A 144,179-nucleotide genomic window follows, 5' to 3' on the forward strand; every position below is an offset into this window, starting at 1 on the left:
TGAGTCACATTTTCAGCTTTGCTAAACATGTTGTTTAATAGTCAAACCCACTGTGAAATTTGGTGGAGGATTGGTGATTATCTGCCAAGTACAATGTTAACCTGGAATAAACGTGCTTCCTTCTGCTCTGGTAATGTTCCCTAACATAAGGAGTGGTTGTTCCTTTAGGGCAATGCTCCATGCCACACAGCCAGGTCAATCAAGGTGTGGATGGAGGACCACCAGATCAAGAACCTGTCATGGCCTGTCCACTGTCCAGACCTGAACCCATTGAAAACCTCTGAAATGTGATCAAGAGGAAGATGGACGGTCACAAGCCATTAAACAAAGCAGAGCTGCTTGATTTTTTGTGCCAAGAGCGGCATAAAGCCAATAAGCAGCAATGTGAAAGACTGGTGGAGAGCATGCCAAGACGCATGAAAGCTGTGATTGAATTGACAAATATGTGGAAATATTGCAGTAAAACCAGAGAAACTGATAATTTTGCAGTGGTCTTATTTTTTTTCCAGAGATGTGTATATGTATTTAAATACAGTATACATCCATCGTATTTACTATTATATATCTTACTCTTTCTCATTAGTTCCTTATTTCTTTGTGATGATTGAACTCAGTTTTCTTGTCCTAAAGCAGATAATAACGTGATTAGTAATTTTATGAAGTGCATTGTTTTTCTACAGATTTACTCTCTTGTACATCAACCTATAATAACCATTGTATATAAGACAATTGCAATGCAGACCACTCACAACAATTGGCATTCATTTAGTTTAATCTAGACTGATTTTAAATACAATATATACAATACAACATTTGACTTGATACATGTAAAAAAATATATAATCTTACAATATACATACAATACCGTAGAACGAACAATGTTGGAGAAAATACAACACAGAACATCTCAACATACAGTATTCTCTCCTCTTAACAATAATCAGCACAAGTTAACACTTGTTGTAAGTGGTATTTGTAGGCATCTACTAACAAATCTAAAACATCTTCTGTAGCAGATGCTGAACAACAAGTTATAGAATCTGACATACAAAAGGTTTTGTTTAACCACTGAAAACATGTTCATGCATCATTGCACATGCTTCATTGGAAGACAGCAAAACTTTCCAACAATCCAAAGCTTTTGTTTTAGCTACACTGGACCACAGAATGACTTGTATTTCATTATTGTGATCTGTGAACTGCAGCTTTACCAACAGATTAGGAAAACCTGGCACAATTACAGACACTTGCTTTAAGGACCCTGGGTGGGTGAGATGTCCAATGACCTGCCCCGAGATTATGGCCACTCTGCGTCAGGTATTCCCGTAGTACCACATATAAACCCCGTCTTGGGATCAGTTTCCTTGTACTATGAGTATGCATAAAGGCAGCGGTGCTGCAATGACTGTCAACTGCTGCCTTATGTTCATGTCAAGTGTACAGAGTTTGTAGTTTATAGTGTCTTTTTGGATTTGGTGCTCTATGTACAAAATCTGATTTAACTGTACACAGCTTTGGTTAACACTGTGAATGTGCTCCACAAGTTAATGTGATTGCTTGATCCACCTTTCTGTAGGCTTGGACCTAAACCATCCCTCGTCAGTGAGAGTTGTCCTGTATTTAGCTTTCATTTCAAGAAAGTTTGATAAAAGCCTATTTAGACAACATCCACATCACACAAACTATTACCAATGTCTCTAGATCCCATGATTTTGCAGTATTTGATCATTCACATGGGTTTAATAGTTAAGTGTACAGTGGGAATGTATCTGCTATAATTGATATATGAAAACAGAATCGCTTCCTGAATAGCTGGATAGACGGTTGTTAGCATGTGTGTGTAACAATTTCCGTCCCCAAATAGATTTCCATTTTCAGCACATTTCAAAGAATGCTGATATGCAGCTGACTATTAAATTCAGCCTTTTGTTGCTATCGCCAATATTCAAACATCAATGATTCTGCAGTGCTCAGCTAGTTTTGACAGATTTCTTCAGATGGACCCCTAACAACTATTTCTCCTCAAGTCATATCAGCAAGCAACATTTGTTTGCAGTTTTATGTTCCCCTTAGCCTGGTGTTACGTAACAGAAATCTTGCTTCATTTTATTAATGGCAATATGGCATGTATCAGAAATTCATAGTGTGATATTGTGCACAACTGAGCATCTATTGAAAATACATGCTCTCACATGACTTGATTCACACCCAGGTCCCCAAAATCCTGGTAAAAATGAAAAGACATTCTGAATGAGTTCTGGGGGTTTCTATGGAGAAGATGTAATGCTTGATGAAAAAACAACTCTTCTTAGGGTGTGGGAATTGTTATTATAATTTGTTTGGCACACTGGGGTGTGTCTGAGCACTGTACAGAGATATGACCAAGGTCTTGATCGGCTTGTGGGAAAAACCCCAAACCAGTAAGTCACAGCAATGAAACAAATTATATCATGAATGCACTGTGCGTTATAAATGTCAGTATTCTGTAAACATTCATCACTTTATTGCATTGTTTTACATGAATGGTTTAGTTGGTGCTGTTATGTTTAGGCAAATTTGTCACTGAGTGTTGCCTCATAAGATAACATAATTGTGCGGAAATGGAACTGACAAGATGATTGTTCAAACTCCTTGATGAACGGTGTTGAGAAATGTTGTTAACACAAATGCAGTACCAAGGCAAGTCTGCTGAAAATGTCATGTTTTTAAACGCGCAAATATGGCAAATGAGTTGAGGAACTTGATAAAGAGAGACAGAGATGCAAAGCTTCTTCACTGTTCAAACACATATTTTCCTACACAGTAACATAGAGAAACATTGTTAAAAAAAACCCTGTTTGAAACAAAGAAACACATGAGGGAGGAGTGAATTGAGATCCTAGCTCCAGGGGGGTTGTTGTTTGCTGGTGTTAAAAGAGCGAGTGAAACACAGACCAATTTACTTGGGCAAAATTGTGCTGTGCTGGAGAAGAGGGTGCGATTAGGTCCACCCCATTCTTCAAGGTGCAACCCAATCTCTGTTCTAAGAGAAGATGGGAGAACATGTTTCACCTATCAGTGTTTCTGACACAACATACAGGGCCAGTAAAATGGCAAAGCCCACTTCTGGCCCTTAAAAGTAAGCTCAGGCAAGACACCGTAACAATGATAAAGAGGTAAATTATGTTAAAAAAAAAACACGGTGACTTATTTTATTTCGAAATGGTAATGCTAGGAATGACAAAAGGTAAAATAGTGGCATTTGTGATTCAGAATATGAATCTGATTCTGAAAACACATTGAAATTATGCTACAAGTATTGTCCAAAGGCTACTGTTCTCCAAAGATGTTCTGTTGAGTAACATTATTGAAGACCCAATGACTAGATTTCTCTATAGGTTGTATTGACGTAAAATGTTATGTGTGAGTCTAAGATGAGTAATGCAGAAATATTTTCAAAACAGTGTTTCAGGAATGATATGTAAATTGACATTTATGACTTGTTTCATCAATTAAACAGTCCTAAGAAATGTAATGTAATGATGTCATGACTAATAATTTCAGGAATTTTACAGGACTTTTATATACAAATACTAAATAAGACAGGTAAAAATACTGCACGAGTGCAAAAACAATCAATTGAATAATACAATGACAAGTAAATATGGTAATGAAACAATAAATAACCAGGTGTAACATGACGTACTGTGTTTTTGTGTGGTCATCATTGACTTGGTGGCTGAGTAGTCCACAAGCTTATGCTTCTTATGATAAGCCATTCTTTCTGACTAGCAGTCACCACAATACGCACACACTCAATGTCAAAGCCTATCTTGTGGTCAACATCTTGTACCTCAATGTTGCCGTTTTTAAATTCTCCTAATGTTATGTATGAAGAACACTGTGTCCCTTTCTTAGTTCCGACTAACTTCTCTCCCACTTCTAGAGCTCCATGGTGAAGGATGTCATTCTGTCGATCATCCGTTCCTGTGGTGATCTTAATTTTGCTAATTTTGGTGGATCTGTAAAACACTATGACAAAGAAGTCACCCGTGGAAGGAGGCTTTCCCCAAAAGTACTCATCCACACTGCTATATGCCTTGGATGCATCATAATTCTCAAATACATTGATGTTTGTGTGAAGGCTGGCTGGAGGATTGTCAGGAATGTCAATGGAGTCTTCCTCAAAATCATCGTCCTTCAACTTGTTCTCTGCCCCCTTATAGGAGGAGTAGTATCCCATGTGTTGGAACAGGGAGGGTTTGAAACGGATAACGTCTTTTTGGGCCAGCAGGCCCCGGAAATGAATGAGAAGCCAGTCACAGGGCATCTCCTGGTAGAACATAAGAAGGAAGTGGGCCAAGCGTGGCAGGTCCCTAGAGTGGTAGAGTTTCCCAATGTAGCCAAGCTTGGAGAACTCCAGCATCACCCAATAGGAACCTTCTCTTGAGGTGACCACTTTCTTTAAGGCTGTCAGGAAGTTCTTTGAGCAGCGCACATCGTCCTCAAGCATCATGTAGAAATGAGAGAGGTTGGTACAGAAATTCAGGAGAAAGGCGTAGTCCACGTTTTGTTTGGAGCGGAAACGGACCCTGTCTTCCGGATCATTATAGTTCCTTTTCAGCCCCTCCAGGGGTGGGTAGTACTCCTTAGGGGCATGAATCACCAGAAGCCTTCCCGCTATGATGTGGTGAGCAAACTTCCTGGAGATTTCCTGAACAAGATTCTCACACCAGGTAAGGTCAAAGTCGGCCAGGTGGACAACAACCACAATCTCTTTCAGCTCATCATAACTGGACTGGTCAAAAATGGATTTGATCGTTTCCATTAGATAATTTCCTCTTTTTCTTTTGACAGATGACAACCCAATAGTAAGATATTCTGTAATAGAAAAATATAAATTAGTCAAAATTAGGGATGCACCTACATATAGCAACCACATAAAAATACAATATGGGTCTTTAATGGGAGCTTTTTTTGTGAAACAAAATTCCCCCAAGGTAATAAACCAACGTACAAATACAGGGCAATACATGATCACAAATGATGCTCGTGAAATGTGGAAGAATAAGCGCCAAACAAAGTCACCCTGCAATGTCAACTGGCACACTATATAGTAGAATGTAAGACAAAGATTTAGTAGGCTTACTGTATGCCCTGTTACAGTATATTATACCTGATGCAGTATGCTTATAATGGAATAATTATGTCTTACATTTGGTAACATCTACAATGCGCAAACCACCATGATTTTTCACTATTTCAACCCACAAACCTCTACACAGCAGGAGAGACGTTAACTGTGGAACCAATTTTACCTTAGCGGATCGATATGAACCTGTGTGTGTGGAGATGAAAGTATTATGCCTCAAATAGGCTGCATTTTATTTTCACCGGGTGCACTCGTACTACATTACTATAGCTGCCATAACTACTAAGTGATAAGTAGCAGAATTATGTGGTTTGGTTAGATCACCTCAGGCACTGACAAATGTTCTTAATTGCTGTAGTTAGCATTAGTAGCCTTGCTACTGGAAAGTTGAACAATAGTGTTACATACACACACATATTTCAAAGATATTTTTTTCGAAGAGATTTTTACTGCTATAATTTGTTATTGCCATCTGAAATAAGAGACAATTATGAAGCTAAACTCACTCTTGCGAGGCAAAGGGTTTCCAGCCAGGTAACGATATGTGACGTTTATGGTCCCAGAGAAATTAGTAAGATCTCTCAAGGTGTGAACGTAGCTCTCTGAGTTTGGAGGATGTACGGATGTTTCCCTCAGCTGTCTTTTATCCTCTTCCTGCAAAGAACAAAGACAATAGAAGACACACATTGTGAATCCTGAACAACCCAAGGTTTCATCACAACTAGAGACCAGAGACAGCAAAGTCAAGTAATCTCCTTGAACAGTTTTCAAATTCCTACTTAAATAATTCAACAGTGGGAAAAAATTGTTCTGGAAACTTTAGTCCAAAACAGTACAATTTCAAAACAATACATGCTCTTATGTACCTTAGCCAACCCACATCTTTAAACTTTGAGGTTGGTATTACTGCCAAGCAAATGGACTTTGAAAGAGAGTGCCAGATACTTATGTTTGCAACACTTTAATAATTTACATAACAAATACAGATTTGTTATGTATACGTTTTGAAAGCCAGGTTTTGATGGCATCATGAATAACACAAAGATCATCTGCATGATTTAAACTTGGGTCCAAATATAAAATATGTACACTGCCTTTAAAATCTATTTTAAAGAGACAACATGGTTTGATCAAATTATAAAAGCAGGAATCTGTGTGCTTGTATGTGTGTCTGTGGTTCAATTACCTCAAGAACCGGGCACTATATGAATGAATTGAATTGCTCATGACCTGAGGATGTGTAGTGTTGAATGTCAAGTTGAGCGGTTTGCAAGAGATAAATATAAACAAGTTTGCTGCCATGTTGAGTAGTACTCCACCCCTACTGTAGTAGTACAAATGCAAGTATACATGTATGTAGTAAAACCTGGATCCCTGTTCTTTGATTTTACCCAGGTTGTAATTTCTTAAAAACATGGTATGTTCTCCTGCAGACCCCATTCAGAACAAAGCCGTCTGCTCTGGCTAGATGAATTAATTACACATACAGAAAAAATACTTAAATGGTACAGGTGAGGTAGAATGTCCTGTTACATAGTATATGAAGAGAACTCACCACTACGTAACCATCCTCAATGTACAGGTTGAGAAAGAGGAGACAGGTGATCAGCAATCCCAGGAAAGGAATGGTAGAGCGTTTCCTGAAGCACCTCATTTTGTCCATGGACTTCCACACCAGCCTCATGATTCACAGGTTCCCTCTGGGATCTGGATGGGACACACATGGAAACAGCCATGTTAATCATCTTTCTTTGGGGTAACATACATATATCAGCTGGTGCTAGAGCAAGCTAATCATTTAAAAAGTGTTTTGAAAGCTTCAATAGATTCTTTGAAAATCACATTAAATGATGCACTGATGTTCGTTTACCCTAATCTTCAACCGGAATCATAATTACTTTTCAATACACTCCTAATGAGATGTAATATGGTGTTTTGTTCTATGGTAGAGGTTGACAAAACTCACTGATAACTTGGAAGAAGCCAAAAATACTGTCTCTACAGGGTGAAGGCAATGAACATTCCATTGAAGCATGACCATTTACCCAAACCCTAACCCTAAAATGTATACATGAAAGAATGAAAGGATGAACTGATAAAGAATTACACAACACATGGCTTGCAAAATATGTAGCGGCTATACCGCTACACCATATCCACATGTGGAAACAGAACAGCCGCAGCAATCTATCAGTGCCAGCCAATAGAACATGTAAACAGAACGACAGTGTTAGTCAATCGTGACCAACAATTAGGCATCATTGTGGCCATTTTTGCCACTGCTACAAAGCCCTCCTGAGATGCTTAATGGAATACAAACTACTTCTAAGGATTGATTCAATGACCACACGCACTTCGACCACCCACACCAGGGTCCGCCACACCTGGAAATAGGCTGGTCAATACCTCTTTGTTCACGAAAAATGGAACTTAATGTATCCATAGACAGTATCTTGCTCTTTCTATTTATGACATCACTGATTGTGGGTAGATTTGCACCTTGCGGTACTTACCATACACTATCCAGACATGTATAAAATATATCAGTGCTAAAACCAGCTCCATTCAGCTGGAATATTCTGGATAGAATTTTCACAGAGAAGTTTGTTAAAATAAAAGTGGTTGGAACACTGCTTGTTTGAATTGCTGAGTTTGAGCCCGGACCCTGTAATGTACAGTGTCAGTGGTGTAAGAGGTCAACCAGGTGAAACTGCTCCATTCTTGCTATAATAGATGTACAACAATTAGCTGATGGATGCTCACTGTATAGTCCAAAAAAAGTCTGAGTGAGAGAGAGAATGAGAGAGAAAGAGACTGTGCATGCAAACATGCGTATTTCACTGGCCTGAGTCCAGTAAAGGTTTATGGCCTGTAGTGGGGTAAGTGTCTTTCAATGGAAATACTCATTATTCACTCTGTGTGGTCAAATAAAGAAATTACTTAACCTGTTTCAAGATGTACAGTTTTAAGATGAACTCACTTCTGTTACTGTCAACGTAACATTCATGCGTCTTAACCCATGAGCCGGATCATTCTTGTTTGTGCAATTGAAAAAAATACAATGACTCGATGATTTACAGGAACTTATCATACCTTGTAGCGATTTAACTGTAGCTCTTCAATAACAATATGATAAATACTACTAAATAAGACTGCACTGTATGTACATTGTGGACAACCTCTATTCCTGAATGCTACCTTGCATCATTGATGACATGACACAACCAGACATTGGTTTTGCTCTCAGGGTGCCATCACCTTTCTCCACTGGTTCAGTCAAGACACTCACGTGATTGATTTCACCATTTATTCTTACACATGACAAATGGTTTTACATTGGCGGAATGGATGTACATGGGGAAGCGCTGCCCGCCTTCACTGCATAGCAAGACATGAGGCAGGGAGCAACGAGTTAAATCCCCCACGGGGAGCACAGACAGACAACACGGGGGTGAAGGGGACGGTGGTGGGTGGCAGCAACGCAGACGGCAGGTTCGACAATGCGTGTGCGTGCATGGAGCGGCTTTATAGCGCCGCCTATCGAGCTACGCCTATGGCCTGAGGGCACGGCGATGGGTGGTATGACGCGCGCTGCCCGAGTGCCTTGCCTGAACCTGCTTCGCTCATTAATGTCAGAGTCAGAGACACTGAGAGCAGCCTTTAAAATGAAAAACAAGGAGCTCCCTAGCGAGAGAAAGGCAATTACAGCCCGTCTGATGTGCCAATGAAGCAGAAACATGGAACAGAAACGCAAAACAGATCACACCTCCTTTTATGTATAATGGCGTGATTGCTATAGCTAGGAATTACTGTCTTCAAGTGTTCTGTAGGTGATACTTGTTTAAAGAATTATGTTAAGAATAAAGGAAAAATATCTTGTATCAGATTTGAGTCACATTTCACAATGTTCTCCTACTTCTCCTCCCAAGGATTTTCTTCTCAGGAGCTTTTGTTTTGAGAGCATAATTCAAATTTCAACAAACACACAGTGATGCAGAAGCAAACATCTATGTTATTCCGCAGTGTATAAACTATGTCAATAAAATAATGTGAATTGAAAACTTATTTAATAGAATGCTTGGGTACACTTTAAATAATAAATTCACTACTTTAGTGCCAGGCACAGCATTTTGGAATGTAGAATATTGAAAAAGTCTGAGTTGGAGACTACCTTGAGTCTCCTGATTAGTTATTCAGAAATCAAAATAGGCCCTTAACAAACACTTTTCATTTGAATTGGAAACACTTTTAGCTCTCTATTTACCCACACTTTTAACAATAAGGTGAGGATTCTGTAATGGAAAAGCCTGGATAGAAAAGTCAATGTGACTGAGAGAGGGAAAAAAGATTAATAAAATTGGCAGCAGAAAGCAATTCTCCCACATTTGATCTTGTTATCTGTTTTACATTATTTCCCCTGGGTATCCTGCACCTCACAGATATAAAGCTCTGCACAAATAATCAATTAAGCCTGCAGATTTGCAGGGATTCGCAGTTGCTTTGTGTCAGGCCTTCAGCCATTTTCAATGGATTTTCTCTCTCCACAAAGAGAAAAAAATAGAGGCTTCTGGTGATAACAAAATTGTGACAGAGCAGAAAAATAAATCCCTTTATTAGAAAAATATTTTTTGTTACGAATTCAAAGTGGTCAAACGGTTTACCAATTATGCATTCTTCTGGAGCTTGTCACACAACGGGCCACAATCTGATATCTACAAAGACTTGAAGATCCTATCAGATACAGACTAATGGAATTAATAATATAATCACGCTATAGGAATTGGTGTTATTGCTGAGCTCAATTGGAGACTACGCAAGGGATTTTCATGTGTTCAACATGTCTGTATCCGACATCACAACTGCCAATCACAATGTGGGTCAGTCACAGTGTGACCCCGTTTTGAGCAAGCACACAACTCATTATTAAAGGCTTGTATTATGATCAAAGCTGCCCAATTGTCCACTTCATATTTGTCTATCTGTCTGTCTGTGTGGAGCTGTGTACTCATTTAGCTGTCAACACATTATCAGATGTGTTCAACGTCAACCGGTTACCGGAACCAGCTGTGTAGAGCTCCAGAGGCCAGGCGCTGGTGCCAGGGATCCAGACAGATGTACACATACACACACTATCATTCTGGGCCTGTCACTGCTGTCAGCAGTCAGAGCTCTCACACTAGAGGGGGGGAGAGGGAGGGGTGCAGGGTGTGCAGTGCATGTTCTCCCTGGGCACACTGTTCAAGCTGGCCCTCCTCAACCACCGCCAGTACCCCGCCCTCCCCAGGGAAACCAGCTCGCTGTGACGAGTGCTCCAGCTGTTCTTCCATAAGGAGATGCTGTGCAAGACGGACAGAAAAAAAAGAGATCAAACTCTTGAGCTAGCCACAGGATTTCCGTGTTCCAAGAGACTGCATATTAGACGCCCATTCCCTTCGTCTAGGTGGATGCTTGGTTTCAAGTCGAAAATATTTTGGATGCACGAACAAAGCCCTTTAAACTGGTGCCATCCTGGTCCCGTTTTTTGAGTGTCAGTAGCACAGGTGGTGTAGCTTGCGGAAAAGGTTCTCATTAAATATTGAACATCGTGCCTACTGATGCTAGCTTCAGAGCAATCAAGCTTAAAAACACTTTAAATAAAATGGTGGTTCTTTGGCTGTGCTGCAATTGTGCTGATTGCCTGGCTCTGGCCACGACTGAAACGTGATCGTAAAACGGTTCTTCAGAGAAGCCCATATTTGCTCGCTTTTGATTTCTTTTTAGCTCACAAAAGATAGAGCAAAACGTTGCCTTTTCTCTTTAAAGCCACTAATGGACTAAAGCCATAACTGGAAAATTGATCTCTAACTGTATGGCTGTGATGTTGGATTTGGAATAGAAATTGAATTTATTATTAAGGGACCTATATAGTGCCACTTAAGGGGCATTGACATACTTGCCACTTCGCAATGGACAGCTGAAAGAATATGCTTCAGTTTTAGTGCAGTCATAGTTTGATAGGACATGCTGGCAGCACCCTCAAAATGACTCTGTTATGGGGATGTAAAGGCTGATGTGCAAGACAAGCCCATTTCCCAGAGTGTTATCTGGGCATTTACCTTTTAAGGTCAGAGGGAAACACGAAAGTCTTTGATGTTCCATCAGTTGCAAGTGTAATGAGGCTGGGACGCGTGAGAAATGATTCATGTGTGAGCGAGCCTCTCCCAGGCTCCTCTCAGCAGTTAGCACTTTGACCCAGATTAGCGCTTTGCCAGAGGCCCACTGTGAAGGGCTGCGGATGAAGGGCTGTGATACTGCCTGCGCATTTCCAGGGGAAAAACACACCGGACATGTGGACACATGGACGCAAACACACACAGTTCCCATGGCTAAGATAAACAGACAGGCCTACTGTACGCATGCACCCTGGGATGTAAATGATGTCCTACCGTGGTGCGCCACATTTGCATAATTCAAGGTACTACCTTGTGTAAAAATATTTCTCTAATTCCTCTTGTTGTGCCTCAATGACTCATAACCTGACACTCTGTGTCAGGTTATGAGTTATAAGCATATGCTGCTATTCTCCTGGAACCATCTGTGTTTTAGAACAATAGTATAAACCACATGTGTATTCTTATAACACTGCCTGGCCATCATCACAAGTAATCTACATATAAAATGGCCAGGTTGCTGGATGCTGCAATGTTGAAATAGAAACTGTCATTTAGGAGAGCAGAGGAGAAAAATATATCAATTTGGTAGACCCCCAAAAAAAGGAGGTGGATTCTTGGACTTGCCTTAAAAGCTCTAAAAAAAAGCCAAGGTCACCTCTTGGTCAAATCTGTGAAATGAGAAAATGGCTGAAGGGGCAAGGGGCCGGTGGCAGATAACATGAGAATGCACTATCTCCTCTCCACACATTTGGTGCAGGCAGGACAGGGCACTGGCAGGCTTTTCAAAGGCCGATGTTCAAATGAGGAGTGGAGACACAATACGATGGCCCAGTTTCACCTCGTATATGAACACATACATAGAAGGCCTCTTAGTGGATGAGCTTTGTGGGTGGCGGAGAGTGGACAACCAAGACGCTGAATGAAAAGTGCTTCCACAATCAGGTTTAGTACTTTTTGAGGTAGACAGAGTCAAACAAATCAATGATGTTGTGCAGGTGTGGGCACTGGCATCACCACACCACACCACATATTTTTGAATGTATCAGGATTGTACTCTGTAAATGTGAGTAAAAAAAAAACGTATCTTGTATGGTTCATCGCCATGTTTTCCAGAATGTGTGATAATATCACATTCATAATCTCATCTACACATGAGTTCATTTTCGACATTTTATAAATACCACTGAACGTGTGTTTGGATGTAATGCTATGCCCAATATCAAAAAAGAATGTAGCATCCTCAGCAAAGTGTAGTTGGACATTTAAGGTTTACTGTTGGTTGCAGGAAGAAACAATAAAACAACCACATCATTTGCTGTTGAAATCTGATGCATAAATATGAAATGTATATTGTTTTACAGTCCAATAATCTGCAGTACAATCTTGAACATTTATCATCTAATCAGTATAACTGAATTTGATATAGCATCAAAATGTAATGTTGGATTTATAGTTGTTTTCCGTTGTTTTTATTGTGGTATAATCAAACCCAATCAAATGAGGGAACAACCAACTGTAGCGAAATTAGACTTTAATTAACGGGTGCGTCACTGTTCACTGACATTTATGCTCAGAGCAAAGACTAATAACTTTTCTACTCAGATGACATTGGCTAATTTTCCTTGTCTGAGTCCCCTTTTCACCCTCTGGCAAATCGATTAGAATCAGATTAATGGCAAATGACACCAACAGTCACAGAGGACAACAAGAAGTTGTGTGTGTCATGGCGTAAAGTATGAAACATCCTATACAGCAGTAGTAAGGTAGTGTTTCATTTATTACCAGTTGTTTCTATTTGGGGGTGTTTCAGATAATGCCATATGCCTTTGAAGTGCATCAAAAGACTTAAAGTTAAAGAATGTCTTTTTTCTTTAGTATACCTCACAAAGAGGAAAATATTTGTGTTTTGCTAAAACCTTATGCAGTACTAATCATATGAATAGGCATACATAATTTATAATCCAATGTGAAAAACCCCCCAGCTCTATAAAATTGTTCCACTTTGCTGGCAGCCCCCAGAAAGAAATATATGAAACAAAAATTAAATCAGAGCACAGTGAGAGCTTGTCGGCTGTCATTTTTGAAAATCAACAAAGCATGTAGATGTATGGCATTGTGAATTTGACATGGTTTAATAGTCAAACTCAAACAAAACGCATTAATGAATGAACAGGTGAAAAATTACCTAGAAAAGCTACAACAAATGCCAAAATGCTCCAAATTTCCAGGCTCAAATGTATTCTGTACAGGCAACCGAACCTCTTTTGCCTCAGGAACAAGGAGTTTGTGTTTAGAATTCAGCATGTGCCAGCACACCTGCCCAGCTCAACCTTTGACTAATTTCCGAACAATTTTCAAGCATCCAGAAAAAATGAATATGCATCATCTTTGCAGCAAATACATTTGCAAGACAAAATGATAATGAGCAGAAAGTGGTTAAAAAAAACACAATTAATCTCATGTAAAACAGATGCTGAATGGGTCTAATAAGATAGAATTTTAATAAGCGAGTATGTTGTACAACAAAGCCAGTTGGTAAACACTACTGTTCAATTGTTTCATGACATGCAGACAGATTTTATTATAAAATATCAATGTGTTATCCCTTATTCTCAGGGGAGGGTCTACGAAAGGTTTTTATGACGCAGCAACATTTACCAAATCAGGTGAAGATTTTTCATAAAAGTGAATAATTTGTTTCTTCTGAATCTGTTTGCCATGTGCATGGTGCAATTCTTTTCCAATAAGAATAGGTCACTGGCCTAAGGGAAAGAGAAGCGTGTGGCCTAATTCCAAACTCTGACAGAGAAAACTGCTGTCAAAGCTCTGTGGATTCCTCTGTTAAGGAATGGGTTTGAAGGGTAATCGGTAGCCTGTGAACAGCCCTGCTTTTAGAAGAAAACAAATCTGCTTGTTATTGACTGGAAGCTCACCGACTGCATCTATGCCCAGTTGAATGTGTTTACTTATTTATCAAGGAGGAGAAGACCTGCTAGTATCTTTGACAACAAGCCCAAACAGTTACCTGCTACTTGCTGCTAGACAGTAGGGGCAGGCCCTATGAAAGATGCATGGGGGGCAGTAAGTTGAGCTTTAAGGTTTCCACCAGTTTTGTGTAGGCCTTCTCAAATGTCCAAGCCTGCCCCACTGTCAGTGCAATCTTCACGGGAATGTCTCAGGACAGTGGTGTTTTTTTGGGATTCTGTGCATACTCACAGACAACATGCCAACTCCTGGTTTATGGTCTTCTTTCTCTTTAAACAGGTCGCTCCATCAGGCTTTGTGTGTGAAGGCCATTTCTGATGCCTGCTGATGACTGTGATCGGTGTGCATCGAGAGTCCACCGCTTAAACCTGCTTGGCTTACTTTTTTTGCGATACAGTAGATTTATTTCTGGATTTAGTCAAGGCATTTCGCCCAACTAATAATCCATTATTAGGGAGTCTCAAAATAGCCAGTAAGACTATTTTTATGCTTCGTTATCTCAAGATAATAAATGACAGGTGACATTGGCAGTAAATCTCTGTGTAACAGCATTAAGTAACCTATTGAATGACACCACGTGTCACCCTTTTGCTCAATCTAACATTTGCCTTCCTTGATCGTCTAGGGGTGTGTATATGTGGGGGTTCCTTGTGGATAATAGCTCAGTGATTAGAGCGTTTGACTGCAGCTCACAGCTCATCCCTGGTCTAGAAATTGCCTTGAAAAATAGTATCTGCTAAATAAATACATTCCATAAAGTATATTCTTACACCAACATGACTTAGCCATGTCTTAACATGGCTTTCAAAGGCCATCACGTTGTTCTTTTTCATAGTCATCAGGCTCTCAGCTTGGTAATGGATGTCAGGGCACCTCGACCCAAGCCCCTCTTTTTGGTTGTGATGCTAAGAGTGGTCACAGTGTCATTGAGTGTCCTCTCACATGTTCTCCCTTGCCAGCGCTGCTGATGTAGTGTCCATTTTGTCACCTTGCTTTATTTTAGCCCCAAATTGGAAATGCATGGGCGATTATTGCAACGTGTTTAGGATGAGTGATGCTGGGCACTAAGCCCAGTCTGCTTTGTCTTGTTAGTGCACCACAAGCCGTGAAATATAGCCTGAATGTCAGGAAAAGAATGATGTGGGGATTGAGTGGTTGTCATCACTCTTTTATCACACATTTATAGAGATTCAAATCCAAAGACATAATACAACATTCATTTAATTACCCCTTAAGTAAGATACATAGTATCAGATGAATACTCAGTGAACATCCTACAGTCTAGGCTTCAACGTCTGCCACACACAACATAAAACAAAGTTCAAATGTCTCTTCTGCCATATGGGGTGTTCCATTGCCTCCTTGAAGAATCTCCTATGCGTGTTATTGTCTTCTATTTTAAGAGACTCCCCACAGTGTAGAGTGGAGAGGAAGGGAGTTAAGCAAACGCCAGTCCCCAACAGAGCTGCCCATATAGAAGCAACGACTGATAGGACGGCTCTGCTCTTCCTCTCCAAGGACAGAAAACCCTTCCCCAACTGTCGTCTCCCTACCCACGACTCCTATCCCAGAGGCAAAAACGTCAGACTCACAAATGCCAACTCTGTTAGGAGTTACGGCTGCTACTTCCCCGGTGAGAAATGTCAGATGGAGGTGATTTTCTGCTTTAGGGTTTCACAGCTGTGACTGTACAAAGAATAAAAGAACATGAGGCCCCTTTGGATAAATGGGCAAAGAACATGGAGGTAGGCTAAACTAATGTATCTTTAGATTTTCTTTCAATTGTAAACAGCAATTTGTGCATGTCTAAGTAAAACACATATACTGGAAATATTATACTTCTCATCCAATTTTATGTTATTAGGTCTTATTTTATTATGGATCACCTCGACACAGAGGTGTTCCAAATTCTATGGTATTTACTCAAAATATTACTCAGAATTTTACTTTGTTTCAGACTCAACATGGGTTCCATCTTCCCAGCAGAAGTTGGTTGAAAGATTCTTTTCTGTAGTCTCAAAGGCACCAGATTGGTCAAACAAAGATCGGAATATATTACCAGCATTTCAGTCACATGAATCACAGAGGATATTCTTCCTGTGCAGAATGTTTTAAAGATTTACATGTCTGCTGCTATTAACTACTAGCCACATGCTCTCTTTTGGTTTGACCGCACTGCCATTAATTGTAACAATCAGATAAATGTCAGTCCACACTTAGGTAATTTAATTATTTAGCTATGTTCCCATTGGCATGTGTTGTAATTCATTCTCTTTTTGCAGAAAATCCCCCAGGACTCTAAATTAGATTTACATCTGGGCTTTGGGCAGGCAGAAGAAATAGACATTGATCCACTTTTCCCTCAGTGCTCCTTGGATAGAACATTGCTGATGCTGGCTTACAAATATAATGTAATTCCGTTGTCTTGGGTAGTATACGAAAATGATACACATCCAACAAACGCATACCAGTCAATAATGCTGGATGCCATACTTTTTTGTGATGGCTTAAGTGCAGTTAGAATACCCACAAAGAAGCTTGACTGCTTGTCACGTCCACTACCGTACTCTTTGCCTGAGTGTGGTGCCACTCAATAGGCAACTAGTATCTGTTGATTCGAAGATTGCCAAGATTTGCCAAGAACCTATGTCAACACCAACCGCCACCTGGAAAAAAAAACTGGAAAACCAACCACAGATGGGAGTGCTTGACAGAGCTGAGGCTTTCATCCAGCCCACATGTTTAAAACTACAAGGTACACTTTAAGACACACCGACCTTTAACAAAGACCACAAGATGACCTGTGAGCCTCAAATCAAACTGTGACGAGAATAAAGGTCAGGAACTAAACTGAAGTCCCGATGGGATGGTTAGTGTGAACAGTGTAAGCTGTGAATTGTACCTCAGACAAATGTCCATTCTCTGCGCAATTACAAATTCTTATTTTAATGTTCTGCCGCTCCGACAAGAAATAAATACAATCTGCAACAGTCAAATTATGTACTTGCAAAGACAGTTGAGTGAAAGTAAATTATGTCGAAGGGGAAATCTTAGGGGCATGTCAATTCAGTGTAATCACAAATTGAACACCATTGAATTGGGCACCGTCTATGTTTTAGGATTCTGAAAGTCTCAAGTTTTCCACCCATTGGCTTTGCTGTAGAAAACGTTTTAAGATTTCCAACCTTATGAGCGTGTCAGTTTTGAAAGCTCCATGCATTACTAACGTGCCAGAGGGGTCTCACAGTCATCGGCACACTAAACCTTCTCACAAACACCCAGTCCAACATTGACTGCCAGTTGTAATTCTCTCAGAAATTCTCTTGGACGATCTTCAGCTTGCTAGACACCAAATCCTGTTTATCTGTCAAGACACTCCTCCTGATACCACAGCGAGAGCTGTCATCAGTGTCCACTTGACACCTGGTGCTCGGGGCGGAGAGTTGTGGATCACCACCAGGATCTGACAAAGCTGAGACACAAAAAACTGTGTTTGACATATCAATAGGAGTTGTGCTAGAGGACATGTTAATAGTTTTCTTATTTGTGTGGATGTGGAAATTTGGACAATGTCAGAACAATCAAGATATTCTTCAGCATGATGCCCAGCCTAATCACACACCAGTTTGTGAAACAAATACAATCTTTGGAAAGATATCTTCATAAATATAAGGTTGTTTCAACGCTTTTCTTTTCAAGCGCTTGCTTGGCTCAGGAGCCACACTCAAACACAAGTCTGTGGCAAATTGTCACTCAATTGATGATGCGGACTGCCTCTATACATCCTTCTCGCTTCACGTTCAGACAGGGAATAGCCAAAGTTTGTCAGTTACAAGCAGAAAATCAGATGGTGCTGAAAAGGTTAGTGACCCAGGTTTCTGGTAGAGTGGTTTACATGAGGCTTGACTGTGTAGTAGATGCTCAAGGCTGAGGGTGTATGGGACATAATAAGGGGCAAATGACAGCCAACTGTGACATTGCAGAGTGCCAAGATGGCAGCCAATGCAGACTCATGAGCCAAGGTGGCAGTGGAGGGTGAGATAGGCCTCTGTGGGCATGCTGGGTAAAAAGGAGAGGAGATGGGCAATGTGAGGCTCGAGTTGGGCAGATGGTAACCAGTAATGATGGTATGGATTTGCAAGGAGGAGTGGATTCATCTTACACTCTAAACTTTTTTTTTTGCGTTTGGTCAACCCAATTTGTTTTTCTGTGTTGAGCAAAACTAAAATTAAATGCTTGTACACATTCAAGTGGTCTGAGTCAACTTTGTTTTCAGTTAATTTAACTTCATTATATTAACAAACGTAGACAAGTCCATCCAGTATTAAAAGTTGTATTTGCACAGGGATACTGAGCCAACTGAACTACAAGTTACAGAATACCAACAAAATGGGAAATTACAACTTAATTTAATAGCCAGTATAGTTATTAGTCATTAGTTAACCCAACTAGTTGGTTCAACTTTAAAAAGCCAATGGACCCACGTTACTTGTTTATTCAAATTAAGTTAACTTCTAAATGTTTACAGTGTATGTAGGGATTCCAGCCTTGGAGCAAAGGCTTTCAGGGAGACATTTTTGAAGAGGCTCTTTTAAACAAGCTGTCTTTTCTTTCAACTACTGTATGTCAGCGCTTAAGTGATAGATTGAGTAAAGTTTGGTTTTCCATATACTGTTAATAGCAAACGGAAACCTTTTACCACAGTCTTGACCGTGTCTCTATTAGTGGGCTGACACTAATCAGTAATTAACAAGCAAAAAATGATTTTGTGCAAATAAAGTTTCCAAGAGTGTGACAAGAATGTTACCTAGCATCTGTGTGGTCTGGAGGATAGTCCTTGGGTCAAGGGAGAGCAGAGGAGACTGCGGTTTTCAAAATCAGCAGGGAATGACATGTTTCTACCCTTACTGTACCATGCATCAGATAATTAGAGGATAACAGCTAAATTGTCTGCGGCAGCTCTGTAGACAACAATAGATTAACATGGCAAAATAAGAGGAGCACTTTAAATGGAATAGCCATAAAAAATATAATATTCAAGAGTACCCACTGGTTTAGTTTAGTGACTGTATTTGACGTATGAGTGTCTTGAAGGTTAAGGAAAGATTACATTTGTGTTGATATTTGAGATTGTTTTTAAGTTTTAAATTTAGATATTTAAATTGACAAAATATATAATTTACACTACTGTATGTCATAATTTGTGTTGACAGGAAGTGATGTGTGGTATCAGCTTTACATAAATATTCTGATTGGTTATTCTTCGGTGTTGACAGACAAAATGTGTTTTATTAGTCCTGTGCACTAATTCCTTCAAAATAGGAAAATCGCATGTGTCTTTTATAAATATACTCATTAGACTTCTCTTTGCGCGCACAACAAAATGTGTCCTTTATTATTCCCCCCAGTCTCTCTTTCTGCCTCATTTGGTAGTGATGACAGTTGACAAGCCCCACTGATTTTTTCATTAACAGCTCATACCGTCACCAATGGGTTGGCGGTACACAGGAAATGAGTGTTCATATCAATATTCCGGAGGACATCTTACACATAATGCATTTCAAACAGGCAACGACTGAGCATTATGGTTCCCAGGGGGAAGCTATCGATCACCCTGCATTATCATTATTGATTCCTGCGAATGAATCAAGGAGATCAAAATAAGCCAATGCTTAAGTTTGTCTGTTAACGCAGACAATCAGAGTTCCTGGAGTAATGCAGGGGCAAAGTACCACAAGCTGACTTGCATCATGGATCACAAAACAGACGACTGGAAATCTTTCTCCTCGGGTAATATTCCGACTACAGCTTTACTGCCAGACAATAGCACAATTGGAATATTTAAAGATCCACCAAGTATGTAACTATCTATGTGTATTTAACTTTAAGTACAGTAGATCTCATATTTAACCCTGACCTAATTTTTCATGTCATGGTTGGTAAGAGGCAGCATGCCACTATCTGTACTTTGTATGGGATCAAATCTATTCTGTATTTTTGCATCCCTGATGTTGAGGGCCATTAAGGTAAGGGTAATGGTATGGCTTGTGACATGTTTATGGTTGAAATGTTCTATGTTCTGTAGTGGAAATAAAGACCTGCATCATCCTACCGGTCTGAGCCACATAAAAATGGCTATTAGCCCTCCAGTCAACAATGCCATTTATACATTCACATGACAAAGTATGTTCTAATGATGCTAAATATGTGTGCAAAAGTGGTCTTAAAGGTATATTCAGAAATGCTGTCAAAGTTAGATAAACTGGGAAAACATAAAAAAGTGCACTGAGCATTGATTTGGGCAATTTCATGTGGTTTCCTTGGCAACCTGAGCACTAGCAACAGGATAGGATGAGATAGCGACAATGAAGCATCTGGTTCACAGACATCACAGGCAACCGGGGTCTCAAGGTCTTGAGTAAGCACATTCACATTCTGCCTGGGACCATCTGAGGATCTGTGCCTTATCCCTTTCCAACTCATCACCAGGCCTAAGACACCTCCTTCATCCATTTGTACTTTCCTCAATCCAGACAGTGTCACAGTTCAATACCAATTAATCAATACTTGCTGTGAAGCACACAGTTTCTACTAATCGTCCACTAAAATGGCTTTACATTCCAATCTTTTATTGTGCATAAGAACCTTTAACTATTAAACCTGGACATGGCTCCTCCAGGGCCTAACTTTTGTCATGAAGTGCTAAATAATAATTGGCTTACCAAAGGTTAATTGCTCAATAGATACTCTGCCATTGTTTAATTGTGCTATTAAATGCCTGAGCCATGGCCCTTGATTTTATAGTGGCTTATTTGATTTGGAACAAACTAAAATGCAATTTGGTGTCCAAGTGACTATCAAAAGAAGAAATACACTATAAAAATTGGTCACAGACAATAACTCATGTTCAACAGATTCGGTTGATTTGGCTGAAATGGTGACAAGCTTATATCTCAACCATACATGAAAATATGCTCTAATTAAACATCCTTTGCGACTGTGTTCTATTGTTCTTGCTAATTTTGTCTCGTCTTCACAAGTCAGCATAACAGCATGAAGGAGTTGGCTGTCCCAGCAGTTAATGAGAACATAAATCGCACACTGCCCATCATCAAAATATAAAGATGAAAACATCTAAACGTGTTACCTGAGCGTCATGAATTGTGTTATGATACCTATCAGCGTCGCCAGCAGATTTATGTCAAGGGACCTCCTGTCAAGGGTGCATCATAAAAGAGACTTTATAAATAATGACGACAACTTCCACTTTGCCATCTCCTAGTTTGGAAGAGGTCAGCAAACAAACTGGTTTTGCTTATCGAATCTCAGAGTCTGGGTCCAGCGGAAACATTGTTTAGCAGCTCAACTAAAGCACAATTATCTTGTTTGTGTGGAGTTTGTGTCCAGCCTCCAATGGAAACGGTGACCCAATTACATCAATTGATTTACCTTTTTCGTTCCTAACAAAACCACTTTCTGGCACTGGCGGTTATATCGATGATAATTACTTAATTATCCTGGAGACTTATGCTGTGAATACATTTTAGACATAATACTGCGAATTGGACATGCACAAATAATTGCAACTCCAGTTCACAAATGGAAAAGAATAATGCATATGGTAATAAAACAAATGCTGCAGTTATCTGGTTTGACAGTAATATGAAATCAATCCAACATCTGTGGTCGTCGCAGCAATAAAGACAAAAAATCAATAAGACCATTCCGAGACTAATGATTGGATGGGCTACCTGTCAGTCTACCTACCTACCTGTGCGCAGTCTGCCCTCCACTCATTGTGCATTACTGTAGTTTTCAACCAGGCTAGGCAGAGGTATTCTAAACCAAGCTAGAGGTGCTAGAATGGCGGAGAAAGATCAGGCGATAAATCCAGTTCCAGATTTCAAAGTTAAAAGACAAAAGTAGTGAGTACTAACGTTAGCCATGTTTATATTCATTATGATAGTGTTGTGTGTGTTCTTACATATGAATGCGACATGGAGTAATTAGTCGAAAAAAAGATGCCGCTCTCTCAAAAGCTCTCTCTCTCCCTCGTGGACTAACTAGACTAGTCTATCAGCAGTTCATGTGTTTGTGGCTTTGAAGGGAGGAGGTGAGATATTATGGGTTGAATTGTTTGGAATAGAAGCTAAAATAGCTAGCTTCGCAAAACTTGCCTACCTGTGGAAGAACCTGTAATTTTGTAGTTAAGATCTGTAATAAGCTTTTGAAACGGTCCTAATACATCTTGCTTCTACATCCCTATTATGGGAAAAAACATGTCAAGGCACAAAAGTAGAACATGATTGGGTTCCTGGAAAATTAGCTCAACCACCACAACCCTGCTGTGTTTGCTCTGAGATGTTACTGTAGAGACGTTTGACAGGGTGTCACAGCACAACCGCCACTGCACAGCCAAAACTGCCACATAGCCAACACTCCTGACCTCTCGGCACCGCTGAAGAACTACAAGTGCTTCCCATCTCCTCTGACTGCTCAACCTGTCAATCTGCTTATTCAGAAGGTTCGCCCTTCCCTCGGAAAAGCTAATTTTCCCTTAGCCTCGGCCAAGGCACTAAGTGTCACTTCAGTTTAGATTCCACCACCTCCCTGCAGCTTCACACAAAAGCTCCCATGGTGGGGTTCTGTCTTTCATTTTCAAACCACTGTCCTATTAACCATGTAGGGGAAGATGTATTAAAAACTTCCCTCGTATTGAAAAGGCGACTCTAAGCCTCAGCTTTGTGCCCATACACAGTGTGAAACCAAATTCTACACTGACACTTTTGTGGTGACATTTGAACATCACTTTCCAGCATCAATAAGACCTGATATCAAGCCAAAAAGAAGTGGTTGTTACCTATTAGACATAACATTTGTAGATGCAACTCATAAGTTTGTCGTTTGGTCTCATTTCTCCTACCTCAACAGTCATATAACTCGAATCCTTTTGGAGTGCAATGGCTTGTTTACAATCATTCTTTGGAGTGCAGAGGCTGTTTACAAGAAACCCCCTCTACTCAGTTCAATCATTTGTTGCCAGCATTGTGGAGGGTCTGAATCTTAATACAGCCTGATGTCTGTCTGGTTTTCAATCTGCTACAGGCTGCAGGCCTGTCTGAGAGAGTAATGAGAGCCCAGTTCTGTCACAGAGGTTTCCTCAAAGATGGCAGGATTGCAAATTCATGGCAGTAGTTCTCTGTCATTGCAGCTCCCTTTTCTCAGCAAATCAATTCTAATTTTGTCCTCAATGTTGGTAACCTGTTTAAGGTTCTGTTTCATTCAGGCTTATTTGCAGCCTTCCTGTCACACAGTCCTTCAGCCATGTGTTGTGGGGGAGACCTCTTAATAGGCATGTGATCTCAGTAAACACCCAAGAAAAGGTAGAAAACACCATACTTTCATTGCATGTCCATTAAGCAGGGTTCGTTTTTCACAACCGAGTATTGATAAAGAAAACATGTCCACAGGTTTTGCTGGACAGAACTTAACTGATCTACACTGCTGTCAAGGTAACCATGTCAATGGATGAGTGCATGTTATTGGAGCACTGGATATGCCTGAGGCATCATATTAAAACAGGGTCACAAGCCAGCTCTACTATGCTCCCTGTCGAGGTCTGATATCTATGTAACATCTATGTTTGGTGAAGGGTCCCCATTCTAGGAGGGTTGTTTCTAGGCTGCAAATATCCCTGTATCGCACAACAATTTTAGAAAGGAAGGCATTTTCTTCAATAACTTGTATAGGTTGCAATTAAAAACTAGGTGCAGTACAGGATATTGATGTAGAATGTTATACTTTACAATGTATTGATACACATGCACATATTGCATTTTTCAGACAACCTACTCACAATAAAACAGTTTATGCAACGAGTCACATTAAGAGGACTTGAATGAGTCTTACTGCAACGGGGATTGAGAAACTACGCAGAATTCTTTATACAGTCACCCTGTTAAGCAGTTTCATATTATATAAAAAAAATCCATCTAAGTTGGCAGGCTACTGACCTAGTGTCCCTTTAAAAATAAAGAAACTTTGAAGATGACCTAGTGACTGTCACTGATGTTTTGTTGAGGGAATTCTTAACGTGTGTGATAACCTCTGTTTGGAGGAGAGAACTATGCCTAGACATTAATGGGTTTTGCTTAGTTGGAAGAGGGCCAGAAAAGAAAGCTCCGTCAGGATTAGTGGAGCCAGTCTCCACTGACTCTGAAGGGACTGTCGGATGCTCTGCTGCCTGGGAGTCGCTGTACGTTATCAGCTATCATCAAAGATGCTGTCAAGAAAATGTGAAACTGGGGCTTCCAGAGGCTGTCTGAGACGCTAGACTCCAAATGAGACAGGCTTATTAATTCTTCAAAAGCCACACAGCTTCTTTTTTCCCCAAGACTCATTTTGGTACATTTAAGGATGATAAAAGCTCAGCCAGCGCTCTCTCTCTCTCTCTCTCTCTCTCTCTCTCTCTCTCTCTCTCTCTCTCTCTCTCTCTCCTCTCTCTCCTCTCTCTCTCTCTCTCTCTCTCTCTCTCTCTCTCTCTCTCTCTCTCTCTCTCTCTCTCTCTCTCTCTCTCTCTCTCTCTCTCTCTCTCTCTCTCTCTCTCTCTATTACGTTCTCCCTCTCTCACATGCATCATGCATAATGCAGATGCAGACATTTTGTTGGTCTGCAGAACACACTACTCCTTACTATATGAAATAGCTGTCATGTTTGGAAGTCTTTCGTGGGAATGGAAATAAGATTTTTAGTTTTATGATCTCAAGATAAAGAAGCAAATACTTGAAGAAAAATCTATTTCTATGGGAGCACTGTTAATATAGCGTAGGCATGGTCAATAAGCTTACATAGGCTACCCAGCACACAATAGATGGGTTTCACTAGGAAAACGGAAATGTTTTAGATGTACTGTAGATGTAGAGACACGCAATCTACACACATCTGTTCCACATACAACCAGAGCACTAACTTGTTAGATATTTGACCGAAGCTGTCACGCACCAGGGATCCGCATACTGTATTGGTTTTCACTGACTGGAAAGAAAGTTGGATTTGGTGCTAATCAATGTCAACGCCAGTATGATTTTTAATGATGGGTTGGTTCATCTGTAGTGGTTTTAGATTGTCCTTGAAAAACAACTGTTTTGACAACAGTAAAATTCCTAACATTCCTAACAAAGAGTTCATTGGTTCAAAATCACCTAGATACTGTGTGACATACAATCAGAGGATCCCTAGTTGAATCAGCTATCAAACAGCTGCATATTGCAAATTTTTTAAATGGAGATCATGGTCAATACACATTGAGAATAATTTCCCTCTTCAACACCAGAAGTGAATACCTCTCAAAATGTTCACTAAGATCAATTAAAATGGCTGTGAAGAGACCATTAAAAAGCGATGCAATACCTTTTGCAAATCCTCTCTATTGCTGAGCATGAGATTACAATATGTGGAACATCAAAGCTTTAATTATCTTAATTACCCATGCATTTGCATTCGGGTAAGATCCTTGAAACCAAATTAAGATCCAAAGATTTGTGCAAAAAACAACTGTTAAATGCACATCATCTGAATGATATATGAGACCATTAATGGTCAAATTCACCATGATTGGGAGCCTTTATTACAGTTCACAAGGAATATCTTAATGACCATTTTTACACTTACAGTAACAAATGCATATTTCTCAACCTCACTTGTTTCACTGAAAAGGTAATTGCAAGCCTGGAATATATTATTTCTCCACTTTAAGCAATGGGACGATTTCAACTAACATCTTGCTAAAATACCCCAAATGCCTTTTTTTCCTGTTTTTACTTCACAAGGAAGACAATTTAGTACAGTGTCCGCTGCTGGTTAGAGTCTAAGCACAGCAACTAACTTTGTGACTGCTGTGACCTGGCATCACGGAGTGCTGAGGATAATCTGACAGTTTGGCCCTGGGGCCCTCTGTGTCTCAATGAACAGCAAAGGGCACTCTGCGGGGCCACGCTACTGGGCTGAGAGCCCAATTGGCCAACACGCTGTGGGTGCTAACCCACCAGCCACTGCAAAAAGCCATAGGTTAACGTAAGCCACTCTGGTATTGCAGCCCATTGACTCCAGGCAGATGGGTCGAGCTCCACGACTGAAATGAACCTACTCCTGCACACAAACTATCCCCTGTGTGCCATCAACTCGACTGCAGGAAATGGCACTTAAGCTGTGGGAAAATAAAAACCCATGCAACATCTCTGCTCATTCCCAAGGATGGAAAGTGGCATTCCAATATGGAAAAATGAGAAGAGGCAATCGCTTTGCTATGTGTTTACTGGGGGGAAAAAATTTAAGCTGCAGCGTTGTGAGCAAAATACCCACCCTTTCAATGATCCAACAAAACTCAATATCACCAGCCTTATCATACAAGATAATGGCATCTACAATGCAGAGATGGGGCATCTGTTTAACAATAAATTGATGGAGCTCCCGCAGCCAAAACGGAGAGAACACACAGCAACAACCAACGCAACCATACAGCCTCAGGCATGCTCACAGCCATGTCACTTTCTCAACCTGAGTCCCTCAAGGCTGTGAACAGCGTAGACGATACTTTAACTTGAGGAGGACTTTGAAATGGAGGTAGGAATATTAGGGCGTCGAGGAATACTCTCCCCTGTGCCGAGGCTTTCCACCGGCAAAGATAATTGTCTCCCTCCCTACCCCAGAGAGGTGGGTGTATTTCTATGACCTATTACTAGGCACTCCCCACCCTATATTGCAGCCGGATATGTCACAGCGGTCCTCCATAATTACTTTGGCTGATAGAGGTGAGAGAGGACATTTGCATCAGATGAGGAACTAGGTAGTTTGGTGTGTCCCCCCTTTCCCCCCTTTTAATGTCAACTTAATCTCTAAAGGTTGGAACTGGCACCTCCGCTGTACATATCTTATCAAGTTTGCTGAATCAGTACTTTGGAAATGGGCTTGACCTTGATTTTGAAGGAGTGCGCACATTCTGTACTGTAAGGAACCTATTGAATAGAGGTGCGTGTTCGGTTGCTGTAATATATATATTTTTTTACTACAGATCACTTCAGTAGGATAGCGAGAAGAACACTGTGTAAAATATATTAGTCTTTCCAAAGGACTTGCACAAAACCAGGTCAAATCCCATTAATCCACAATTTGAGTTAATCTGGTAGCCTGGGTTTAATTATTTGATAACTAATATATTTCAAGATAAAAATGTATGCTGTTGGAGCTTTCTTGTAGATGCACTTTAAACGCATTTGATCATTTAAGATGCTAACAAGGTAGTAAGACTGGATAAAGGCAATACCTATTTCTTATGGTGGACTTGCCTATCCTCGATTTGCCTTCCATGGACTTTAATTCCCACACCACCCCCTCACACCATTAGTGTCTGTGCATCACACACTCTCCATTCTTTTCTCAGAAATTCTGGTACCACATTTTTGCCTTGGGGCATGGAGCACGTACCCACACCCTTCCACCTCCACACACTCACACACCCACACACATTCACCAACCCACACACACACAGACACACACATGCCTGGAGCCAGGCCCTTGTGTGCCAGTCTACCTCAGAGTAGCTGGTGCTTGGCATATAAAAGAGGCTCCAGTGGGTTCGGTTCCTGCCAAGGCTCTCTTTTGATCTGCAGCCAGGTTATGACAGATGATCTACATTAATCTCACTGCCCCCCCCCCTACTTACTCTCTATCTCTCTCCCTTGCTTGACACAAGAGCAGAGTCCATTTGTTTGGAGGGATGATGCTATCAGGTATATTGTTTTACTTATTCTCTATACATCCCAATACTGGAGAAGTTTAAAATGCGTTGGTTAGGAGGAAAAAACATACTCGGAATGCTAAACCCATAGATCAAGGGTTTAAGCGCTATTGAGAGATTGAGACACTTGTTCTTTCTGTTTTTGGTCTCAGTTTCTAATAGCTTAGGTGAATCTTGGGGCCATCTAACAGTGTTCCAAGTTTCCATAAAATTATGTTGTGTTTCTGAAATAATGTTATGTATTGCTAACTAAAATGTAGATCCCAATGTGGTCTTCTGGTCATTTGAGTCACGCAGATCCCATGAGCGCATTCAAAATGAACTGTAAGTTGAAAGGCTTTATAAAGAGTAATGGAGTGGCTGAAAAGCCTTTTTTATTTGAATTTTCTTAGAATATTAGAATTTTCCTACAATCTATCACCACAAACTACTAACACACTAATTTAATTTCCAAGCAAATAGGTTTAGTTGCGTAACATTTTAAATAAATTACAAACTGCCAGTGTCTCCTCTTGGGTTTCATAGAGAGAGTGAAAAGTTTGGGAAAACGAACACATGCAAAAAGAGGATGTCCCCTTAGGTACTGTGGTAAGTGCACTTCACCTAAACAGTATGTTCCATAAATTGTATCATAATGTGGAGAGAGGTAGTGGTGAAAAAGGTTTTGCCATCAAAGGATATGAAGATAGTGGCTGGGGATGGATGAGAAGGGACAGCCTGTGATGAGGCTATTCCATTAGAAAATCACAGCCAGCTGTTATTTCTAAAGGGGATCATCTGCTTATTACTATGATTTCCATAAGGAATAGTTTGCCACTGCATTATTTTGCATGGCAGGCAGCCGATGAAAGGTGTGACTATGCTAATGAGAGAAATGTTTTTTTTTTTTTTCAGCCGGACAGACTCTACGGACTTCAGCAAAGCAATTATTCACATCGTACCTCCACTGTACATATCTTATCAAGTTTTCTGAATCAGTACTTTGGAAATGGGCTTGACCTTGATTTTGAAGGAGTGCGCACATTCTGTACTGTAAGGAACCTATTGAATAGAGGTGCGTGTTCGGTTGCTGTAATTTTTTTTTTTTTTTACTACAGATCACTTCAGTAGGATAGCGAGAAGAACACTGTGTAAAATATATTAGTCTTTCCAAAGGACTTGCACAAAACCAGGTCAAATCCCATTAATCCACAATTTGAGTTAATCTGGTAGCCTGGGTTTAATTATTTGATAACTAATATATTTCAAGATAAAAATGTATGCTGTTGGAGCTTTCTTGTAGATGCACTTTAAACACATTTGATAATTTAAGATGCTAACAAGATAGTAAGACTGGATAAAGGCAATACCTATTTCTTATGGTGGACTTGCCTATCCTCGATTTGCCTTCCATGGACTTTAATTCCCACACCACCCCCTCACACCATTAGTGTCCGTGCATCACACACTCTCCATTCTTTTCTCAGAAATTCTGGTACCACATTTTTGCCTTGGGGCATGGAGCACGTACCCACACCCTTCCACCTCCACACACTCACACACCCACACACATTCACCCACACACACACAGACACACACATGCCTGGAGCCAGGCCCTTGTGTGCCAGTCTACCTCAGAGAAGCTGGTGCTTGGCATATAAAAGAGGCTCCAGTGTGTTCGGTTCCTGCCAAGGCTCTCTTTTGATCTGCAGCCAGGTTATGACAGATGATCTACATTAATCTCACTGCCCCCCCCCCCCTACTTACTCTCTATCTCTCTCCCTTGCTTGACACAAGAGCAGAGTCCATTTGTTTGGAGGGATGATGCTATCAGGTATATTGTTTTACTTATTCTCTATACATCCCAATACTGGAGAAGTTTAAAATGCCTTGGTTAGGAGGAAAAAACATACTCGGGATGCTAAACCCATAGATCAAGGGTTTAAGCGCTATTGAGAGATTGAGACACTTGTTCTTTCTGTTTTTGGTCTCAGTTTCTAATAGCTTAGGTGAATCTTGGGGCCATCTAACAGTGTTCCAAGTTTCCATAAAATTATGTTGTGTTTCTGAAATAATGTTATGTATTGCTAACTAAAATGTAGATCCCAATGTGGTCTTCTGGTCATTTGAGTCACGCAGATCCCATGAGCGCATTCAAAATGAACTGTAAGTTGAAAGGCTTTATAAAGAGTAATGGAGTGCCTGAAAAGCCTTTTTTATTTGAATTTTCTTAGAATATTAGAATTTTCCTACAATCTATCACCACAAACTACTAACACACAAATTTAATTTCCAAGCAAATAGGTTTAGTTGCGTAACATTTTAAATAAATTACAAACTGCCAGTGTCTCCTCTTGGGTTTCATAGAGAGAGTGAAAAGTTTGGGAAAACGAACACATGCAAAAAGAGGATGTCCCCTTAGGTACTGTGGTAAGTGCACTTCACCTAAACAGTATGTTCCATAAATTGTATCATAATGTGGAGAGAGGTAGTGGTGAAAAAGGTTTTGCCATCAAAGGATATGAAGATAGTGGCTGGGGATGGATGAGAAGGGACAGCCTGTGATGAGGCTATTCCATTAGAAAATCACAGCCAGCTGTTATTTCTAAAGGGGATCATCTGCTTATTACTATGATTTCCATAAGGAATAGTTTGCCACTGCATTATTTTGCATGGCAGGCAGCCGATGAAAGGTGTGACTATGCTAATGAGAGAAAAAAAAAAATTCAGCCGGACAGACTCTACGGACTTCAGCAAAGCAATTATTCACATCGTACATTTTAGTACCTGTTTTCTGAGGTGAAATCTAAAATGGCATTTGGTTATGACCGACCATATTGTTTGTGTTTTTCATTCTTTTTGACGACCCGTCCATTGATTTGACGGGCCAGCACTTTTTGTGTGTGCCGTAAATTGGCAATCGCAGTTGTCACATTAGCGTTCAAATGGCAACTCTGACGCTTCGGTATGGGAGGGTCATCTGCGCTTCTCAATGGAGGAGAGAACGCTATCATTTTACTCTCTTAAAAGTCCTTTTCCCCAGCACTGTGCATGTCCAATCTATTTCCACGCAGCATTGATCTGGACATATAATCAAGCCCCTTCTTTCACCCATACGTCGTCTGCCTAAAAGCCTAGGAAGAGATCAGGATCAGGATGCATGAGGGGGGGAGACCCAGAGAGTGAGAGAGAGCGACCAGTACACTGCCTGCCTCGCCTGTATTGACTTCATATTTGCTGAACCTATATCAATCAGCCTGGCTTTTATGCGCCATCAGGGGGTTTCAGTCTTTAGTCATAAACCGCTATGGCACACATCATGTCATATTCATGACAACACTACGGGGAATGACAAAATCCTTGTGTATTTCTCGTGGAAACACCACAGAATTAATGACACGACGGTTGTTACACTTAACTTCTTCAACGTCTAAAGATATGCTTTACAGTCATGTTGTGCTAATTTCGTATTGCATTTAATAGCACAGCACGAAAGATGACTTGCCACAGCACCATATCATTGATATGATCCACTCAAGAGGTAGTTAAAGCTCAGTCGAGAAGTCATTTTATCCATCCATCTCAAGCTCCACATGAGGAGATCTACATAAAAGTCGTCCTGACAACGATGGTTATCGCAAGCTCTCCTTGACGGACACTCACTTTGCTATGCACAGCTGGGGCAGCTGGGACAAGTATGCCTGTGATCTTCTTTCAAGCCTCTTTCCTCCTCCGTTTTCCCTGATTTGGAATCTGAGCACACAGCTTTCGGTTCATGCTGTCCTGTAGAAAGAACAGCTGTTTGCATGAATGTTTAATGAAAGGCCCACATCAGACTGCGGTTCCAGCAGATGCAGATCTGGCGTGGATCACCTCCGTCTCGACTGAATTTCGTTTAAAGTTCTCCCTCGCTTCGAATGTCAAATGTCTAATTCATTTGAGTGCTTCACTTATCAGTCGGCGTGCACAAGGAGAGCTGCTTGACAGAAGAAGAGAGTTGCTATGCTTTATAGTTTAAGTGTGTAGACTACCACTCACTACCAGAGTTTATGTAATCTTTACATTTACATTTAGTCATTTAGCAGACGCTCTTATCCAGAGCGACTTACAGTAAGTACAGGGACAGTCCCCCCCGAGGCAAGTAGGGTGAAGTGCCTTGCCCAAGGACACAACGTCATGTGCACCGGCCGGGAATCGAACTGGCAACCTTCAGATTACTAGCCCGATGCTCTATCCGCTCAGCCACCTGACTCCCTTTATCTTTAGTCACAGATATAAATACTGGGGCTGGTGCATCGAGCTGACAAGAAGAGCAACTGTACATTTGAAATACGGCAATTATCCAGAACACTTCCGTTTGTCAACTATTTTGCGGAACAAGTTGCTACTTGCTATCCTGAATAGCAAAGCAGCACAAAGTCAATAGGAAGGCCTGTATACAGTTGTTCTGCTTGGTAACTGTACCATCTGTACCAAAGAAGTGTGAAAAGCATTGACACCGACAAAGTGTAAATGTTGGCAATCAATATTTATCCTCTTGATAAACCCCTCTGGGCAAGCACGCCCCTTCAGCTCGCCAACACAAACACAGCTTTGTGGTTTGGAATCTGTCACAGTGTGTGGCTGAAGGGCTGAGAACACAACCTCCCCTTTGCAACTTGGAGTGTCTGCATTCTCACAGAGTACATGCATTGTTCCGCAGCGAACGACCAGACGAAGAACAGCGCTTGGATAACGGTCCCATTCTGTACAGAAGACATTTTTGGGGAGCAGAAATGTGCACAATGTGGCCGTGAGACGACAGTTCTGAGTGCGTTCCCCTTCCACAGTGTGATATCACCGTGAGACTTCACGTTGACCATCTGATACAGTGTGAGCGTTAGAGCTATCAATAAGAAGAACTGTAGGAAGAGCCAAACATTTGAAACAAAGGCAATTCTGTACATGCATGACAGGGCAGTAGTTACCTTGGTTGAGAAGTTAGACAGATGTCTGGGAGAATGTTTGCTGGAGCTGCAGATGATCATGGGCTGGATCCATACTCCTCAATAACATCTAGGTAGATAAGAAAACGTAGCGACAACAAGCAAACACATTTTTCTGTGCTGTACTTTGACGTGTAGCGCACCTTCGTGTAAACTGGTGTCTGTGTGTGCGTGTGTGTGCGTGTGTGATATGCACACGAGTGCTCCCAATCCTGCAGTATGCACATCGATGACACACACCCATTCTTTTGTGTGCAAGTGAGTGTGCAATAAAGTCTACTTGTTTGCACTATCGCACAATGTTCAATAAACAAGTCCCTCATCTCCCGCAGCAGCTGCGGTGTCCACCAGGCTCCACCACTCAGTGGCTCACGGCACAATCCAATCTCAGGAGCCCATTGGAAAAGCTGGATTTGCAAAGGATGCCCAGACACTCCTGACTGTCGTACTGCCTCTCTCTCCCCACAGAGACACTGACGGTGGTGATGTGACATTGGGGCGGCACTCCCACAGCGAGGCAGAGTAATTGGCTTGCAATGATGGGCCATAAACATACATCACATGGGCGGCGAAGCGACAAGCAGACAGCTAACTAATCCGCCAGCTCCGACCCTCAGCTGCCGCTCGGCGCGGGTTAATCTTATGCGAGCACACTCGCATGCGGCCGACCGCTCGGCTCGTTTTTTTTCCTTCGGCCGGATGTTCGCGCTTCCTGCACACGGGTCAGCACTCAGTGCCGTTATCATAACACACGGAAAGGGCTCCCCTCCTCCTCTGCTATAACACTATCACCATAAGATAGAGGATAACACTATTTCCCGGGCATCATCCTCAGAACACAAAGGATGCCCCCTCTCACCATTACCATGCAGTAATGTATAATGGACTCCATTCAGTCCCCTGGCACCATCACTCTCACATATATGGGACGTCCTTTCTCGTCATTGTTATTACCATACAGTGCTATCTAATGGACTCCATTTTGGTTCCCTTGGCCCTATAACCATCACACAGACCGCTTGATCCATAACCATGAGACTACTATCACAATAGGCAAAGAGACCCTGTTACTCACAAATGCAACTAGGCGGAGCCGGCATTTCATAGAGAAGGGTCACACGCACTGGTCACGCTGCAAACGAGGACAGGAAATTGAGCACAAAGTAAGTTCTATTTTGTAGTTCTTCTCTACACACTCCCGTTTATCGGCTTGGAAAAAAGAAAGAAACATGCAGGACTGCGTTTTTCTGACTGCAAATTTGACCTAAAAAAGAAACACTTTATATCCTGTTCATTGTTCAGATTCAGGCAGACAGGTTTTAGAAAAACACTTTCTCCCTAAGATGACCACAAACCCAGAGGCCCTCATCCCTCTCTTTCGCTGTACAGATTGGGTCTTTACGGGGGAGAATGGAGGGAAATCAGGATGAAAAGCGAGGGTTTGGGGGTCCGAGACGCCCTCTCATTATTCAGAGAGACACTCGAGGCCACAGGAAGTGGCACACTTCATTTTTCTTGTCGGACTTGCACTGGCTCGCTGGCGTGTTCACAGACAGTAGAGAGACTAAGGAGTATGGGGGGGGTGAGACGTGCGGGTTGGGGGTTGGGGGAGCACTCAGGATGGACGCCCTTTACTCAGCCTACAGCATTTAGACTACTCAGGCTCAAAAGGAGACCAGCTGAGAGGTTAGGCCTCCTGGGTAAGAACCATAATGTGATTTTCAATCTGCAGACTGTTTCAAGTATTTTGGCTACATTTTATCCGCTTAAAGTTTTTCTGTCTTCGAAAGACCTAGCCTCATTATTGACAATAAATATTGTTTGGGAATAGTGTCATTGGAAGAGTAATGGGTATTTTAATAGCAAACTAACTGTGGAGTTTCACAAAAGTTTCTAGTCCAGCTCGGTCCAACAGAAAATAGAAATAATCAGTCATCTAAAGGCGATTAATCATCCCTGGAAATTACCCAACATACTTTAAATTGGTTACACACCATGGCACAAGGTCTTGCATTTAAATGTTCTCAAATGAATATTCTGCAACTGTGATCAATTTCTCCCTGTCCACGTCGAATTTGACCTTCTGTGGAACTGAAGGTTGGGTAGAAAGAGGAAGGGATCAGGTGTTTGGAAGAAGCTCCGTAACGCCATGGCAGCCTCATTCCAACACGTCCCAGACTGTGGGTCAGAGCGAACGGCACGAGTGTCAGACAGACTCTGTGTTTGCCTCCTAATTGGGATAATTTATTGCCCTAACAGGCAGAGCAGCTGTGGCTTTACTGCACAGCACCAATTTAGTCCAGATGCTGATATGAAAGGCATGGCACAACGTGACTCGGGGACGAATTGTCTGCATAACTTCTCATCTGAGTAATTAATGTTAAACAATGTGGCACAAGCTGCTTTTCCAACGCCACTTCTTTCTGTTGATGCCGAAAATGTGATCTTGACACAATTCAAAGTAATGTTTCTAAAGGTGTTCTTGGAGCTGAGTGTGGAAAGCAGAGATTGAAATATGCTCTAGTAGATCGATGGCTGTATTAGCTCAAGAAAGTAAGAAAAAAAGAAAAAGATATTAGCTGTGTACAAGAATAGATGATTGTGAGCTTATGTTCCTGGAAAATATGGAGCACAACTCTCCGAAATCAGTTCACAGAGAAGACTACCTTCAGGGCAAGGATCACTCCAACATACTGTGGTTGGCCTTTATTCCTTCAGAGATCTCGAGATGATGTGCCCCGGGTACAAGCACAAATGTGAATAAAAAACCCTGCAGAGGTCAGTAGTTACTGTTACTGATATTTTTTTATGTGAAAGCACACCAACAAAACAGTTTCCTTAGCAATTTTAATACCTGTCTTCCAAGTATGAAGAGAGGTATTCTTTTTGTGTTACTGTATGTCATTTGATACTGTTGACTCACTGTGTAATGCAAAAAAGACTGTGGCAACAAGTCAACAGATCTCAATTATCTGTCAAAGAGCATCAATATTAAAGATATTCACTTCTATTCCCTTATTTAAAGACAATCCAAAGACCAAAAATATATCTGACAAAAGACATCTTATATCCCAGATCTTTCCAGATGTCCTAAATCCAACGTTTTTTTTTAAACAATATATTGTCTTTGCTTTCTTCAACTTTTTGCTTTTTGCTAACTTCATACCGTTCAACGATTGTTCACAAGTGTGAATCCTGTGTTGACAGGAGTACTGGACTACCAGACCATGTTACATAGGCGCTACGTAACTTTGGTTCTACATTGACATTTCTACAACTGACTTTTGTGCCCTGAGAATGTTGTTATAAAATGTGTGGCATTTTAAATAATAGATGAAAAAGGGCAGTGTTTGAGTTAGCTTTCAGATGAGCAAACTTTGTTATGTTGTGGCCTACTCAAGAGGTGAGAGATTAAAGGAGTTCTTGCAGCTGCATTCTCTGTTAAAATTCAAACTATCTGGAGCGCTTCCGAATCCCATTACCATCCCCTTCCCATCACTGACTTCTGATCCTCAAAACAAAAACGAGAGCTTGTCTGTTGAACCCATACCCTATCTGGTGTCTTGTTCCACCCTGACACTCCCAATGTCTCTCACTCATTTAAATTTAGTCATTTAGCAGACGCTCTTATCCAGAGCGACTTAGAGTAAGTACAGGGACATTCCCCCGAGGCAAGTAGGGTGAAGTGCCTTGCCCAAGGACACAACGTCAGTTGGCATGACCGGGAATCGAACTGGCAACCTTCGGATTACTAGCCCGATGCTCTATCCGCTCAGCCACCTGACTCCCTTTATCTTTAGTCACAGATATAAATACTGGGGCTGCTCAGCCAACTGACTCCCTATGACTCCCCCACTCATAAGGAGAAGGTGTGCTTTAGCCTGGCTGAGCACTGAGCAGCTTTGTCTGGAGAATAGAAAGTGTTCAGTGTTTTACAGTACATGGATAATCACTCTGACCCAATTAGCTTTCTTTGTTAAATAAAACTCTAATGCCCTTCATATAAACAGCCCCCCCCCCTTGAGTTTTTACAGTACAAAGTGATTACAGATTTAATTAGCTAAGGACCTTGCTTCAGGGAGAATCATGAATCCATATTGATATTTCGGCAGATTGTGGAGATAGGGCCTAGTCTACATGACGAGTTATGGAGAAAATGCCGAAAATTGAACGAAGTGATGATTTGCAACTTTTACTTGCTCCTGTTTACTCTTCTCCCCCGAGGCTAATCATTTTATTGCCGGATGAGGCTGAGAATTATGCAGAGCATGGCAGCGATCAATGCCGTCTCACTGCTTTGGCTGGGATCTAAAGAGGTCTGCTGTTAGGGTGGCAGCATTTCAGCTTTTGACATTTAAGAATATCCCTCTACTACTGTAATCTCTGGGAAATGTATGAAATGTTTGCAGACCAACAGAGACATCTTTGTAAGTGGAATACTAGGCATGGTTGGTGTTGTGGAGAAATTGGCACACTTCAGGTCTTGTTGTTCAGAGAATATCATTGCTAATGTATTTTGTATCACAGTCCAAATATTTACTTATTTGTGTATGAAAATACATTATAGATTCATAATCATAGTTCATCTCATTTTGATAAATCTTGTTTCAGCAGTGTGCCTTCATACAATTAAGCTCCAATGCAATGTATATTGCCCTTCGTAAACTCCACCATTAAAAGCACAGTCATATGATGTGATGAGCTGTAAGACATTAGAATAGGGGTGGAGTGAGGTGTCAAGGTGACTCGTCAAACTTCCCGCACATATAAATATTTAACCAGTGTAACACAGCAGCTCCCAACCCTGCAACACGCCCCCGGCTTGGAGTGGAATGTGAGCGCAAAACATGGAAGGCGAGAGCAAGAGAAAGAGAGATTGAGATAGAGGGAGAGAGAGTGTGAAAGAGAGAGTGTGAAAGAGAGAGAAATAGAAAGGGAGAGAACCGCCCCCCCCCCCCTTCCCCCCCCCAAAAAAAGATACCTGTCTTAGGCTTCATCTTGCAGCCCAAATATCAGAAGGCACGGATGACAGGTAAAACTCTCCAGTGTCGACAGTGCTGCCTTACAAGAGAACTGGAGCTGTCTCCCAGCTCCCCACATCACAGCGTCAGGTAACAGCCATGACAGACGCATGGGAACACATTTAAAATTAGCATGCACACAAACATGCACACACACACACACTCCTATGGTTCATAGCACATATCCCAACATACTACCACATGCAGATACCAACGTAAATTAGGCTATATGCACAACTCTTTTTCCTCAGAGAAGATATCTTATCAGACCAAATAGCTGTCTCAAACCACATATCACAGACATAACCCGGTACGTGTTCAATGATCTAATGTTCTCTTAAGCAATGAGTAACCCAATGTATTACCCATTTCATTTATGCATTGATGAATTGGGTACATATGATTTAAAACAACATTGCAAGGGACTCGCCAGTGTCAACGTGTACAGGGGTTGGGACAGTAAATCTATCCAAAAGCACTTACTTCTACTGCTTATCCTTTGGGCCATTATTGGTTGGCGCCCTCACAGATCAAAGTGGCAGTAGTCTTCAATCCTAAATGAAGAAAAAAAAACATTGTGCTGTTGAATCACAGTAAAGAAGCCCTTCCACGCACGCACGCACTCAAAGAAAATAAAACAATACTGCGTTGTGGCTTTACGTGTGGACAGTTTTTAGGACCCGGGGTAAGAGAGAAAAAAGAGAGAAAGCGTGTGTGTATATGTGAGAGAGAGAGAGAGAGAGAGAGAGAGAGAGAGAGAGAGAGAGAGAGAGAGAGAGAGAGAGAGAGAGAGAGAGAGAGAGAGAGAGAGAGACATTGATTTTCCTCCTGAAGTGCCAGTTCATCATTCGCTGAGACACATTCTATCGATCCTCCCGTCTTTAGTTTGTTTGTAATTTTGGGGACTCAAAGCTGGTCGCTATGATAGATCCCTCGATACGCCACTCGCATCCCCAATGAAGAATGGAAGGATCAAAAGATGTGCGGGGATGACCTCATTTTGCAAGGCGTTGGTGCTCTGCCGGCCTTGTTTAACGGATGCTTTGGTTGACTGGAGCATGTGCATGATTCAGTCTACAATACAGTATAAGGCTTACCGTGTGGTAAGTGCTCATGGAAATGAGTTGGCTTATAGCTAACTTTTTGGAAAATCCCACTACCGGTACCCAGGCTAAAGTCTCCCCAAGCTCATCAATGGCATCACATTTTCCATTTCAGTGGATAACATTTTCTCATTATGTCTTTTTTATCTGTATGCATACCTTTCCCATCACTCAACACAACAGACATCAAAGTCATAGATCAAAACCCTAAAGCCAATGTCGTTTTAGTGCAGTAGATGGTTATCCATTTTCTTCTTCTTTGGTTCTCTCAACCTACAACAGTGGATATTTGTTGAACGGTTGCTCAATATTGGCAGCATTCACCCACACAAAACCCAACTTGGCCTTGAACGTGGGCCGCAGACCGTCGACACAACCTATACCCATCTCAGGAGACACCCCAAAGTCAGTTACTAGCACTGCATTGCAAAGATTGAAAGAAGGCTGCCTAAACAACAAGGGCACGTCACACTCAAATGCTGATAGTTGTTGATCTGATTATATCACTATTGCATATATGAGGTGGTCATCGAGTTTAGCGCCACTTTGTGGGCAGATTAAAAGGCAGCCCTACCCACGAGCAACGTGACGACACCAGTTACGCAAGCACACTTCTAGGCACGACGAGGTCTCTCAAGTCAACACACTTTGAAAGACTGGATATAACTCAAAGGCTGGGGTGTGACAGGACCTCTTCTGAGTCAGGTTGCCATATTCGCTGCGTACAGCAAGCAGAGTTTTGCCAAAGCGTTCTCCCTTCAGAACTCCCCAGGTTTTTAAAATGCTATTTACGCTTAATGGCCATGCTCATTAGCGAGCGTCCCAAAAAACACACTCCGGTCATTACCACGCACATTTTGCAGTCAAGCTACACGCCGACATCGTCTGTTTGAGTCATCCGTCACAGCCCCGTTTCTTGGCAGTTGGCACCAGCCAATGCAGAGCACAAATCTTCTAATTATCTGCAACTATCTTCATCTCCTTACACTGGCTGTCGGCTTGTTTTGACAAGGCTGTTGTATCAGTGTAGTACAGAACCAGGTTTGAAACAACATCAATCATGTCTCTGCCACAGAGGCCACTTGGGGGGGGGGGGGGGGGCAACCTAGGCAGTGATGCAAAGAGCTGCACTTTACCTTGGCGAGAGCCTCCTGAGAAAAGGCTAGGAGGAGGGCCGCAGGAGAGAGAGAGTGTGTGGGATTGACTAAGGAAGACAATAGCACTCAGTTCCCTTTCTATTATTTACTTGTAGGGCTGTCAAATAAGGCCAAATGTTACGAAATACTTTTGTGGTATGTAGTGAAAAACAGCTCAATTGAACCTAGTGTTAAAGGCTCGAACATTTCTACAAAACGAGGGTTCTATTTCTGATAGGGCTTTGCAAATATCCTATTTGAACATGGGGAAGGAAACTGTAGAACGGACAAATAAAATAGAATTGCTTCTTTAACCATTTTTATAAGGATAACCCATGTCTATAGAGGTTTTCAAAAAAAGAACTGAGTGGCAATCCATTACAAGTCTAGGAATACATTTTGATATCTGGATATGGCTTTAGAATTGCTGTAGAATTCTCCATCTGACTTCATATCTGTATTGTCTTTGGATAAAAGAAATAAAGCAGACTGTGTGGGTGTGCAACAGCTCCTATCCAAGTAAGAAATTAGAGAGGCAATGAAAGACCAAGAACGAGTGGGTGAGGAAACACACTGGCGATCCTTTGTCAACTGCACAGCGCCATTTAATGGCCTGTAAACCCCTTTGCAGGAAAATAACAAGCAATTAGCATACTGAGTGGATTACAAGATTGCTCTGACTCCTGGATTAATGTGTGCACTTAATCTTCTCATTGCTAAGCGATTGTTGGATATGGCCATTCGAGAGCAACACATTTCTTCTCTGTCTGTAACCCAAGCTCCTCAAAATAAAAAAGAGATTTCCTCCACGGTGGTCGTGGCACTAATATGTCTATGTGTGTCCAATGGACAGACTGCCTTCCCTGCATTTCAGATGCAGAACCAGAGTTGTCAAAGGTTAGGCTACTTTGTGTTGCGGTTGTCCTCTTCCAATTCCATCATGTTTCTTGTGTTCAATAATGCTGTTTGTGTCCTATGGTGTTTCAGGTAATATGGGCCCATTTAGGCAGGTAAGCACAGTAAAGGCCTCTCGTTAGTCCAATATTTTCCATTAGCTTGCTTTTACATGCTTAATGTGTTTTGTAATGTCTGCCTACCATTCATTGTAAAATGTGTATTTGTGTATTTATTTATATTATGTATTCATTTATTCATTAATCTTTGTTTGTATAACATGTCATGTTTGTTATGATTTAGTATTCATTCATTGCCTCTTGTATGAAATGCGCTATATAAATAAAGTTTGATTTGATCTGTAATTTTCTTCTGTTATACTGTATTAAAGGCCATTTAGAGTTGTTGCAGAACAAAGGGTTCTAAACGTCAGCAAATCTCAAGACAATTACATCATCTTGTTCAAGTAATGGCATCATGCTACTCTCCATGTCCTTGAGAATCAAAGTCACCCATTCTATATGTCATCGAGGCACACTATGCCACACACCTAGCCACCATCTTGATCCAATACCGTCTCCCTGTACTTCATGATAAACTTGGCTGCAGTCTCTGCCTATCACCGGGAACTGGGGCTGCCTCTGCTATCTCTCTCCATCACTTCCGCAGAAGCGCTATACCTATTCGCGGGACTTTGATATAATCTTTAATCCACAACTCCGCACCTCACCTCAAAATCTTTCACCCAGAGTGTCAGCCCAGAAATGAAAAGAGCTGATAACTTTGCAGCGCTATCGCTCAGTGCCAAAGCGATATACTTCCCCTTGCAACACAGCATCTTCAAATACACAAGCATGCAAAACACACACAAAGTGTATTATAGGTAAGTAAATACAATACATATATATTATATACAGTATTTCCAGGAGAGAGAAATGTTCTCCTTTATCAAATATTCACTTTTGAAACTCTTTAGAACTACTAGAAAATGACACCTCAAAAGTGCAGGGATCCCTGACACACGTCAATTTCAGGCACGTGCTACCTTAAATGCAAATGCTTAATCGCAGCCTGGTGGACAAGACATACCTTCAGTGCTGCCAAAATGTGTGTTGACTAGTTCCAGACACTGTACCACCGGTAATGCTGGCCCTGATGTAGATCGGATTTTACTCCAGAGTGCATTTTGGTAGCTAACAGCAGCAGAGAGAGGAAGGGAGAAGGAGAGAAAGAGCGAGAGAGGGAGAAGGAGAGAGTTCCCTGGGCGCATAAAGAATGAATTTTCTCTTTAGAAATCAATAATGTCTCACTGCTGTGAGGATCGCCAGCGTCGCCATCACCTTCAATTTATTCATTCATTCGTCCCAATGAACACACTGCGGTGATCTACTTTCTCTCCCTCTCTCCCTCTTTCTCAGTCTCTTATTCTCCCAGCCCGTCTCTAGGGATTTTCTTTTTGCTTGTTAAGACCTCCCCCCCAGTTCGCAACAGTGATGTTTGCATTTGAGCAAGCAGACAGAGGATGCCTCTGAAAGCCTGTTGTCTACAAGTTAGGATGCCAATATTGTGGATGTGCATGTTTCTACACTTCATTTGTGTTCATAGTAAAGTAAAGTTTTCAGGGTTTATGTGTAAACAGTATCTTTATTTTAATAGTGAACTTATGAAAACATATATTGGAATTAATTTAAAAACTTTAACAGAAATATATCAAATGTTCAAAGGTAGTATGATTACATGTAATGTAACTACATTTACATGACAGAGCTCATGTCTGGAATTTGGCTACAGTACATACTTCTTGCCTTCTTGAAATCTGCAACCCATCACCATCTTACAACTGCCTCATTAGCTGTCACTCTTCCAAGCTGATGCAATTGGAGTTATACTTTGGACCAGACTCTGCCTTTAAGTACTCTGGGATTGAATGGAATCCTTAGATGACTGAATGATATCAAGTCAACAAAGGTCAGATGAAGTAAACATGCAAACTTGACAACTTTTTTGGACGTTTTTGTGTGCTGACAGGTAAGAAAAACATGGATTGTAAAGATGGATTGAATCCTTTTTGAATACTGACCGTCAGGTTGAAAACCAATTTTCTCGCAACTGTAAGCATACCACTGAACTGGGATGTCATTCTCGTGACCCCCTCCCTTGGAGTTGTTGTACCAGAGGCCCTCTAGAACTCAGCTGTGTTCAATCCACTGTGCACAGACATTTAGTGCCAACTAAACAAGTCTTTGTTTCGTTCCTCTAATCATTATCATTAGATGCAGACCGGGGAGCATCGACGCTCGTTCTGCCATTAACAGCTGCCACCATTTCCCATTCGGGGTCCATAGAGACAGGAGGATGACATGGAGCATCCACACACACTATTCCCTGTACCCTGCTGAGGTTAAGCAATCGGAAGAATTCGCAAAACGTGTAAAAAAAAAATTTGGTTGTAGGATGACAACTTGGTTACATTATCTGCCTAGCCAAGCCTTTGAAGCCATTACAGAGTGCATGATAGTAAACCATCTGGGTTCTTTGTAGTCATTTTGAAAGCTGAGATAAAGGCTTGATCTCTGCCTCAGTCAGAAGATGACATGAATATGATTTTGTTCGGGGTCACATCGATTTGTTCTGGGCAACATCCATAACACAGGACGTAAGTCCAAAGTGAATTTGAATAACCACGGATGTGCAGTGCACCTTGCTATGTCTGTTAGTACAGTAAATGACCGTGTGGGTGTACACACACTTAAGTGAATATGAAACGGTATGCTTCAGCCTGAATGTGTGCATTGGAAACACTTCTGCTGAGCGTAACAATAAAGCTCGAGTTCAATGTGAAGCACTCACTCAGCAACTTTAGTGCTGGCGCCGCTAACAAAGGGGTCAGAGCCTACAGTAATGTCTGTTCTCTGCATCAATATACAAAGCTTCTCCAGGGGCAATACGAAGCTGTCGAAAGTTATTAAAGGGGTCTGTTTGCCACCCGCCAAGAACATGCACTCTGCACATTAAAAACCTTCAACCCCGCCCCCTCAAAACAGTGATGTTGAAAAGTGAAGCTTAACTGCTTAATTTTGTATTCTCTCTCAAAATCACCGAAGTCAGCTCTAGTTTATTACAGCTAATGCACCATCTGTTTCTCAGGGTGAGTCCTCATTAAATATGGAAGCGATAAATAATATGTCTGACATTTTTAAAGCTGGACCCGGAGCTGGCCGGAAGCAGCCTTCTTTTAAAACATAGTGTCTGAGGTCCCAGGAAATAGTATGAAATCATGTTCATATGAAATTAACATTTTTGAATTTTCGATACACATCAAGCTACCGAAACAACTTTTTAACAGGCTTCTTTTAGTCCACATACCATAGATGTCCAGAGAAACCTCTAGGCTATACTAAAAAAGGTTGACTGCGTTTTGTCAAATCATAAAACAGTCTACATCTTATCCAGGATCTATTGAAGGTCACTATATGTTGGCGCCTGCCAGCAAAGAGACTGATAAATACACTTGCCACTTTTATAGGTTAACCAATAACGCACAGTAATCTCTTTTGTTTATCTCTTCCCCAGACAATTAAATTCTCCATTACTGGCGTGTGCATTACAAGGACATACTCGTGGCTTTGTGGGGGAGTGTGCGTGCGATAGCAAAATGAAATCGTCTCCCATGATGCCACTTCATTCACAAACGCCACTCAGAAATATGACACCACCAAATGCTTTACGTAAATGTGTGCTTAAAGCATGATGCTCCACATTTGTGACATGCTAAATGTTTGGATTTTTCTTACAATTATAGTTTCAAAGCTACAGTAAATAAGTTTGAATATGCTCCAAGCAATACAGCATAGGTCCCATTTACTGTATGTAAAACCTTAAAACATAGGCTAAAGTTTGGCTGTGATGATGAAATATAACAGAATATTTGGAATCAGTGAAGCCAACCCAAGGTAAATTATCTAGAAAAATCTTATCTATATCTTATATATCTTGCTCTGCAGAGACAACAGTTTCCACTATGAAGTACCCTCGAGCACCAACTGCTGTGCTGGGCTCTGAGGTGTTTTTTTCCCACCCCAGCCCCACTGGATAACTGGGAGAGCTCTTTATAAAGCAGTACGTGCTCAGCAGTCTTCTAGGGAAACAACACTACAGGCTAAAATCCAAGAGGCATACTGTAACAAGGCTTTACAGAAAGCTCAAGTCTCACCGGCTGCTGGAATCAGCTTCTGGCACCACTAGACAAGGCAGACAACGGGTTTTACAAGGGGATTCACTGCCCATAGGCTGTCACTATCTCCCTCTCTATTTCTTCCTATTCTTCCTGCTTTCATTTCCCAGTGTTATCAATACACTTTGTAACTGCAGGCTCATATGATATAAAGCTGTGGGTGGGAGGGTGACAATTCTGAGGGCCAAGCGGTGTTACTTATTTTGTGGTTGCCCAGTTTCAGTTGCTTTCTCCACCTGTGTTATTTTCTAAAGGCTGTGGAGATGTAAATTCCTTTCACTTTCAAACTACTGAGGCTAAGATAAGGTTTTCTTCTCAGAAGGCTCATCTGTACTATAGCAATTTATATAGAGCCGACAATTGTTAGGTGCCATCTAGTGCATAACCCTGTCCTTTAAAGAGCCTGGGACTGCCCCGACCAACCCTAATTACAGCATTGGTTTCTATCCTTGACTATCTATTTGGAAGCGGCCACTGTTTTGGCAAACCCTACTCATCTGATCTGATCCCTATGGAACACAATTTATTACTTGGCTGCTCAAAAAAGTATATATAAATAAGGTATGTAATCCCTTCAATACATTTAGTTCCAACGTCTTATCCAAGGCCTGGCAAGTGACATAAGCAATACCTCAGAGTTAAGCTAGGTACTTTGACATGGTATGCACACATATGGTGTTTGGATAACATACCTTTGATTCGGACAAAAGGCATCCAGACCAATAAATTGCTTTGACTGAATAGAAATGTGCACTTCAGCGTAGCACATTAAATATAACTAATATCCAAAATATGGCTCTGTGGGCACTGGGAAGAGGCCCCGGGGAAGACCCAGGACACGCAGGAGGGACTATGTCTCTCGGCTGGCCTGGGAACGCCTCGGGGTCCCCGAAGAAGAGCTGGTGGAAGTGGCCGGGGAGAGGGAAGTCTGGGCCTCCCTGCTTAGGTTTCTGCCCCCGCGACCCGACCCCCGGAAAAGCGGCAGATGATGGATGGATAGCTCTGTGGGCAATCCTTTATGCGGGGGGGGGGGGGGGGGGGTTCCTGTTCACTCAACTCAAAAAGTGTGATCCTTGTGGCAAAAATACTTTGGCCTATGTCTTCGTATTGCTTGGGTTACAGCTGCCAGTTCACCAGGAGGCATATGCGCATCCTGGTTTACGCCTGCTTTTAACAGTCGGAGAATTTTCGCCGCAAAATAGAGGTGTGCTTTCACAGGCGTTTTTTGTACATATCGAGGAATACTTTACGCATCCCCTCCCATCTCTTTATGGGAAACTCCCACTTTCCCCTTGACCCTCCCGTGAATGCATATGCATGACACAGAAAAGTGCAATTTGCCATTTTGAGTTCCCGCGACAGGCCGTCTGCGCTTTTACCTCAGTGTGGCATGTTTGTACATCCCTCGCCATGCTTTTACGCGCAAATTGCGAAACAAATACGCCTGAAGTGGGCGCAAAAGTGCTAGAAGTACATGAGGCCCTGAGTGCTTTGTCCTTTGTGTATGATGGAAAGGACGTTAGTAGAGTAAATTGGCACCAAGATGCCTGGGGATCCAAGCAGTAAGGGATGCACTCAAGCTAAACCCATTGATCTTCAGATGGAAACCATATACAAGGGAGCTCCAATGTTTACACATATCCACAGTTTTGGTTCTGGCTTTGACAGTCCGGGTTAGGGTTAGATTGGGTTAAATTGGGTTAAATGCCAAGGCCATTTAATCCAGTTTTGACTTCAAACTGTCTTTTTGAATAGAAAGTTTTAAGAAAAATGTATACTGTTGCGCAAACATCATATGCTACCACTAGTTCCATAGCTCGAGCCAACAGAATATCCTACAACAGAATAGAAAACTTGTCTACTGTACTTATCCACAAAGAATTGGAGAGGCGATTTGACTCCAGGCACCCGATCACTGAAACATAAGAGGCATACTTTCCAAACCAACTTTCGAGTACTTTCCAAAGGTTGATTTCCCGTTTTTCATTGCAACGATATTGCGTCTAAAAGCAGTATGTGGAAACACCCCTCTGTGTTTGTTGTGTGTGAATATGGGCTTTGTCTTTGAGTGCTGAGTGTATATACCCTCTTTCCAGGGCTATGCTTTGGTGCACTCCTGCAAAACGTGGAAGAATTCAATTACATGGTGGCTGGAGCCTTGACAAGAGCTCACTCTTGTTTCAATCACCCCACAGCTGGATACTGGGAGGCGGAAAAGTTGCCTCGCTTTGGGAAGCCAAAGTGCAGAGAGCAGTGGCGTGACACCGAAAGGTGGTGGTGGTGGAACAGAAAGACCTGCAAAACCTAAAGTCGAACTGATCATTCCATCACAGATCATCAGCTCAGGTCCCAATGCCACACAGAAGACTGGTTAATGCAGAGAACAGGATCTACAGTAAGAGCAGAGCAGGTTAGAACAGTGCAGACAAGAGCATAGCAGAGCAGAGCTTGCTCGCCTGTGAGAGCTAATGCATCTGGAAGGAAAAAATAAGACAAATGTAATTCTGTAATCAGGGCTTTCAAACAAAGCATGGCATAAGAGGAAAACAATATCGCAATTAAAAGGTGTAGAACAGGCTGGATCTGAAAGTTTAGCTGCATCTTGCACGAGTGAAACCCACAAGAACATATTAAAGCTTTCGCATTTCTATGTATTGTTTAATTGTCACCTTTAGTTATCAGGAAATATCCAACCCACGTCACACTTATCACTTCATGTATAGCACACTAGTATTGCGACAGTGAAAAAAAAGTGACAGCGCCAGGCAGATGGCGTCAGCTGACCATAAGACACTCCCAATAAAACAATCACAATCAGTGATCCTGATTGCCACATTTTTACTGGGTTCATAATGTCACCCGTGACAGGAACTGCAGGTCTCTGGCTGTGGACAGCATTTGCGGCAGTAATAAACCCTGTTATGACTCCACATACAGTAGACAGTTAATGGGGATGGAGGATGGAAGGGGATGCCAGGGATGACAGGAAACGGAGGGGACCTTGTTTGCCTCATATTTTCTTCCTCTCTTCTCAATGGCGTAATATATTTCCTTATTCCCCCCGGGCTAGGCTTGTCTCCAGTGATTGAGTGCTGCCTTGTCCTGCAGGAGGCCAGATCATTTAACAGCCATTCTCCTGCATTCCCTTAGGGAAGTCTCTATTTTATATGTCCCGTCTGCCACATACAATATAAAGGCCTTTCATTTCAAACCGTTATTCAGATTTATGGGTGACCCTACTCAGGAATGTTGTGATGATAACATAAACGTGCCAAGCGAGTCACAGGAAGCAATGACAGGTGGATATATGGGAGAAAAGGAAATCATGATTGCAGTGAAGAGCAAGAGTGATTGGGTATTTTGCAAACCTCACGATTTCACACTGCGTTTAAGCTAACTATAGCGTTTTACTGTTTTAAGAGAAAAGTCAAACTAACTAGGCGTGTCTATTATCAACAATGAGGTTTATCTCAATATTTGCCTTTTGGATCTCAAAAAAAGACACTGTCCCTATTGATGCCTTCACCACCATGCAGAAAATCAGCTAGCCATGCCAGAGTGTGTTTCTCTTAAACAATTCCAATGCGAACTGTGGTATCAGTGTCTTCCTCCTTCCAATATGTGGATATCCAGGCATTCGAGCAGTATTGGTCCTTCCTATCACTTTTCCCCAGCCTTCCCTCCCTTCCAGTTTTCTATCAGCACGTGGCCCTGTCTGCTACATATCAGTCTGGGCACAGGCTAATCTCCATTCCCACACCCTAGACAGGCCCCAGCAATCTAAGGGCAGCATATTACCCCAGACACACTGTAGTTTGGCACAGCAGCCAGTTGCCTGCCGTGCCCGCAAAGAGCACTAACAAAGAGACTCTGCTGGCACCCGGCCTGTTGCCCTCTAACTGTAGCTCCCAGCTTTGTAACTTCCTTACAATCACACAGAGCTTCATGAAACCATTTTACATTTAGTCATTTAGCAGACGCTCTTATCCAGAGCGACTTACAGTATTTTCCATTTTCCAGTGCTGATGATGTTACATGAAATGTATCTGAATGTGCCATGCTTTCTTCAATGTCAAAAGGAGTATTGGCTTGGACACACAAGTTTAGCCCAAGCTGAATATGAACAATAGTCAAAGGAATTAAGTGTTTTCTCCTGATGCACTGCTAAATATAGTGTTCCGTCAGGGCCAATCACTCAGAGATCCAGGTAGAACTCTCAATTTGGACATAACTTTGCTCTAAAAACAGAGACTAGCAAAGCGGAGACTATGAAAGTTTGATGAAGTAGGTCATAAAATATAAAAGCTGTTATAAAGTGGACGTTAATGGCTTGCCCATGGGTGGACCAGGCCAGTAAAAGAGATAAAACGCCCCGCTGAGCACACATTTCTGAAAAAAATCTGACCAAACAGAGAGACACACCTCAGGTCATCGTCAAAATGGTGTACTGTATGATATTTGTGAAATGAATATGAATATAGGCCCACTTTACAACATAAAATTTGAAGATAGCCTAGTTGTATAAATGAGATTCAAAAATGTTGCCAGTAGCCCTAAATGTCCTTTGTAGTGTCAAACCTTAAATATGTCTTATATATGACATTCCAAAATCTAAAATCTATATAAGTACATAAAAAACTATATCTAGATAAGTAATAAGTCATTCATAGCCAATCAAATATGTTTACAATATGTCAAACCTTAAATATGTCTTATATATGACATTCCAAAATCTAAAATCTATATAAGTACATAAAAAACTATATCTAGATAAGTAATAAGTCATTCATAGCCAATCAAATATGTTTACAGTCTGTCAGGTGTAAATACCACAGATATGGCAACACTTTACATTAGGTTAGATTAACTACCATGTACAAATATTGTCGGTACATATGAATTGCTATATAATTAAATTGTATTAAATAGCCGTATAGGTTATTACAAAAGTGTAAAATCAAACTATATTTGGGAGGGGTGTAAGGGGTAAGTGAGTGTTGTAAAGCAGTAGTTGAAGACTGTAGTAGTTGAAGACTCACCAAAACAATTCCAATGTTAGCATCCACTTACTCCTGGAAAGGCTAACCTTTCCCATAGCAATTTCGCTCGCATCAACAACTTGCAACACTAAACCACAGTGCAACTACATAACAGTTCCTATGTAACCCCACTGCCGTTATTACAGGTGTTGCTAGGTAGCTACATGGTTTTGAATGTAACCTTATGGAAAGTGTTGCTATAGATGAAATTAGTGTCTTTGACAACAGAGACAAAAATATTTAGCAGATCAAATAATATTATTAATATTTTAGCTCTGGAGTGGTCTTAGACAGACTTCCACAGTGGTTGGGCAGGTCTAGGTTGAGGCAGATCTGATGCTGCTATTATGCTATGTTGGGTTTTCAGTAGTCCGAGCAGAAAATAGTTTAAAAAAACTTTTGTTTTTGAATGGATTGTTATTCTTATTTTTGCTCTGACGGTAAGTTATAATGTTGAACCATGGCAGATAGGTAAAGTTACCAGTACAATATACCCATGGTAGGGGTATTAACCCATAGGTGGCAAATACACTTAAAGGATAATCCCTGCTTGCCTGTGAGATCTGAAATTAATTACAGATGTTCCTTGAACCACTGAACAAAAAAGCACATTAGGGTCAATGTAGTCCGCCAAGATGTTTCCTCGTGAAATTTGAATAATGTATAAACTACATGTACTACAAAACCCATATCAAGACTCTGGTGCAGCCGGTGGCTCACTGAGAAGAGCACAAGGAGCGGTCTGCACATGCTATGAACTTTGAACAAACGGTACAATGTAGGATCCCGAAAGTTGACGCGTCTATGCCGGTATGCTTGGACTTGTACTGAAGTTGAAAATTTACCTTCTTTTCTTTTTAACCAATAATATTTTTTTCCCTAAAAAGACAGATTGTCAGTCAAAGTATTTTAAGCAAGTTTGCAACCCACACAAAAAATATTGGATGTGCAGTATATTCTGAGAGATGAATAACATATTTGTGTTTCACTTTGACTGTGACAACTCCTAAGAAAAAAAAGACTTGGGAAGGCTGAGGGTGCTAATGAGTCTTATTTTAAGAACACGAGGCAACCATGAATATTTAACAGCTTGTCTCGTTGATGAACCACCAAAAACATAAGTGTGATGAATTTAATGGTCTGTGTGAAAAACTGTCTTAATAGGCATTCGGCTATGAATATGCAAACAGCATTTACATGCACACACATCGACAACACATAGCCTACCCCACCCCCAAAACACACACGCATTATGAATTGGACATTATTTCCTCATCATTACAAATATGGCTATATACATACACTACACAAGGATAGAATCAATGAGGGTGGACATCATAATCCATATCAACATCAAGTTTCTTAAAACAGGTAGAAAGAAAGTACAGTGGGACAATTTACAACAATCTGCTTCCTTTACTTTTCCTTTACTTCCTTTTCATTGGCATCTCATCATTTCCTTACAGGCAGGACACTCCCACATGCTAAACTTATCATTAAATAACAATAAAGACAACTTTCGATGTAGCTGGAGGTCTCCCTGGCAAGACACAAGGCACATCAAGTTACGTGCACTACTACGTTGCTAAGCAACAGTGAGCGCACGGTTTCTTTTCAGGAAAACGACTTCATTGTCTGAAATAAATCAGGTAGTGTACACCCTGAACATTGGACTTGGTTATTTTGTCAAGACGGCTCATCTATTTCATATCTTGTTCATTTAGTTAATGTACATTGAATTAAATTGAAAAAATAACACTTTTATAAGAAACATTTTGCAATTATAAAATTCAACAGAAATGTTCCACCTGTTTGGAAACCTGTTTGGTTTTTTTAATTGGACAATTCAGTTGAACAACAACCATTAAATGAGGTGAAAACGTGTCAATTTGTCATTGCAATTTCTTATAAAATACATAATTGGCTAAATAGAAGAGTGTTTGTTTGAGTGTGAAAATATGCCCCTGGCAGGCAACAAACACGTTGCTGGACATGTTTCTGCTGCCCTTGGTAGGTTTACAGGCCCAACATCTACTGAAGCAAAATAAACTCTGCTGTTATGTTGATTATTGTTGATGAATCACTGCACCCCATAAACACTGTATTTGCGAAGCAATTGTGAGTGTTATGCATGTAAAATGCCCCACAAACCTAAAGAACAAAGAGGCAAAAAGAACTTCCTAGTTTTAGCCTTTTTTTAGTTATCGGCGGATTATTGAAGGATTTGTTTTGTGGAAGTTCATATTTACCATCAAATTAACAAAATGTCAGAACAAGAACCCTCAGAACATTTCTAAAAAGCTACTGCAGACAGAACAATAACCAGGTCCTCCTCTGAGTAAGGCTGGTTGTACCTAATTAAAGGAGACAAGAGAGAAAATCCAGCTCCAACGGGAAATAAAACAGTTTTGCACATATTTGCTTTGTTATTTAGCATGAACAGCTCAAATTAATTACTCTCTCGTTTCCTTCACTCTATTCATTATTCTGGCTGTAAACACATTAGTCAGATGAAGAGTCTCGGTACACCTGGATTCTTTATCTCACAAGCTGTGGACACGGCGGGTTTTGCTTTCTTAAATAGTGCTGGCAGGAATCACAGGTTTCTTCCTCCTGCCTCCTCCTCTTCCTCTACCTGCCTCCCATGAAGTCTTAATGGATGAGATTTGTCAGTGTCAATTTCCCAGCTAATCTCTCTGGTCCACCTCAGGACTCGCCTTTACCACCCATGCATTCTTCCATGGTCCCACTATTCTCCCTCTCCCACTCAGGAGACAATAGGGAGGGAGTGCCACGGATAAAGAAAATAATCTGTAGTGGACAGCATTGAAACAGCCTAACCCCAGGACAGCATAAACATAGATAGTAAAGTCATGTATACCAAGCCCTATCCATGGCTTCAAAGTGATGTGAAGATTAAAGATGAACACAAAACATTTTTGATTTAATCGAAACATCCTCATCCAAAAATGACATGTTGACCAAGAGGCTGACCTCAGTTTGATGCACTACTTTACGTAGAAGGAGAACCATCAAGGATGGCATTTTAAGCAGAGACACTACTCAGGACAATGCAGTAAGACTTCAAGAACCCTTGAAAATGAAGTAGGTTTTTCTAATAAGCATCATGGGAAAAATGTTTCCTGACATAATAACATGTCAATAGTACATGTGATCAATAGCACCTAGTTGGTCCTTTCATAAAAAATTCAAGGTTGTGAGGGAAGCTTTATTCAGCTATTCATGCTACTTAAGGAAAGAGAATGTATGGGAATCAGCACCATACTCTTCTACAGAAGCACAAAAAAGTATGCTGCAAGGAAGTCATAGTGAAAAGAAACAGCAACTGATACAATATTATAAACTTAAAACCAATTCTTAAATGAATCAGTCACATTTACTCTTTTTATACATGTGTACTGTACAGCCACAGAATAAATCATACCCTCTTCTCCTCATTTGCAGAGCAGTTAGTACAATCTTAAAAAGACATCAGGGTTTTGTGATGGGCATTATAAAATAATAATGGTACTTAACAGCCCTGGCCTCAAAACCAAGTCCAAAGCCTTTTCCTGGCGCACTCTGAATGACAAACTCTTCTGAGTCGACCTCTCTAGACCAGACCGCAATATCTACAGCTAATAACATCAGATCCAGGAGAGTTGATTTGGCCATTTGTATTCTTCACCCACCAATAACCAAATCATAACCACTGGGACTTCACAATATGGGTGCTTATCAACCAGTGAACTGAACATAATCCACATATAAACAACCACAGCTGCAGAGTGCTTGGAATTCTGTAACCATATCTCTTTTCATACAGTGTATAAATTAACATTTAACTTAGAAAGGTCATTGAAGCCGTCTCATTCTGTGGAGCATTTGAATTGAAAAAATATATACAAAATAAAAACTATGTGACTGAATTATGAAATGAATCTATGGTTTATACTGTAGCTCAAGTGGAGCAGACAACTAAATGTCGCCAAAAGGACATTTCACATGTAATTATCACATTTACACTGACATGATATATAGCATGCATACTGTCCAGTCTTTATGTATGAGTAAATTATCATCCATGTTATGATAAGTACTACATCAACAAATCCCAACTGTTCTGTGGCAGTTTCATTAAGGCACTTCAGATGTTTAGAGGCATTTCCTTTCCACTGTAGGAATTTGCATGTGATTGATTTCCAGTAACACAGCGATAACTCTAAGCAACATTATTGACACAAATAAAGATACGTCTTTTCTCCTCAGCATCGACGCTTGGCATAGATTATTTGGCTGTGTCTTACCATAAATGTACTGGTAATTTACAGAATGTAATACTACCCACATTCTATTATTCATACATGAGGGTGTACTAAGGTGAGCTGGTAAGTTACAGTCAGTAGGGAATACTATTGACAAACGTGTGTCAATTAACATAAAATAAATACGACAATCATAAGATGTTATTTGCTCTCACTGTAAAGAAGATTCGGTGGATAGACCAGTTTTTCATGAAACCATGTAAAATGTGCCCCTGAAAAACAGAACCAGTTTACAGTGAGCAGAGGAGCACTGACCCAATATGACCCAGTTCTTACTGATTTATAGTTTATAGTCCCACTGCAGACAGGGCTTTGTTCTGGGGGGTCATAAATCTCCTTCAACTCCAAGCAGATCAGCTGACCCTCCACATCTTGGCAGCGACCCCCTTCAATTAGTCCCATCTACAGGCTGTATCAAGAATCCCACCATTCTTGAGGCCAGCATGCAGTGGATCAACTTGAAAATAGCAGGACGTAATGCCAAGAAATCATTACACTGACACAAGCCTTGACAATGCCACCAAGGTTTTAACCTCTGCTCTTTCATACAATGTAAGAATTTATTTAACAATTTTACTAACTTTCTTGGGGGGTATCATAACTTACTGCCTCACATTGTCAAATAAAAAAAGTCTTGAGCTGTTTTAAGTAGCCTTTATTTCTGATAATTCTTGTCAAAACTAGGTTTGGAATGACATGTTACTAGCCTATATTGTGAGGGTATGAGATCTGGGGGTCTTTCAGGTGTGACTGGAAATATGTTTATTATGGAAAACAGCTCATCACTGCAGCTTTGTCTGCAGCAGCATGGGCTGCCTCCATTTCAAATGTGTCCCTTCCGCCAGACCACAGACATTTTGACAGATCCTGGATGCACCAGGCGGGAAGAAACTCACTGCCACGCCAGCATGCAGGGAGAGAGCAGGCGAGAGATAGGAACAGATTCGACATGGATGGGAGACAGTTCCAGCAAGAATGAGAGACATACTGTACAAGATGGCCAGGAGAGTGAGCAGCAGAAAGAAGAAACAGAAATTTAGGAAATGGAGAGGTTTAGAAAGAGACAGAGAAAGGGAGAGAGAGAGAGAGAGAGAGAGAGAGAGAGAGAGAGAGAGAGAGAGAGAGAGAGAGAGAGAGAGAGAGAGAGAGAGAGAAAGAGTGACAGACTAGGGATGCAAAAACAACAACATAAAATGCCATGCTCACAGCAAGTTGGTTGTTCTGGATATGAACAACATTGGACGTACTGTACCAATCCAAGGGACAGGCAGTCCTCCCTGCCTACCACACACATCCCTGTCAGCTCTGTCTCTGTGTGAGAGGGAACCTGCCGACGCTCTGTGCACGCCACTATTCTAAAGGATTTTCATGACTCAAACTGAAACCGATAATTAGCTCTCCAAAAAGTGCCATAAACACTTATCACAATGATATTCGGTTGCCTTGTTGTTTTTTATTTTCCCTCGCTCTCTCTCTCTCTTTAGCGTTCTCGCCATCGCTCACTCCCCCCCCCTCCCCCTCTCATCTCCCGCGCTTGCACAGCGCAACTCTCCTTACCAAAGTGTCACAATCTGTTTCTGTGCAGCCACCTCCTCATTGGCTCTCCATTGTTTCTCCCTCCTCCACTCCAGATTTGCTGTCTTAAAGAAACAACACAACGCTCACTCAAAACCCCATCTGTGAATTAGGAAATGTATCCTGACGAGAAGAGTTTGGAAAAAAGACAGTCCTTATAATTCCGTTGCCACTTCCCTTCAAAAACTGATTGCTAATAACAAATAAAATATGAACTCAATGAATAATTAGTAATATCTATTTAAAAAACAATCAAAAAGCCCTTTTAGAAGTTCTCACATCCTATATATTCCGCCACAGTAACATTTTATTCCATCATCTTCAGTAGGCAGTCCTACAGTATGTTGATTTAGCAATTTATCAGTAAAAGAAAGCAAATGGTAAAAGGAAAGGGTATTTTATATTTTTAAAGCCACAGTGACCGGTCCACCATTCTATCCAACGTTACATAACCAATTAAACTTCATCTTTACGTTCTAAACTTTAATGCTGATTTTAGATTGGTGAATATTAGCCGTCAGTCACTTCTTGTCGCTTCGTTTTCACGTGACAGGGAGCTAACTAGCGCGTAAAATATATCGTAAAATATCTATAACAAATAAAATCTTTTGTTGTGGTGCTTTTTAAAGTTGGGAGCACCAGTGCCACTAAGTACAAAAATTAATTTCAAGCCCTGCAAGGTGTCCTCAACATCATTGGTAGAGAGCTCAGATATCCATCATTCCTCCTGACTGAGTAAAGACAGAACCAAGGGTGGAGGCTGCGGTGGTGAGGGGATGACAATTGGAAAATGATGAGCATTGTAAATGCACTTAGCGCCAATGTCAAAAGAGCTTGAGTTCCAGGTCTAAAATAGACCAACCTGTTAACAATGGTGAATGGGATTGTACAGGATTGCCAACTGACACAAGGGTTTCCCGTCTGAACCAGTTTTGCTCATTTATGGCAGTTTCGGAATCAAGGATTGTCTCATGTACCTCCTCCTTCCTGAACAATCCACCACAATACACTGGAATTATCAAATAAGTTATCTTTAGTTATCTTTATTCAGAGATGGGTTCCAATAAACAATTTTAAATTAGTTCAGGCAATTAACATTTCAATGTAAATCCATTATTGACATATCATATATTTTCTCAACCGGGCTTCACAATTCAGTTTTATGGTTCTATTTTAAAGTAGGCCTATAATCGCCCTCCTTTATTTCTACAAGGCTCTGTGTAGACTTCACATCAATAACCTGACAGCAAGAGTGTTCATAGAAACAACACACAGTTCTGTCAATATCCAATGCAATTTCACTGCTCTTTGTCTCAGAGGAGGAAATAATTGGGTAAAAATAATTGTTTCTCGGAAGGCTACTGGAGCTTCTACTGTAGGGTAGTCAGGCCTGGCAAAAACTACTACTAAAAACTACTATGGCCAAGATCAGTCCATTATCATATATCTTATGTTATGTACAGTTTGATAGTTTGTCTTCTCTCTTTTATAAGATGTTTATCAAATTACTATATATCATCCTTTGCTACTGTAAGGTAAAATGTGAACAAAACCGCTGCCAGCCTTGGATTAAAACTGATCTTCCAAATCATCCATGTAAAGAATGTACTGTACAACCAGTCAATGTGTGTTGACAGTCAAGATTACTATTTCGACCTCTATTAATGTGTCAATGTTATAATTGTTTACAAAGTATGTGTTGACATTATCTACAAATGCCACAGCCAACAGTGTCAAGGCCTAACAAAAAGCTTATCGGGTTATCGCTAAATGTGCACATGACAGCAGTAAAGGTGCTCATCTATTTATCAGCTGTTTCCCAAGAAGAACTTTCCCCCCAAAAATCTACTACTTTCTTTGTTTGAGCACCAGCTTTGTCTACAATGCCTGTCATGAATTGGGGACAATAGGTAATAGGTGCATCATCCAACCTTATTTGAATTTTCCTCCAAAGTCATTTAGTGTTGTTGTCAATTTCAGTTGCATTTTCACTTTGGGAAAGTTCATGTATTAGTGGAAATATGACTGGAAAACACAAATAGTGTCAGATATTAACTGCAATTTTATTTTATTGGTGATGTTGGGAGAGTTTACAAGGGAAAACAAGGTTTTCGTATTGTACCTCAGTGGCCTTTCATTGCAAGCTGTGTCTGCATTAGACAAGGGCCTCATTGTAGCAAGTAAATTCTGAAGCATGTAAGGTCCAGCAGGGGAACAACAATCCCTGTGCCTTCTGGTACACATCTGCCACGTCAACCTTTGTGCTCTACTCTACTTTATGATGCAATAATGGTAACCCTGTAAACAGCTGGTTTTAGAGAGCCAACATGGGCAAAGGATGGATGGTGGATGCTTAGTAAAGTACCCATTCCATCCTTCTTGACTGACAGTTTTTCTTTTGTTCTTTGTTTGATTTTCAGTGATGCATATTTCATTTTTTTGGCTTTGAATCCTTGACACTTCTATGCTGCGACTTTGGAGTGCATTTGGAGTGAGATAATAGGTCTGATCAAAAGACAACGAGCAACTCGTCAAAATTCTCAACAGAGCTTGGTTGCAATCTGTGCAATCCTAACACGTGGACATCCATACATTTGTGCTTTTGTAATGTGCTATTGTCATTTGCACTGGCCATGTGGGAAAAGGGAAGACTCAGTCCTCAGTGTGGTCTGCTGACTTTCATTCTTGTGACCCCCTGGGCAAAGCTACTTTACCATCGCCAGAATCTAAAGATGGAAGCAATTCTATTGAGATCTTTTCCTGCAGCTCTTTCATGTAGATGCCAATATCCTAGTCCCCAGAAAGCTGAGACATAATGCATCCATTACGGAGTGATTTTGAACACATCCAGTTGCAATTCATAAGAGCAGCAATTACAGTGTAATGTATTCCTTTAAAATACTTCTCTCTAGGGATTTTTATGTTTGATATATTTAGATATAGTACCTGACGGACAGAGTGAGATGTGGAGAAATGAACAATCTGGACAAGAATGTACTGTCAACCCCCATGCAGTTAGTGTTACTATTATAGAGATTTGTTTAAAAAGATTTCTTACAGATCGTTGTAATCTTACCTCAGGGTCATTAATTGTGCAGGAAATAAACATGTAAAACATAATAAGAAACGATCAAGGATTAAGGTAACACCTAAAGTGTACTCTGTTGGATTATAAAAAGGACACATACAAAATATTAACTGGGAAGTGAAGAGAGCAAGCCAAACTGGAGGTGAATTATTTCATCATTTTATGTTGAAATGCTTATCCAAACAACGTCAATCGCGGCACTGCACTCCGTGGGGTTATAAAGAGGACACATGCAGAATATGGACTTTGCAGAGTGCCCGGTTCTTGAGCTGATCGTGGACAGAGATGTTCACAAGTCCTTTTTTGGTAGTCCAAGTCAAGTCTCAAGTCTCTGGCCATCTGATATGTCCCTAACACTGTATTGTCAAATCTTATGAATTCAAAGCATGTCCTGTCAGTTGTAGGATAGCTGTATGGGGTCTATTGTAATGCAATCTGAAGAAACACAAATTAAGAACTATGTTTCAATTTCATAACTGTATTTTTCAACATTTTGGTATCTGCACCAAAGAATACATGTTTTGTATGTTCTGTGTTACTAACTGGCTGTAAAGCCCAACCTCATCATGCATTACATTTTTCAGTGTTCAAAGTTTGAGGGAAACATCTGTATTGAAAGTTAATACACCAACCATTTCTGAAATTACTGTGGGCACTGCAGCCAAGGTACAATTATAAAGATACAATTTGCCTGTTCCCAGCATTAGCACAACACTTTGCGATGGTTAGCTTGTTACCTGTGACGATATATGTTAAATTGTCGGAAAAATTTAAGATGTAACTTCATTCTGTATAAAATGATAGTGTGTTCAGCATTTCTTGTGTGTGTGTATCTTGGGGCTAAGGACTAAGAAGAGGGGGGTTTGTTTGTTTATTTAAAGGAGATACTGTTTGACAGAGCTAAAAGGAAGACTGAGGTCTGGTGACCATTAGCTTACCTAGTGGGGTAGGGTTGATGTTGTAAATGTCCATTGCAAGGGACGCACACACGTAAACAAGCACGCACGCACACACGCGCGCCAGGTCTATGCAAGGGAGCCAATGAAAGAAGAGCCATGGAACATATTCTTGCATTGTTTTAACCAATGACTGTCTGGAGCGGGTCTGTTTAAATAGGTAGCTAGCACAACATGCTAGCGGACAAACTGTGTAGCACCATGGCGTGTGATGTTTTGTCTCCTTGCAGCCGCAAGCAATAAAGCTTTCTTAACTTGTTCACCGACTGACAATGTGCAATGCTTGATAGATTAATATTTCTGACATCAATTTAACGTCTCTTTCACTTTAGCAAGTTACTGACCTATCTGGGTGCGTTGAGATGCCTGATGAAGTTCGATGTTGTTGATTCGGCATCATTATAGCTGTTCGGTTACTGCCACTGTTTACGAAGGTAATGAAAGCAAAACTAATGACAAAAGGCACAACTCCGGGAGGACTTGGTGTCGCCATCTTTAATGCATTTTTTTAATATGTGAGTGCGCGCACATATAGGCATAGCGCATGCGTTACGTTGCACATTATGGCAAAGGGCAGGGAACATGTAGCCTGGCTCTGCCCTCCTACGTACTTCCGCTCAATTTTAATTTTGCTTATATACTAGGTCTGGGAATTCGGCATATAAGTCGGTTTTCTCAAATCAACTTTTTGTCGGTCCAATCAGTAAACAGAGGGAGTGGCTGAGAACGATGACGTTGATGTTGTGCGCTAGTTTGAGTTGTAGTTCAGTAATGGCGGCGGAAAAAGATGCAAGCGAAGCTATTCGGTCCATTGTGGCAACGCTGCCGAATATCCAGAAGTTAAAGCCGGAGCAAGAACAATCCTTACAGAGTTTTGTTGGTGGCCATGATGTTGTGGCCCTCCTCCCCACGGGGTTCGGGAAAAGTTTGATTTTCCAGCTAAGGCAGCTAGCTCCGTTACAGTAGTGGTGAAGGAGTTGGCTAAGGCGAACGCCAGCGATTGGTTATGGCAGATCAGAGTGGCTCTGGGCAGATCCAATAGTTTTAAACTTCAACAGAGTACCCGCCTTCAAGGAAGTTAACGCTTGTCAATGGAGCGATCCCAGACCAGAGGGTCTGGTTAGGACCAGGCAAGGGAACATGCAGCTCACCATACAATTCCCCCATACGTTGTTGACGAGTCTTGAAGCTCGAGTCAAGTCTGAAGTCTTTTGGGTCAAGTCGCAAGTCAAGTCTGAAGTCACTGTTTGTGCGACTTAAGTGCAACTCGAGTCCGAGTCTCAGACTCGAGTCCCCATCTCTGTCGTGTTATTATTAGAGAGATTACACAAGCAAAACTTTGTATGGGGAAAGTTGGACTTTCCAGGAATAAGTGGATGTTTGTATTGATCTTGTTTTGGTAACTTAACCTTCAACTGCCTCTTATACTCCTACCCCATGCTGTGATTGAGGCTACGACCCTTTGTAATGACATACTGCTAACACTTACACTACCGTTCAAAAGTTTGGGGTCACCCAGACAATTTCGTGTTTTCCATGAAAACTCACTTTTATTTATCAAATAACTTTCAAAATGAATAGAAAATATAGTCAAGACATTTACAAGGTTAATTATTATTATTAGAAATAATTATTTTTATTTGAAATATAAATTTTGTTCTTCAAACTTTGCTTTCGTCAAATAATGCTCCATTTGCAGCAATTACAACATTGCAGACCTTTGGCATTCTAATTCTAATCCTTCTAATCATCCATTAGTCTTATAAGGCAATTAGCAAACACAATGTAACATTCGAACACATACAGTAATAGTTGCTGGAAATGGGCCTCTATACACCTATGTAGATATTTCATTAAAAACCAGACGTTTCCACCTAGAATAGTCATTTACCACATTAACAATGTACAGTGTATTTCTGATTAATTTAACGTTATCTTCATTGAAAAAAACAGTGCTTTTCTTTGAAAAATAATGACATTTTTAAGTGACCCCAAACTTTTGAACGGTAGTGTATATAATTCAATTAAAAAATATTTGTATGCACATACAATATTTTTTAGTACAGGTATTGCTATGCAGCTGCATTACAGTTAAGGTAGCCTTAATGTTAAGTGTTACCACAATCACTAAAAACTAAAATACTGTATGCACTAGACACCATTCACGTTGTCAAAATGGTTGTCCTTTTAACCCGTTAAGGAGTAGCGTCACACATATGTGATTCTGAACATTCCAACCGACTATTTTCCGATAGACAAAAACTATATGACAAACGCTACAGTATGGCTTCAAAATTTACAATTAGGAGGCTAACAAGTAACACTAGCAGGTAGTAGCATTGCTACGAGTATTATGCTAGGTTGCTAGGTAACGGAAGCTAACTAAAACTAGCTAGCTTCCGTTTTGGAAAAATAACTCACTCCTTTAAAGGTTAAAAACATTGTATGTTGGATGTAATTTTTATTTATCTCGGGGTTTTGGCACAGTAACAAAAATGCATAAAACTGCTAAATAAGTTTAACTATGCCTACCAAGTTACAAAGTTATTGTGCAACAACAAGTCAGCATGCTGTTAAATAAAAAAATCTAGGAGCACACAGCAATGTCAATGTTAACTATCTAGCCATCAACCGCATTACTACCAGAAAAGTGAAAATGAGAAGTAATTTATATGGCAACACTTATAAGCCTAACTGAACTAGAGGAGAGGTGAAGGAACTCTCCATGTTTTTATAGAGCCTGTTCATATTGACTCAAATTCGATCACATTTACGGTTTACCGTTCACCGACGTCTAATTATCACTCCCTATTGGAATGTCTGGGAAATGTCTCTAGTTAATTGCCTGTCAAGGGATATCATGAAACCTGTTTTGATGTCAAACTGTGGAATAAAAACCAGCTTCACAAGCTGATAAACACTTAGAGGTACTTAACCACAAACTGCAATATAGGAAGAAAAATAAAACAGAAGAAATACCTACAATTTATGGAAAAATTACATTAATGTTAGTAATATGTGATGATGTTAATAGTTACCCGATACATCGGTGCATTGCTAGTTATGATACATTGCCAAATAAAAAGGTCATAGTCTTTACAACTTACTTTCCATTCTTTACTTTCCTTTCCTACTACTTATGGTTATAGTTAAAAAATAACCCCCGTGTTTTGAGAAAAATCTCTGAATTATGTAGACATTTCGAAAATAAAGTTTGTTACACATAACATTTTTGCCACCCATCTGGGAAGTCGACATTGGAAACTGTTAGGAAAAGGTAGGCACTTTCAAAAAATACTTGGCAGGTGATTGGATGAACCATCTGTCTATCACTCTCTATTATAGGATAACTTCAACCACACCCGCAGCTACCAATAGTTCCAAACTGGTCCAAACCATTGGGGTTTCAGGCACAAACAAATAACTTAAGATGCCAAGATGGATTCTCACGAGGTCATGATCTCACAAATCCTGCTGTCTCACAAGGTTACTTGCAAAGTGCCTTTCTGTAGATTTACCAATCATATTACTATTCAATTTACTTTATTTTGAATGGTTAATGTAGTGTTTGATCTTGAAATATCAATTCTGGACTGCTTAGTTTATAAAGGAATATTCATAAGAAAAAACTCTACACACAACTTATCACCAGAAAACTGGTGATAAGTTGGGTACGGTTATTGCTGAAACTGGAATAATTATACTGTAAAAATACATACACAGATGATACCTCTTTAGTGTTCGTGTTTGTGTCTTTCTTTATTTTGATGGTATTGTCAGAAACACATATTACACTGGATGGGACCATTAAAATGTACAATGTGTTGTGATCTTTGTCAAATGAGGATTGTGAAGAACGATGCTTGTACAATTAGCAGAGGAATCCACTGTCTGAAATGTATTCAGATGTGTTCTTTTCTTACTGTACATGCTGTGCAGTTAGGTTAATTGCCACTCACATGATGGTGAACTTTGAATATTTTCTGTAAAAGTGAGCACTTGGTTCTGTTTTTTTTTTTTTATCTGTTCTGTCTTAACATTTGAATGCTACTTCCCTTCACCTTCTCTAAGACATTGCTATTGCAGGATGTGTGGAGTACCTTTGCTGGGTTATAAATTAGATGTACAATGAGAGAATCTTAAGGTAGCATTGACAGCTGCTTGTCTGTACTCTTCATGCACTTTAAGACAAGGCTCAATGAAAGTTTGACAACTGACTCCATCCTCTGAAAATCCTCAACAGTACATTCACTTTGCTCCAAAAGTGGGACATCGAGCACTAATATGCAGGAGAACCATGTTTGGAGGAAAAAGTCTGTTCTCTTTGAAGAAAGGACACATTCGAGATTAACCCAAAAAGCTGAATGTTACAAAAATGATTAAAAATTATATTGTATTACTTTTTCATTTTAAGTCAAATCTGTTCAATAGCATAATTCAAAAGTTGATTACAAACTGGATGTACAAAGGGTACGAATAGGCAGATATATATTTTTGCTATGAACCTGTAGTCTTCATGTAATATTAATATTGTACCAGCCAATCATTTTGATGTATCCCTAATCATTACCATGTATGTTTACAGAGTTATCAGAGATGCTATTATACTCTGTCAGGAAATGACTATTTTTATTTATTGTAATATGTTCATGACACCTTCTCACATTTACACCAAATGTATCCTAATAAGGATACTAAGGATTATTTTTTTGAGAAAAGGTCAAAAGTTTCAACTGAAAGCATGTTACTAAGGAAGTTTTAAATGGCTTTGGTACTTGAGATGCCTCATTCCTTCCATAAAAATGTGAAATTCAATCCTTGCATCAGCATGATGCTCACTGAACCAGCTAAGCATCTGACCATGCGCCATCAGAGCACCTCTGATTAACCAGAGATGAGAGCTGGATCCATGCCTGGATGGCTAAGAGTATTGCCACAGCTAATTTTGGCACTTGTGCTCAATTTAATGTAATCATGCTTAACATAGCACAAAGTCCACCCAGTTATTTTCTATAGTAGAGACAGGTTCAGTGGATTTTCACTGTCACAGGCATTCTGATAACACTTCAGGTCGCCACTGTGAGCCAATCTTGCAGCAGTCACATATTTCACCTAGACCTGCTCCATCTCTTGTAATCACAAAACAGCAGGAACTATCAGTTCAACTGGAGGACTTGCGGGGATGAAAAGTGACCAATTTCTAATGGTCAGTCAACAATTAAATGCAATCAAATGTCAATAAATTTTCCATGCTGAATTATGATAAATGTCATGAAATTGGAGTCAAATAGGATTAGATAAATTTTTTGAAATGAATTGAAATTAAATGATTAGCTGAAAGTGGGTAACAAGTCCAGCACTAGGGGCATGAAAAGATAGAACTAAATTTTGAACTAAAACATTGTCAAGTTGGATTACGCTTTGCCTTCTTAACAATTCAAGAGAATCAACTTAATTTGAGATCTGGTCAAAATGTGCATACCCGTCACTATAATTGCAATGACAGTCAATAGTGACGATTATAATTAGATGTGAATATTAGTCTTTTAATAATTGAACACAAAGCAACCCTGTCAAATGTGCACAACTGAATGACTGAATTTTTTTGTGTGTATGATGTATGGTTGTTTTGATAGAATCAATCAATGAAAATAAATTCATTCCATTTAAATCTGATTGTTACAAGTTGAGTTGGATAGGGGGAGTTGCCCCTCTCAGTGACCTGTAATGAGACAGTCAGTCTCCAGTTGACAGAATCCAAAGCTGTTTCAGCTGTAATGAGCTGTAGTTTGGCCATGGGCTTTTTAGATGAGCCATGGAGCTGTCACTCTCACCCCAGGACATGGGATGTTCTAGACTAAAGGATAATCTACTAGAGCGGCTTGGAGGTTACATCTAGACCATAGTTCCTCCATTTCACTTGTGTTTATGTTATACAACACCATTTATTACGTATATCTCAAATGGATATTCCAATAAAAACGCTGTGTATTACGATTGTAATGTGATCCATAACGATAAATGCAATGGGTGCAAATGTTGTAGGTAAAGTTGTAGCGTGTTTTGGATGTGTTGGTGCAGATGCTTGCTTGCTTTCAGCCAACATTTGGACTGCAAAGCCCTCTTTAAAACAAGGAATAGAAATCAAGTTGCATTGGGAACGGGATTCTTCTCTCATCTGCACAAGGCTTGGCCAAGCTAAGCCGACATCACAGTAGTATTTTCAATGCTGTCAAGCATTTTTAAGATGTAACCGAGTAAAAATCAACTTCTCTTGTGTAATGCCTATTATAGTATGCATGACGGTAGGAAACAATACTCACCTCAATCACTCTTTTAATCTTCGTAAAAGCATGCGGATTGCTGATATGATGAACTTCAGTCGCTTTCGTTGCAGTAGCAGATTCTGTTTTTTGAACCCTTTTAGCTGCCGCGAGGTTACGCTGAACAGACAGCGTGTTGAATTGTCTTTGCTTTCCCGTGACTCGTACTCTTATCACAAGATTAACGTTGAAGATTTAACATTATGTTACGCAAAAATATCATGATGTGGGTTTTCAGGGGGATGCGCTATTGTATGGGCTGCTCCTATCTCTCCCCGGCTGTGTGGGAGACTGAGGGCGTCGCGAGGTCTAGAAATACTGTATGATGCTTCCCTACAGTTCGCGCGCGCACTTTCTGAAGTACATGCACCTGTGTAGATCGAAGGACATCCTACATTCTGCAGGAATGTCTAACACAATCATGTTCTGGTGCTATCCCAATGAACACTTAACACATCCCAATTATTTAAAGCCAATTGATAGCATGTGATTTAATTGATGTTCAAGATACGTGAGTGGCCTACTGTAGAACATGCCAGTAAAATGTGAAATGTCAAAATGGAAGTGTTGTAAATATGTAGAAGAGAAGCATTAATACCAGGCGATTGTATTATCTGTTATCAACTTTTACCAAACATACCATGCTGATGTTACATGCAAGATGGTGTATGGATTGTCAGTATGTTTGACCATCGACATTCTTGTGTGTGTGTGTGTGTGTGTGTGTGTGTGTGTGTGTGTGTGTGTGTGTGTGTGTGTGTGTGTGTGTGTGTGTGTGTGTGTGTGTGTGTGTGTGTGTGTGTGTGTGTATAAATACGAATCACAAGCAATAACAAAGCAAATAGCAAAAAGTATACAAAAATAGCATATTAATGAATAACATGGCAAAACAAAAATACAAGAATGCCAACAGTGTTATAGTCTAGATATGAAGTGAAGAGTGTGGGTGAGAGTGTATAGAAAACATAGGTGTGATCATGTCATCAATGGTCAACTGAAATTAAAGTTGTTGGTTGAGAAGCCGGATGGCCTGGGGGAAGAAACTGTCAGAGAGTCTGTTCCGTGTCTGGATGCTCCTTTATCGTCTACCAGACGGCAGCAGTGAGAACAGTTCGTAGGCTGTCTTTAATGTCTGTTTAATACTAATCATGATAAATTGTCCTTTACTGCATTTCATTTGTGTTTCTTATGTTACACCACAGTTCTCTAGATCTAGATGTGGCTGTGTGCCCACTTATTCCCAGGTTTCTTCAAGAGCTCAGGGGTTGGTCAAAGCTTAGTAGCCAATAGGCCAGACTGACAATTAGTGGTGTGTGACACATCTAGTCACATCAGACCTCCAAACGGCCTCTGATGAATCATTGAGGCCCAAAATAGCTACAACAGCTGACATGCAGAGAGTCTGTCTGATTACAGTTCAGGGTTCCACGGACCTCAAACACTGTGCTCTTTTTGTTATTTCCATATACTGCTTGAGCCGCAAGTTAATTTGTGAAACAAGGAAAACAGTTTTCCATCTGGGAGGTAAACCTAAAGCAAACAGAAAAATAATTAATATTAAATGAAGACGAATTAAATGCTTTCATGTAAACTTAGATTTTTCTAATCTTTGAAGAAAACTGAACAAAGAAAAAAATACACCAATACCAGCTTTTACGAAAACATGTTCAAAAGAGTGTCTCGTGGGTGGCCTTCCTCAAAGTATTAGACTGGCGGAAATAAACAAGGGAAGCTGTTTCAATAAATAAACATTCATGTTAGTTCTGCTTTTTAATTCAAATGAGTTTATCATGTTGGAGTCCCCATGTCAAGATCAAAAGAAGATACAAAGTCTTCCCATTCATTCGAAGGTTTATATAAAAATAGTTTTATTCCTGGGGCAAGGTTTTGAAACAAGATATAAACAAGATGTAATTCCAAATATGTAATTGGTCTCTTTGATTGAAATGGTTTGTGCATTTGGGCCTTTCTATTCTAATTTATTTTGACTTGTACCGGTAGTTGAAATCCGATTTGGGTTGTGCTCACATCTTAAATCAAATCTATAAATATATCAGATAATGCATTGAAGTTTTGCGATGAATTTGACTGTTCCAGATTTCAGAACAGTATTCATCTAACATCTTTTACCCAGTTTTCCAGGTGTCAGGTGTTGTTGTATCAGCACTTTGGTCACACCTGGTACGTTTAGCATCTCTGTAGCAAATTGAGATTATTTTTTTATTGATGCTGATGCTGTGGTATTGTACAATAAAGTTCACACTATGTACGATAACATTTTTAACATTCAGACTTGAGGTTACAAATGCAGGAAGTAATAGCAATAAGGATTGTCTTTATTTCTTGGGTCAGCCATTATTCCATGGCAGATGAGGAAAGTGTCCCCTTCTGCTAATTAAAAATGTATTGCTAACAGCAATTTCCTAGCTCATAAAGTCTTGCATAGACTGGAGAAATATTATCTTATGGAAGAAATTGAAAGCAGAGAGTTGGCAGTTTGAAGTCATTCACGCAAGAGCATGGTTTTTAAATGATAACTATAGAACTGGGTAGTTCAGATTTGAATAAAAGGGATTTGAGCTTTTACAATGTTTCTTCACTCACCTTTCTACAATGCAATCTGGTTGGTGTAAACATGTTGGTTCAGATTATGGATTAGTGGGATGGAGCAATGGTGCATCCCATTCATATTTTCTCAGGCTTTCTTTTAGGGGGATGTGGAGAAATCTTGTAAAGAGGTTAAGCCATTGTTAATTCCACAATGCCAAATCATTCTCCTAAAATAACAGGAAAACATTCACACTGGAACAGTCCCCAATGAAACAGATTAACTGGATTATCACTGGATGATATGGTGTAACAGTGATTACTGAAGGTCTGAGTTAGACTAAAATCATCAGTATAACGTATTGCAGTGAGTTGATTGGCTATTTTTTTAGGAGGCTTTGCAAATATACAAATCTCTGTTTATATTTAAACAAACCTAAGCAATATCATGCACTACGGCAATTATATGTCATATCTATACATGCATTATACCTAAACCCAAGTTCTATCAATTGATCCTATGTATGGTGTAGAAAGACCATTGAAAACCATTTCAACTGGTACTCACCTGAACACAAGTAGTTAACTGGCTGAGAGAATCTATATTTTGAGACACAACATGCTGTAAAAACCTTTGTGGTAACAGCCAGCTATTAACTTAATGCTGAAAATGAAGAACCTGACAAAAAAGTTTCCTCCCATTTCTGATTAAAGTTTGTTCTCTCCTTACATTGGTCCTCCCCTTGAAATTTAATGAATAGGAATGCTTATATCAATGTGTGCCAATTTGTCACTCCTTAGCACAACCTGTGTCTCACAGGAATCCAAATAATGATTTTAACTGCCTGTCCACAAGATTTATTTCCCTAATCCTCTGAGCGAAAGGTGCAGACTAATTTACAATGGGGGCAATGATGGGGAGCCTCTCACAATGAATGAAGGATCTGGCTTCAAGCATATAGAGATAATTTCATCTTAACGTAGTGCTGTAAACATTTATCATCTGGCTAAACCAGCAGTGCACCTACACAGTGACTACTTCAAACACCTTTAGTCTAATCCAGGGAGATTATTTCTTATTAGCTATGCAAAATACAATCATTAGACTGCGTGTCTCCACAAGCATGAAAACTTGACTGTACTTCTTTGTTTAGAGAATATCAGCCCTCAGGTAAAATGAGTGACAGTAGACCGCCCGATAAAGATTGGTTGTCGTATAACACAATGTTAAAGGTCTGTGTCTATTGTAATAAGAAAAAAACTATGACCAACAGCAGTATTGAAAAATGCTTGAGGCGAGGCTATCACATTACATAATGTAATTATTCAAACAATCCTGATTGTGTTGACACTTTGGGACGTGTAATAGTCTCTGGTTTTTGAAAGCGAAGCCTGTTCATTAAGCAGAGGGATAAATAATGTAGAGCTATATTATCTCACTCTGCACAAGCAGCATTTGCACATGAATATGTAATGCAGCAAAATGCAGAAATCCCTTTAAAGAATTGAGAGCAAGGAAGAACAAGAGAGAGCAAGAAATATGTTTGGGAGAGAGAGAGAGAGAGAGAGAGACAGAGAGACAGAGAGACAGAGAGACAGAGAGACAGAGAGACAGAGAGACAGAGAGACAGAGAGACAGAGAGACAGAGAGAGAGATAAGTAATAGGGAGTGAGGAAACCGGGTGGGGGGGGGTCTTAAAGCATGCTCCCAGAACAGGGATATGGCAAATGTTTTCTATAGAAACTAGATGACTGTGAAGATTTCCTACTGTAGTCTTTTCTGTGCTGTATGTCTCTGACAAAGAAGCATCTCCAAATGAAGTCCCATGTCTCTTACCAACCCCACTATGTCAGTAAGTGCTCAGTTTACCCACAAATCACTACATCAAGCCTAGCTAAAACTGCTAATGCATATCAGAAAAATCACTCTTAATGTAGATTTGAGTTAAATCCCAGCTTTCATCAAATAGTAGTTCTGGAGTTTCAGTGTGGGATTCAGGAGTTGTTCTCTTGACAACCACAAAACGTATTAAATCCAGTGATGCCACAGAGATCAATACCTACTTATAGTGTTTACACTTGTCCACCAGGTTGACATGCTGTCAGCATGCATTTGCATTAAATTGTCTCCAGGGCTATGTGGACTAGTGTTAAAGTTCATTCCCAACAAATTCAGCTGGATCAATTCCACTTATGTCGATTGCGCTCCTTACCAAATGAACAATCTGGGATGGATCCTGACATTTCGCAACCCAGAAAATGGTGTTGATGATGGTTGTTTCCAAAATTGAATTTTCCATCCACAGCTAAGGATGAGATTGTTTCATGCCTGAATTTGGAAAATAAACTGTGTTGGTGGCAATGAGAATAATGATTGTAATAATGGTGACAAAGGATATCATCATGGATTCAAAATGACTTCAGTGAAGAAAAAAAAAACAGTTGGTAATATGGATGCGATCATGAATATTCCAACTGTAATTAATATGTAAGATACTTTACAATTAGCTCCTTGGATAGAAACATGTATATTCACTGTATACGTGTAACTTGAGTTTAGACCAAGCTGCAATGACAACAGGTGTTTTACCTTTTCTCTTCTTTTTTTTCGTAGCTGACCAATAACTCAGAAATGAAGAATCTTTTGTCATGCATAGTCCCGTTTTATGGTGGTTTCTCAATCTACCTTGTTAGGGTTTTAGTCAATAGTGTTTCTGTCTGTAAGTTATGCTAATGCACAGTGTGCAACTAAGCTTTCTAAATGAAATGAAGTAATTAGTGAAATTGCCCCAAATCTAAGTTGCCATTAAGTTGCCACTCCATAAGAATAATCGTTTTGCTTTTAATTCTCTAACTGATTGGTATCCAGCTTCACACATACAAGTGGAATCCTGTTATATCTGGAATTGAGGTACTTCTCAATTTGTCATTAAAGATGACACTCGGTTAACAAACAATATATTAATACACCTACTGTCAGACTCCTTAATAAGATGAGCATTTTAACATTCTATCCATCTATCCATTATGCCACACAGTATATACATAGTATGAGATACAGTAATCACTGTATTTACCTAAATCTAAATATAGAGCACATTAAAAGCGGTCAGAGACTCTTTGAATGTGTCTGAAGCCTTCGTGTGGAGGAACAATGAGGGAGTCGTTATATCTTCAACAAGAGGGGTTCAGACACATTCAGTGGCTGAATGCGTCTTATCTGTATATGAAAGACAGACCATGCTGGTGCAGTAAAGTTGCTTTCATCTCTAAAGAAGGCGGACCTTTAAGATGTTGAAAGGAATATGAATTTGAGGGAGTGTAGTGATTGGAGCAATGACAGGGAACAGTGGGTGACAGTGTGGACAGTCACAGGAGGTGGCTCATAGTCTAATACGTCAAGTTGAGGCATTGTAGACCGTATAGGTTGGATTGTGTGTGTGCAGCATATGTGGGTTTGTAGTTGTGCGTGTGTAAACAAATGCTGGCAAAGAACATTTTGAAGCATGCCTAAATAAATCCCTTCAGATCCGTTTATACTCCAGTACTTACCCTTTTGAACGTTTGTATCATTTGTGCATAGCTTATTTTTAAACACTGCTATGTGTAATTTGTGTATAAATGCCATTTGTGTAACCCTTTTTGATACACTCCTCACTGTTAGTAACAAAGTACATATCTATTTGTCTATTTATCTCGGTACTTTTTGAGCAATAGTCAAAGGTGTGAGGTGGATGTGCGATACTAAATATGCCAAGTCTCTTGTTTGAAAGTGATTTAAAACTTGATGAATCTGGAAACTTTCATGGTAAGAATGACTTATTGTTGACATTTAAATCCAACAATGACACCAACAGTATAGGGCTTTCATCACAGGAAAACGCCAGTGCAAAAACAACCGTTTTTTAGAGACCCCTTCAAGAGACAGACCTATAAACATACTGTGTAGATAGACCTTTTGAAACCTGTATGCTGCCAACATAACTTTACCCCTTCAAGAACCCCAAGAACCCCATTCTCCTTAGCCCCCCCTCTCTCGCCCCAAGGTTGATGAATCCCATCTCAGAACATTTCTAAATCAATGCGTTTCTGTCAACTTGTACAGTATGGGCGTTTCGCTGCTCTACGAGCGTGAAAGCGGCCCTCGCTCAGGCGCCTCAGCTCCCTGACGTCGACCAATCACGGGCCAGCCAAGAGGAACAGGAGCCGAGTGGATGTCAGCGCAGCTCTACGATGATGGATGGACCTCACTAGAAAGATGATGGATGACCCAGGCGGCCATATTTGTTTCAAATCATGCAGAATTGTTAGTGCCACATGCACTGCAGCCGATTACCTCCACCTGACCCCTGTCAATAGGAGGAGCTAACTCTGCCCTTGGAGGTCTAATGAGGGCTGAAAGATGGGAGGTGCTACCATAACACTGATGTGTGGATGCACAAAGATTCCTGTGAAACACATGATTAGAATCATTGTCATTTAGCAACAAACAAAAATCACAACGCTGTCGTTATTTGTGATTGATCGTAGATTGTTTGTTTCCCACATTTCAGTATAAAAAGCCAATATTTTACGTGCTAATTGAAAAAGGAGGAAGTAATTATAAGGTCCCACTATCAGCTGCAGGCAGATTGTGTGCTTCTGTCAAGCGTGCGATAAATATGGAGCACTTGTATCGTTTTTTCAAAGTCCCTTTGAAAAGGGACATTGTAATGGAGTTTAGAAACACCCTCTGACAAAGCATAATTTAAATTGTGCATAATACAACTGCGAATACGTTTTTTGCTTCATCTGTTGGAATTTGATTTGGGAGCATATCAAAGTTTGCTTTCACTTTTCCTTTCTCAACCAATTAAATGTTGAGTCCCAAAAAAGCATTTTAAGGTAAACAAATTAACTTGCTGAATTATCAGATGTTTCTCTTATTTACGACAGGTTGCTTTTTCTTCACACAACAGTCTGGAGGTCCCAACTGTTACTTGATGTGCCGTGAGATAGAACACTGGAGCATTATTCAGGAAGCTCAACAAGTGCAACTATTCGCTTATGATCCACACTGAAAGACCCACAGTTATGATTGTTCTTGTCTGATATCCTGTGTCGACACCTGATTATTGTGTCGCCGTTTTTCTGCTCCAGAGTGCCACTGCAGTTTGGTTTTGCTACCCCACCGTGTCCTCTATGCAGCCCAGCAGCCATCCAGCAATCTGAGCAGGGATGAGCTTCCAAACTCCAAATATTAAACCACTATGGAAGAGAGGCCTGCCAAATAGGAAGTGTTGACAGAGAGATGGAGTGAGACGTGTCGACAAAGGTTGATTACCCTGGAACAGCTGGACTGTTGAAGGACTATTTGAAATGACTGACCTCAATGTTTTGTATGCTACATGTTATGTACACACACAAGTATGGATTTGTCTTTGCTTATTACAGTTTTTCACAATTGTTAACACACGTTTCTCAAAACAATAACGGCTTTCTCAAAACTGCACACACAAAACTGAAAACCTCACACACAAAATGCTAAACCTGACACTCCCTTTGCAAGATGACTCTTTGCCATCAAATCTCTTACCTGTTCACAAAATGCAACTCGTGTTCTCATTTGGTACACACAGCCATATTTTCAAATGACACACACATACCATTCATAACAGTACACACAATAAGCATTTGCTGCACACTACCAAGCATTCACAGCACACAGTAGTGCAAAATTGAAAACACAATTCTAGAAATGGAACACACCATACGAATGACTCTGGGGAATGAGCCATTTCAACTTTTGTAAAATGTCTCAGTGTAGGCCTAATTTTTTCAAACATTTTTTTTTCTGAACAGTACAGTACTGTCAATGTAGCACACTGTATTCTATTGATATGCAGTATTTCAGTACACAAGGCAAATATAATTCATACCTGTTCTCCATTCTAAAGGTTCTAATGATGGCAGCAACAGTGAAGCGGCTGAGATTTGGTTGGACCCTCTGGCCAGCCTCCCTCATGCTCAAACCATGGTTGAGCACATGGTCAACCATGGTGGCCCGAATTTCATTAGAGATCACCGTTCTCCTTCTTCTTTCTCCTCCTCCTCCTTCTTCTTCTCCTCTTCCTCCTTCTTCTTCTCCTCTTCCTCCTCCTCCTCATCCTCCTCCTCTTTGTCATCCTCTCCCTCCTTTTCCTTGTCCTCTTCCTTGTCCTCTTCCTTTTCCTCTTCCTTGTCCTCCTCTTCCTTCTCTCACTCTTACCCCTCTCCTTCTCTGGTTGTTGATATGTTCTAAGTTCTCCATTGTTCACCAAACAAAACAGAGGCTCAAGGCCCTTTTTATGCTGCAGTCCTGATCGCAAATTGCTCACCAGAGTGTTTAGAGATTTGAATATTTGTGTGTTGTCGGTTGATGCTTTGAGACTTTACTTGAGATGTGTGTGCAACAACTGAACATTGTGTGTAGTGTTTTGACAACAAGGTGATGTGTAATTGACATCAGTGTGTAAACAAGGAAAGTCATAGTCTAATGCAGATAAGGGAGTGCGAAGTAGTGCCAAATTGGGTCGAGCAATTGGTACATGAAGTTAAGGTTGTGAAAATTGTGCCAAATTTTAGCTTTTTGTGTGTTAACAATTGTGAAAAACTGTAATCTGAATGCAGTCTCCTGTTCGTGTACGCATATCTATATTTGGTCAAATGCATATTTCATTGTCATACGAGGCTTGTTACATCTGCCCTATCATGAAACATTACACATCATATACTATCGTAAATATCATCCATTGTTTGCATGTTTGGTTACTGTAATCCTATTATTCTTATGAAACTATGACAAAGACCAGAATCTATTGTTCCCCAAGCATACATTTAGCACATCATTATTCATCTCTCAGACTCCATTCAAATGACGTTTTGCATCTAATGAGATGCTCCCAGGACATCATCTAAGAGAATGATGGGACTGTAAATGTATGTGCGTTGGTGTGTGTGTAATGGTGTGTTAGAAAGAGAGAGAGATAGAGAGAGAGAAAGGAGAGATGGAGAGAGAGAGAAAGAGAGAGAGAGATTAGTGTTATAAAATAATGGCGTATGATGAAATTGAAAAGGAGAGTGTGTGTGTGTACATGTTTGTCTGTGTTCTTGTGCAGAAAGTGAGCCCTGAGGGAGCCCACTAAGGCCTCCTGCTTTGGCAGCTGATGACTTACTGAAACAGAGGCCTCCAGCCCTTACAGGCAGAGAGATTCAGTGACAAAAACACTCCTCCGTGACTCAACTCTGTGTGACGTTAGTAACAAATCCATTCTCATCATTTAAACACGTACTCCAATCACTTGCATTCCCGGTTCTCTGCACTGTCACCAACAGACATGAGAGGAAAGGCAACTGTAACATACAATCATCAAATGCACATGCTCACATGCAAAGGTCTACATTCTCGTTGAGCTTTGGGACCGCATATCTTTTAGCATTAAAGGGTTTATTTCTATCAAGCTATTTTTTCTGGCATCACAGAAGCCAGAAGTGGATGAATAGGTCCGACAAAGGGCCGGTGCAGTGTCTAATGTGATAAAAGCAGTAGGGTGGGGGGGGCTGTCTCTACCAACTAGCGTCGCTCAGGGGGCCATGGACTTGAACTAATGCGAGCTGGTAGATAGAATGCAAACACCTGACACATCAGTTAACGCGCTTCTCTGCCCGGGCTGGGCTCCAAGACTGTCAAGGCAAATAACGTCACCGCCCCTGACCACACACACCTCTTAAGTCTATCGCACACACACACACACAACCACTATCAAGCACACACTTGTATATATACACAAACATTCCCACACACATACATTTACAAGACACACACACAATAACACAGTCAAACACACATTTTGACTGCTATTATTGGTATTGTAGGTTTTATACTGTAAAACCTCAACACACTCTCAAAGACATCATGGGCCCTGGGAGAGGAAATATCAGAGTGTGGTCACTGTAAAGGATATGATTTGTAACAGTACCTTACATGTAAAGGTAAGTGCAGTTGTGTTTCACTCTCACTTATTTGTGAGAAGCATGAGATCTTTCACACACAAAAGATTCTGAGGCTCCTTCTGGCCTGAAAAGCAACATTCTGACCATGGCTCCATTTCTTAAATCAACCCAGTTGGTCTCTAACAGTAGGTCTCCATCTATTCTCGACCACTATTCATAGTATTTCAACCTCAGTGCACAGTAAAGGAATAACTTGCAGTGCTTGTTCAAATTCCTTTAACATTTCTATTACAATCTCTCGTGTGTGCAGTTTGGAACATGACTCATGTTCCTTTGATATTCTATGTGGAAGTTTATAAAGACAAACCAGGACACCTATTTTCAGCTTTGACATTGAAATTAGATTGTTTCCTCAACTTCAAGGTCAAGTAATTGAAAGTGTCAGAAAAAGTTAATTCACACAACTTCCGCCAGTGTAGTTCAACTGAGTCAATTGAGTAATCTCTTTATTGCACAAGTGCAGAGCTTTGGATGGGCCATGGAGGAACAAGGAGCTTGCAAATGTACAGTAAAGACAACTCTTTAGGATAGATGGAGTGGAAGGTCATGACAAGTTTATATATGTGGAAAAAAGTTTCAGATGACATTTCTATTGTATGTACAATTGCTTCTGTCTCGATTACCAGCGGTTTCAAATACACTACCTTTGTGTTTAACATGCCTGGAATAATCTGTCTTGGAGTACAGTAATAAACTCATCTGGGCTGTGTATGTTTACCAGTGGTGGCTTGTCCTGAAAAATTGGCAGATGGGACGAGGTTTTGGATTAAAAACTTAAAACACATCTAAACAACTCCCATAAAATACAAATATACCTTATCACAACTTACCTTCTCTGACATTTGACTCTGGTGTCATTAAACAAGCTAATGTCTGTCCCTTTCTCTTGTTTCTCTCTTAATCAAATCAAATATTTTGACAAAAAAAGAAGAAAAAAAGTCTAGAAAATCCCATAGATGCTTAGTTTACTAATTCCATTTTATCACAACTTCTGCTCCTTGGCTAATCTGTAATCACATTGCTTGCTTCCAATTCTATCGTCAAATTGTTCAGCTATCTTGAGAGCCAACCTTCAAGTGATACAACTTTGTATGAGGTAGGTTGGACATTAAGGGATGTTAACATTGAACATTTTGTTAACACTCTCACAAGATCCACTTACTCCATACACCCCCTCTATGCTGTGCCTTCTCACACTTTTGTAATAACCTATACCGCTAACAATTTGATTACATATGTACTATAGGTACTGTATAACACTGTAGTTACATAGTTGTTAATGTAACCTTTATGAAAAGTTGTGCCAAAGCAACTATCTCCTGTTCTTGAATACTCCTTGACGATTTTTTCAATTTCTTTGTAAACTCTATTGGTTGCTGAATGCACATTAAAAGATGGTTTTGATTCTTTTGCCAACAATAACTTCAATAACATTAGTGTGTAAGGCAGATTAATAACCATAATATCACCAGACCATGTAACATTTCCTGATAAAAGAAAATGCTTTATTTTTGGTTTGTTATTACCTTGAGCCATGTTGTAACACAGTCCAGTGGAAGTAATCTCTGTCTTGATGTGAAAAAAACTGACATGTCAAAATAAACAAAACCTGCACGTGGAGCACAGGGGGCCTGGAATGAATCAATAGACAGATTACAAATGGGTGAAATATGTTTTTTTCAAAGAAACACTGATGAAGTCATGGGAGATAGAGAGGTTACTTTGATCAGTAGTTTATCTGTCCATCTCTCAATACGAAACATATAGGTCCCTGCTTCCCGGGTATCTTTTTTTTCTTGAAACATCCGGGAGGGGCGGGGGGGGGGGGGGGTGGGAGTTTCCAGACATCTTTTAAATGTAATCAAGCCAGGCTGTAATTATATCCAGCCGAGGACCTTTCCCCATCCCTTAAAGGCACTTGTTAAGAATTTGCATTTTTAATTGCTGTGCCTTCTTGCTATAGCCGCTCCACTGATTTGAAGATTGATAATAAACAAAATATGTCCCTGAGTGGCTCTGATATGAAATAATTACCTTTAATCATTTTAGGCAAATTACATTGGATTGGAAACGATACACACCAGTTTCAGTCAAATCTTATTTGTGAACTGTTTCCTAGCTATTGATGGAGGTATTCTGATGAACTTCAAATGTATTGGTAACACTTTATAATAAGTCAACGCTTTTTGGCATTTACAAAGTGTTAACTAATAGGTAGTTAACCCTTTATAAAACATTTTGAAACATTAACAATACATTATTAAATAGTTAATAAGCTTATTATTAAATGCTATGTTAATCATTAATAAACACTGTTAAACATTATGGATTTGATTCATAATACAATTCATAAGGTGTTTGATAACTGCATTACCATACTTTATAGACAGCTTGTTAATATAGTTGCAAACCAGTAGTTTATAATCTGTTAATGGTACATGAGCTGGTATAGAAAGCATTAGCAAATGGTGAACAAACCATTTACATTACCTTTACAAAGCATGAGTAAATAACTAACAACATATTAACTTATGTCTTTAATTAATGTACTCCAAGTCGAATACATGATGTACACTACTACTTAGCAGATGTCTTAACAACTATTTTATAAACACTTACTAATGATGCAACTTGTGATTAGTAATGCAAGTTATAAAGCATTTACTAACTGTTAGTTAAGGCTTTTGTGTTATTTATTAAGGTATTCTTGTCCATTCTCAAACCTCACATTCACAAAGGTATCGTAACAACTATTTTATAAACACTTACTAATGATGCAACTTGTGATTAGTAATGCAAGTTATAAAGCATTTACTAACTGTTAGTTAAGGCTTTTGCGTGACCTAATCTAAAGTGTGAACTATCTCTGCCTTATTAAACATTTATAAGTTATTTATTAAGGTATTCTTGTCCATTCTCGAACCTCACATTCACAAAGGCTGAACATACGTTTCTCAAAAGGAAACAGACACAACACAATGTGAAACACAAAATTACTATTTTATTGAAGTAATGACAGGCATGTGTCTTACTAACTACTTAGCTCTACTAGCCGAGAGTGACAGCGGTCGATACGTTAAAACCTCAGTTTGATATTTCCCGGCATGACCGAACGGTCGAGGTTAGTAAGTTGTTTATTATATGGCATTTTTAGCTCTTTTCATTTAAAACATGTAGTTTTGTTCAGCTCTACTCGTCTTCTCACGGTGTGTTTCAGGTGTTAGCACCTATAGCAACCAATCTGAAATCTGAGCAACCAAACCTAGCAATCTGCCTAGCGCTTGTCGTTTATCTCTCTGTGTTCACAGTTTTCTGCTCTTTTAGAAAGTTAAGAATTTCCTCGTCGCTGTTGATGTCTTCATTGTCATCTGGATAGTAAAACTCCTCGATCTCGCTCATTTTGAAGATGACATCAGCGGAGGGCAATAAGAATACGTATCAGACCGCAGATGAGGTCAATACGCGCATAGATATACGCGGCTGGCATGACTACCCATTAGCCAATCAGAACGCTCGTACTGTTGTTGCAATTGAACCAATATGCTGTTCTTATTGGTTCAGAAGACGTTCTCAAAAGAGTTGTTGATATGTTGCCTTGGAGATGTAGTGACGTCACCAGTACAAGTGCAGCTGATTGCTCTGACAAGATGGCGTCTGCTCCAGATTCGCCGTGTTTGATTTGGGATCTTCCCACGTATTGTTGTAGTATATAAGAAACCAAATGTTTACTCTTCGACAGGTCAGCAAACGCTTTGTCGCCTAAATTTGTTAAAACGATTTGTTTGTAAACCTCGACCTACGATCAAATCTGTGCTTTCAAAGGCGTTTGCAGACCTGTCGAGGAGTAGCTAAACATTTGCAGTTTATTACAGCCATTTTTGGAAAATAAAATACAGCTTCGGGTAACCAACTTTTATACCAATTCTACTGTATTGCTTCTTAATGGATACCCAGGTAAATAAATTAACAGCTATTTCTTCTAAAAAACAAAAACACAAAATCTATAGGCCTATAGTCTTTCTATAAATGCTTAATAAGGCATAAATAGTTCACACGTTAGCTTCACTTTTCGCCACAAAAACTTAATTTCCACTTAAACCATGCAACGGAACGTAATTAAAAATACAAGCAACTCAATCGCTACCAAGACAGTAGGCCAAATATTGACAAAGATTTAGGGGGGCAAAAATAAATAATAATAATAAATATATATGTGAGAGAACAAAGGTTGTGCTCTTGCCGAAGGCTTGAGCACACCCAATAATATATATGTGAGAGAACAAAGGTTGTGCTCTCACCGAAGGCTTGAGCACACCCAATAATGTATTTAAACTCACTGTGTGGTGCGTCGCTGGCTTCAGTGGCACAGCCTAAACTTTATGTCAAAAGAAACGTTCTAATTTCCGGCGCTTTCAAACAATCCCCTCACTCAGTGAAGTTTGGCTAGCCACCGCAACTAGCTTGCTCTTAGCAAACCTCTTTTGAATTAGCCAATTCTCCCTAAATAGATATCAAGCTTATTTACGTTTTTGGGGGCATATTTTCAGTTAGCAGATGGTACTGTTTGAATCGCGATTCCATCTGAAATACTGCCGGTGATAACATTGTTACAGTAGTTTATTTCAAAGGGGGTTCTTAATTAATTACGCAATATGAGTAAGCTAAATGCTTGAAAAATGTCACTAGAAGAGAAAAACTTAAGGGGACGGACCCACCTGCAACCGACGCAAGCAAGCACACCCTACAATTTCCCCTGAAATTGTACCCTCTGTAGTTTACCTTATTTTAGACACACAATATAGTTGTATAATTATAACGTTTTTCTTAATCTCATCTTCCTTTTCCCAGTAATTAAGGCCAGGATCTTATTATTAACGTGTGTTTTGCCTTGCATCGACATGTGGTGATTGTAGGTGTGGCAGTAAATTAGGCTAGGAGAGGTGTACCGTGCATTTATGGAAGAGTTTCTCTTGAGGAATTTCTAATCAGAAGCTCCTACAGGATTGATTCAGCTTTGAATCTGCTAACCAATCTGAAGATCAATGAAGGACAAGTTAACACTGGAATTTCTCACAGCCTTGAGGCTGATATATTATTTTAGCACCTGGTGAATTTCAATCAATTAGAAAAAGGCCTACAGATATGTTCAGAGGAAACCTGAGACAGGACCTGGCTGTCTCTTGTCTTTTGTACAAACAAATGTAAAGGGCATATTTCTACCCTTGCAAAATGGTAAATCAGTTATCATAGAGAACTTGTCGGGTCACTGATCTCAGCCTTAGGAATTTTTGTTCAGGTAGTAAGATATGTAGGTTTTTTTGAGACCTGCAGAACTCACATCGTTTTGGCATATTTAAGGTATTATCATGCTGCTAATGAAATATTCAAATGTTCGACAGAACAGGTAAGTTAGTAATGATGACATACACCCCTGCAAGGAATAAATGTGATTCATGGGAAAATGAATTGGAGCTGCAGTAACTCTACATGAGTGATGAGGCCAGGAAGTGGGTCACAACCACAGGTTCTCTGCACAACTTGGTTTAGACTTCAAACCCAGAACCATGCCAGAAGCGGTTTAATAAGCTTTAAAAAAATAAAATAAAAAAAAGGGCCAGTTTTCTCAAATGTATACAATTAGTAAACATTCTTCAAGAATAATACTTCATGCAAACAGTATTGTGAAATGGACAGACAGAAACTGGGACCATGTATTGTGTTTAGAAGACATCAAACTTGACCCTGTACAACTAAAGGTTGTCCAAAAGAACTGCCAGGAGAAAGCAGTCTAACCGAGGTAAACCAAGGATTCATGCATTAAACATGAGCTACTCAATTTGGATGTCTCATCTGTGAGAGTTTAGGGTTTGAATGAAATGTATTCATATTTTAATCACACTGGAGGTTCAATTAATCATTGCACAGTTTAAGGGTGAAATCGATGAATATTCAGTTTCAAGTTGAAAACTTTTGTGACCTCCTTTTCCTTGGTTTTAATCATATTCGCACACATTGTACCTCATCTGCCAGTAGTATTCTCAAAGGCATACCCCATAACATTCAAGGTCACATTTTAATTTGCTAAATCCTTATTGTGTTGAAATGTGGTGTGTTGTCAGAAGGATTGAATGAATAGAAGAAAGTGCTGTTTACTCCAACTTTTGATACGAAAACCAATTAAGGTATGTTCTCCACTGATCGACATGGTGAGATTTACCTTATTTGTTCAAACTTGGGTGGGAAGAGCAGCAAACCTTCATCATTTTATTATGGCAACCCAAACCGTCAGTGGCAAATTAAGGAAAGCATGCTCAGTACTTTGATAGATACTTGCAATATACCCCGAATCCAGCAGTATTAACAATCTTCAGAAGACTCAAGATATTTAAGGTTCCGTCACTGTTCGGTGCTGATTTAAGAAATAAAAAACAGTTCATGTTTTGTTAGAGTGCAGTTGGCGGAAGGGGTAGTGGGATTCATGAGGACACAAATTCCCTTGTGATTCACAAAGAGGATGAAGTGGTCACATGCTAGTGATCTTCTCATACAAAATGAAGGGACATTGATCTGTCCTATTACGGTGCCCTAAAATGAAAAAGGGACAGACTAAGCTGCTTACATGCACTAACGCATCTGTTGATTAAACAGAAGTCAATATTCACTGGGCCACGTCTCCCTTCAAGAATATTGAGCCACAGCAAGCATCTTAAGACAGCAATTTGGAGCTTTCGTTTCCCTAGCCCTGCTACCTGAGTAGTAGGTAGACGGAGCTGAAGTGTGGCACCTCTGGAGCATCTCATGTACAGATGTATCCAGATGGCAGGAGGATGCTGTCGATGCTGGGTCAGGTCTGCTTGACATGAACACAGTGATGTGATGGTATGTTTGGACTGCATACCGAGAGATGTTTAACAAAGAAAGATGCATGTTACGTTTATTTTTTGATTTTTGGATGATCTTTCACAACATCAACATTTGTTAAGCGGCCTTTCAAAAGTCTACACGACCAACCGTCAGAACTGTTATGCTCCACATCTAGTTAAAAACATTACATTACGTTTTAGACATGCTGACTGCACTACACAGTTGCAGAAAGACAGGTGCAACATAACAATTCTGAGAGAGGTTTAGTGAAATCCATGTACAGAAACAATAGGCAAGGCTCTAGGAGAGTATTAGATGTACTTTACCCCCTCTGAATCTTGATTCCCATGGAACCATATTTTTAGACAAGGATGGAAATGTCACAAATCTGTAGCTAACACCACCTCCCCCTTACAACCCTTATTCAGATTTTGCCAGATTTGCCAGACTAGCTGCAGTTGTGTGATTTGCTGCAAAAATTGTGGTAATTACTTAGATGAGATTTAGCAAACGTTCGACAAAGCAGATGTACTGTAATCACCGTACCTGAAAAATTCTTCAAAAGGATGCAAAAAAACGTTCATTTTGTCATTTCTTTGTGATATTATCTGAAATATGTTCTACCAAATAATTACATGTGGATATAGTTACTTGTGGAACCCTAAAATACCATTATCTTTAACAAATTAATTTAATAAATGTTTCTAAATACTACTTTATACTACCTGTCATAATTTCTCCTTCTCAGAGTCTTTAGTCTGATCTCAGGGTGTGTTTGGCCAATTCCATGGTACAGACTTTGTTTGAAAGTCCAAACATTTACTGGGCCAGGATATAACATTTAGAGAGGAGTGTCTCAAATACATTCTCTTGCTGTTGTTGGGGATTTGTGCAGAGCTTAAGTGGTTTGCTAGTGTTGTTTACCAGTTACTTGTGTTTTGTAGTGATCAAGAGCTGGCTTTGACGAATTCTCAAATGACCAGCCCTATTGTTGATGGAGTAGCTTGTGAACAAAATATAATTTGATTGATTAAGATAAGCCATACTTTAAAGATGAATTATCATTATCTAACTTTATAAAATATTTGATATGGGTAGAGAAATGAAAAGAGTTATTTTGGGTCTCCTGGTCTCCTGGGCGTTCCAGAGGACAAGGACAATCTCTTTTGCGACTAAATCTGTTGTGTCAAGATTATTTTAACTAAAGGTGACTGACCCTTATTTCAATGAAAGGTGAATGCCCCTACATTTGCTGTCTCAGCAATTAATGGAATAGATTCCTGGAGCCATCGAGGCAGATTATCTGATAGAGCCCCTTTATCTCATCCTACATGGAAACTTTGCTCCACAGACAGTGATTTAGTGCCTGGGATGGTAGAAAGGTCACCACTTCCTCTTTCTCTTAGTAGGACCTCCCCTACGACACTGTATCTGCTCAAGGATGGAAACGGCATGAACCGCAGTCTGTTTAATGTTTGACACATGCAGTTATTTTAGGTTGTTCAGTAAAAACGGAACAGACCAGATTAGTAAGATTAGTAAATGTTTTTTTTTTTGTTTTTTTATAAATAAACACGCTCACGGAAGTGAGAGGCTTCCATATGGTGCATCCTCATTTTCCTGAATCACATCTTAACAACCATGGCCTTGATTTTTTGTGATGTTTGACTCACTGTACATTGTGTAACTGCCAACTGCTTTTTGGGAAAACAGACTGCAGTACAGGCACCTTTGACTGTACATGAATCGTGACTCACTAGAAATATAATTGCCAGTGAAAGGCAGGGGGAAAGGAATATCTTTACAACTAGAAGGAAATAACAAGGTACATAATAGATATGGCGTGAATGAGAAAGCTTGTGGAGCTTTAAGGTCCAGTATTCATTTCCTTGTCTCTATGTAACTCTGCAACCTATTTGTCTTGTTCTTAACAAAACAAATAATCTTTGATAAAGTCTTTCATCAACCGTCATAAACTACGTATCCTGCAATCATTATTGTCCAAACTATTATTGTCTGTGATTATAATATTAGTCTATTGTAATGCCACTGACAGGCAGTGAGGCAATTTCTCAGTCATTTTAGGTAAATAAGAAAACTGTTAGGTCACGTTGCACTTTTCATACCACTCATGTTGTAATAAACTGGGAAGAGCTGCGGCTTTAGGAGGATACACTCACTGTCAAGGTTTAATAATCCACCCATCACAATAACAGACCAATTAAATTACATTTTGAGTATTTGTGAGCCCTTAGGTAACAAGAAATGATTGATATCTGGGTCTGCACAAAGCCCAAACCCATCTGGGAATCTATCTGCACAGTGGTAGATGTGTAATTTGCACTATTCTCAAGAGGTTACTCTTTTGATAATTTTTACAATGATACAAATTTGACAAAATGACAAGTGCTTGGCCATCAGCGTGAAACACAACATGTGCAGCAGCACAAATTGCATTTATTACAACAAAAAAGAAATATTTTAATACGAAATTGTACTTGTGACTGTCCCTTGTATATGTTATTTGCCTGCTAAATTAGCAACGGACATGATTTATTTTCAGGTTTTCTTTCATGGGATGTAGATCAGACAGGTCAGTCAGCATGGCTACCAGGGGAGATCTGTCCACTGCAATTGAGGTAAAAAAAAGAAAACAAAAAAGAAAGCAAAGCTGTTCACATGTATTCAGAACACTCCTGAGCTCCTGACTAAAACATTATTTCAAGGGTGACCAGGGTTTTGCAATTAAGAGAGAAAACACATTAGATATGCAGTAGGAGGAATCACCACCTACTGTTTTGTACCATCTTACACTTCTGTACCGTCTTAGCATTCCACTTGCCTGGTTCAGCCCTTGACAAAGGTACACGAATCCCAGACGTGTGCTCCACCATCTAAACTCTCTCCTTTCATTCTGCCAAACACACACACACCCTTGCAAATATATAAAACATCTTCCACTTTCATTCTTATGCTTTCTAATCATACACAAGGAACATCAAAATATGAGCAATCCAACACAAAATGAGTTACCTAGTCAGCAGTGGCCCATAGTCAACAACCTGAACAGAGACTGATCCATCTGAAAAGGTTCCTGGATGAGATAAGTTGACAACTCTATAAGGGGATCTAAAGATCCTAACTCAAGGGGAAGTAAACAAAATGCACAGTCATGACAAATACATGAATTGAATCAAACTATTGTAATTACAATTTAAGATTAAGATTGTTGGTATTATGTGTATTTGGTTGCATAGTAGCTTGTTTATTTAAGCAATAAAGACAGAGAGGCTGTGCGATATCAGGAAATGTCACCCAGAGTTACAGTTAGGGCTAGGCCCTTTTGAATTTGGATTCAATGTAATTCAGTTTTTTAAACAATTATCCAATCTAAGAGATTTGCTGTTGGGGCACCTTTAACATTTTCAAAATAGATTATTGAAATGATGGAATATACTGTATGGCAATGGAAGCAATGTGACTACATGATTGTTCATCCATTGTTCATTCATCTGATCCAAGTTGTATGCAACCCAACACAGTGAGAGGGATGTATTTCACATGTATTTCTGACCTTTCATCCAAAAGGTCGTACAAGCCAGCCACCTTAATTCATAACAGAAACAGCTATGAAACATACTGTACATGAGTATGGTTTGAGTTCAGTTCCTGGTCAAATTGTTTCATTGTTTTAAATTGTTGAGTCACAGACTCGTTATGAGTAGTTCAGTCAAGACAATCACGTATTAGATTTGAGCATTTATTGTTACATGACATGGACATGTAGATTTAACTTTGGCGGAGTGGATGATCTAAAGGAAGCGCTCCCTGCCTCCTCGATGCAACACATCCATACTTGACATATGAGGCAGGGAGCAATAGAGATATAACACCCCAGGTGGAAAGAACATACAGACAGCATGGGGGAGAAGGGGATGGTGGAGGGTGGCAGCAGTACTGATCATACAACAACCGGGGTGAGTGTGTGCGTATCCGCGCGTCTTTTAAAGACGCCTTATCGGACGTGGCCCAATGGATATGCGCTGCTAACCTGGGTGTGGTAGTGGGCAGAGGAAAGGAAGGTGGAGTAAGACGCCTTACGTCCCCGATGACTGACGCGCGCTGCCCGATTGCCCTGCCTGAACTAGCTGCGCTTATGAACAGTTTTCATGATTTGTGAGACTTTACTTCATAGTTTAAGGTCATTAATACTCGATAAATACATGAACAACAAGTATTTACATAGAAACCTTTTTATATAATTGTGTAATCAATGTACATAGACAAAAAATTGAAAAATATAAACACGTACAAACTCTAGACAAAAACTGCAAAACCATTTCAACATTACGTAATTCAATCACAGGAGGTACTATACAATACCTTGGAAGTGGGTCTACATCCCTATACTTAGTCTGTAGAGGATAGATTTGAGATCCTTCTGTGAATATTTACTGCATATACTGTAGCATTTACAATATCAAGCAGGCATTTTATGTATTTCAACAAAAAAGGAAAAAAATCATGTAATTTTCTCCAATGGTGCTCTGAAATTGGCAAGGCTTATTCAGTACGTCAACAAAAGCAGACATCAGATTATCTCTTTCAATTATTCCGGACACGTATAAGGACATCAACAGTCATACTGAAGTGTCACTTTGCTTCACACATTGCTGAATCAAAGCCACAATGGGGTTCTCAAGGCGTTTTTTGTTTCTCTACAAGTTTAAAGGTTTCCTGAAGGACTTTCAGACAAATGTCTTAAGGACATGAAACAAGGTGACATACTTGTATTCATCCTTAGCAATGCTTTTGGATTAAAAAAAACATGCAAACAAATGTCTTAGGGAACAAGACACAACTAAACACAAATTGAACTATACTTAACATGGCACACATGCAGCTAAGGTAAACTGTAAATAAAAGACCCTCATATTCATAAATGGACATAATAACAGATTTCCACTGAAAGTGAGGCTGCTTCTGGGAAATGTTATTTAGAATGTCAGGGACAGTGATCTTGTTACATGGAAGCGTCAAGTGGATGAAACAGGGGTGGTGCGTAGCTCAGACTATAAGCAACGTCTGCAGTGATTGAGGAATGGGTAAACAAAAAAATAACCCCATGTATCCTCACAACAGGTGGCAAATTGTTTTTCCATTTCTTCATATCGCATCATAATTACTCACTAACAGCAGCTGAAGAGACAGACCAGTTCTCTGGGACTTGCTGCATCCCAAGATGAGTAACCAGACGGCCTTTAAGTTGGACGGTGACTCTCTAGCTTAATGGCCTTCCGGCTGCGGCCCTGACTTGATCCGCTAGCAACTTTTTATTAGGCCAGTGATTCATGCTATGGAAGGGGGGCGAGGGACAAAAACAACCATCGAGACCACCTGCTGAGCGGAGGAGTTTGATGAAAGGAGCAGATTTGAGATCCGTCTCAGCGCAAATTTCTATTCATCTATGAGGGTGTAAAGGCTGCCTTCTGTCTGTGGAAAGGGAAAGTGATGTGTTCGGTCGCCCACTCTCCCATATGGGCATGGCAATCCCTCCTCCAATGGATGAACAAGCTGCTATTTACAGTCACTATGATGCGCTTGGGTTGAATAGGATCCATTGGACAATCTGCACACTCCAGTCTGCCACACATACTCCGTTTTCTGGGATTGCAACTGGTGCAGACACATTTCAATATGTCCACGGGGGCTTTGTTTTAGACCATGCTGTTGTTGCTTTGCTCTTACAGTGGGGAGCCTCCCTTCTCTCCATCTCTTTCGTGGTCGTCGCCCCCCCCCCCCCCACCCTCCCGTCCTTATTGAAGATTCTGCTCCTCACCTGACCAAGCCTCAGCAGGGTTCTCCTGCCATCTGGACTCATCTGCATATAGAATCCCTGGCAGCCAATGAGATGCTCTGGAGGAATCCTCTTTTAATGTTTCCGTCTCCAGTGGCCCTTCTGTAATTTCTCAGGCTGCATGACTAGGGGAACTAAAGCGCTAAATTGCTGTCTTGAGATGCTTACTGATTCTCATAGAGTGAACACTAAAAAGTTCTCAGAGAGGGCCATGTCCTAGTGAATATTAACTCTATTTTAATCAGCAAGAGCGACTGTGCATGTAAGAAGCTTAGTCCATCTCCTATTCAATTTGAGGCTTGGGAATGGGACTGATCAATGCCACCGTTTTTTTTGTCTGAGGAGAATATTGACTGTGCACATCTTTTGTTACACAAGAAAAAAAAAGGATGTTTTGCATTTGACTGAATATCCTGAAGGCTCAATAAATGCTGCATTTGTTTGTTTCCCTGGCCACCTGGGTGTGTCAGCCCTGCAGGTCACGTCCCTTCATGTTGGCCCCCAGCACCTTTAGAGGAAAGACTGTAAACAGTAACTGTAAAAAGAAGACTGAGCTACTCTGAGACACTCATGATTAGTCTGTTGCCCTTCATCAATATATTTCTCACCAAAGCATTTCCACACATCTGTTCAAGAAGTCTTTAAAGATTTGAATAGTTTTCTTACCAAAGGAATGATATTCTACAAGGTACGTGTATGTGAAATGCAACTGAAATGTCATCCTCAAAAGGGTGGATTGTTTTGTTCTGTGCTTTTTAAAATGGCCAATCATTGCATACAAATCAAAGAAATGGCAACTGCTGAACAAGCTCAGGTTCAGGAGTCATTCATGAGAGGGAGGGTACAGCTCAGTGGTTAGAGCACATCAATTCAAGAGAATTCACAATGTGCAGGCACATATGCAGCACATGAAGGGCTGCATAATTACAAGGGCGAGGGAGCACATAGAGACATAAAAATGAACATCCTACTGTATGTGCACATAGTGAGACGCAATGTAGTAAACATAGGCACAAATAAAAATATCAACATATATACAAACTGTCATTTTGTATGACGTAGTGTGCATGTAGTAGAGTTGTGAAAATGGCATTGTATGTGTGTGAATGTAGGTATGATGTGAGATATTATGAGTGAGTGAGTGAGTTCAGTAGGTTGCCAGGTTCAGTTGGGTAACAGCCTGGGGAAAGAAGATGTTTCTGAGCCTCCTAGTATGGACTCTGAGGCTCCTGTAGCACCTCCCAGAGGGTTGAGGGGAGAACAAACAGCGGTCGGGGTGGATGGGAGTCTTTCTGTTTAGGATCAATTGTATTTTATGCCTGAGAGCTGGGTACTGGACACATGCTGGGTCACCTTGACAACCTGCAGGGTTTTCTGGTTTGCTGCTGCGGATGTGCAGCTATTTTACCCCGCTGAGATGCAACTGGTCAGGATGCTGTCGATGGCGCAGTGGTCGAAGTATCAAAGGTATTTTGGGTGGGAGGCAGGCCCTCCTCAGCCTCCTCGAGAAATACAGGCGTTGTCAGGCCTTCTTCACAAGGGAGCGGGTATTTGATGGAGACGAGGGGTCCTCGTTTATGTGGACTACAATGTGGCTGGAACCCATTCAAATGGTATATACTACATATGGGAGGGGCTGCAACTTTTGGACACAATCAGCTTCTTCATCTTCTGCACACACAAGCTTGTTGGGGGGCTGTGATGTGACGTGTAGGATCTCGTCGTTGTTAGGGATTCGGCCACCAACTCTGGTGTCGTCGACAAACTTTGAGTTGTGAATCGGCAGGCAGTTGTGGGTAAAGAGGGAGTAGAGGTCAGGGCTCAGAACACAGTGATGAGGGGCTCCTGTGCTGAGGGTCAGGGTGGAGGAGGTGTGGTTACCTAAAAGGCTGAGATCTGTTGGTCAGGAAGTCCAGTTACAGAGGGAAGAGTTAAGGCCAAGGAAGAGTTTGAGTTTGGTGGTTAGCTTGGAGTGGACGATGGTGTTAAAAGCAAAGCTGTGATGTATGAACAGCATCAGGATGTATGTGTTTTTTGTGTTCCTGACGTGGGTCAGGAGTGGAAATAATTGTCTAAGATGTGGGCCAGGACCAGTCTGTCAAAGCACTTAATGAATGGGGTGAGTGCTATCATGGGCCGGGAGTATTGTGGAATATTCCTTCCACACTCCCTGACACTTCAATCTTTTATTGAGCTATAAGTATTAAAATATCACATCAATAAATACCTCGAGCATTATGAACTTATGTTGAAGTGCCGTGTGGTTTTATGTGTGGCACATGGTGAATGATTAAACTTTAAGGGACTGTGTCTGTTTGGCAGGTTGCACAACTGAAACCTAGAGGAGAACTTTTAGAAAATTATGTGAATTTGTACTTTCTGTACATTAAGCATGCATTTGGTGTGTTGGCTCTAACAGGAGCAGTTGCTGACAGCAAGAATCTTGACAGCCATTTCATCTTAGTCAGAGTCATGCTGCTAATAAACCAATTTATGGTGTGGATTAATATGTCATGCTTGTTCTAGGTCTGGAAACTCAACCCAGTTGAGAAGAGAACCTGTGGTTTTGATCCACTGACTGGCCTCATCAGTCATGCGTAGGGTCTCTGCCCCTCTGATTCATTCCCCTGAATCACATTTATTCTTTGCAGGGGATTGTGTCATCATTACTGTCCTCTCTATCGTCTTGAGTGCAGTGGACACGTGAATATTTCATGATCACTATCATTTTACTTAAAAAAATACATCTAGACTATGATTTAAACAATTCTTTGAGATTTTTCACACTTTTTGTAACCTGAGAACTAATGTATTTGGTAACAAGCAATACCTAGTAAGAATGAGCTCTCATATTATGGTAAATTATTTATTTAAAATATCTGTCATAAAAAGTTGTCTCTCAAATATTTTAGGAGTGCCAATTTGGCATCCAAGTGTATTCTCTCTTCAGGATGGTTAGAAAAATGATAGGGATTATGACTGAACAAAATGGGCTGTTCTTTTTACGGCATCAATTCCACAGACAGGGAATTGCACGCTTCAAGAGTGATTTATTTGCTACACGCCTGAAAGTGGAAACTCCAGTGTTACTTTTTCCTTCCTCTCCAAATTGATTAGTGGATCAAAAGGCTAATTCAGTCCTTAAGGAGTTGTGCTTAGACAGAGATTCCCCAAGAGCTTTTGAAGAACTCATCCATAAAACACATCACCCCTGCGGCTACTCATTGCACAACTCCACACATGTAATATTACCGTCCACGAGAATATTCACTCTATTGTTTTATTACTCACAGTAATAGAATACCATACAAATGTGAACTGAGTAGAGTAACTACTAATCTTACAAATATAACAATATGTTAAACCAAAGTATGAAACAAGGTATATATGCTGTGAATCCTCTTTCAAGACAAGCATCAACTAAATCCAAATGAAGTAGGGATCTACAACTAAGTAAAATAAGAGACAGGCTCGTTGATGTACTACTAAAGTGTTAGTGCACTCTGGGTTTGGCAAACGGTTTCATCTTTTATTACCCTTTGATTTACACGTCTCCTTGTATTAGCGGCATATTTCTCAGGCGTGGTGGAGTAACCTGCTCCCAAAACAGAACTAGCTTCAGGGAGGAGTGAGGATGTTATTAAGAGCAGTGTCACACTCCTGGCCATTGTGGGAGATAGCATGTAGAGTCAGATGGAGCAGCATTGCAGGGAGCAGGGAGCTTAATGACCCAAGAGTTACATGATTAATGGAAGGATTTATAAGATTTTTTCTTCAACTTCAGGCACTGCATGGTGAGGCCGAGGCATATCATTTTTTAAGAGCCCTGCACCCCCCCCACCCCCACCTAGCACTCAAGGTGAGCTGAGCTTGGAAGGTAGCCCACAGAGACAACAGGGCAATCAGTGAAGTTTCTTTTTCACCAAAGCCTGACGTTACACACACAGACACACATAAACACACATACAAATACTTACACAGGGGACCACCATGCCACTGGAGAAGGTTTTAGGAAATATATTCAGTGTCAGGTGGTGAGAAACGGGAATTCAAACTCTGTTGTGGAAAATAAATGTATTCAGGTATTTTATTTCACTGTAGGCCTAACCTGTACCATGCCACCCTCATATATAACGGAACATGTACTATACAGTTGAAAATATGGTGAGTAAATATGGTGCCCCAACATATATGGTATGAGTCAAGACTCAGCTGGAGGTATACATATATTTTCTATTATATATCTACATACAGTACTTCTTATACTGTTAATTTATTTTAACATAAGTTTTGAGCTTTACTCCAAACAGTATTTATCCAGCCTAAGACTTCTTTTATAATGTTGTAATTTACAGTTATTTAGCAACTACACACTAACTGAATGGATGATTAATGTGTTGTTATCCATAGCCATTGAGTCATTCTCAATAATTTCTGGTATTTTGACCTTATTCCATATTGGTTGCCAGTTTAGCTGTCATTATTCCTTTTTTCACCTTTCCTATTACATCATTATTGTGTCATTTATGTTGAATGTTTTCTCTATCATTCCTCTATTCAGTGAAGCAAGTACAGTCAAAAGGAACAGCAATTATAAATGCTAATTTCCAATCGGTGCCCGACAGGTAGGGTGAAAGGTCCTCCAGAGAATGTAATTATAAGCCGTTAAAATGATTGCACTGAAGAGGAGATTGAATTAAAACAATACATTCAAACATTCAAGCTAACAGAAAGCACAAACTGACGGAACACTCATCATTTTCCGGACTTCATCCCAAGGCACCTGTAGATGTCACTGTGCAGAATATCAGATCAAATTTAAGAAAATCCACCGAAGAACATTGATTCAGTAATTCTCATAAAATCTCTTCAATACACAAAGTAATTGATAGGCATTGTGAAGCATGTTTGTAATTTCTCCCTCTTCACTTATCCTCAAAGAGGGCCTCTTTCTTGACAGTGAAGTGGAAAGATTGATTGTGGTGGCTTACTAACCTGTTGGAGTGGTGTGTGCATTTTGTAGAAGTGACCTTTGGTGTAACCATGGAAATTCATGTCTTCTTTTATCTTTTAATAAAAAGATAACAATTCTCTGTAGGGCGCCTGGGGTTTGCATTTGGAGTGGCTCTCACAGTTTATGGAGTATGAGTAGTCCTTTGAACCTATATCCCAGGATGAAAATCAGCTCCAGTAATGCAATCAACTGTGAATGACTGAAGTTAGCAACAACAGCTAACCACAAACAACACAAACAGTGTGAACTCAGAACACACTCAGGATTGATTTTACATATTCTCAAAAAATGTGTAATACATTTGATCATGAATGTGTCTCCACTCCACAATTCTATTTCTTGGCCAGTGGAAAGGTAGCCAATTTATTTGTATTGGTGCTAATGTATGAAAGCATTAATACCTGTAATCCAAGTTGAACAAATCTGAGTTTGGCAACAACCAGGTTGGAAACCAGCCATGTTTATAACTTTTTATTTCTCTATACCTGACCCTGACTAGTGTTAACCAAGTTGCGAGCCTAACTATAATCATAACAGCTTTTCTAAAGGCAGGTGACTGGAGGTGAAGGTGAAAAATAATGTTCCCCTGCAAATTTCTTTAAATACTGTACCAACTCCATGTTACATTTACATTTATGCATTTAGCAGACACTTTTATCCAAAGCGACTTCCAAGAGAGAGCTTTACAAAAGAGCATAGGTCACTGATCATAACAACGAGATAGCCCCAAACATTGCGAGCAGCCAAAACATGAAGCATACATTGTGGAAAACCAAATAAGTGCCAAAGGGAAGAACCATAAGAGCATGCAGTTAAACAAGTTACAATTGAACAACATGAAACTCCCCACAAGAGTGAAAGAGTGTACCTGTAGAAAAAAAAAAAACAGTAAAATATTTCACAGCGAGTACAAGAATTTGAAACTGTTACAACTAACAAAAAAGAGCAACAAGTCTCTCAATACGAGTCATTGTGATCCTGGAGGGAACATCAGGTCCAGCCAAGTTACATTATGTATGTACACAATTGTAGATTTGAATGGACCATTCATTTGAATCAGGTGTCTTTGGAGCAGGGAAACATCTAAAACATGCAGGGCAGGGAGGCCCGAGGACCAGGATTGGGAACCCCTGATTTAGAGCTTCATTTAGAGCTTCATTTTACAAGAGTACTGTCAATTCTTTATATTTAAACTATAAATATACTCTAGCGATGTAACGTTTATCACAATGGTTGCACTGCCACCTCGCAGAAGGTCATGGGTTCGATTCCCACTTGGGACTTGGTGCTCGGGTGGGCAATCTCCCGTGCTTTTCTGTGTGGATGTTCTCCCTGTGCTCACATGACTTCTTTTCATGACTTCCTCCGCAAAAAAAACAAAACAGATCTCTGTCCTGACCCTGGCCAGGAGGTGAGTGAGTGCTTGGACTTGGCCCCAGGGCTGCTGATCTGGCTGCCCACTGCTCCTTGCTGCCCTGGAATGAAGGGTAACAGGATGGAGAAAAATGGCATGAATGTGTGTGTCTTCCACTGCTCCCTGCTCATGTGTGCGTGTGTGTGTGTGTGTGTGTGTGTTCCACAAAGACCAACTGAAAGGATTCTTCTACTTCTTTGATAAAGTCTAACAGAACCTGGTACAACTTGATAAAATGGTGGCTTCTGATTGAAGATGAAAAGTGATGGTTGGCTATTCCACCTACGCCTGCATGAACTCTTTTCATTGCATCACATTAAATACACCTGTCATTGTCCAGCCACAAAATCATTAGGTATCGCATAACCTGCTTAGCAGCTGGAGCAGCCAGCGATAGCTCTGGGGGCTTTGAGTACCCTGCAACCCAGCCTCCTCATTGTCCCTGCACTCTCCTTTCTTAGCTGCAGCTGACAGTAGCCCTGATTGCTCTATGCTCCGTTTCTGTGAAAGGGACTGATGTTCCAATGGTTTATCTGGTGCTTGCAGCCACTTCAGGGGCTGTAGAGAGTGGGAAAGGCTGTGAATAGAGAACGTAGAAGGGGTTGGAACAAGCATAATTGTGGAAATTGAGTCCGAAAGAACACTTCATGTTCTTTTTGGTGTTCAGTGTAAAAAAAACTGTAGCATAACAAAATGTGGACTATATAAGCACATTTGGCTGCACTGTATAATTTTGAGTGGTTATAATGTAGTTTAATAGTTTTAAAATCTATCTTTTATCTTTAAAATCAAATACTGTTGGTCCAAATCGATGAATGCGGTTAAAGAGGAATTGTATTTTTATTAGTACTGTACAGTTTTAGGTGTGCAAGTAAAAGTATTGAATAGAGCAAGTACACTAACCAATCAACAAAATACATAAAATAATTTCACCAAAAGCCTTTTAAAATGTTGGATCATGATGTTTTGAGTGATATAACTTATAATGCCGAGTTGTGTTTCTTGAATGAAGAGCTGAGGACATTATTTGGAGAGGACTTTGATGTAGAAGTTGCTGTCAATGCACCACGATGTTGCAGGCACCCTTCTCTCTTTTTCTCTCTGAGTATTACACAGTTCAGAAAAGAAAGTGGGAAAACAATGTGGCAAAAACAATGTCTGATGAATCTATGATCCACATTATTCTTATCAACTATCCTTGCAGTTGTTAGAAGATTTAGTGCACACTTTAAACCCAATGCATTCTGAATACTCATTAATAATAGTAATTAATAATATAAACAATATATAAACTAATTAAATGAATAGGTTTTCTTTACTTAGGAGATTTCCTAAATAGTTTGATGGAATCAGTTTTGTGTAGACCCCTTATCGAGGTCTACTACACAGTTTACCTGCTACAACTCACACTTTCTACCTCCTTCAACCCTCACGGTTGAAATATACCTAAATTGCAGTTTTTCTGTGTTAAACAAATTTAAACAGATTAACAGACATACAAATCATGGCAGATTCTAAAATGTGTACTGACTGAATGATGTCGGTGTGCACCACAGGTATGACTGATGATCCTGGGCAGAACATAATGTTTCTAAATCCATTGGAATACATCAGCTGGAGGTTAGGGTCTTGACAATGAGAAAACGCAATATTGAGAATATTTGAGTGCCCTTTGAGTCATTTACAGATGTTCAAAGTTACAAGATGTCTTTGGAAAGCTAAATGGCCCATTGTTTGTGCTTCTCAAGTGAGGTTGTCTTTACCTTGCAAAACAATGCACTCATGATGTTACTTGGATCTCTAAGGGTGCACGATGACTCAGAGTAGCCTTAGGCTAGTCCTGTTAATTTTAATGCAGGGACCTGAAGCTCCATGTACATCAGAGAAAATAACCAAATGGAAGCAAATTATAGAGTGCTTTGATAGGGAGCTATCTTCCCAAAACAATGAAATCACTGTCACATGCAGGCAATCTTGTCTTGTAAATGAAGGCCACTGATTTAATGGTAGATAAGTTGACACATTAACAAAAAAATGATCACTGATAATTTAAATGAGCATTTACCCCCAAAAACCTCGTTTTTTTTCTAGACTCAACAGAACAACATTACAACCACGTTGATTCCCTTGTTTTGCAACAACCCCTATTTTGTCATCCATCACTCTATTTTGCCCGCAAATGTTTTTGAAATTGTTCTTTCGGTAAACCTAGATGCCGTTAAGAGCTTGTAAAGGCTTACAAAGGAAAAACGGAAAAGATAAATAGGAAGAGAAAATTACTTTCACGTTATCTATTTTAAAACGGTATTCTTCAGTTCTGTGTTTCAAAATACAACAATCTTTTCGACAATCAAATACCCCAGTTAGATTGTAAATGGCATCTTTATGGTGTTCTTTTGGATCTTTAGCTTTGCATGTGGGGGCATGGAAGGAGTCAGAGGATAGAGGGTCTGGGGGGGTGGCGGCACCTCCAAAAGCATCAATAATGTCTTGATCAGTAAGCTCTCCTGGGTGTGAGATTGGCTCTATTGATTTGTCTCTCAGAAGATAACATCTTCAGTTCTAGACTTTGTGATGGTATTGACATCTTTCGAAATGTCAGACATTTACATATCTGCATTCTTCTCTCTTTCAACATTGTAATAAAAAACACATGGCACGTACAGAAGACACAGATGTTTTTTTTTATACATAAATAAATGTCTGCAAGATTATTTTTTCTCAAAAAACAGTGTGTTCTGTACATGTGTCGCATCGATGCCATTAAGTCTGGAACTGAAGATGATACTATCTTCTGAGAGACAAGTTACAAAGTGGCAGTAAAAGTGGAAGACTCTGATTTCTAGTCTGTCAGAAAAAAGAAAATATATTGTGGATCTTTAAGTATTAAATGAATGTGTTAACACAACATATTACAATTCATTCAATAAACCTGACTGAGGTCAAATATGCTATATTGATTGGGGTCATGTGACATCCTCCCATAGGGCTTTTCATCTCTATTCGTTTATATCGACAGAAGGCTGCTGGAGGGCAGAATTGGAGCCAGTGCAAGACTGAGACCCCAAGCTTTTTCAAGGCCGATTGCCCCAAACATCAACCTCATTTGACCTAGTCTTCTGTTGCAGGGATTAGGAACTGAAGCATATGGGCTAGTAGAGTGTCTGCATGCAGCCAAATATAAAACGTTCTGAAATCAATTGGATTCAGCCTTTGTCTAGTGTCATTTTAGATCTTCACATGCATCTATACACAGCCTACTGTGTACTTGATGTTGTGGGCCATACGTTTTTTTCTATATGCTGTGATAAGTTATTTGATTAGGAGCATTTCACATTTAAAGCACATTCAATTGTTCGTCCTTCTTTAAATTGCTTTTCCTATTTATCTGAAGAAGCTGTGATAATGCAAACACCCCAACTCTTTTAATTGAATTCCTGTTTAATTAAGGAAACGATTTTCTCACTGACTTTCCTTTAGAAAACTCTAAGGACCAGGTGATGCAAATCAGATGTTCTTGGTTTTGGGAAATGTAGCCTACGTGGGAAGTGTAGATCTAGCCTAATTAAACAATGGGAAATTGTGAGACAAGCAAAGAATGTCAGTTGAATTATTGTAACTTATTCTGTTGATTCCACTTTGGTATGGGAACATGCTGCTTGTTATCATTCAGTTTTATTAAAGCGCTTTGGCACTTTCAAAGTACTTAAAGAACCCCTTACCACTTATTCCACTCACCCATTCAGTCTCTTCTTACACTTTTGTAATACCAAGGATCTGTTAACAGAGAATACGGCCCATACTCTTGACCTGGGGACAGGATCTGTTAACAGAGTGTATGGTTTTATATATACAGACCAGGGGTGAACCAAATGTATATGTTACTTTTAAGATGCATGTTTAAAGTAACATTGAACATTTCTCAAAGTGCTAGAGGATTGAAACATTTACCTGAAAGTGTGGTGTGATGAGGAGTGGAATTGGCCTATCTAAAGCGGGCGGGTTTTCTTAACCATCTGCGGATGGAAATAGCTGCAGGGTATGTATTTCTTGTCTTGGGACCGGTGAAACCAACACTGATTTGAGCCAATATTCTCAAAGATGATAACCTAAGGGATGTAAGAGTCGACTGAAACTGAAACTGTCCACTCTGTTTACAACTCCCATTTGTTATGGCTCTCAATGCCTCTGCAAAAGTCATGCACAATCTGAATGTGAAAATTGTGAGAATATTTCTTTGGAATGCTGCAAGTGGTAGATGTGATTAATACAGTAGCTTTAAGGTTATGTCTGTCAACACATCTCACTCTGCCCAGACAACTTCAAGCTTGGTTCTGTGGGAGCTTAGTTGATGATTTTGTGTTTGGTGGCTGGTCATTACTCAAATTGATACAATGCAGGATAAAATATGAGCACCGTTTCAGAGCAGAAAATGGTGACATAAAGTGTGGACACAAGATGTTAGCAACAGTCATCACACCAGAAAATAAATGTTTTAATGTAAAAGATTATCATGCCCCACTATGGGCGAGAGAGTAAATATGAGTAATACATCCTCGTCGAATGTGATTGCAAATCAACTGTACTTTTGCACTTCTTTTTGTGTTATTTGACTGCTTTGGAGAGTGAACACTTGTGTCCTTGCGTATCGACAAAAAGAAAAAACTAGCTAACCTTTTCTCCTTTGATTAAATGATTAATCACAACACGACACAAAACAATACTGAACAGAGTCTCATTAACCAAAAGAAGCCCCGTCATAAGACTAATTAACATCAACAGTAGCCCCACTGATTCGCCTCCGTGTAGGGCACTATTGCATCACAGTAACCATTCTCATTGAGCCATAATGACTACACATGAAATACACATGCACAACAGAACCATTAGCACCTATGAATATTAAATTCCCATTACAAGTAATGACAAATTAGTCATTGAACCTCACGGTGCCATAAGACACATTTGTCAACTGTGCAACTCAATGTGCTGCTCAACCTTATGGTCAACGTTGAAAACAGAGTTCACAATGTCCAAGGGTATTTGTATCTCAAGTGCGATTTTTTTATGTTTAGGGATGAATCTTTATATGTCTTTCTACTTGGATAATTATGGCTATGAAATGTCAAACTTCATTTTTTACTGTGTAACCATAACAAACCCTTGGTGGCCATCCCCCACCAATGATTTACAATGCTCCTCTCCATTCTTCAATATCCCCCTGGAATCCATTATTTCAGCTCTCTTTCTTCTGTCAAGGTTGTGGGTGTCGAGTTGAAAGGACTTCTCAGCCACAGCGAATAGTTAAATTTAGAAACTCTTTGAATTTTCTATCCTGTCTGTAGGTGTGGGAAATTGTGTCGACCCTGAACTGCACACAAATGTGCAGTCTGTAACTGGTGTATTACAGGAAACCTATATTAATGGAAGCATTGTTTACAGGTTGAAAAATACAGTACATATTATCAGGTAAGCCTTAGGAATCAAGATGCCATTGGTACATCAACCCAATAACCCACAAACGCCACGTAATTAAATTGGTAATTACCATTCTCTCATTTTTGATTAAAGAAAGCAAGTGCCCTCAAACCACAACAATCATTGTTTCAGCACCTGGTTCTACTGTAATCCATATTTTTCATTTTTCTTGAATATGTAGAGTGGATAGGTGTCTTTGTTGACTTAACAACACATTATCTTAACCTCATCGGAAGTAAGTCACCAGCAATCCCCTATCCTAGATTGAGATGAAGTTGAACATTGGCCAATGGCCAGTATGTACCCTCACTGTTGAAATAACATGTGGCCCGGAAGGATGTTACAGCAGGTACTTGTAACAAACAAAACTGCAAGACAGCAAACAAACAGCACAGTCAGGACTTATTTATTTTTAAAGGCGGTGCTTGTACGATTGTTTTTCATTGCGATACAGTATGTATGGTGTTTGGGGTGGAGACTATATTTGTATTTGTTTATGTTGATCTTTTCATTTGCATGCAAATACGTTGTTGTTTTCTCTCCAAGATTAAGCCTATCTTACAACATCATTAAACATTGATGGACATACAAGCATAAATTAAACATTTTGCTCTCAGTCTGGATAATATAAATGACTGCATTTTCTCTCTTTCAAAACTTCTTAGATACACAGCCAGAGGACATGCAGTGTTTAATAGTTAAAGAGACCAGAGCCTGGTGAAGTTAGGAAAGGGAATCTGACAAAATGTGTTATTGCTTGTTAGTAATATCCTTGGCAGTGGGTCTACCATATTAAGCAGACATTGATACTGTATGTTACTGTATCAGGTCTAACAGTTGTGCCTCTATAAAGCTTTCTGTCTTTCAGTTAAATTAGAGCCTCAGTGCTCTCAGTATCACATAGTGTTATTTTACGTAGAGTTGCTCAGGCCACAAGGTGGTGTGGACAATTTTACCATTGCTTACATTCTTTAGGAACATTTATGTGTCGTGTTTCAACCCATGACACCTTTGAGGTATAGGATCAAAAAATGACATTACCAAAGATCAATACTGATGTCCTTTCTGAAGAATGATCTTTCCTTCAAATCTCAGGATTTCAATTAAAATACTTTATTTTAGCAACCAGAAGAGTTTTTTTCAGATCTGTTCTTCATTTATTCTGCTTTGAAGTTTAACGTTCAAGTGTCTTGTTATAAAGACTTGTCTTTCATGTGTTCATTTTAACTGAAGAGATTTCTCCCCCAGGGCCTGAGGTTATTGTGTAAGACCACCAACTCCTGCTGAAAACTAAGGAGAATTCCATCCTAGGCAGTTCATTTCTATGCATGATACTTTGGACATCTACCTTCTACAGACGGCACAAAAATCAGGAATAGCCTCTGATCCACAGAGGCAATATTACCATAAAGAATGTCTTTGACAGATATGAAAACCCAATTTCTTGTGTACAGTTCATTTGAATATAAATCAAAGGATTGTTGTGTTGACAATTGACTTTCTGCATTTCTTGCAGTGCTGCAAATGGACCTTTGTTCCTTCTATATGTGCATCAGTTGGAGATTCTAATATCTATAATGCACTGTGGTTGTATGTCAGTGTTTTACTTTTCTAATCTAATCTTTATATCTAACAGATTTCTGCTTTTACTTTTGTAATTATGTATTTGAAAAATAGAGTTGTTTAGTTCCTAAATCAATAAAATGCTGCCATTATGGCACATGTACTTTCATCATGTGTTGTCAACATCCAGAAGACATGTTCCACACCATGTTATAAATCTTTAGCAAAGGAGTAGTCTATTAGCATTTACAAAGTATGTCAAAGCCATACAAGTAAATCAAAAGCAGGGATCAACCAGACCACGATCTAGCCTCGCTTGACTTACTCTACTGGGAGAACACATTAGCGAAAGGCCACAGCAGATATACAAAAGCCTTATGTTAGTATTGAATAGGACTTCCTGTATCTCTAACTCACTTTGCAATGCACAACGATTGGCCAGTCTGCTGCCCTCTATACACGTCAGCTCGAGTCATGATCCAGCAATGCCTTAACATACCCTCTGTAGAACCTTGAATTAATCACCTCCCCTAATTTGGATTGGATGTCATCCTCCATAGAGCGTCTCTTCTGAGCCTAACCTCTGACTGACACTTCTCTGGAGTCTGGTGCCCGCAGCCAGATAAAGTCAGTCCACAGTCGGAGGGTTGAAATCTTTTAATGAGGCAGAAGATCCCTGTTAGTGATGACTTTTTAATTAGTTCGACGAGCCTCTTTCCTTGTCATTGGTCATGCCCATTTGGAGACCATGAAATTATTTCAGGATGCTTACTTTACGGAGAACCATTACCATTAAGATGGCACAAATGACCGGGAGTGGTAACTGGTGCTGTTTGAATATGGCCTCACAGAAGTTCGCTTGTGACTATTATATCTGGTCTGATTTGGATTTTCAAGTTCAACATAAAGCAAGACTGTTATTGTAATCTGGAAACTTGTGGTCCCTATCCCAAAACATGATTTACAAATTGATCTTGTATGTATTTTGTAAATATAAAATGTAGATATTGTACTTTATTTATTATGGTATCGTATTATCCTGAATGTATGTACCATTTTATCTTTGTCATATTAATCACTTTGTAACTGTATTTTGAAGAGTGCTATACAAATAAAGTTAATCATTGTATTATTATTTAGGTCAGGCAAAATGGTACAAGAGTGTGTAACAACAAAAGCTAATATTGTTTCAATCTCACAAAACTTGTTTTTGTGATGTGTTTTGATGAAGTGTGTGCAATTCCCAGAGTATAAAACATTTGTATACAGAGACCAATTATGCACAAAAACCAAGATTTCCCTGTGAACCTTCCCAAACATGCTGGGAAAAAACACCTCCAGTCGATGAATGAAAGGCAGCAAAATATGAAATTAACTCATGGTACGGACTACTTCATAACTTGCAGGCAAAACATAACAGAGAAACACTGTACTATATATTTGCAAGAATGTGTATATTTGTCTCCATTTTCAATCAGAATCATTCATTATATCAGGAGGGCATATCCTCATGCATACACAGTGCAGAAGCCCCACACTGAGAGACTAACCCAAGGGATATGGTTACTTAGAATCTTTTTTACATAATGGGAGTTCATATTCATACTGGAGAGAGTGTTTGAATAGGATGAGCTAATATTTTAATCCCTTACTCCCGTGACAAGAGATGTATGCTGAAAAAAAACAAAATAAAGACAAAACAAATCTTACAGCTTTCTTTGTTCAAAAGTTGAAGCAAAGAATTGTTATACCAGATTGCCTCAGATGCTCCAATACTATTTGGGATGATTTCAGCAATATCTTTTCAGTCTCAGAAAATCACTTCTCTCTCTGACATATGCCAATGCAAGAACTGACAATTAATCAATCATTGTAGTCTGGACATTTGGGAGGAAAGTCTCCAAGATCACATCATTGTGCACTTTCTTTGATAAATCATCAGTCCTCTGCAAAACACAAGTTTGTTTTTTTGCATTAGTATTGATTTTCTGAGTTCTGTCTTTCCTAGGTGTGAACAAAACCTGAAGTTTGAAATAAAGTCATTTTGATCTACATCATATTACAGGCAGCAGAAGAATGTTTCCAATATGTATTCCTAAACTGCCAAAAGCCAAAGAATAATGTATTATTTCATGGGAACCTGCCATGTGATTTGTTATTGACTGTGGAGATAAAATGTTAAGTTACATTATTGATCCAGGTGAAAGTAGAAAATAAAAATTACAAGAAAATAAACTAAAGATGTGTACCTTCCTATCAGCTTCCTTGAAGACATATTGAACACTGCTATGAACACAAAAACGGTGGGGCTGGAATTGAAGGTTGTGTACAGTCAATCTCTAGCCATATTGAAGTTTTGAACCATATCTCTAGCCGTACTGACCTATTGAGGAAAATTGATGCAGCAAAAATACAATGTTGTCAATATATCACCAGTGAATTATAACAAAACTGTCAGGGTGACAGAAATGTCACAGGCATCTCAGGAGGACTCTATCTGAGTGTTTCATTCATACTTGTATTGAGTTCAGGTGTCAGTGCACTGAGGGGGAATGGTTTGGTATTGACATTGTGAAGGCAGAGGAAATAGCCTTCCCATCCAGAAAGATCTGTTAACTAGGGGGAACCATCTCTGATAATAATCATCCTTGATCCTGCCATCCCATGACATGGACACAGAGACTCAGGGCCTTCTGTAGCTACTGTATAGAAACAGTAAGCAAGAAAGTGATAACAACATCAAGTATCTGTAGGATATATTATACTAAAATGTCTCAGGTAGGATATAAGGTTTGGTCAGAAATGGTAGGGAAGTTATAGAAACCACTCAAGGAAAGGAGCATGTCATACTTCTTATTAAGACAAATAAACATCCAACCCCTTCTATTAGTCTCACTTTGGAGCATTTCTGTCTCCCTGCACAGAGAAACATTTCATATGTAGCCTATTGCTTTTTTGAACCATCAGTACCTCTAAGAGGACAACATCTGGAACTGCATGGTTTAAATAAAACCTGAAGGTATGCTTATCCCCAATTTTGTGACTTCACTCAAAAATATCAAGATATATCAACAATAGTCACTGCACTATGGGAATCATTTCTGCAGTGCACAATGAAACAATGGCACAACATGTTGTTTAGATCTAAAGCTGTGGGGTTTGCGTATATTTGATTCCAAAATTATAGATTTTTACCAATTTGACTTTAATTGAATTACTTTAATTACCAAACCATTCTACAGTGATACTTGACTCAATGCACCAGGAATGAATCTGGGCATAAGGTTAATTTAGATAGTATATGATTACTTACTAAGGAATTCTAGTCTTTGATTTTGTAGTGTTTCTACCCATATACATTTCTTACTCGTCCAACACTTTTTTTAACATTCATGTCTTAGCCTTCAGAGAGAAACACAATGGTTGCCCTCCCAATTAACTATACATCTTGATGGTTGTATACTAAAGAGTGTTCTTTTCTTGTTACCTTATATACAATTTATTCTGCTGCATAAAATTGTAGAACTCATGGTTAATCAATCATTACCATCAACTTCTGCTGCATGATTGGGTAACTCACACTATGCAGTAATTGTATTTGCTTAACTTTTTAGAAAGGCCTGACCAGGGACTGTGGTTGCAAATTAGCCTATTGGCTAAAAACCTTTTATGCAACACATCTACAACGTTATTTATGTATGTTATAATGTGCGCTGCATTGTCCCTGACAAATAAACTAATAAATAAAATAAAAAAACAGAAATGCTGCTTTTCTGACAGACCTATTGATATCCAGGTGCAAGCAGTGAGACGGCATTGATCACTGCCATAATCTGCCTATAATTCTCAGCCTCATCTGGCAATGAAATTTGCCTCGAAGGAGCATATAGAAGGAAAGTAAAAGTTGCAAATCATCACAGAAACGATCTCTCCAAACATAGACGTAGGTATGGATTATTGATTCTTCCTGGAGCAAGAAAATCAGCCAATGGATATTGGAATCACTCTGTACTGTGAAAACAGTGGAATTTATTGAATAAATAAAGCTAATTGGGTCAGTGTGATTATCCTCATAAAACATTGAGGTTTCTATTCTCATTCAGACATCTCAGTTCTGCTATTCAACAACTGGTTGGGCTTATGGTTAGTGTCAGTGATTAATATTAGGTACAAGAGAATTTACAGCAAAGATGTAATATTAAACTACCACTGGGACAGGGATTTTGCATGATTGTGAATTAAGAATTTAAATTCCATTGTTTTAGACTTTTGGTTGTGTAGTACACTCTAGTGGACAATTTTGTTTCCTACAAATATAGTTTGACATTGGCTCTATTGCTGTAACATATAATATCATTTTAGATGAGACCTTGTACTGCGATCATGACCTCTGCTCTCTATTATTAGGAAGGCAAGTTCAAAATGGCTACTACTACAGTCTATTTATCAATAATAGATTCAAACTACCCTAAAAAGGCAGCAAAGGGTATTGCCTTGCTCAAGTAAAGCCAAACGAGATAACCAAAAAGAGATCAAATAATCATGTTTCAAGTGTTTTTCGCCTACAAGAAAAATGCTTAGAAGGACAATAAAAAACTACTAGCCACAGTCTAATGTCTGCATTATAATAATGTGTGTGTGTGTGTGTGTGTGGGGGGGGGGGGGGGGTCACAATAAGCTTGGACCTCCTTGTGACCCCACTAAATGTAGAGTCTGAATAATAATAAACATGGTATTTTGCTTGTAAATGCCTGCAATGAAATGAAGAAAACTATATAACAACAATAATGTTTAATGTAACAGCTTGGCCGCCCACCCAGATAAAAATGGTCTAGAACCTCCCCTAGACAGGAGAGACAGTGGGTTGGTCATTCTGTGCACAGAAAACGTCATCCACCAGGTCCAGGACATTGGACTATAATGCCATAGAACTTCTCTGAACTCAAGGCAAGTTGAATGCCAATCAAATTAGTGAGTAATCTTATATTTAAGGGCAGGTTTACCCCGACAGCCTATAGCCTATCAAGCTCTGTTGAGATAGATTTATTAATTGAGATTGCTTGTCAATATTTGACTATGTTCAATGGGTCTCAGGAAACTATGTTTTGGTGCACGGTTCCTGAGTCATTTCATTGGCATCATACTTTAACTAGGCACATACGCGTCATATACTACTGTAAAAGCCATGTTGACATTAATCTGTCTGAATGTTGCACATGATTGATTTGCTGGTATTTTCCCTACGGGCCTCTGCGGGAGGCAGCTCAATTGAAATACTGGTATGACAGTTTTATCACCGTGTATAACTTCAGCGAGCATGTACCGGGTTAGTTAAGTTGTGTTTGTTGTGACCGGTCCAAGTAAAGATTTTAAAAGGTCCTCTACTCAGCAAAATGTGATTTTGAAATGTGAACGTAGTACCTGTGTTAGATGGTCTTGTACCATCCGCAAGGGGGTGCTGTTGCATCCCTACTTCCACGAATCTGGGTTGAGCGCAGATTGCAGACACTCCCTTTCCCGCTCAAATATTCTGAACACGAACTGTTCAAAACTGGCATGTGAACCTAGATTGAATTTTGTTGTTGTTGAAAAAATGGGCTACCTAAAACAGCTGGATGTGGAGAACTTCAAGTCATGGCGAGGGAAGCAAGTAGTTGGTCCTTTCAAGAAGTTTAACTGTATTATTGGCACCAACGGATCTGGTAAGTTTATTTTACAGTAGCTAACGTTAGCTCCTGTGTAATGTCACCGCACAACATTAATTAGCACTAGCAGACAACAAACCCAAGGCCGCTGAAGTTTTAATAGCTAGCTAAATAGGTATCCCATAGCTAGCCATATTTTTTATTTGCCAATAACGTTTTTGTCAGGTAAGTCTAACGTGATGGATGCGCTGAGTTTTGTGATGGGTGAGAGAGCCGCAACTCTCAGGGTGAAGCACACCAAGGACCTCATCCACGGGGCACATGTTGGCAAACCAGTATCGGACACCGCCAGCGTGACCATGCGGTACTGCCACGATAACGGGGAGGAGATCAACTTTTGCCGGAGCATTTCAGGTGAGTTTTATTACCTAAATACTGTAGTTGGCATACTAACTAACTGAGTACGTGAGTATTCTTAAAGCAACACAAAACCTTTGGCTAGAATGTCAAACAATACCAGTAAGCGCCTGCTTACTAGGAGGAGCAGTAAACATTAAGTCGTCAAACATTGACGGCCATCCAATTTTAACATTTGCACATGGAAATCATCGTTACAACCATTGCCGCTACATTTCTGACATAACTAATGCATAGAACAAACTCTTGTCTTTCTAAGGGGATAACTCTGAGTACTGCATTAATGGCAAACATTTGACACTGGCCAAGTATTCACAGGAACTTGAGAAGATTGGCATTGTGACCAAAGCCAGAAACTGTTTGGTGTTCCAGGTAGGCCTACTGATAGCACTCAGGGGTCATTTGTATCTACATAAATCTAAAGTTATTTAAGGACCACTAATAGCACAACAAAATATGTGTGTATTTATTTACACACACATGTACAGTACCAGTCAAAAGTTTGGACACATTTTCCCATTCAATGTGTCCAAACTTTTGACTGGTACTGTATATATATTTAAAAAATATCTTATACCATAGGGTGCAGTGGAATCAATTGCAATGAAGAACCCCAAGGAGAGAACTAAGATGTTTGAACGCATCAGCCAGTCTTTGGAACTGGCAGGAGAGTACGATAAGAAGAAGGAAGCTTTGCTTAAGGCCAAGGAGGACACACAGTATCACTTCAACAAGAAAAGAACTGCTGCTGCAGAGAAGAAACAAGTCTTTCTGGAGAAAATAGAGGTAAGACTGCAAAACAAAATTGTTATGGTACAACTGCAAAGCATCAAACAATATGCATTGCAGTGTGTTCGTAACCATTCAGTTTTTCTCCTTCTAAATGTATACTGTAACACATATCCGTGTCGATGCTATTATAATAACGTAATCATTTATTTTGCCTCACTTACCACCTGCTTTTGACTGAATGAATTGTGTCACGCAGTTACCGTATTTTTCGGAAATAAAGCCGTGGCTTGTACCCTGATTTTACAGTTTTCTTGTGGTTGTACGGCTTATATTTCGAAGCAGCGTATAGCCCGGTTTTAGAACAAAAAAGTGGCTTCGTCCCAAGATCTCTTCAGACCGTGCAGCTAATTTAATGCTCAACACTTGAACGTGGGCTTATTACTTGAAAGAGGAATTATTTACTGTGTTGTCTCAGTTAATATCAGGGCTTGGAATTACAGTGACTTGCTAAAGTAGGCAAATGGCTAGTAGAACGTAACATTTCAAAATAATTTCAGTAAATCAAACAGCAGCAAGACCCAGTAAAATGTTATAAACAGCTAGCAAACTAACATTAGCTAGCATCACTAACGGCTAATTCAACTTTGGTAGGCTATCCTCATGATTTGCAAGCTAGCTAAACTTATACTATATCTAAAATTATTTTGTAGACATAACAATGGATTTTTCCACTAAATGAGTAACTTGCCTTTATTTCTGGACATACTATCCACAACCGAAGTGTGTTACACATCGCCTATACTCGTGCATTGCTTGGTATTGTAGCGACAATGCTCTTGGTACCCAGAATGCCCCGCGGCAAGCTGAAAAGCTACGAAGTTAAGGGAATTAGCTTAGTTAGATAAGCATTGTTAGGAGTTCTATTGTTGTGTTCGTTCTGTTTTGATATGTGTATTGGTCTGTAGTTTAGATAATTTGTGATTGTGAATGTTGTCTTGTTAGATCGCTATCCAAGCTGTCCAATGTGAAAGTGTTCCTGGGTAAATAAACAGTCGTGAGCATTATTCCTCTTCTTCAATTCCCAACGCTAGCCGGCGCTACAGTATCGTTATTCCTGTATCAAGTGCGGCCTATATTCCAGTGCAGCTTACACTCCGATTTACAAACACAAAGCTCCCATTCTGGTGGGATGCGGCTCATAGAACATTTTTATTTTCCGTAAAATACGGTACAGCTGCTCCTACAATAAGATATTACTATCACCACACACCACACTGGGTCCCATGGCATAGATCCAGCTCCCTCTCCTGTCAACACCCCCAGGCTCAGAAGTATCAAGACCTGGTGGACGACCTGAATGCCATCCGCCTGCAGCTCAGTCTGTGCCAGCTCTACCACAACAAGCAGGGCATCCGCTCCCAGACAGAGACTCTGAAAGAGATGCAGGGGGCCGCAGAGAAAGCCAAGAGCACACTGGAGAGGTGGGAGCAGGCGGTCAAGGCCCGGAAGAAAGAGCACGGCCGTCTCACCAGAGAGCTGCAACAGATCGAGAAACAGATCCGGTGATCAGAAATAGATCTCTCCCCACTTTTTGTAAAGCAAACATTTTTGGGTTGCCGTACGCAGAAATGTGTGTTGTCTTTAAATGCCAATTGATGAAAAATAAATGAAACAAATCTTACATTTGACACACCCAGTGCCCAGGAGCAGACTCTGTCCCTGCGGAGGCCTCAGTACATCAAGGCCAAGGTGAACACCTCCCACCACATGAAGAAGGCAGCAGAGGCTCGCGGGGCCTTGCAGAAGTGCCAGAGGCTGATGACCAAGAAAGAAGAAGAGCTGGCCGACTACCGCCAGGACCTGGACAAGTTGGAGAGGGCCTGGAGGAACTACGAGAGGAAGGTGCAGGAAGAGAGGTCCTCTTGTGGGGTCGACATCACCCTAGAGGACGAACAGGTGACAGACCAGGGAGAGTTTCGAGTTTCAGAATAAGTATTATTGGCTGACTGTTGTCAAATATGAATGCGTTAGAAACTTTAGAACCTGTTGAACTCTATAGCTAACCGCGTTTGTGACACACTTGATTACTATAGTACAAGTGATATTTGAAAGACCCGTGTGCATATTTCTGTGTCTAATCTTGCCACAGTTGGAGCGTTATAAGGAACTGAAGAAGCTAGCCATGAAGCAGGGGGCTATTCAGAATCAGCAGGCTGAGAAACTTCACTGGGAGGTGAATGCAGACCATGAGAAGATTGCCTTTGACCAGCGCAGGAAGAATGAAGTTGAGGTAGCTAATGTTTTCCCTTCAGGGGTTTGTTCTACGTTGTTACATCATTAAAGATGTCTAAAAGAATGAGGTTTGTAGTGGACATAGTGTGATTGCTGTTTGACTTTTTCATTGCTTGTGTTCTTTAAAACATTTTAGCGCTGTATTAAACAGTACCAGACGCAGTTCGATGACTACACACAAAGAGCAAATAAACTGGAGGAATATTCCAAATCCTGCAAGTACGCTGTTCCAAACTATCCCACAATCAGGATGTCTCCTTTCGAAATGTTACCGCAATAGCTATACGTTTCCTTTTGATGAGTCAATTTGCTCAAAACGTTCGAATCATCTATTAACTGAATGCGTGTTCCCGTCTCAGGACCTCCCTGGATGAGTTACATCAGCAGGAGGTGAACCTTAGCACGGAGCTACAGAGTGGAAGCCAGCGCAGTGAGCAGGTCAACCTGGAGCTGGGCCAGGTGCTGGAGGAGCTGAGGACAGCTAAGCTGGACAGCCAGGAGAGCCGCTGGCAGCAGCGGAGGAATGAGGTGCTGAAAGACCTCCGGAGAATCTACCCCGATACAATGGTGAGAAACTCAAGACACAGACACCTTAATGTCCACTGCAAGTTTCATACACAAGTTGAACTCACTTTGTGCACCCCCCCCCCCCCCCCAGTATGGGCGTCTGATGGACCTGTGCAGCCCCATCCATAAGAAATACCAGCTAGCCGTCACCAAGGTGTTTGGCCGCTACATGAATGCCATTGTGGTGTCCTCAGAGAAGGTGGCGAGGGACTGCATCCGCTACTTAAAGGAGGAGAGGGCCGAGCCGGAGACCTTCCTCCCTGTGGACTACCTCAACGTGAGCTAGAGATGCACACTCTTAGACATCAACCGGGTGGGACATCCATGTAGAATCGTTTTTATTGTTACATAAGTGCACCGGTCAATTGTAATATCCATTTGATTAGAAATATGGTGGTTAGAAACACAAAACATTTGATCACTTGCACAGTTTATTGTCCTTTGTGCAGGTTAAGGTGTAGAGTTGAACGTTTTAAACGTTTCCTAAAAGTGTAATAAATCCATAAAATCTTGGGTTGGGCTTTACCCGTCCATGGTCGGCATCTCTTTGGTATACAAAGAGGACCGTGGCAGCAGGTCACAGACAACAGGTCTAAGACTGAGAAAGAGTTTAAGAAAGATGTGGGACCAGCATCCACTACATGGGCCTGACGCCAAGAGTCATTGTTGCATTAAAGTTGTGTCCTCAGGACCAAAGTTATGTATTTATGTTTGAACTGAAGGTACTACGCTCTGTCTAACTCCAGTACAGTACTGTATAGAACCTATTATATTTTATTAACTACAGAATTTCACAGACAAAGATGTCTTTGACAATGGAACTCCCTCTGGGTCCTTGTCTAGGTGAGCCCTCTGAACGAGCGACTGCGGGACATGCGGGGGGCTAAGATGGTTGTGGATGTTGTGCAATGTGCCCCCTCATCCCCCATTGCCCCCCAGCTGAGGAAGGTATTGCAGTTTGTCTGTGGTAATGCCTTGGTCTGTGACACCATCAAAGAGGCAAGAAATGTGGCCTTCGACGGGCCTGAGCGACTAAAGGTGAGTCTTGTCTCTGCTGGGGATGGACATATTAAAACGTTTCTCTGTTCAAACATTTGAAATCCCCACCCTCCCCATACACAAAGTGACAGGTTGTTAGCTTCTGCTAAGGGGTCAGATGGCTGAGCGGTTTGTGAATAGGGCTAGTAATCAGAAGGTTGTTGGTTCGATTCCCGGCCGAGCCCACTGAAGTTGTGTCCTTGGGCAAGGCACTTAGTGCCTGTGTTTTGTCAAAGTGTCGATGGATGTTTTCATGCGTCCATAAAACAGACTCAAAACTTAGTTGAGTTGGTTGGTTAGTTTGCAGCATGCTTCAAACAATGACTCTCAAAAACGTGTTCTGTGGTCAGTCAATATCAATAACATTACCATATGGACATGTTGTGTTTTCTTCATAGACTGTGGCTCTGGATGGGACCATGTTCGCTAAGTCTGGAGTCATCTCTGGAGGCTCCAGCGAACTGCGAAACAAAGCCCGACACTGGGACGAGAAGCACATGAACCAGCTGAAGGAACGCAAGGAGCAGCTGATGGCAGAGCTACGCGTAAGTCTGCATGCTGAGCCACACGACTTCATTCACTCTCTTAACCTCAGGAAGATCACTTGAGAAAAGAGGATTCCTCACAGAAACAGAAAGTTACCCCTCGTGAACGCTCAATGAACTTCCAGCAAACACTCACCCGTGTTATGTATGTAACAGGGGCTGGTGAAACTGAGACGGAAGGATACGGAGCTGAAGCAGATCCAGGTGCAGGCCCACGGCATCCAGACCCGCCTCAAATACTCCCACACAGACCTGGACACTCTCCGCAAGAAGACCATCCCCACCTGCCAAGCTGTGAGCACACTCTATTCTGTTTACCTTTTTTTAAGAAACAGGGTTATTGTGAGCTGGCTGTTAAACAATTTAATGCTTAGAGGACACCTGTGGTACACCCAGTTACAATTCTCATACAGCACACAGTAATGACCACAGTTGTTACTGGAAGAGAGGTATCCAGCTCTTCAGAGGTGTGCTGTATCTGAGTGCAGGAGATCTCAAGGCTGGAAAGCGAGCTGGTCAACCTTGAGTCCCAGATCCACAAGCTGCAGGAGAGTGTGGAGGTGAAGGAGGCCAACATCAAGAAGTTCAAATGCAAAATTGATCAGGTATTGACAATAATCCTGACCTGTTTGTTATCGAGTAAAGAAGTGAACTTCCAATTACTATGCCGTGACCTGAGGCAGTAGAATGCTACTTATTAGAGGGTGGCGTTTATTCGAGGGCGGCGTTTAATTAGTAAGGGTGATCTCGTGAATTGTAGCTGCAGTGCAGCCATAGACAACTTTGTTGCTAGCATTGTGACAAATGAATCATGCTGCTAAAAACGCAGGTTTCATTTACTACCGCTGACCTCCTTGTCTATTTTTTGTTTGTCTATGAGTGCGGCAACTCCCTTTCTCATTGGCTATCAATTAGGTGTGCGTTGGTAGTACAACTGTCTCAAATACAGGTGTTCTACATTGTGTAAAATCTGAAGCAGCATGCCTAAATGTTCATACATGTTAGCTTTCAAACAGAAAGTTATGTACATGTGTAATAAATACTGGGGTTGAATTTAACCAATTAAATAACCGTTTTCAGATTTTTTTGGTGCAGCGTTTATTCGAGGGCGGCGTTTATTACACAACGTTCATTTTTGGTGTGGCGTTTATTCGAGGGCGGCGTTTATTCGAGGGTGGCGTTTATTCGAGGGCGGCGTTTATTCGAAGAAATACGGTATATAACATTTTTTATAACAACTAGTTACTTCAACGTTGGTCAGTTTTAAAAAAACAAATTGTGTTATTTTGTCCACCATATCAATATTGAGTCAAAACCAAAGATTTGAAAGTATATTGCAGTTGTTTTGAGTATTCCATCCATTCATAAATCATACATATTTGTATTGTAAGAGTTGGTTACTGGCAGACATATTCTGAACACCCCTGAGTCCTCTAGTTTTTTCATTTCAAACTCTGTGACTACCTGGAGCTAAGAGAGGCTGTGTGAAGCAACACTCACAACACTGTTTCTGCATCCAGATGGAGGACTTGGTGTTCTCCAACTTCTGTGCTGAGATTGGCGTGGCCAATATCAGGGAGTACGAGCAGGAGAACCTTAAACAGCAGCAGGAAGTGGACAGGAAACGGTACAGGATCATGCACATTGATAAGACAAGCTTGCCCCTACGTGTCCCAGGATCTCCATTCATGTCTCGGCCCGTTTCACATCGTCTCAAAAGTCTTTGATTGGATCTGACTTGTAAACAAGGCCTGCTCTGCCGTTGATCTGTCCTTCCCTTTATCCGATGCGGCGTGGCGTGACTCCAGGCTGGAGTTTGACAGCCAGCGTGCGCGTCTGAGCGCCCAGCTGGAGTACGGACTGGAGCAGTCGGAGCAGCAGAGGGCAAAGCTGAGCAAGCTGGAGGAGACCATCGGCCGGGAGGACCAGAAAGTGGCAGAGCAGAAGCAGGTCAGAGCCTCCGTCGGTCTTCCTTCCTCACATACGCCTCTCTCTCTTTCTCTCTTTTGCTGTGTGAGGACCAACTCAATCTCTCAGTTCTTGCCTTCCTCTTGTTTCCGTCTCAGGAGGAAGAGTCCCTGCTGGTGCTGGTGGAGGAGTGCCAGAGTGTGATGCTGGAGCTGCAGAATAGTCTTCTAGAGAAGAAGACAGAGGTGGCTGACTCCAAGGCCCAGGTGGACCAGAACATGAAGGTCCTGCAGGAGAGCTCAAGGTAGCTGTGCCAGACAAGTCATTATCACATGAGAGATGTCTATGAGCCAGCGCACTCGTTATGCTGTACAGGTAGCAGCAGCTGAAAAGATCGCTGAACCAACTCACTGTATGTTGCTAGTAACAAAGCATTGCCTGCCTCTGCCCTCAGTGAGCCAATATGAACGACTTTGAACCTCTGATGAGTCTGATTGCTAATATCCATTCTTTCTTATATCTTACTCATACTGACGTTGCTCTTTCGTAAGTTCCCCCTCCAGCTGTGTCGTCTGTCTCCCCCCTCTTCCACAGGGAGCTGGTGAAGAGGCAGAGGGAGGTGATCTCGTCTGAAACGGCCCTGGAGCAGAAACGCCTGGGCAGGCACAACCTGCTCCTGGACTGTAAGATCCAGTCGCTGCCCATCACTTTGCTGTCTGGCAGAATGGACGACATCAGTGAGGTGCAGGTAGAACAGGCAGCGACTTGCAGGTTGAGAAAAGTAGTATTAGTATATTTGAAGTCTTGGAAAACTCAAAAGAAGTGTACATGAGGGTATTTTGTAGGATAAATGTGTTTTGTTTTTCTGGTTTGGCAAATGAAACAATGGCCTCTGCTGTGGTCGGTACTGTTGATATGCTTTGGAAACAGTTTTAGTAGTAGGGGAATGTAAAATATGAAAAAATTCATATTCAAATTCCTCAAGTTAATATGTAAATTGTCCAAATTTCTGCAAAGTTTGTAATTCATAGGCCACTCGAGGGTTAGGGTTACTGGCACTGTGGTTGATTGCTCTGGTCTGTGCAGCTGGACTCGGAGTCTGAGAGCACCGGCACCACAATGGACATCTACGAGAGGGAGAGTCTCATGGTCATCGACTACTCAGACCTGCAAACAAAACTGAAGGTACAGTCCCTACTCATCCATCCATAACATCCATGTCATTCAGGATCCCAGTACTAGTGGCTTGTCTGTACGTTTCATTTTATGTAGTCATTTAGCAGACGCTCTTATCCAGAGCGACTTACAGTAAGTACAGGGACATTCCCCCAAGGCAAGTAGGGTGAAGTGCCTTGCCCAAGGACACAAATTCATTTAGCACGGCCGGTAATCGAACTGACAACCGCCTGATTAATAGCCCGGTTCCCTAACCGCTCAGCCATCTGACTCCCATGCTGTACGTGTGTGCAGCATGTGCAGGCTGAGGAGGAGGTGGAGGCTCAGCTGGAGAGCCTGAGGGAGGCTGGATCGTCTGTAGAGGGGGTCCTGCAGCGCTCCACTGCCCCAAACCTCAAAGCCTTAGAAAAGATGAGGGAGGTAAAGGACAAGTTCCAGAGTGTGGCGGAAGGTACGAGGACAGAGACATGCTGGTGATGTGCCGCTCATCTTACCACCTGTACAGGTTCACCCACAACCATCACCAACTGTGAGAGAAAAATGTCATTCACTAACTCGTCCCTGACCCAATAATAGCAGGGGGGGAAAGTTAGCACTAGCATTTGCCGCTAACAGGTGCCACAGTTTAAGATGGAACTACTGTTAGATGACTACAATAAGCTCCTGCTAATGTAAGACCTTTGTCGTTGGTGTAGGATTAATAGACAAACGCCTCTTATTGCCCAGGGTGTATGTGGACATGGTTAACATTAAACATTTTCAATAAATATCTTTCTTTCTGCCCGCTACCCAAATGTTCTTTACTAGGGGGATTTTGGATCCTAAACTTTACCCGACCGAATTACTGCGGGGTTCCTCGACTAATGAAGTGGTTACCAACACTTAAAACAAGGAATGTAATTGTATTTGTAGGTCAGATCTTATTTTTTCCAAATCTCTTTTGTCTGTTTCAGCCTTTGACGCCAGCACCAGAGCAGCCAGGCAGTGTAGCCAGGAGTTTGAGCAGGTCAAAGCCAAGCGCTTCCACCTCTTCAGTCAGTGTTTCGAACATGTGTCCATAGTCATCGATCAGATCTACAAGCAACTATGCAGGAACACCAGTGCTCAGGTCAGGGTTTGGCTTGGATTAAAACACACTCGGATGTGCTATAGTGTTATGGCTTAACCAATGTGTTGGCTCAGTGTGTGATCCCCCATGTTGTTGTGCTGTCCGCTCCAGGCCATTCTGGGTGCAGAGAACCCAGACGAGCCCTACCTGGGGGGCATCAGCTACAACTGTGTGGCTCCAGGGAAGCGCTTCATGGCTATGGACAACCTCTCTGGAGGGGAGAAGGTCATAGCTGCCTTGGCACTTGTATTTGCCATCCACAGGTAATGCGAGTCTGAGTCAAGCTGAAAACAGTATCATGTACTTAATTTGGATATTTAGTTACTACAGAACATGCTTTAGAGAGAAGCATTGGTCTGCCATGTCCAGTATATGTTGGTTTTACCCTCATTTGTGCTGTTTTATCTCAGCTTTCGTCCTGCTCCCTTCTTTGTCCTGGATGAGGTGGATGCTGCCTTGGACAACACAAACATTGGCAAGGTACAGGACCTTCTGTCACCCAAGCCATTCTGATCAGCGCAGATGACCAGGCACGGCTATGATTTGGATCAATCTCATTTTGATTATGGATCAAAAAGGATTATTATTATTATCCTTCATATATAATATGCAACCGGATTGATTGATGACTTAGGCTGGCCGCACATGTTGCATATGTTGTGTGTGTGACGGAGCAGGTGACCAGCTTCATCAGAGAGCAGTCCAGAGCCAGACTCCAGATCATCGTCATCTCCCTGAAGGAGGAGTTCTACTCCAGGGCTGACGCTCTGCTGGGGGTCTACCCAGAGGTACCTCGACGCTCTCCCTGTGTAGCACATGAACACACTCTTACATCTTTTGGGGTAAATGTGAAAAATGTGAAAAATTACATCCCTTCACGTGATTGAGTACACACTCAATCTGATTTCAAAAGTAGGGCCGAGGCAGGGACCGCCTGTCGATGAGATGCTGTAGCCATCGTCTTATTTGTCACGCTAATGCTTGACATCATTAACTAGGCCAGAGGCCTAGAGTTTTGGCTATGCACCCAATACCTATGCTTTCAAACAACAATTTAAAGTAGGAATTATTTGATTTCAAATAAGACATTGATACACCATGAATTCAATACGAGGTCAGACTCTTTATATTCAGTAGCTTTTCTAAAACCTACCTTCTCCCTTCCTTTTGTAATACCAATTAAAGGTGAGAATGGAAATATGTACTACATTCTCCTCTGTTATCATGGCCATTGTTTCTAGTTTTACCTTTATTCCTTCACCCCAGTTCAACGAGTGCATGTTCAGCCGCATGCTGACTCTGGACCTGAGTCCCTACCCCCTGAACGAAGACGGCTCCAAAGAGGAGTGTGATTGAAGTGCTTAATGTCGTGTTTACATCGACTCAATGATTGTTCTGTTTAAGAGTTCTGTTTCTGTCAATATACCGCCTGTGGTTTGGTACTATAAGTGCTCTCAGTGCTTTGAGTATTTTGTACTTTGGTTCTCTAATGCCTCGGCTGTCAGTGCTGATGGATGGTTGATTGGATTTATCTTTTTCTGATCTCATTGTTACTACAGTTTTTTTTTTTAAGTAATTTTCCTCTAAAAATTGTTTTTGTGTTTTGTTTAACAAGAAGAGAGGCAAAAAAAATAAATCTGTTACTTAAATAGGATATTTTCCATGAGTCATAAATACTGTTTCTGCTTGTATATTCACTCACTCTGATGTTCTACATCAGATTAAGGCATCACTAGCTGTGCCAAAAAAACATTCTCACTACAGTAAATTGTGATTAATGTGCTGTCACCCCAAAGACCTGGGATAAAGAAATGATGTTATGTTCATAACCAGAAAATGTTCAGTTCCAAGTTTTTTTGCAGCTTGGTTAAATAAGTAAGCTTTCAGTTTTGGATCAGTTCCTGTACACTTACAGTAACAACAGTTAATGGCATTCACCCTGCCAAAAGTGTGTATATTGGCACACAACCAGGATATAAGTGACATAGTACCAACCATTGTGACCATGTAGAAACTAGAGGAGGTTTTAGGACTGGACACACGGGAGTGAGACCCTGGAGGAATGCTGTTCCCCTTCTCCAGTCCCATGGGAAGGTAGCAGAGGCTGTATTTGGTGGGTATTGCTGCTGGTTAAAGACAGTGATGCAGCTTCCATTTACCAGAATGAAACAAGAAATAGGAGATGTCACCCAGGCCATTATCTCAAACGATTGCACTGAGGACCTCTATGTTAAGGAAGTTATAAGAAATTCTTGCATCGGATTTTGTGTTGTGTTGAATGATGGGGCTTGAGTAAAACTGGGGTACATAGCAGCATGAGTGGTTAGGTGTGCCACTTGGTGGCAGTATGTTAGGTCCTGGATGGAGATCTTTGTGTTATGGATCAAGCCATCTTGACTGGTGAGTTTTGCTGGTACAGCCAGCTGGCCATAAGGCTTGGGGCATTATGGTCCATAAATGTAAAACATTGCCGTTAAAAATAGAGTTTGATATCTAGGTGTGGAAATCACCTGATCAACAACTCAAATTCTGTCAAATTCTTCCAGGCTGAAAAGACAAACAAAATCTTTCGAAGTATTGCATTAACGAGACCCAAAATATTCAGTTTAATTAACTTCCATAAATTTTCCATAAAAACACAGGGATGTATATAACTTAAAATAATACATCTGTATTCCTATAATGGTACGTATTGTATTGTGTTGTCATTATAACGTACAAGAGTAAAAAATATATCCTGAAAATATGTTTTTATTGTAAATGTACCCATGATGTGAGGAGCACGGACCTCTAAATCTGATTGGTTGCTTTAATGAGTGACCTTTATATTGTTGGTCTTTTAATATATTTTAAAATGATTATTAATTGATATTTATTAAAAGTTCTAGATGTGACTGTAATAAAAAAAATACAATCTGTCAACCAAGGACAAGCCCCCAAAATTGATTCACCAATCAAACACGTCTACATAAACATGAAGCATGTGACTGCAATATTTACGGAAGTAACAAGCCGTCGTGGGGAAGGAAGTGGAGGGGAATAAAAGCCAATGTTCCCGAACTATCCTTTTAGTTATAATAACTGTAACGTTAGCTAAATGTCGCATGGAATGTAGCTAAACATAATGCAGTATGTATGAACAGAATTATTAACATAAATAGGTAGCTAGAGTGTGTACACTGTTATTTGTGTATCATTATCTAGCCATAGCAGCCCCGGCACATCAGTCATAACTTTCAAACCAAACAAAACGTGTCGCAATGTATTTGCACAGGGAATAATTGCAATATCTAGGTACTTGCATGCGAATATTTGCAGAGAGAGAGATCAAGACAATTCCACTGTTTACGTTTGGCAAGCTAGCTCGTTTGCTAGCTAGCACATCAAAAATGGGGGCCGAACAAAGTGGAGATTCAGAGCACAAGCACTCTGACTACAGTTCTTCAGGTAATGATTCATACCGTAATTATACAGTAACAGTTAATGTGACAATTATTCATATCGTTCATTTCTAGCTCTACTAGTATAGATTGTGGTCTCGTGTGAGGATGTGTTGCAAGCTACTCTGCTGGAATTGGTTGGGGACTTTGCACTTTTTTTACTTAATAACTATGTTGCTTTGATTATGAGAATTAGTTCATAGATTTCAGGAGCAAACTTAAAGATTATAGTTTTAGGGTGGTAATAATTCAGTCAAAAATAATTAACCTTAAGGTGTAACTTTCATGATGATCTCTTACAGTGGTGCCTTCCCCAGCGAAACAGAGGGCGAAAATGGACGACATTGTGGTGGTTACTCAGGGGACCCAGTCATTGCGTAATATCCATAATGATCCAGATGTTATCAAGCTTCAAGAGATCCCTACATTTCAGCCACTGTTGAAAGGTGACCTCTGACCCCCCTTCTCCACAGTGCCGTTACAAATGTTATTTTTATTTTAATCCACCTCCATTGAGATGTCTATTCACCACAGATGATGACTTCTTGGACTCTTCTAGTTACTCATATTGTGTAGGCTATAACATGGTTTACTGTACGCTTTGAACATGTCTCTTCTGTCCTGTAGGGGTCCTAAGTGGCCAGACATCCCCCAGCAGTGTGTGTCTGGAGAAGCTGGACTCGGCTCAGGTGCTACAGCTTTGTGTCCGCTACCAGGACCACCTGCACCAGTGTGCTGAGGCTGTAGCCTTTGACCAAAATGCCCTGGTGAAAAGGATTAAAGAGGTAGACCAACAGTCAAGTCACTACCCACCTGAGAGGGTGGTCAGTGATGCCTGTGCAGTCAATAGTGGTCACGGATCAACAGATACAGTATTTTACACTTTGTTGTCTCGACACAGATGCTGGCAAACAACACACTTACCTATGGTCTGTTTCCGGTCAAACATTTTGCTTCTTCTTTGTTATTGTGCCCCCTCCCCCCCCCCCCCCCCCCCTTATCTAGATGGATCTGTCGGTGGAGACACTGTTCAGCATCATGCAGGAGCGCCAGAAGCGCTATGCCAAGTATGCCGAGCAGATTCAGAAGGTCAACGAGATGTCCATGATCCTGAGGCGCATCCAGATGGGCATCGACCAGACAGTGCCGCTCATGGAGCGGCTCAACAACATGTTGCCTGAGAGTGAGCGGTTGGAGCCCTTCAGCATGAGGCCTGACGGGGAGGCCAAGTAGCCGGCAGTGGAGACACAGACTCTGTCACTAACCCCCCCCCTTCTCGTTACCCTGTGGGATCTTGGGATACAGGTCTACTGAAGTTTACACTGCGATGTTCTAGGAACCTCATTGGATCACCCGTATTGAATATCTAAAGACTAGTGGTGGTGTGTTATTTATGTCTGCTTAAGGCACATTTTGGTTAAAATATCTCCCTCAAAGTGTGAAATTCACTTGGGACATTGTTTAAGTTATCGTCATGTTTCAAGTCTGGTGTGTCCAAAAAATCTTGGGTTGTATGGTGTCTTGTACACGTGTGAAGCACTGAAGAATTCATTGTTTCAGGTCAGAAAACTCAACTTGCTATATAGTTAAGTGTATCTTTCTTGCAATTCATACAGATTATTTTTTTGACAGACTAACATCATAAGCCGTGACTTTACTGGACATGTATTGCATTTAAAAGAAGCCATGCAGCCAACATCTATTTTACATATGTGGCATGTTTAGCTATAGCATTGAATGTTATGGACATGAACCTGGCCTTGCTTTAATGTATCAGTTTCTTGATGTAATGTGACTAACATGCACATGTTTAGTGTGGGACTGAATGCATTTCAGTGACATTTTGAATTGCCTTTTGGAAAATGCTTTTGACTAAAGACCTGAAAGTTGGTTAGAGACAACCTGAACATGTGTGTTTTCACCTTTAAGTGAAAACACACATAGTATAGGCATACCTGCAAAAAACGGATCCAGTCGGGTTGCTGCTAAGGAATTGTGCTTGCAGCACAAATGTTTCATTGTAGTTATTTCTAGTTCTGATTGTCATCTTTTGAAATGAAACACTCCACCATTGGTACAGCCTATGAGATTCCTTTCATGTATAAATTGAATAGAGTGATACAATTGCCCACCATTATTGAGGAGTTTTGTTGGATGGGGGAAAAAACAGAAATGACAATGTGAATGGAATACAGATCAGTGAAGCCCAAGAACGTCACACCTTGTATTGAGTATAAATCAAATCAGTTTTCCTTTTGTATTCAGAAAAATGGGTCTATGGCTCAGTGTGTACGTGTGTGTGTGTGTGTGTTCACAACAGTGGGTAGGAGTGAAATTCTTATCCAAAGAATTCCAAGATACAGGCCAAATATTGTTTCTCTAAAACTTGGATAAGTACTTAACATACTGTAGAGAAAATATGCCTACACATCGTGCCTACAAGTCGTGTTGTGGTTGCATAGTAGGATTTTTGTTTGACATCTTTTTAATCTCAGTGTTTTTATTCATTGTGTATGAACGGTAATCCTGTTATTCCTTGAAACATTTCAAAAAACAAAAATGTCACTTTAAACACTAATAGATATCGTAGATAGTATTTATAGTTGGAAGACATTTAAGGCAACTTGTGGTGTTTTAGATCCACAGGAGCATTCTGTATTTTAGGCAGCTAATCCCCTTGTGTGTTGTGACATGAAGCATTTGTGAGTTATTAGTTATGTAGATTCGCTTGTGCCGTCAATTATTGCAATTATTACAAATTAGACTTGATTGTAACAGTGAACCATATCAAAAATGTGCATGTGGATTTGTCTACCAGGAATTATTATCTGAGATGTTGAAATCATTGAATACGATACAAAAAGAATAATATCAGTACAACACCAATTGGAGTTTCATTACTGACCTCCATTCAGATAGAGTGCCAACCTATTACATTTCTATGCATAGTACAGTACAGTATACTGTTTCTTTGAAGCTGAAATTGAAAATACAAAACAAATGGGTGTTTTTGTGAGTGATTGCTCAAGTTGATTATGATGAGTGGATAGTTCATAATCATCCTCAAAAGAGAAAAAAAATGTAAGACTGTTGAATGAAATCCCAGATAAAAACCACTGAATAATTTTGCTTTTTTAGGTACTTAAATATGGCCTATTAAACGAAGGCAGCGTGCAGCGGGGCTTTGACTGGCCAATATCTTTTTTCAATAAACTAGAGTTGACTTTTCATCTCCAGAGAGTTTTCTTGGTGTTAAGACATGTTCTTCTCAACGCGCGCTCAGGGCGAGTGTTGTATCATCCAAGGTAGTGTGTCGGGGAGTTGCGCTACAGTGTCCTCTGAATGATTGAAGAGTGCTGTTTGAACCTTGGCTCATTTTAAATGGCAAACACTGAGGGACCAACGCATGTATACCACCAAGCTCCCCCACAAGCGATGTTGTTATTCAGTCATTAATCTATAATTCATATCTACTTGATATAAATATGACATGAGCATACCATAGGGGAATACATGTGTCTGTCTACACTGCTTGTGTCGAAGACACATTTTAATTTCAAATAGGAAGAGAGACTGCTTACTAGTAGTTTTAAAAAAATCAAATGGAATAGTAGTATTTAATGTCTACTTGAGCAAGGCTTTAATGTTTGGTTTGAATATGTGAGAGAACATCTGTACAGTTACAGAGAATAGTGATCTAGTGCCCCCCAAAGTAGAGAAAATGAATCCAAATCCATTAAGAAGCTGGGTGCACTGGAAAGGGGGAGGAACAGAAAGGGAGGGAGAGACAGGGAGGGAGAAGAAAGGGAGAACAGAGAACACCAGAGTAACACCTAGCCTCAGCTTGTAAAACAACATTATGATGAGTGGTTTGGGCGCTTACATGCAACAATAAGTACAATTACATTCTGTAAATTGTACTTATTTCTTTTATTTTCTCTATCTCAGTATCTTTGTCCAATGTTTGTCAACTGTTGAGGAGACCTGGCCAATGTCCTTGTGAGAACAGATGTCTTGATTAATGGTCTGTTGGTGTCCTCTGCTTCTTTCTTTGATCTGAAGTCTTGAATGTGATTAAGGATCATCTCCCTGCAGAACAATGCTAAGCTCTCAGGAGAAGTGCCAGAAGCCATTCACATAGCTCAACTTATTTCCAGAATCAATTTTGGAAATAAGACGGCCAGTTTTGAGATGGTGCGGAGAAAGACTGGGGGTGTCACTGGTTTATGAGTACTGAACTTAATTTTTGTAAAAAAATCAATAACAATCCACCTAATTTATGTTTATAATACAGCAAAAAGTTTCTGCTGGATCTTCAATGCATATGCAAACAGCTGTTCTACTGGATATATTTAATATAATAAAGACTGAGTGCTCAGATAACAAATCTGTAATCTATAAAAACCGAGCACAGGTACCCTCAAAAGATTTCCACAAGGGTTACATTTAGGAGTGGCTGCATTGAAAAAGGCAAGTGAATGGGGCTGCCAACTAATGTATTGACACCTGCACTGTCCTTTGTGAGCAAGCCTCTCACTAGCCCTTCTTGGCAGTCAATACTTTGATCCTAATTAGCTCTCCTCCAAATGCCCACTGTGTAGGGCTGTGATACTGCTCATTTCCATCAGAGAACACTGGACATACTCTCCACACGTGCATGTGAATACAGTATATTCAGTTTACCATACCGTACACATGTGACACTGAATCTTCCGTTTCAATACTGTTTGGGTGCATCCCACAAGAAGAGGTTCCAGTCTCGATTTTCCATCATCTCCTCTCACCTAGATACTTGCTAAGATCTCAGAGTGAACATAGGCTTGAGGTCAGTCTATATTCGCTGAGTTGGTTCTGACTACTACCAAGTAACAATGACCTTCAAGTTAATTCTGAGGCTTAATCAAGTTTAATACAAGCTTGCTGGCAAGAGCAGGGTTTCAAAATTGTATAAGGCTCACAGTCCTTATAGTATGAAACGAGCCAGAGGTCAACAAAACATTACATAATTCTGATCAAACATCTGTAGCATTTACTTAAAACAAAGCATCAAACAAGGTTATAATCATTGTATACCCATTTATCTTTTTGCCATGTCAAATAAGTGTAGGCTATTTGTAGAGTGAATCTAGTCATTCCTCAACAAAAGAGAGGAGTGAAGGAAATGAGTGCCCAAGAAGTGAAGACCGTTAGCACACACCCGCAAATTTTGTAGCAATATTATCTCATGCCAACCAGCATGCAGGGATATTTATCTCTTTCAACATAAAAGTATGTTGGTCCCAAATGTATTCTTTGCAATTTTCATGTGCTTAAATGTATTTTTGGAGATATTTTCGTTTTTGGGTAGGCCTTAGAACAAATTGGGTAGGCCTGTGCCTACCCAGGCCTACCCGTGGCTACGCCCCTGACATGAGTATTCTTGACTCCGTTCATGCATATTCAAATATATGGAGAAAGCAGCTGTAGCGAACAAGACAACAGTTAGAACACACCCAAGGTCACCACCTTTTGTATTGAACTTTTACACAAGCAGACATTTCTGTTCTCCATTTGTTTATGCCTCACAACCAAATATTGAAAATACTAAGTAAATAATGAATGCTTTTGATTTATTCATACTCTCATTTCCATGCAAATGTGACCTATGGGAGAGCGGTTTGTTCCTCTCAGCAAGATCAAACCAAAAGCTTTTTATGTTTTTCAGCCTCCTATTGCAATGAGAGCGCACATGCATTCATGGTTGCTTCTTAACAAAAAATCTACTACCTTACACTTCCTTTTGGCATTTTGAGTTTTGGTGACACTCTTTTGTGTAAATACCGAACTTTAAATGATGGCTGTTGTGTACTTTTTACCTAAAGCATACAATTACTGTGTTGAAAGTCTCTTCCCCTCTTTTCCTTACTGTGTTTTCTTTTTCTCACCTCTTTTCCACACAACATGTGCATGACAGATACATGCAACATGTGCTGAGAGGACAGAAGTTTATCTCCCCCAGCACTATCTTCCACTTCCCTCTATCAACCCCTCCCCCTCTCACCCTGCCCTCCCTACAATCCCTCTTTCCTCTCTCCCTTTCTTCCTCTCCTTCCCTCCACTCCCCTTCTCCTTTCCTCTCTCCGCTTCTCACTTCCTCCACTCACAGAACGTTTGACTGAAACAATCACACCTGTATCTGTCACTACTGCCACTGCAGGAAGTCCTACATCGTTTCTATTTTATTTGATAAACTTCAAAGAGAGCACATAAACTTACTGTAAGTCGCTCTGGATAAGAGCGTCTGCTAAATGACTAAATGTAAATAAAGCATTAATGTAGCCACGAGGGGGCTTATTGCTTACAATAAACATTCCTATTTCATTCAACAGGCGTGGTTCGCTATGTGAGAAGTATGTGTGTCACAGCTGTGTTTTCTATAGTTTCAGATTTGTTGTAGCCAGGTATGAACCTCATTTAGACCAGAACTCTTCTCCCTATCCTTTGTGTTTGAATGTGATACTCTCCATACTGGAGCCTATCTGCTGTTTAAAATATCGGGCAATTGCTTCTGAGCGAGAGGCTCTCTAAGAAGTCAGCGTCTTGTAATTGCCTTCTTGCTTGCAACCATGAGAAAATCTCTGATCTCCAGTTCTTATGTTTCCAAGGTAAAGAGACACAATATTTCACTCAATATCAAGTCATACTTTTGGCCGACTTAGTAGTAGTAGAAGCTTGAACATCAGCCCAGAAAGGCTGCAAGATGGAACAAAACCAAAGTGAGGGTTATATGCGTAAATGACCACGTTGTCTCCAGCATTGATTCCGAAATCCACCTGTTAGGCTACCTGCATACTTTGATCACCAAACATGTTTACTGACTTTTGGGGTCAGGTTTTCCTTACCGTGTGTTAGCAAACAGCAAATTGCTAACAATTAGAATTAACGTTCTAAGTTGTTTTCACTTTCACTTGTTTTTAAAAATCAAAATAAACTTAATATAAACTTTGATGAATGTCTTTATTCATACTCAAACAGTTGTTCCAAATGTCAGACAAGTACTAAGTATGTACACTGGGTGGCAGTATTGTTGACACATTTTCTTTTCTCTCAGTACAACATTTTAGCAATGCCACTTAAAGTGTAAACACTCCAATTTCCTTCATAAAAAAATCTTTCAGGAGAACAGTTATGGGTGGTCGAATTTTGCATGAATGGTGTAGATGAAATGCACACTTTGAAACATCCCACAGTTTAATCCGCAAACAGACATGTAAACACGCAGACACGATGCAAATGATGGCTGCCTAAAACAAATGGTTTTGCACAATGCCGGAAGGTCAGTGTGGCGTTGTTGATGTTTATCCCTATACAATACGGTGTAGATCGGTGTAACCTCAAACAGTCAAGGCAGTTACACCAGTTAGCTGGCAGTGACCAGCAACGTCAAGTGTTACAGAGGCCAGGTTGAAGGGTGGGATTTATTGGGCATAATTATTCTCTTAAACATGCCATCCGCTCTGAAATGTGATGTTATACGGTATGTGCATGTTTGTATGTTTCTTGTCTGTTGTGGAAATCAATGGCAAACTTATAAACCATGATCCCCCATCAAAGGATAAGCCCTCAGAAATAGCCTCAGAATCAGAATGGGTTTTATTCGCCATGAAAGTTCACACAGACAAGGAATTTACTGTGGCAGGAAGGTGCATACATTAAACATATAAGAATCTTAAATAATGTACAAATGGATGACTGAGCTAAGGATGTGGGGCTTATAGCGTTTGGCTGCAGATCAACAGGTTGCAGATTCAAATCCCCCTTCCGTATCTCGCTTTGAATAAAAGCGTCTGCAAAATGAACTCATTAGTAGGCAATTTTTATTTATTTAACTAGGAGCAATTACTGCGTGAGGACATGTGGAGGACCATGCTGGTGACACAAAGTTACATGATGGAAATAGACCCTTTCCTCAGCGGTAGAGACATGCTGGCTGTGTAATGGACCTGTTCCATGTTCAGTAACGTTTTAACAGCAATTGTCACCACTTCACAGGGATTAGTGGTCGAATCCCTTCAATGGATTCCTTCCCTCCCGGGAAGGATGTATTATTGATTACTGTCAGTTCCCATTCAAGTAGATCTACTTAATTTTGTTTGGAGTTCACAATCTGACAATTTGTGTTATTTGTGGGAGAAACCCAAGAGGATTTACGGCGATCTTAGATTTCTTTTTGGCCTACTCCAAGCTGTTGATTGAAAGTTTCATTGTGAGTTAGGTAAATCATTATATACTTTTCCACGTTATGTTACCCTATACACAGTGGGATAATAATATATACATTGTCCTATTCCATTTCGATTCTTTCAAGGTGAAAAGTGACTATTTTCAAGAATGCGTGACAGATCAACATACACTTTTTAAGCGAACGATGACGTCACGCGCGCTCTATTAATTCATCTGGCAACCCTTCACGTTTCCTGTTCTCCCAGCCCAGTCTTCGTCTTTCGAGCTGTAGTATTCACTTGCGCCCGTCATATACTGACTTAAACCCAGGAAACACAAAACACCTCGACATTCCAGGTAAAAAAAAGTCCAGTCAACAGGTATTTTGTTGATCTTTTATTTGGCGCAGAGATAATTATTTTCTTTCCACCGTCTGACGTTCTCAAGTGTGCCTTTTTAAACGAGGTGCGACAGCATGCATTGCCACGGAAGAGATGCGCAAGAGGGAGGGGTAGCTAGCATTCTGGCTTTAGCTTTGGTAGCTAACGCGCATCACGCACCCTGATGTGAGATGGGTGAAGGAGAGATTGCTGCTCATTTTAGTATTTCTATGTATTGTGTAGTCCTTTGTTTTATGTTGTATCCATCACCTTGTGTTTGGCAAAGTTCCTCAAGCTAGCTAGCTAGCAGACATGGCTAGTTACAACAGTGAAGCTAGCGAACCAGCCTGCCAGCTAATGTTAGCAGATGTGGCACTGTTCCATTCGCTTGCTCTCAACTAAAGTACAATTTTCTCAAATGCTGGCCATTTTATCAAACAAAAAACCCATCCCCCAGTCTGAAGTTTTAGTTTAATCATCGTGCGACGCTGACGTGACTGGCGCACTCATTCAACAGGCAACTTCATAAAGTTCGGGAGGGGATAGTAGTGTCCAGTTCTCTAACCAGGGTCACAAGATTTCATAGTTGAGGACCTCTCACTGGGTGAGAAGTCGAATGACCAAACATGCATGCCACTCTTTCAACCTCCAAGTCTTTGTAGTGGGCAGTGGTGTTTCCTATTATTGTTAGGGCGTGTAACGTGCATGGGTATGCTTTTATTATTAGAACAAACTAGCATACTATTGAATCAACTTTGCAGGGTATACTGTTACCATCTAACCATGAGACATTCTATGTAAAACGAGTTGGCAAAAATACGATAAAGGCAGCACAACATTGTTGGTGTCTCCAAATAATGGTCTTGTATTACTAGATGTACAGATTCCTCTAACTTGGCAGCGATTGTGACCCATTTGGAATGTCACCCAAACACTAATGTATTGCTCTCTTTATTATTGGATTATTGACTCCCTCAACTATACCTAAGTGCCTAATACCAAAGGAATGCATGTAGATAATCAATTATTCAAGTGGTGGCAATGGCCTGGGATTAGCTTGCTGATGAGACTACAGACACTGGAGCTAGGCAGTGTACTGTACAGTGCATTTTGCAGTCATGGCCAGTCATGGCCATTTGTTTATACTTCTTGGCTGTTGCTCAGTTTTCAAGGTTGTACAGAGCAGGGGACCCCCCTTGTCTTCTCCCAGGGACACTAAAGTCAGTGACCGCTGCATTGTCCTGTTCCTTTGACGAAACAGTACATTGTAAATTCATTTATGTACCATCTTTGGTTAGTTAGTTTAACACAAAAGGGTTTGATCTCCTCAGATGTGCTCCTGTAACTACCGAAGTCAGGGTTGTAGTGGTATTCAACTCTCCTTGATTCTCAGTTTGAGAGAACAGGATCTGTAGTTGGTGAAAAAATAATTTGTACTGTGGATTTAAGGAATTCTGAAAGGGATGTTTGTCATTGCTGTTCCTGGCCTTATTCTTCTGGTTGTTAGTCTCCCCCAACCTAGCACTCTTTGTTCCAGGTGCATACCTTGTCTAGTTTACCTTTGGCAGCAGCAAGTATGGCTACAGTGGCAGGATTCTGCAACACTGAACAATATTGCTTAACGTGACCAGGAATCCTTCTAGAAAAGCTGTAGAGGCTGCCTTGTCAAGGCAAGAGTCACGGTCTTGGAGATTTGTGCCAGAATTTTTTTTGTGCTATTTATTAGTTTATTTTCAATTACAATACGTATATCAAAATACCAGCCTTTAGTACCAACTACATTTTCTTACTCAACTAAGAAGGCTTATGGGGTAAAAATGTGCCTATTTTGTCGGATGTGGTTGAATTTGGCAATCATTATAGGCATCAAGTTCCACCCTGTTTTTTTGCAGCATAGCTATTCCCTGTATGATCAGTCTGTTGACTGATCAGCGGTTGGAACTTGGCAAAGCTGCCTGTGATGCAGTGAACAATATCTGCTGAATCGGCCAGGGCAGAGCGTGAAGCTGTGTAGAGGGGAAACCTTTTATTATGCAGTTTTCTAAAACGATTGAAAGTTTGTCTCTTCATATGCGTCTGGATTTGCAGCCTTTGGGCATATCTACAAGGTGGGTTTGAGTGTAGCTCAGTGGTTAGAGCATTTGACTGCATATCAAGAGATTGCCGGTTCAAATCACCCCCCTTATACTGTACATTGTTTTGGGGGAAAAAAGCCTGTGCTGAATGAATGTGTTTTTGGGATATCCCCCCATGAGTGGAGTGCACTGTCAGATGTGGTGCCCTGTTCCAGGTCAGGTAGAGCCGTGCCTGGCTCAAGGTGGGCAGTGTTGCTGGACACCAAGACACGTGACCTCAGGAACTCTTTGTTAGCTGCAGAAGTAAAGAACTACTTTGAATGCCTGCAAACCTGATGAGCTGGTTATACAGAGCCCAGCTCCAGGGGAGCGCCCGCCTCGTCTCTCGACAGCCCAGGAAGGAACACCGTGTTGCTGTTTCGTAGTCGCTTTCGACTAGTTTGTTGTTCTTTGTGCATTCCTTGTATTCATATTGTATGCACGGGTTCCCTAAATGATACTGGTGACAGGATTATATGTTTTGGTTTGCCTTTTATTTCATAAAAGAAAAATGGCCTCTAGTCTTTGTAGCATTGGAAGTGCTGTGCTGTAGACAGTAGGCCTTTTTATCTGCCGTTTTGATAAGCTCTTTATCTCGATAGGGTCAATTGACCATTATTTAGAGATAAGATATTGGCTGTCTGTTGGAATTATTAACTTGTTATCTCCTAGAATAGATGAGCAGTATCCACTTGGTCTCTATTTCAGAGATAACGCTAGACTACTCTTGGTAGTAATGATTGATTAACCAGTCATGAACTCCCACGTCTTGGTGTGAGACAGTAATGGGCTTGTTTTGTTTACATTTCATGCGCATGCATAGTAAATCGCGTTCCATGGTATTTGTTTTCCATTTGCCTTTTTTAAAGAATGCTAATCTGTTTTAACTACTGTTTCAGGTCTTTTTAAGGAGGGTTGGAGGACAGGATAAGACAAGCAGCCATGGTGTCCATCCCAGAATACTACGAGGGGAAGACCGTCCTAATCACCGGGGCAACTGGCTTCATGGGGAAGGTCCTGCTGGAGAAACTGCTGCGCTCTTGTCCCGGGGTGGAGGCGGTGTACGTGCTGGTCCGACACAAGGCTGGACAGAACCCCCAGGCCCGCATCGCAGACATGATCAACTGCAAGGTTTGCTACTGTAATTTACTTAATATATGCACTGTTTGTATATCGCTTTGGAAGGAAGCGTCTGCTAAAATGAATAAAATGCGGAAGAAAAGGGGAAGTTCTCGTCAAGAGAGGAGGAAGGGGCGAGCAGGAGTTGAGCGGGGGTGGGTCTAGTTCATAGTGAGGATGTAGGATGGACTGTTTTGAGTAAGTCGTGGCGTTCCGTGTTCATTCGGGGCATCGCCTGTGTCTTTCAGCTGTTTGACAGGGTGCGGGACGAGCAGCCGGGCTTTGCGGAGAAGATCGTCGCTGTGAGCAGCGATCTGACCCAGCCCGAGCTGGACCTGAGCAAGGAGGATCAGGAGATGCTGGCCGGACGCATCAACATAGTGTTTCACTGCGCCGCCACCATCCGCTTCAATGAGCCCCTCAAGTAAGACGCATTCGATATGTAAAAAGTCATTAAGCAGATGCTTTTGAAGGCTATCAGGCCTTGGTTTTAGTTCAGCCATCCAACAGAAACGGCTTGCTTCCTGTTCAAACCCACGGGCAGCCGAGTTTTGAGGATGTGTGGTGTAGGGCATGTATGCGTTTGGCGAGTCATGAGATTTTGAAGGTGTGTTTTCCGTCTTGTTTCCTCCCGTCTCCGCCACCCAGAGATGCCATCCAGCTGAACGTGCTAGCCACTCAGAAGATGGTGGCCCTGGCCCACAGGATGAAGCACTTGGAAGTGTTCCTGCACGTGTCCACGGCCTATGCCAACTGTGACAGGGAGCTGATCGAGGAAGTCATCTACCCTCCACCCGTCGATTACAAGAAACTTATCGACACCCTAGAGTAAGTCCAGTCTGCCAGATGCACTTCTCTCTCTCACTCACTCACTCACTCTCTCACACACACACACACCACCTGGTTTGAGAAGTCTCTATTTGCGTGTTTCCTGGTCGGTCATCCATTGCGTACACGTTTTTCCCTCATTGGCCAGCTGGATGGATGAGAAGCTGGTGACCCTGATAACCCCTAAACTGATTGGGGATCGTCCGAACACCTACACGTACACCAAGGCCCTGGCCGAGTACCTGGTGCAGCAGGAGTGTGGGAACCTCAACGTGGCCATCGTCAGACCCTCCATCGTAGGAGCCAGCTGGAAGGAGCCTTTCCCCGTGAGCGATTACTCATGTCAAGTTCGGAGAGTTCAACCGATGAGTCAAGTCAGTTACCTTTTGCTTGCTGTTGTTCTAGGGTTGGATTGATAACTACAACGGACCCAGCGGAATATTTATCGCGGTATGTATATTTTTTAAATAAAAAAAATGCATCACCACAAGTATTATCAACAACGTTGTGAAGGCTAAATTAGCCCAGAATTTCGATTCTAATCAAGAAATGACTGAGGTGGGATTGTTGTAGTGTAGTCATCCCAGCCCTGCTCCCTCCTGCCCCCTGTAGGCTGGGAAGGGAATCCTGCGTACGATGAGGGCGTCCAACAACGCAGTGGCCGACCTGGTTCCAGTAGACGTGGTCATCAACACGACCCTGGCTGCTGCCTGGTACTCAGGCTCCCAGAGACACACCAGGTTGGACATACACACACACACACATAGCTGTCAAGCGTTTGCCACACTTCCGGGCCTACTCATTTTAACTGTCCGTTTGTCCTCACAGGCCTAAGAACATTCTGGTGTACAACTGCACGACTGGTGGAATCAATCCTTTCCGCTGGGGCGAAGTTGGTATGAAGCTCTTATCTTATCCAAATACACACAGTGGGATTGTGTTTGCTCTCAAACGTGCAAACGAGCAGATTTATTAGACGTTCCTGGGTCAGAACTCCCTTTGGATAACTGTTGTCTGTAGCAGTCATGGGTGTAGTCACGGATATCCCAAACCTCTTACTGGGTGTGCAGCACTGTAGGGAAGATTGAACCTTCCTTCCCAGAGTTCTTTTGTGTTCTCATTGTTACATTTGAGTTGATGTAGGAAAACGTCAGAGTAGAGGAACGTGGGGTTTCCTTCCGAATTTTGAGAAGAATGTGCAAATGGAGGGGGTGATGAGTTGGGAGAAACTGAAACTTGGGAGTTTCAGGTTTGCTGTGTTGGGAGATCTCCCCTGGATTTGGATCTACTGTACAGCTACTATTAGAGGGTTTTCTCTTGTCGTTCAGGCAAGGCAGTGCCAGGTTCACCAGTCTTTCAGTATTTTAAGAAACTGACTGTGAGGCTCTCCGAGTGTCCTTCAGGTTACCTAGTATTTGCCACTTCACAATCAAAGTGCAGCCCGCGTTTTGGGATCTCAATTTCTTCATCAGTATGTTTCAGACCACCCATAACCACCCTGGTAGTTTAGACATAACTATTCCATTGATCAACTCTGTGCCACAATGAAGGAGTCCTCATCGTAGCCTGACTGGTGGGGTATGAATTTGATCCACTTGGAAAACGATAGCCAAACATTACTGCTTAATCTATTATTTGGACACTGATTTGTTTTTACAGTGAAATGTTGTGTAGTTCCCTTGTACCAGCAGATGACAGGTAATAGCCTACATGTAAAAATGATAATTCAGTATATTTTGTCCTGCATTGTTCAATACATGAGCACAAGATTAAAACAGATTTTTCCTGCTGTGAGTTCAGAACCAAAGAGACACTGACATTTTGTGAACTAGTTGCGACTATATTTAAACTTGCTTAAATCTAGCCCACTTTCTAGTTCAGGTGAAAGAGAGGGGCACTGATTGCAGTATAATCTTTCCTGTTGAACCACCTTTTGTCTCTTAGAGTACCATGTAATATCCACTTTCAAGAGGAACCCGCTCGAGCAGGCGTTCAGAAGGCCCAATGTAAATCTCACAACCAATCACCTTATCAATCAGTACTGGATCGCTGTGAGCCACAAAGCTCCAGCCTTTCTCTATGACCTCTACCTCAGGATGACTGGACGAGAACCCAGGTAATCCCTCCCGCTCCCGTCCAGGTCGGGACCCCCACGCCCTCCCTCCCCCCTCCCAGTTGACATCCGTGGCGCTGTATCTCTTCTCAGTGTAGCCTCTAGTAGCTGTGATGCTGTACCTGTGATGCTTGTGTCCAGAGATGTTTGCCGGACAAGGGTGCAGAAGCCACCCTGCCCGTTACCCGGTGCCAAGGCTGGGTTCTGCACTGTTGCTTCCTTCCTGTCAGTGTCGTTGGCCCTGTCCCGAAACCACCTCTGGCACCCACCCCATGACACGTCTGGAATGTTGAATGTTTCGAAGGGCTCCATAGGAATCTAATCCTAAATGGCAGTAGTTTCACCTACCCCTGTGAGAACAGGAGGTGGAGAAGCTATGCTGCTTCTCACCCCGACAGATCTGCTCCATGGTGTCTAGAGGTCTTGGTGACGAGCCAGAAGGGAGTTTGTTTCTGATCAGGGCTGATGTATTTATGTGCTTGTAGATTTTGTGCTTAACGTTAAGGATGCCCCCTCCCCTCCCCCTCTGTCCTGTGATGTGTATTTCTCCTGCAGAGAACTGTATAAACATGACCTTCAAGATCAACCCCTTAGAGCAGGCTTTCAGGCGCCCCAATGTTAATCTGCGCTCCAACCCGTTCACCAATCAGTACTGGACCACGGTCAGTCACACTCTCCCTGCCCTGCTATACGACGGCTATCTCAGAGTCACGGGGAGGAAGCCCCGGTAAGGTCTAAATCCCCGGTTAACGGTCCCGGCTACCCTCCTCCCACCTCAGCTTGGTGCTGGACTGACTGACTCCGTGGCATGATGGTGGGGGGAGGGGGAGGAAGCTAGGCAGCTGGATTTGATGGCATCGGCTGGCTCTGCTGCTAGCGTGAAAGGCTAACACTAAGCTATCACAGGGATGAGCATGAGGTCTTGTCCCCAGCATGTTTTTTTTGTTTTTTTTTATCCTATGTTTTGAAAGATACCCCAACCTTGACATTTTTGGATGCTATTGAGACATTCTTTACAGAGGAATTTCACCATGGCAGTTTGTTTTCTCATGGAAAACCCCAATTTGGGGAATTTTTTTCTTTTTCAAATCAGCCATGCCATTAAGTCATTTGCGTGACATTGAAGTGAATTTCAACCTCATCTTTCTCCACTCTTCAAATCGTAACCTGCACCATGGGACCTTTTGTTTTCTTCACTTATTCCAGATACCAAACAACTGTTTTCTGTTTTTTAATTTATGTTTGCTTCTACTGACACCGGTACCTGGTATTTGAAATGATGTTCCACTGTTTGACCAGATACACTTCAGATAAATCTTTTTTTTTTTTTGTGGCTATATTGTGTAACACTTTCTGGTACACTGTAAAGGACTTTTGTCATTTTGGCCCTGTTTGGCCAGTCTGAAATGTATCTGGTTTGTTATCCAACACACTTGAGGGGAGAGTTAATTCTGAATGGATTAGTTTGAGCACTGTAAGTATGGAATTGTCCCTGGATTGGCCACCCACCCTGTTTGTCCCTCATGTGAATCATACTGTCTCCTGGGGGGGTATCTGAGTCACAAGCTGTTTAGAGCTACAAGTATAACACATAACGAGTACCTCAACAAACATGGCCAGAAGATTCATCATCGGCATTCAATGGGGTGCTTATCTAAAAATAATTGCCGTAATCTAAAATATATATCCTTCATGCTGCTATCCAACAGGTCATGAATCTGCTTTGTCTGGATCAGTATATTGGATTTTCCCCCACTACTTAAACAGCTGTTATATTCTAACACAGTGGTTCTCAACCCTGGTCCTCAAGTACCCCCTGTCCTGCATGTTTTAGATATTTCCCTGTTCCAACACACCTGATTCAAATGAATGGTCGTTAGCAGGCTTCTGCATAACTAGATAACGACCCATTCATTTGAATCAGGTGTGTTGGAGCAGGGAAAATTCTAAAACATGCAGGACGGGGGGTACTTGAGGACCAGGGTTGAGAACCACTGTACAGATGCTCAGATACCCTCCACTGTTTGTCAAGTCTTCATACTCAATGTGAATGGTCAGTTTCTGTTTAACCCAATCAAGACTGGTTTAAATGTGATGAAATTATGACTTGGTCAAAAATTAACCATAGGGATTAAATGGTCTCGATGTATTGGTAGTCATGTGTAAGGGTACGGGAATAAAATCAAATTCATAACTTCAAATTTGCAGTTCCCATTAGTGGTAACAAAATGGTAATTTGGGGAATTTTATTCCAAGTATCCATCCATTCCTTAGTTTACAATTGGCTTCCAATCCCGGTGTCCGTACACATGCTACAAGTTTAATACAACAAATGGAGACCTGTGTCAGACTAATGTTCTTAAAGGGATAGTTCACCAATTTCCCTGCTTTACAAGCACTGTAGGAACACTGCAGCCCAACCTATGGCTATCCTGTCCATTTTTCATGGCAGCCCTTTTAAATATGAGCTCAGAGACAAAATATTGAATTGATTCCCGAGTTGGATGAAGTATCCCTTTTATGTCCGCCCGATGTGCTGCATAAAGTCTGTGCTGACTGGGAACCCAGTAGGGCATTCCCTGGCAGCTCTCCTTGTACCATAACTCTCCGCCCTGCCTGGTGCTCCTGTAGAATGATGAGGACCATCACACGCCTCCACAAAGCCATGATGGTGCTGGAGTATTTCACCAGCCACTCCTGGGTGTGGAACACGGACAACGTCACCATGCTCATGGGACAGATGAGTCCAGAAGACAAGAGGGTAGGAACACAGGACACGCGCGCGCGCGCGCGCGCACACACACGCATGTATACGCCTGTGCTCTATCTGTCTCGCTCATTCGTTCTTCCTCCTCCTCCCTTTGTTTGACAAGGGTACATATAAACTCCTGTGTGTCTGGGGTTTGTTTTTTTCTGCCCCACACAAACGCACAAAGACGTGCCATTGAACGTGTGTCATTGGCCAGGCACAATGGGGTCATTGAGTTTTGTGGATAACAGAGTTATTGTGTTCAGGTTGGCATTTTCCTTAAAGGAATTAAGCAGTCATTTTACGCAATCCGTGTTTGAGAAAGTCCAAATATGTTCTTGTATTTCCCCATGTTCAGGCGTTTAACTTTGATGTGAGACAGCTGCACTGGGCCGAGTACATGGAAAATTACTGCATGGGCACCAAGAAGTACGTCCTGAACGAAGAGCTATCCGGCCTGCCTGCTGCTCGCAAGCATCTCAACAAGTAAGACAACTACACTACCCATGATGCCTTGCTCCTGCTCTCTTATAGTGGTACAGTAACATGTCATTTAACAAGAACATTTATTGTATATCTATTTTTTTATACATGATCTGTCTTGTTTTACTACTGCTATGCGTATTTGTGCTCTGAACACGACTTGTCATATCCATTAAGATGACAGGAGAAGCCATTAGGACACATTTCTTGGAAGACCATTTGCAGATGGAATTGTATTGCAAACAGTAAATGGTGGATCACCGTTTTACCTGGAATATACCCTTTGATGTTCCACATCATTAGTTTAGTAACTCTCAATACACAGGGTACACAAGCTTATCTACCTGTGACCCATTTACCTCTGTATTCCTATCAGATTTTTTGTACTAGTGAATTATCCACCACAACTCTTTCAAATAGGAATGGGCATATGGAATTTGATTTAATAATTGTCTGAAAGCTGCAAAAAAATTAAGGCTACATTAAAAATGTACTTTTAGTTTTGTTACAAAAAATACATTTGAATAGTACGTTATAATAATTATATTAATAATATTTGTAAAACTCTAAATTGAATAGGTACAGGTTCTTGAGGTACATTCTCTTAAAGCCTGGCCATCAGGTTGGTTTAAGTCTTTGTCTCCTGTGCCAATGTTCACTCTACAGGCTGAGGAATATCCGCTACACCTTCAACACTGTCTTGGTGGTGCTGATCTGGAGGGTCTTCATCGCCCGCTCCCAGATGGCCCGGAACATCTGGTACTTTGTGGTCAGCCTCTGCTTCAAGTTCCTCTCCTACTTCAGAGCGTCCAGCACCATGAGATACTGAAGGCCCCGGCCCTCAAGACCACAGAACCAGGACACATAGGATCCCAATCAGCCTCGGGGCTGCATGTTTACCCTGCCTTCCCCAGCTTTGTCACCACACCCCCCTCACCCTTCTGCTCAAGGCCCAGTCTGGATGCTCAGAACCTGGCTTCACACTCACTAGAACCCACCTTTAGCCCAGACAAACCCCACCCCTGTTCATGGTCCAGGAAACCTACTGCTAGAGGCATGATGCCAGTCCCCTAACCTTATGCCCCTTCCCCTCCCTGTGGCCTGCACATGGCTATGCATCGGACAACGCTCTACTGCAAATTCTGAAACTTTTAACCTTACTTGAAGAGACTGACAAACTGTCTATGTAGTTGTTCATGGGTCTGGGACTAGGAGCAGCTGCAACAGTGATTTCACTCAGCATGTATACAGCCAAACCTCCTGCTACAAGTAACATTGTCCCCCTCTTAAAATCATTGGTAGTGAGAAGCAGCGGTCCACATTCTCGATTCCTTCCCCCGAAGTGTACTCTGGAGGGGATTCACCAGCGAGAGACGCGATGATTGGTAGTGGCATGGGAACATCTAACGAGGCCTACTCCTGCTTCCCACTTTACACTTCTCTGCAGTTCTTGATGTTGCTGAGTGGATGATGTGGGCGTACACGCTGGGGGCGTTGAAAGGGCAGAGAGTAGGACCGGAGCCAGAGTGTCGTCCTCGCTGGGTTTCAGGGGAAGCTTTCTGCTGATGCAGCCGGGTCTACGAGGGGTCCGTTAACCTTCTGCACGTGTCTGCCTGGGTCTGTGCTCGGGCTCGGGTCTACTGTAGGCGCCTGCGAGAGTCTCCCCTCTTATCACACCAAGCACAAGGATAGATGGGAGGTTGCAATGGATGTTTTTATACAATGCCTCAAACTCGCGTGTGTTAACTCGACCGACTGCAGAAACGGCTCGTTTTGTTTTTGTTTTCCCCGTCGTGGTCGTAGGTCCCTCTGCTTTGTGCATAATATAGTTGGGGAGGACTGGGAGATGTAGTCCAACTTTGCTGATTTTTTTCAATTGTTTTGAAAGCCCAAGCTTTTTAGATTAGTTAGTTTTAGATTTAGCGCAGTTACTGTATGTCGGTTGGATCAGCATACGTTTCTTTTTTTTAAATTAAGTTCAGTGATCCTGGGCATTTTCTGGAAGTCTGTTAAGCTATTAATCTTGCTTCAGTTTCCCTTCCAGAAGGTTTAGCCTGTTCCCTATCATGCCTTTTTAAGAGTTTACTTGTTGTTTACCTGGACATTGTAATGCCTTTTATCAATATGTCTTGCCATGGAAGTCAAAGGTGGTCTTATCTCCCAGGCAAGTGAATGCTTAAGGCAAGACTATTTGTATTTGTCCTTTATCCTTCTTGTCAGGTCTCATCGTACATGATGTAGGACAGACCGTCTGATTTGCCTTGGTTACCGTACTTTACCATGGTTACTGTACCATGACTTTGCTTATTGACCATGCTGTGGCTCTGCGTGCTTGTGAGAGCTACTCTGACTTGGGTTTATTATGAAATTGTTGGAGAGGTATGTGTGTGATGGCACATTGTGAATTGTGCCTGAACTTTGTCTATATAACGTGAAAAAGGAGCAATCAGATGTTTTCTAATCCGTGTAAAACTCTATTTAGGTATAGACTTCATATTTAAAAAATCTGACCTAATAGAATATTTTTATGCTAACAATGTATTGTGTGGGGATTTATTTACTTATAAAAAAAAATCTAAAAGTCTACAGTAGATCTTAATGTATTTTGCGCACTCTCTGAATGTAATGGTTAATTGAACATAACTCTCGCACATCTCCCTATACTGTCAAGCTTTCAATGATTCTTGAACCCAAGTTAATATTTCCTTGTGTCAAAAGTTTCTTGTGTTTTGAATATTGATAAACGGGCGTCCTTTTCCAAATGTTTTGAAGGGTATCCTTGCGTATGTTGACTTTAGCTCCTGTAAATTCTTTCTGTGTCTGTTTTTGAAGATGTGGGGTTCCGGGTAGTTCTAGTGTTTCTGTGCTGTATGGCTGTGACAGAAGCAGGGACATGACTAATTCAATGTTCATTCACTAACGTGATTGAGAGGCTCTGTCAGAGTAGGAACTGTCTCACCTGTTTGGCGGCGATGCCCGTCCATTATTGCAACACTGCAATGATCTAAGAGCACTGCAATGATCTAACTGCACGTCAGACAAATACATTTCTTATCACTAAGGTCTGGATATGTGGATGTAAAGGTGACATTTGGTTAACACACCATTTATTGTGTCTTCTGCCTGCTAACATTTGTTGTTTTCATCGAATAACGGTATACTGTATTCTTGTCCAATACAAATGTATCACTTCCTGTGTCCTGACGACCATAACCGTTGCTGGATGCTCTGGACTTGGAAAGCTCAGTCAATGTAAAAAGAAAAGAAAAAAAAAAGATTATCTATGGGTGCCTTTTGTTTGCAAACCAAAAAGGAATAAACTAAATTTAAAATCTTAATTGTATGTGAGATTCATCCTTTTATAAATTGTATTTAACATTATTATTATTTTTATAACCCCAGTAGAAAAACTAAAAAACAAAATGAAGGATGGACAGGCATGACTTGTTTTCATCCATGGTCATGTCCTTTGGGACCCATATCTGATGTCCGAGACATGGCCTTTGTTTACCCTGTGGCTAGGCAACCTGGCCCCTGAGGTACTAACAGGTGCACAGAGGGAGGGATCAGGTGAGGTGGAGCCCTGACCTTACCGTCAGTCCAAGATGACAACCTTGTCCCAGGGTTGAAGGAAGAATGTTCCAAACCACCATGATGATGATACTCTGAGCCCCTCGGTCACTGTTGGCATGTGTGATGTGTTGATATGGTAACACAACACACACACACTCACACATACCTGCAAATACAATAGGAAATCAACTGGTTTCAAAGTTCTGTTCATACACAACTCCTTGTGACAAAGTCCTGTTTTGTTGTTCCTGTCTCTGAATT

At 40.8% G+C, this 144,179-nt stretch overlaps 4 protein-coding genes across 10 annotated transcripts; 3 read left to right on the forward strand and 1 right to left on the reverse strand.

Annotated features, from left to right (window-relative positions):
- Positions 1–2,801: 2,801 nt before the first annotated feature.
- Positions 2,802–67,063, reverse strand: mgat4c (mgat4 family member C). 5 transcript variants are annotated; one of them, XM_062461773.1, is made up of 7 exons: positions 66,722–67,063; positions 38,532–38,602; positions 33,010–33,097; positions 21,416–21,481; positions 6,687–6,838; positions 5,638–5,785; positions 2,802–4,860 (listed from the first exon to the last, which is right to left on the reverse strand). In XM_062461773.1, the coding sequence occupies exons 5-7, from the start codon at positions 6,813–6,815 to the stop codon at positions 3,704–3,706; spliced, it is 1,434 nt and encodes a 477-aa protein (XP_062317757.1). In that variant the 5' UTR covers positions 6,816–6,838; positions 21,416–21,481; positions 33,010–33,097; positions 38,532–38,602; positions 66,722–67,063; the 3' UTR covers positions 2,802–3,703. The 5 variants fall into 5 exon arrangements, with proteins under 5 accessions (XP_062317757.1, XP_062317760.1, XP_062317756.1 ...); XM_062461776.1 differs by lacking the exon at positions 21,416–21,481 and having other exon boundaries at positions 38,532–38,594; positions 66,722–67,061; XM_062461772.1 differs by lacking the exon at positions 21,416–21,481 and having other exon boundaries at positions 66,722–67,061.
- A 41,950-nt stretch (positions 67,064–109,013) lies between these two features.
- smc1b (structural maintenance of chromosomes 1B) lies at positions 109,014–120,720 on the forward strand. Its single transcript, XM_062461778.1, has 25 exons — positions 109,014–109,191; positions 109,360–109,548; positions 109,811–109,923; positions 110,134–110,337; positions 111,607–111,845; positions 111,981–112,239; positions 112,433–112,573; positions 112,712–112,794; positions 112,935–113,142; positions 113,234–113,419; positions 113,986–114,180; positions 114,579–114,725; positions 114,882–115,019; positions 115,214–115,330; positions 116,246–116,352; positions 116,534–116,675; positions 116,792–116,937; positions 117,228–117,381; positions 117,720–117,818; positions 118,113–118,260; positions 118,763–118,917; positions 119,029–119,180; positions 119,328–119,397; positions 119,595–119,705; positions 120,184–120,720. The coding sequence occupies exons 1-25, from the start codon at positions 109,083–109,085 to the stop codon at positions 120,271–120,273; spliced, it is 3,702 nt and encodes a 1,233-aa protein (XP_062317762.1). The 5' UTR covers positions 109,014–109,082; the 3' UTR covers positions 120,274–120,720.
- A 1,192-nt stretch (positions 120,721–121,912) lies between these two features.
- On the forward strand, positions 121,913–125,585 carry borcs5 (BLOC-1 related complex subunit 5). Its single transcript, XM_062461779.1, has 4 exons — positions 121,913–122,364; positions 122,660–122,803; positions 122,985–123,142; positions 123,363–125,585. Exons 1-4 carry the CDS (start codon positions 122,220–122,222, stop codon positions 123,588–123,590), a joined length of 675 nt encoding a protein of 224 aa, XP_062317763.1. The 5' UTR covers positions 121,913–122,219; the 3' UTR covers positions 123,591–125,585.
- A 5,197-nt stretch (positions 125,586–130,782) lies between these two features.
- On the forward strand, positions 130,783–143,681 carry far1 (fatty acyl CoA reductase 1). Of its 3 annotated transcripts, none has more exons than XM_062461780.1 (12): positions 130,783–130,926; positions 133,964–134,184; positions 134,421–134,596; positions 134,821–135,000; positions 135,149–135,326; positions 135,406–135,450; positions 135,613–135,740; positions 135,829–135,896; positions 136,945–137,116; positions 139,745–139,874; positions 140,221–140,348; positions 141,012–143,681. In XM_062461780.1, exons 2-12 carry the CDS (start codon positions 133,996–133,998, stop codon positions 141,172–141,174), a joined length of 1,557 nt encoding a protein of 518 aa, XP_062317764.1. In that variant the 5' UTR covers positions 130,783–130,926; positions 133,964–133,995; the 3' UTR covers positions 141,175–143,681. The 3 variants fall into 3 exon arrangements, with proteins under 3 accessions (XP_062317764.1, XP_062317765.1, XP_062317766.1); XM_062461781.1 differs by lacking the exon at positions 136,945–137,116 and adding an exon at positions 137,669–137,840; XM_062461782.1 differs by having other exon boundaries at positions 130,817–130,916; positions 133,953–134,184.
- Positions 143,682–144,179: the final 498 nt, after the last annotated feature.

The sequence above is a fragment of the Osmerus eperlanus genome, chromosome 5 (genome assembly GCF_963692335.1).
Source record: "Osmerus eperlanus chromosome 5, fOsmEpe2.1, whole genome shotgun sequence".
In the NCBI taxonomy this organism is placed as follows: Eukaryota; Metazoa; Chordata; class Actinopteri; order Osmeriformes; family Osmeridae; genus Osmerus; species Osmerus eperlanus.

What these genes read in the sequence shown, in the direction of transcription:
- borcs5 (XM_062461779.1), top strand. Translation starts at nt 122,220, where the DNA reads ATGCGAATATTTGCAGAGAGAGAGATCAAGACAATTCCACTGTTTACG. An exon ending in CTCTGACTACAGTTCTTCAG is followed by an intron (nt 122,365 to 122,659) that starts GTAATGATTCAT and finishes GATCTCTTACAG; the next exon opens with TGGTGCCTTCCCCAGCGAAA. An exon ending in TGGTGAAAAGGATTAAAGAG is followed by an intron (nt 123,143 to 123,362) that starts GTAGACCAACAG and finishes CCCCTTATCTAG; the next exon opens with ATGGATCTGTCGGTGGAGAC.
- far1 (XM_062461780.1), top strand. Translation starts at nt 133,996, where the DNA reads ATGGTGTCCATCCCAGAATACTACGAGGGGAAGACCGTCCTAATCACC. An exon ending in CAGACATGATCAACTGCAAG is followed by an intron (nt 134,185 to 134,420) that starts GTTTGCTACTGT and finishes TGTGTCTTTCAG; the next exon opens with CTGTTTGACAGGGTGCGGGA. An exon ending in AAACTTATCGACACCCTAGA is followed by an intron (nt 135,001 to 135,148) that starts GTAAGTCCAGTC and finishes CTCATTGGCCAG; the next exon opens with CTGGATGGATGAGAAGCTGG.
- mgat4c (XM_062461773.1), bottom strand. Translation starts at nt 6,815, where the DNA reads ATGAGGCTGGTGTGGAAGTCCATGGACAAAATGAGGTGCTTCAGGAAA. An exon ending in TTGAGGATGGTTACGTAGTG is followed by an intron (nt 5,786 to 6,686) that starts GTGAGTTCTCTT and finishes TGTTCTTTGCAG; the next exon opens with GAAGAGGATAAAAGACAGCT. An exon ending in AAACCCTTTGCCTCGCAAGA is followed by an intron (nt 4,861 to 5,637) that starts GTGAGTTTAGCT and finishes TTTCTATTACAG; the next exon opens with AATATCTTACTATTGGGTTG.
- smc1b (XM_062461778.1), top strand. Translation starts at nt 109,083, where the DNA reads ATGGGCTACCTAAAACAGCTGGATGTGGAGAACTTCAAGTCATGGCGA. An exon ending in CTTTTGCCGGAGCATTTCAG is followed by an intron (nt 109,549 to 109,810) that starts GTGAGTTTTATT and finishes TGTCTTTCTAAG; the next exon opens with GGGATAACTCTGAGTACTGC. An exon ending in GAATATTCCAAATCCTGCAA is followed by an intron (nt 112,795 to 112,934) that starts GTACGCTGTTCC and finishes TTCCCGTCTCAG; the next exon opens with GACCTCCCTGGATGAGTTAC.